General features: G+C 40.1%; 1 protein-coding gene and 2 long non-coding RNA genes across 3 annotated transcripts; 2 read left to right on the forward strand and 1 right to left on the reverse strand.

Moving 5' to 3' along the window:
• Positions 1 to 6354: 6354 nt before the first annotated feature.
• LOC105482262 (uncharacterized) lies at positions 6355 to 78476 on the forward strand. The gene is made up of 4 exons (XR_987508.2): positions 6355 to 6412; positions 7883 to 8014; positions 66813 to 66915; positions 78355 to 78476. It is a non-coding gene; the product is annotated as an uncharacterized lncRNA (long non-coding RNA).
• LOC105482261 (uncharacterized) lies at positions 47813 to 81206 on the reverse strand. The gene is made up of 4 exons (XR_987506.3): positions 81093 to 81206; positions 63451 to 63627; positions 51014 to 51076; positions 47813 to 48251 (listed from the first exon to the last, which is right to left on the reverse strand). It is a non-coding gene; the product is annotated as an uncharacterized lncRNA (long non-coding RNA).
• BPNT2 (3'(2'), 5'-bisphosphate nucleotidase 2) lies at positions 81107 to 116042 on the forward strand. The gene is made up of 5 exons (XM_011742283.2): positions 81107 to 81765; positions 95371 to 95533; positions 97432 to 97527; positions 107302 to 107463; positions 109921 to 116042. Exons 1-5 carry the CDS (start codon positions 81379 to 81381, stop codon positions 110190 to 110192), a joined length of 1080 nt encoding a protein of 359 aa, XP_011740585.1. The 5' UTR covers positions 81107 to 81378; the 3' UTR covers positions 110193 to 116042.
• Positions 116043 to 144179: the final 28137 nt, after the last annotated feature.

Here is a 144179-nt window from a genome sequence, read left to right on the forward strand (position 1 = left end):
GCCAAAGGCTGGAAGTCCTCAGTTTTTGACAGCTTTCTTCTTTGCCCTGTTCCTTCTGGTGCCCCTTCTGGGTGCCCAGTGTTCTCAGCTGTCTTCTCTCTCCCCACCTGCAGCACCCACTGTGATGCATGGAGATGTCCTCGCCACAACACTATGCTGCTGATTCTTGGCCTGTGCCAGAGTTTGGTGGGGGTTTGCATGGGCTTTTGGAGTCAGACAGACCTGGATTTCCATTTTAGCTCTATGCCCTACCATCTTGGCCTGGATCAAGTTCCCAAGCACCTCAAAGCCTGGGCCCTAATCTGTGATATGAGGTTTTAAAAACTACCACACACGGTCGTGTCAATATTAAATGAGATTATGCAGTTAAACCTCACACACAGCTCAGCTGTAATTTTCTCCTTTTCTTTCCTTTCTGCTGTTATCTTTTACTTCAAAATAAACTTTACCTGACCTGTATTTTAGTGTTTCAATGTTGGACACGTCATGTAAGTGATCTCAGTTAATTCTGAGACAACGCTTTTCAACTGATACCATTATAAAGGATAATTTTCAAAACGGTAACGCTATGACTCATATAAAATGAACATGCAGCGAAGATTTTACTTAGCTCATTCATTACTAAGGGAACTGACAAAATGAAAAACTAGTTCAAATTTGAATTTAACTTGTAAAGACTTACATTTTCAACCAGACAGATTTGATTCATATTGCCCTAAAAAAGAGTCATATGACATAGTTGCATCTCTATCATTTTTGTATAAATTAGCTTTTATCTCTAGCAAGTTGTGAAATAACCTCCTCAGAGATCACCAAAGATGATCTACAGAATCTAAAAGGCCAGGAGGGTTCTTGGGACAGTTAACGCCTGGCCCGCCATTGAAAATACTCCCAGGAATGTCTTCTGCCCATTTCAGTCTTTCATAATTTCTCTGAATATCTTTTCCATTGGATAGACGAGTAAACTAAAGCTTAAAATGTTGACTAATGTGAGCCTCCACATCTGCTGGGTTCCTCACCAGTGGGGGCTCTCCCTCCCTGGCCCCGACAGAGCCGGCTGCATTCCCCATGTTGGCCTTCTATTCAGCTCAGGCTGCAAAGAAAGAAAAGGGATTCTCGAGGTAAGTCTAGTAGAAGAGCCAAGTTCTGTGCCCGTCTTCCGGGGGAGCCCCGCTCTCATGTCCTCATGCCCCTGGAGCAGAGCACTCAGCTCTCTCTCCCTCCTCCCAGCGTGAGATTTCTCTAGCACCAGGTTCTGGAACCATGGCGCATGCAGGGGCCTGTGCCCAGATACCACTGGGAGCACCCTGAAGGCAGGTAACTTGTCTCATGTGACCTCTGGAGAATAAGGGTCCAGGAGAGCCCAAGCCATTGTCTTTTTGGAATATTAGAATCTATCTTGCCCTTTCTTCCATGGTACTTTCTTTGATTATTAGACCCTCCTTCTCTTGGCTCCCAGGGTCTGATCCTGCAGGCCCTAGACCAAGGCCTGAGATGCAAGTTTACAGCTAACACTGCTGGGAAATGAAATTCCAGGGAAGCAGGTGTCAGAGCAAATATAGGGTGAGGCCTAGAAAGGGAGAGAGTAAATACAAGAAAGTATGTTCCCAAGCTGGCTACCGGGTCTCCCAGGATATCTTCAGAGAGGCTGAGGCTGCTGCATTTTCGAACATTACATGTTGGAGAGAAAGGCAGAAGGAAAAGGAAAAAAGCTATAGCCTTCCACCTGCTTCTGGCCACATTTGCTTCCCCCATGGTCCCTGGGCCCCTGGTAGTCATCAGGAAAGCTGGGTCCTAAAGCCGCAGTTCTAGGGATGGAGGCGCGTGTAATGCCAGCCCAAGACTGTGGCCATAGCAGGTGGCAGGAGGGGACACGGACCTCCCCCTGGTGATGGGGCCCAGCCACCCTCATGGTAATCCGGGGGTTGCATATGGAACTTACAAGAATGATGAGAATGGGGCTGGTGCCAGGCCAGCTCCTGGCATCTAGGGGACTGTCTCCAACACCGAGCAGAAAACCAGTTGGAGAAAACCGGGAAGGCACACAAATTGGGGCCGGCACACCCAGGCTCCGTCTGCTTATGTTGGACTTGGACTGTGATATCCCTGGAATAAGAGCCCTCCCACACAATGCCTCCCCCCATCCCCGACCCTGACACCCAGGAATGGAACCTGTGCATCCACCCGATTCACCACCAGAACATCAAGGCACCGCATTGCACAACCGTCTCAATCTCCTGGTGTTCTGATTGGTGGGATTTCAGGCAGGACGAGGGAAGCATTCGTGGTGACTAGTGTTCCTGACTCAGTCAGTCACCTTTCCTATCTCAAGAGCTTCTCTTTGATCCAGGAAAGTGAAAAGAAAACACGTAGGCCTTTAGCAACCTTTTGCACCAGGAAGTTGGTTCCACCTCCTTCTTCCCAGCCGTTTCCCCCTCTGGGCTCTGAAGCAGTTGTTTACTCTGGCCACTCCCTCTCTCAGGGGTCCTTTCCACAGTCAAGGGGCTGGCTGGGTAGGTGCTGGCTTCCCACACAGTCACCCTGGCTTCCTGCCTCCTCTAGAGTTCTCCAGTTTCCTCCCAATCCATCCCAGAAACCCAGAACTGCTCTAGGTCCCCAGCTCTCACAGCTCTGGTCCTGGCTCCCACACTGCACTCTGTTCTCTTGGAGGCGGTGTGAACAGGGGTTGGAGAATGGTGGCCACCCACCATTTGCCAAGTACCTCTTTTATACCAAGCACTGGGACAGGGGCTCAGGAATCAGATAATAAGACATCGTCAGTGTCCTTTAAGGGCTGGAATTTACCAGAGGAATTCTACCTGGAAATGAAAAGGTCCCATAAAGTATACTAGCTTCAACCAGAGACACATATGGGGTACTGGGGTACACAAAAGAAGGAGGGATCATCCTTCCTGGGGAGGAGAAGAGGGGCTCTTGAGCTTAGTGTGGAAAGATGAGTAGGTATTTTTCACAAACAGCAGGAGGAAGCAGTGGGCTGGAGAATCTTCCTGATAGAAGGCATAGCACGTGGAAAAGTTGTTGGGGACCCTCCTGGAGAACTGTGACTTCATGGATAACTGTTCAGTGACCACTCTCAGCCTTCTGCCAAAGAGAAGGACGCACAGCTCCAAGATGTGTGTAATTCCCCACATCAGACTCTGAAATTTTTCCGTGAGTCTCTGTTGCCTCTCTAAAACCTTTGTTATATTTTAATGTCGCATTATTCCAACTTACTCCACGTTCTTCCTCTCTAGTGCATAGCACTGACTCCCTGGCTATATCTCCAGTGTCTGGAGCACCCTGCAGCCTTGATCAGATTCCTCAGTGCTTGTTGGCAGCAGAGCATCTCTAAGTCATCCAAGGATGAGACTCTGAAACAGGTCAGCCTTGTCTGTCAGGATGTACTTCTTCCCTCCCTGAAATGACTCTCAATTCTTAAGTGTTTCAGCCTCTCTTGAGGCTTGTTTAAAAGTCATCTGCAGCCTGCCACTTGCCAAGGGAGTTTCTCACATTTACCAATTTAGAAGCTCCTGTGAGGCTCACCGTGCTCACTCCGTCTGAAATGCCCACTCCTGCACCATGACTCCCCCAAAGCTGGGCAGTGGCTCAGTCACTGTAACTTCCTTCTGACTGCAAGGTGGTAGCATAAGGATGAGCACAGCTCCTGCCAGTGTAAATCTACCTTCCTGGAGTGATGAACTTATTGACAGTCACAAGGGCATCAGGCTGGTGACCAGGGGGATGAAGTAATCTGACATGTGCTCCAAGGCTCCCAGAGAAGACCCTCACAGTATAAGTAGATGTCCACTCTCCCCCTCTGCAGCCACTGCTCTCGCCCAAGACTACCCTGAAAGAGCTCAGCATTAGAGCCAAATCTATATTTTATAAGGAAGATGGATGAGAGAGTTTAACTATGTATGCTGGGAGCCAACTCTTTAAATCCTACATTGATATCTCTCTCCTCCTGAGTTCCTATTATGGGACACACTGTATTTTAAATACCTTCATACGTGAAAATCTCCTGGCTTCTGCCTTCAAACCCGCATATCTCCACCTTCTGAGCACTTATGAAACAAAGACCCATCCAGTTACCAGGGCCCAGAACTATAAATGATGCCATCACGATGCATGTTCTGGCCCGCACGAGCTCTCTGGCCCACACTGCCTCGTGCACTCCACTCTCCAGGATGATGGCACCAAGGCTGCTCCTGCCAATGCGTGCTCAAAACCCTGCTCCAGGGGCTTCCCTGGCTACTACAGGCTTGCTTGATCGCTCCTTTCTTTGAACTCCTCTCTTCCTCTCTCCCTGTCCCCGGAGTATATTTCTGCTGCCTGGTTGGTTCTGTACTCTTGGCATGCTCCACACGCACCTTGGGCCAAATCACACATCCATGGTGGCAACTAGTATCTATGTTCTGGATCGAACTGACGTTTGACTTGGACATTGCATAGTTACCTCAAACTGGACATGTCCCAAATGGAATCAGTGTCCTTTCCCCAGTACCGCCCTTCCTCCTAGTTTCATTAATTTGGGCCATCTGTGCATGCAGATGACACAGGCATGCAGAACCCAGTCCAGATGCCAGAGTCCATCTGGACACTTCTCTCCTCTTCACCTCTGACCTCCCATTACTCACTTCTCTCATGCTTTATGTCTCTGTTCTCCCTCTTCTGTGCCCTCTTCCCCATTTCCCCTGCCCCTGCTTGGCTCAGGCCATCAACACTTCTGGACTGATTTCTGCAATCACTTCTGAACTGGGCTTTCTGTCAAAAATGCCCTTTTATTCTCCCTGTCATCAAGCTCTTATCGACTAGTAAGTGTGCCATTTGAGGCTGTTAGCTCTATGAAGACAGGGTTTGTCCCTGCCCTGACTTTAGAGCTCCAGCTTGGATAAGTGTCTGTGACGAGGTAGGCAGTTCAGTGATCAGGGTAAGACTGTGACTCCGGAGTCAGTGTCTGGGCACGATGAAGAGTTCCTAGCTGTGGGACTATGGACAAGCTACTCGACATGCTTGTGCCTCTATTTCCACATCTGTAAAAAGGAATATACTAGGAGGTATTTCACATGCTTGTCTTGATAAATGTAAAGGGCTTAGATTAGTGCCTGGCATACTGTTGGCACTAAGTAAGTGCTAGTGTTTATACGAGGCATGCAATATGTATTTGCATGAATGAATGCGTAAGTCCTAGTTTAGCTTTTGCTTATCTTGCATTGTTTCCTATTGTTTTGGGTCAAGTAATACCTGATAAATTCTAAGCACCTGGAATCAAGAGACCATGGACTTTTCATTCTTCACAGTACCTAGAAAACTGCTGAGCACAAAGCAGACATTCAGCAAATACTTACTGATTGGTTTAATATTCTAGAGAAGTAAGTACTCCTTCTAATAAAACCCTACGGTGTGCTGAGAGACCACTCTCCATGCGTCTCTTGCCCTGCACATCTTGCAAGCAGAGGCCTTGACAGCTTTTGTCATAGACTCTTTTCAAGGATATTTGCATAGAGAACAGCCATGGAAAACAGAGATTAGTACCTTCCTCTGAAGCAGAGGGCAGGCTTGTTTACTGTACAGTGTAATAAAGACAATGTCTCCCTCTGGGGCAAAAGCTGGGTAAGCTTGCTTGCAGTCTGTTATAAAAGATTGAAAGGATATTTAAGCCTGAGGTTTCTCAGCTGTAATGCAAACCACTGCAATCTTACCATCCACATACACTGTTCCACCTCACACCCATGGAACACAGGGGCAAATGGAAACAACAGGAACATGAAGCTTAGGCTACTTGTTGTGCCTTGGTAATAAACTCCCTTGGCTCTGACCCAGGAGTCTCGTGTCTTCTGACAGCATCCACAAAACGGTGGCAGGCTCACTTGTTAGTTTGCAAATAGGATAAAATCTCAGACCCTTCACAGTTCTTGACATACTGTTGGAAAGAAAAGCACATTCATTCAATTGCTGGGTTCAGTATCATTCAGACATTCAGAATCTATTTAGAGGTATGGGGGACTAAATAAACAAGACCTCCAATTTTAAATTATCTAAACACTGAGTCCTAAAGTTTTAGTTTCTCATGCTGCCTCTCAGTATTATTGTTATGTTATTCTAACCTGTAGAACAGAACCAGTGAAAACATTAAATAAGTTGCTTTGAATTTTGCTCTGAGAACATACTTAGAATCCTTTTCTCCAGCTGCACAGTTGGGTTAATTTAGGTGGTTGTTCAGTTGCCACAGGGCAGGGTCTAGAGATTTTTTTTTTAAAGGGGGTTGTGTTATTCTTAAAGCACAATGGGATTCGTCGCCAAGACGATGAAGGCTCCACAAACCCTGTGGTGTGATGAAGAGTTAAAGGAACTGGAGAAGTTAACTCAGGAGAAGTGTGGACGTTATCAAACATTTGAAGGCCTGTCAAAGGTAAGCACTATTAGATTTGTCTCCAGAGTGTGGGATTTGATCCAAAGGTTGTAAGCACTAGAGAAACAATTTTCAGTTCAGTTTAAGGAAGAGTGTTTCAAATCATAATGGGTTGCTTCAAGGGACAGTGTTTTCCTCATCATGAGAAGGACTTAAATAGGGGCAGATGAGTTAATCAGGTGGTTATATAAATCTTAAGATTTACTAAGAGTTTAAGACAGCATTATGCAAAATGATTATGTTGGCTTAAGTTAATACCTGTAATATTTCTGACCATGTAACTGATATATTTCACTCTGTACCTTGCTAAATGAGAGACATTTTTTTGTTGTTTGAATTTGTTTAATTCACTGACAGATGGTTTATATTTTGTTGATAATGGTCACTACTTGTCTCTGTAACTATTTCTGGGTTTTACAACCATGCAGTTGAAAAATAGTGAGTCTACAAAAATCACTAATCATAGACAATATTATTGACAGTTTTCTGTGTGCCAGGCACTGTGGTAAGGACTTTATATGATATACCCCCTTTGATTCTACAGTAACTCTCTGAAGTCAGCCCTGTGTGACCTCCTTTTTACAGATGAGGAAACTGAGACACAGGGCAGCATGTAGTTTACCCAAAGTCACAGAGCTTAAGTACCAGAGGAGAGTGTGAATCTGGAGCAGTCTGATTTCTAAGCCAGTGCTCTTGTCAACTACACATTTAAAACAGAACCAGGCTGGGCACAGTGGCTCATGCCTGTAATCCCAGCACTTTGGGAGGCTGAGGTGGACAGATCACTTGAGGTCAGGAGTTCAAGACCAACCTGGCCAACATGATGAAACCCTATCTCTACTAAAAATACAAAAATTAGTGGGGTGTGTTGGTGCACACCTGTAGTCCCAGCTACTTAGGAGGCTGAGGCAGGAGGACCCCTTGAGCCTGGGAGGTGAAGGTTGTAGTGAGCCTATAGCACACCACTGCACTCCAGCCTGGGTGATGGGTGATGGCAGTGAAACCCTGTCAAAAAAAAAAAAAAAAAAAAAAAAACAGATATGGAAAAGGAAATCTCATGAGTTGTTGAGGAGATATGAAATGTGATAATTTTCCTAAGGTATCAGAGGAAGAGAGATTCAGGTATTCTCTCAGGATATCAAAATAACCCAAGGGCTACTTCTTCATTTCTGTCAATTTTGGTGTTACAGCTGAGTTTCTGGAGGTTATTTTAAAAGATGAAGTATTTCACAACACTGCCAGTATGGGAACATTTTTCTTTAAAGAAAACTTTGTATTTTTTTCTGACACTTTTGAACTTGTTGTTCAAAGGGAAACAAGCAAGTTTAAAAAGCTAACGATTTATAAATACAGTTAAAAACCTGTACACTTTATGTCCAGGGAATGTCTTTTTCATAGTGAAGGTTTTCAGTCACATTATATGACAGTTATGTAACATTTTAGGATGGTGCAATGTTGGATGTGTTGCAGTTCTTTTTCAGGACTGAAAACTCTAAGGTCGATGCTGGTAGATTCCAAGGATAATACCATTATCCCTGCAGGCTCAGCAGTAGGATTATTAATGCTCGGGATGACTGCTCCTCTGACAAGTAGATGATGAAGGTTAGTTAAAAGTGGATTTTAAAAAATAACAGTGCATTTTTCCAATGTGAAAAAGTCATTAAATAAAGATGGCATAAAAGAGGCATGGCTTTCCATGAACCTAATAACATTTTCAAAACTTTGAAAAGCTATGAGGCCCAGATGGCTTATACTTGGTGTGGACAAACTGGGGCCAGAGGGTAAATGTTTTCAGCTTTGTAGGCCACATACAGTCTCTCTTGTAACTATTCAACTCTGTGGGGTAGAATGAAAGCAACCGTAAATAATATGGAAACAAACGAATTTTGTTGAGATCTGACAAAACTTATAGACAATGAAATTTGCATTTCATGTAATTTTCAGTGTCACAAAATAATATTCCTTTTTTTACTTTTTTAAAAAAAAACCATTTAAACATATAAACCTTGTCTTTAGCTCACAGCCATACAAAAACAGTCAGAGGGCTGGACGTGACCCTTGGATGATCCTGGCTTAACCTGGATTTAGCCTGGCTATATCTTGTAGAATGAGCAGAATCCTTGAAAGCTGTCAAGAGAGGCCAGTGAGTCTGGTCTGGGCACATTTCCATTTCTTCTTTCTTCATCCCCTCTTCACTCCTGAATTCCCCAAAGATCACCTACTTCCAGTCAGGAGCATTTAATATACGCAGTATGCATCAGCTGCCTTCATGATTGTGACTACCAAATAGTGGGCACTGTTATCTGTGTTACAGGTATTACCTTGCCTTTAGTTCTGTCAGTCATCCTCATAGAAAGTGATTCAAGGATTGCTACTGAATTTACCTCAAACAAAATTTAAGTTCAACTTGCAATGCTTTAATAGCAATAACACAATATCTGTCTCTCTGCTAGTTCACAGCTGCTGCTTACTAGTGATACAATGCTTCTCTGTGACAGAGCCTAGCCAGATAGATGCTTCATTACCTCTTCTCGGGAGAATGCATTTCCTAACCTTGCTTGTAGTTAGTGGAGGTGATGTAACTGGTTTTAGCTAATGGAATGTAAACAAAAGCAGTGTACGCCATTTGCAGGCCGGAGTCCAAAAACATCCAGACTGATTTTTCATGGGCTCTCCTTTCTCTCCCATCCACCCAGCTAAAAGCAAAAATGGCAGAGCTGTTAGAACCCTGCAATGGGTGGAGCCACAGAGTAGAGAGAGAGAGTCACTTAGCAGAGCTGCCCAACCCACAGTGGACATTGACTGGGGAAGAAATAAATGATGACTGTTTCGAGCTACTAGGATTGTGGGGTTGTTTGTTGGAGTAGCTAATATTAATTATCCCGATTAACATATAATTGTTTTGCAATCCTACCTGCTATGTTTGAATGTCCCCTACAAAACTCATGTTGAAACTCAGTCTCCACCGTGCAGTATTAAGAGGTAGACCTAAAATTAAGAGGTGAGAGGGTCATGAGGGTTCTGCCCTCGCGAATGGATTAAACCATTAAGGGATTAATGAATTAATAAATTACCACAGGAGGGGAACTTGCTGCTTTATAAGATGAGGAAGAGAGACCTGAGTTAGCATGTAAGCATGCTTACCCCCTTGCCATATGACACCCTGTGCTGCCTCAAGCCTCTGCAGAGAGTCCCCACCAGCAAGAGGGCTCTCTTCAGATGTGATCCCTCAATCTGAGACTTCTCAGCATCCATAACTGTAAGAAATAAATTTCTTTTCTGTATACATTCCCCAGTTCTAGGTATTCTACATAACAGAAAATGGACTAATGTACTCCCCAAGGATTTTATTCAACTTCCTCTCCTTGCCTTTGGTGGAGCTTATTGGCAATCTCTTGTATTGCAACAACTGCAATCTTGTGACTCATAACAGGAGAATTTGATAAAAAGTTCACAAAACTGAGCAATCACATTCCTGGGTGTTTATCTCAGAGAACTGAAAATTTATATCCAGACAAAAACCTGTATAAGGTGTTCCCAAGTAGTTTTACTTGCAATAGCCAAAACCCAAAGACAACCAAAATGTCTTTCAATAAGTGAATTGCTAAATGAACTGTGGTATATGCATACCATTGAGTGCTACTCAGGAATAAAAAGAAATGAACTATTGACACATGCAACCACGTAGATCAATCTCAAGTTCATTATGCTGAAAGAAAAAGGAAAGCCAGTCTCAAGGTCATGCACTGTTATTCCATTTACATCAACATTCTCATTTATATTTAAATACAAAATTACAGCGATGGAAAACTCATCACTATAGTGATTGGCAGTTGCTAGAGGTTAGAGTTGGTGGGAGTGAGGGAAAGAAGTGGGTGTGACTTTATGGGTAGCGTGAGGGAGAGACCTTTGTAGTGATGGAAGAGTTCTTTATCTTGATTGTAGTGGTAACTATAGGAATACACATGTGTGATAAAATGACCTCAAAATATACATCCACATTATATCAAAATCAATTCTGTGGTTTTGGTATTGTACTATATGTAAGGAGTAACCATTGAGGTAAACTGGGCGAAGCACACGGGGACGTCTCCATATTCTTTGTGCAATTTCCTATGAGTCTATAATTATTACAAAAGAACAACCATTCATTCATTAAGTCCTTACTCTATGTCATTTAGTCCTAACAACAGCATTATGAGGTGAGCATTTTTACCTGTTTTGCACTTGAGGAAACTAAGGATTTGAAAGGTGAAATAATAGCAAAGAGCAGGTGCTAGAAAGTGACAGAGCTTGGATTCAGGTGAGTTTATCTGCTTCCACAGATCCTGTTCTGCATACCTATCCACACCTCTACCTTTTCTGTATTAAAAGATAGTTTTTGATACCATTTAGTAAATGGATTTTGACAAGAAAGCAAAAGAAAAACAGGAGAACTTGAAACCATTTTATGCCAGCAGGAGCTCTAGATGACACTTAATTAAGTAAAAATGGGAGGCTGATTGGCATCAGATCCAGAACGTCTCCGCAGCCGAGCGTTCCACAATCAAAACAGAACACATTTGCTCATCCAAATTTAAGAATAGTTGCTAATTAATTATGTCCCAGCTTTCTTCATCGAATGTATAAATTCTGAATTTCCTTTCCTAACATGGAATTGATTTTATTTTTGCTTTACTTTTCTAGTTACATTTTATATCCAGAAGAGCACATGAATCATTTTTTTTTCATAAATTTCAACAGAAAGATTATGGGAATTCAAAACAATTTCACTTCAAAAAATTATTCAAAGAAATATATTTGAGAATATAAAACGGGCCATGGGGATTGTGTGGTTGTGGACATCTGAGGTGCGCTCGCCTCTGGCCCACTTGATTAGCTAGAATGAATCTGGGTTGTTTTGAAATTGCATCCCATACACAGCATTAGCTGCTTCACGCTGGGCCCCAGTGCTGCCATTTGGGGGAACCCTGTGGAGTTTGGGGAGAGCTAAGTGGACTCGTTTCCGAGAGCCCCACAGAGTGAGCGATGCTGATTTTGATCATTTGCAGAGTGTAGCTATGCTGCAAGTGACAAAAATGAACAGTTACAAGGCTGAGAGCAAAAATCTACAGTAACCAAGAAATGGTGGTTTATAATTTTAACGGAGAATAAATAAGGAGAACAACCTGCCCAGAATCCTTGCCTTCTTGATCTGAAATTCAAAGACCCTTTCTTGATTCTGTCCTTATTTTTTTAACCCCCACAACTAATTTGTTAGCAAGATCTATTATTTCTATCTCTAATTTTATACATATTTTTGAGATATTTATTTCTATTTTCATGATCCTGGTCCATAATGTCCAGTCTGGTCTATTAATTATTCTCCCTGCCATGACTCTTTGTCTACCTCCAATTTGTGCTACAACATTCAGCCAGAGTGGTTTTCTTAGAATGGAATTTAATGAAATAATTCTCCTATTAAATATCTTCCAGTGATGTCTCATTTCATTTTAAATAAAATTCAAGCTTTTAACCAGGGCCTGGAAGGCCCTAAAACCTGCCTGCTGTCTCTCTTCAAACTCATTGCCTGCCAGGTTTTCCTCTTGCTCAACCTGTTCTTGGCACACTGAGATTGCCATTTCTCAGTCATGCCAAACTGTTCCACCACTGGGCCTTTGCATGTGCTGTTCTCCCTGAGAACTGCTCCATGGGATCTTTACACAGAAAATTCCCTGGTTTTAATCAGCTCCCCTCAACTCAAATTTCTTCTTCTCACAGATGCTGTCCCTCAAATATGATAAGCATACTTAAAGTGGCTTTCTTTTCATTATCTCCATCTTGTGGTTCTTATTCAGCTTTCTTCTTAGCATTTATTACTTCCTGAAATTATACTCTGCTTTATTTGTTACGTATTTATTATACACAACTCTCAATAAAAAACAGGTTCTTAATGGACAGGGACACTGTCTGTTTTGTTTTCTGCTATATCTTCAGCACCTGGATTCTGGCTCTGTTGCCCAGGCTGGAGTGCAGTAGTGTGATCTTGGCTCACTGCAACCTCTACCTCCTGGGTTCAAGTAATTCTCATGCCTCAGCCTCTCGAGTAGCTGGGATTACAGGTGTGTGCCACCACACCTGGCTAATTTTTGGATTTTTAGTGGAGATAGGGTTTCACCATGGTGGCCAGGCTGGTCTCGAACTTCTGGCTTCAAGTGATCTACCCACCTTGGCCTCCCAAAGTGCTGGGATTACAGGTGTGAGCCACTGCACCCGCCCTGAACCCCACTCTTCACTGCACACCTGGCTGATGTTGCAGTGTGGCCTTGTCCCCCTGCTCATGTGGAGTGGTCATCCTGAGCCCTTAGCTTTCATCCAAATGTTCAGTGCAGCTTTGCCCCAAGTTCATCCGCCACAGTGCTCTACCCTCCCAACTTGACTCAGCCCCTTCCCAGGGGAATCTCTCAGACAGCCTTTGTTAAAATTTAATTTGAGCCACAAAACCTAGTGTCAGAGCAGAACAAATAAATACTGCACAGGAAAACATGACCTTATCACCCATTGCATTCTATCAGATTTCCTTTTACTGTTTGAAAGTGAGCCTGCTGCTCTAGGCCTATGGAGATACAGCCTCCAGAGACTGTCAAATCTAATCGCAAAACCCATCTGAGGGAATTGTAGGTGAAAATACCCAGATCTGAATACCAGCCCCACCCTTCAAGCTTACCCTGCTCACCAGGCTTCTCAATTCGTTTCTTGAAATCAAGAATGTTGAGCTTTCCAAACCCAGGTTTCTGAAACTGAAATTTTCCATGGAAAGCCGGAAGGGTGCTCCTGGGAATATTAAGTACTGTGATGGATTAGGTAACAATGGGATTATCCATACACTTCAGACAGCCTTAGAGAATCATAATGATGAAAGACATTCAGGCAGCATGTTCTCTTTTTATTACATAAGAAGGCGTGGGAACATGTGAGAGACATATTTTGGTTCCTCTCCAGAGCTCTTTCCAGAGCTTGCCAGGTCCCACCAACCGACTTACATTTGTTAAAATATTTCAGATCTTGATAATAAAACAAAACTACAAAGTAGTTATTTCTACTGTAGGAACATTCTGCCAGTGATCTGTTCTGAAAGGATGAAAGTTGAAGCTATTGCAAAGAAAAAAAGGACAGAGAATGACTGTGAAATTGTTGTAAAAGAGGCAGTTTATGAAGTGCCATTGATTTCAGCTTATTTAAATAGACTTGGGCTTTAAACTTTGAAATGAAAATAACGTAACATGCTTGAGCCTACAATTAGGCAATTAAAAGTTATACAATATTGTTTGCTTATGAAGTTTAAATCCAATTGCTCTGATCTGGGGAATTTTTAGAAGTTATTGAGTATAAGCTCTTATTTCTAGATTTAGACAGGATTAGACCTATGGGTGTTGGTGATAAGTATCTACTCACAACAAATGAGGAACAGACCCTGGTCGCCTTTGCCATTTTCTTTACAATTCTAAAGGATTCTGACAATCTAGCTCCTTCTGGTATCAATGGAAAGTCAAAGGAAAATCACCATTCACTTTGCAATTTATATTTTTAAGGGTGATTTTCATTTCATGATGCAATACTTTTTTTCAGAGAATGAATTTAAATGGTTATCTTAAGGAGGGATTTGTCCATTATTTAGACAGTATTTTGAGATATAAAAATTTAGATGAAAAGATCTGGTCTTTAAAGTCTAAACTCTAATTATAATTTGAGAGACAAAAAAAATTTACCTGAAATTAGTAATAGCAGTCATTAGAGCAAACATCTACTGAGCACCCCATAAGAACCATTATAAGGTAGGTACAATACTCATTGCTATTTTACAGATAAAACCAAACGTCTTATTCCAGGTCAAAGGACCAGTAAGTGGAGAAGCAGGATTTGAACTTGGGTCTCCTGTGTTCCTCCTGCTGATGGGGACTGTAACAACTTTGCCCGTGTGCACTCACGTGGGAAGGAAGCCATGAGTGACTTAGAGGCATTTAGAGCCATGGTTTTCAGGTTTTATATTTTACAGACTAACATGATTTTTTTTTTAAAAAGTAGAGAGGAAACCAATATAGAGTTGCCAGGTATTTATTGTGCCAAGTAAAGATATTTATAAAAACTATGATCCATTCTTGCCATCTTCCCACTAAAAATAAGGACATTTTAACATCAAAATGTGTGAGGACATAATTTTAGTAAAAACCAAAAGGTTTATACAATCTGAAGAGAAACCAGAATGAAGAAGGACATAATTTTAGAATAAAAACCCTTCAAATTGGGGAAGTTTAATTTTATGAAAACCTCACTTGAGAAATATGAATTTTTACTTTTCTATTCTTTTTTTTTTTTTTTTTTTTTTGAGATGGAGTTTCGCTCCTGTTGCCCAGGCTAGAGTACAATGGTGCAATCTGGGTTCATCGCAACCTCCGACTCCAGGGTTCAAGCAATTCTCCTGCCTCATCCTCCGAGTAGCTGGGATCACGGGCATGTGCCACCACGCCTGGCTAATTTTGTATTTTTAGTAGAGACGGGGTTTATCCATGTTGGTCAGGCTGGTCTTGAACTTCCAACCTCAAGTGATCTGCCCATCTTGGCCTCCCAAAGTGCTGGAATTATAGGCATGGGCCACTACGTCCAGCCTATTTTTCTATTCTTTGATATGACTACAGATCAGTGAAAATGTTGTCACAGATCAGCACTGCTCTATTGACGGGCAGTGATAGAGCTAATGTTATTGATGGAAAACATTAGCTCAAGGACAGTGGAGAAATTTCCTGATGAAAGATGTAAAACATCTGGACAAGATAAGGACAGAAACAATTCAGCAACCACATCCAGTTCAGTGTTTGCCCAATTCTTATGTTTGGAGTCTCTCTAGCCCTGCAGAACCTCTTCGGATGATTCCTTGAAGCATTCATCTTTAGCCACTGGAAATGCTCTGGGAGGCAGAAAAACAAGAAATAAACCACCTTACTCGTATTCAGAGCTTTAACTGCACTAGATGCTCTAAGTCTTTCAAACCCAATTCATTTTACTCTCTATTTTTTAGTCTCTCACTTTTGCTCATTCTCTTGTCTGATGTTGTGCTTTAGAGTTCAAGGGCCACATCTCTCCATCTAGAATTTGGCATCCTTCCACCACTATTCAAATTTTCCTACAGTCTCAAATAATATAGATTGCTTTGGGCAATCCACCCCTCCCAGCTCAAACATTCCAGGAATCCTTATCTCAGGGCCGCATCCTCAGCAGGCAGCTCTCCACCTGTTTTACTTCTATTTCACTGGAGTGAACCAGATAATAACAAAAGCTTTTCTATATCCTGTACAAACACTGCAGAGACTGTGTAATCTATAGCTTATGATAAAACGATGTGTAGAGAACATCTGCTGTTTTTACCTGTAAAGCATTCCTTACTCCTCGTTTTGAAAGCAACACTCCAATTTTACTGAGAGGGATAACCCATACCATGTGAATATATTCTTGAAGAAACTGTCAATCAAGGTGGTGCAGACCTGCAAGCCACCCCTGCCACCTTTGCCGCCATGCCAAAGGGTTGGCATAAAATTACCCATACTAGGCAGATAAAACTCTCTTCCATGAATTTGTAACTTGAACATCTAACCTAGCAGCACAGGGCAGAACAATCATCCGAGGTGAATCATTCTGATCATGGCATTTTGAGTAAATTTTTAAATTTATGAAATGTAGTTTCCCAGAGCATCCTTGCTATCTATTTTTCCTGATTCAGTCTTCCTTTCTGTTCTCTGCTGCTTTACAGCATTTATAACTAACCTTCCTTCCCCCCTTGTTTGCTTAAGTTAATCGGACTCTATTTCTGATGCTTATAATAAAATACACTAGCTGACACATTTTGTTTATTACTATTATTCATAATAAAAATTGCTAAAAATTGCTAAGGTATACTGCGATCTTACCATGTGAGTGCTGTGCTGTGTGTTTTGCATGCTTCTTGATCTCCACAGTGACCTCAGGGGATAGTTAGATTTATTGCCAATTTACCCTTGAGCACAGTGAGACTTAGTGAGACTAAGTAGTTTGCCGGAGATTATGCTATCAGGTAGAGGAGGCAGGGTTTGAACCTCAGGTCTGTTTGATCTCTCAAACTGCCTCTAGTCATGACAAGTACAGTATATATTGTTTTGATCCTGTGGGTTAAGCACAGATCTTCTAATGGAAATATATAAAGCCTGCAATTGAAAACAACTCTTTTCTGATCTTTGTATAGATAGCATTCTGAATATCTGAACTCTCCAAGTTTTGAGACCCACACTGAGAAAATATGTATACAGAATTCCTTTTAAGCATTTTCATTTTTCTTTTTGCTAGATATGCCATATGTTAAATAAGGAGCGTATCTAGACATCTAATGCAGTGCTGCAATACTGGCATGTCAGCTAGAGGAAAGAATGGGAGGGAAGAGGTGCATGGTGAGCCCTGACTGTTCAGTCAACAAGTGCTAATTGAGCACCTGTTCTTTGCTATGTGCTATGCTAGGCACTAGAAGTACGGAGCAGAAAAGACACAGCTCTTGCCGCCTGCTAAATGAGAACATTCTCCAAACACTTGTTAAAGATGGTAAGGCAGACTGTATTCAAGAGAGCTATGGTGATAGGGTTACCACCACAGGGTCTTGCAGTGGAGAGATTGGACAACTCCGACTCCAACAAGGATAAGTGGGAATTTATAACCAAGGGTGGGGTTAGTGGATGGAAAATTACTAGGGTAAACATCAAGGATAAGGAGTTCCTGCTTAAACTGACTTGATAGGACTGCTGGAGGCAGGCCATGACAATAAGATATTAAAGTGGTCAGATATCAAGGGTGGTAGATTTTTTCACTAATCTGATTTAGCAGGATTGTTGCTCAAGCTAGATTCTATGAGGACACAGGATTTCATTCCTAGTTCTCTATTTTTCTGTTCAGTAGGTTTTTATAACTGCATATTTTTAAAAGGTGATTCTAACCTTGCCCCATGTATTTTACTCTAGAGTAGCTCTAGTTCTGTCCAATAGAAATATAATGCAAGTTGCCAGGCGTGGTGGCTCACACCTGTAATCCCAGCACTTTGGGAGGCCGAGGCAGGTGGATCACAAGGTCAGGAGTTCAAGACCAGCCTGACCAACATGGTGAAACCCCATGTCTACTAAAAATACAAAAATTAGCTGGGAAAGGTGGCATGTGACTGTAATCCCAGCTACTCAGGAGGCTGAGGCAGGAGAATTGCTTGAACCCGGGAGACGGAGGTTGCAGTGAGCAGAGATCACGCCACTGCACTCCAGTCTAGGCGACAGACTGATACTCCATCTAAAAAAAAAAAAAAGAAAGGAAGAAATATAATGCAAGCAGCAGCATGTATAATTCTAAATGCTCTAGTAGCCACATAGTAAAAAGTGAAAACTGAAAGGTAAAATTAATTTTAATAACATATAGTATTTAACTCATTATAAAGTATTTTTATTTATCATGTAATCAAAATGAAAATTATTAATGACTATATTTTATGTTTTTTAAACAAAATCTTCTAAACCTAGTGTGTATTTTATACTTACAATATGTCTCAATTCAGATGCTAAATTTTCACCAAAATATTTTATTGGTACTTGGTTTTCATAAACTTTGGATTTGAAAAAGTAGATGTACATACCCAAATTGTTTGAAACGTAAGCTTTCCAATAACTGAAAGAGCATCAAAAATCATTATCCTGGCCGGGCGCAGTGGCTCAAGCCTGTAATCCCAGCACTTTGGGAGGCCGAGACGGGCGGATCACGAGGTCAGGAGATCGAAACCATCCTGGCTAACCCGGTGAAACCCCGTCTCTATTAAGAAATACAAAAAACTAGCCGGGCGAGGTGGCGGGCGCCTGTAGTCCCAGCTACTCGGGAGGCTGAGGCAGGAGAATGGCGTGAACCCGGGAGGCGGAGCTTGCAGTGAGCTGAGATCCGGCCACTGCACTCCAGCCTGGGCGACAGAGCAAGACTCCGTCTCAAAAAAAAAAAAAAAAAAAAAAAAATCATTATCCTTCACATTTGCATCCATATTCACAAAACTGGTTCATCATTTTTCAAAGAATGAATTTGATTTCGAAGCAAAAGCAGGCCAAGTTCAGGACTCAGAGGAGCCTGAGATTTTGGTCAAAGGAGAGAGTCTTTGTCAAGCCCAAAGAGGATAAAAGATAAACAATCTAGAAAAATGTTTTAATTATGAGATAATTAAAATAATAAGTATTTCAAATTAATTACTAATTTTGATTTACATAGGTACCACTGTAACTTGTACTCCACATATAAAATATTCTAATAAATATATTACAATGTTACATCAGTGCATAAAAAATAAGCATTCAAACTGAATCAACCCTTCAACAATAACAAGAGATGATGCAGATGCTCGACACGCACTGTCTAGTGAAACAGGGTTTTCTTCTTGGTCACTTTGCAAGCTAGGGACCTCTGGCCAGTGCCACGCTGCCTGGGCACACTGCCCACTGCAGGAGATGGCCCACCCACTCAGCTGCCAGGGCCAAGTCTGTCTTGCACACCAGTCCCCATGTTCTTGTCCTGCATCCAGAAGAAGGAGAATGTGTTGACAATCTAAGAGTGAGCAAGGCAGGTTTTTAAATTTAATTTAACTTAATTTTAAGTTCCAGATATATGTGCAGGATGTGTAGCTTTGTTACATAGGTAAACATGTACCATGCTGGTTTGTTGCACCTATCAACCCATTGCCTAGGTATTAAGCCCAAGGCAGGGGTTTTTATTGAGTGATGAAACAACTTTTGGCAAAGAGGGGACACGGGATTGGTCCCCCTACCTAAAGGCAGGAAAGTGCCCCCAAGTGTGACTGAGTCCTGGGCTTTTATGGGCTCAGAATGGGGGAGGGGCAGGTCATAGATAGTATTTGAAAAGGCAATATTTGATTGGTTAAAAGGCATTATTCAGAAAAATTTAATCAGGAAAGGGTGGGCAGACAGGAACAGAAGTTCTCACTCTGGGTTGCGGGTTTCATCCAGGACCAGCAGTCTGGTCTTTCAGCCTTCAGGCTGTTTTTGTCTTGAAGGTGGGGTTTAACCGAGACCCACCCCTATCTGCTTAGGCATTTGGCTGCCTCCTGTTGCTATGAACAGAATAAAGGTGGTGTCTTACATGTTGCAGTGCTTGTAAAACTTTGCTTACTGAAACAACAAAGAAAAAATATTTTACATAGCCTTGGTTTTAAATTTTAATTGTAAAATAATTAAAATAAAATAAAATTAAAAATTTATCTCCTCAGATGCACTAACCACATTTCAAGTACCCAGTAACCATGAAAGGAATGCTTGCTACAGTGTCAATAATCAGTACTAAGAGGGAAGTTTATAAGTGCTTACATCAAAAAAGAAGAAAAACTTCAAAGAAATAACCTAATGATGCATCTTAAAGGACTAGAAAAGCAAGAGCGAACAAAACTCAAAATTAGTAGAAGAAAATAAATAACAAACATCAGAGAAGAAATAAAATTGAAATGAAAACAATACAAAAGATTGATGAAATAAACTGTTGATTTTTGGAAAACTTAAACAAAATGGAGAAACCTTTAGCCAGACTAAGAAAAAAAGAGGGAAGATCCAAAATAAATAAAATCAGAGATGAAAAAGGAGATATTACAAATGAGCAAAATTTTAAGTGCCAAGGAAAAGAAAAGCTTCTTTATGACTTAGCTAAGACAGGTATGATCATTTATGTTGAAATTGAAATCTTCTACAATACAAACCAAAAAAAAACTTTACATGTTTTTATAATATGAATCAATATGTACAAGCTTTTAATTGTAATTGACAGAATTGTGTATATTGGCTATAAGAACCACATGAAAAATTTAAGGAATGCTTTGTTTATAATAGTACATGTAGAGCTGCTTTTCAATGTCTGCAATATACCTTTGAATTTCATGTTAATAACACCAAGTTGGCATAAGAATTAGAAATTTTACTAAGCTTTGGCCGGGCGCAGTGGCTCACTCCTGTAATCCCAGCACTTTGGGAGGGCCAGGCAGGTGGATCACCTGAGATCAGGAGTTTGAGACCAGCCTGGTCAACATGGTGAAACTTCCTCTCTACTAAAAGTATAAAAATTAGCTGGGTATAATCCCAGCTACTCATGAGGCTGAGGGAGGAGAATCACTTGAACCTGGGAGGCAGAGGCTGCAGTGAGCCGAGATTGTGCCATTGCACTCCAGCTTGGGGGACAAGTGTGAGACTTCATCTCAAAAAAAAAAAAAAAAAAAGAGAAGAAAATTTACTAAGCTTGGACAGCTATGCTTTTGCTTCAAAGTCAAATCCATTCTTTGAAAAATGATGAACCAGTTTTGTCAAAATGGATGCAAATACAAAAACATAATGATTTTTGGTGTGCATTCAATTATTGGAAAGGTTACATTTCAAACAATTTGGGTCCGTACATCCACTTTTTCAAGTCCAAAGTTTATGAATCCAAGCACCAATAAAATATTTTGATGAAAATTTAGCATCTGAATTGAGACACATTGTAAGTATAAAATACACACTGGATTTTGAAGATTTTGTTTAAAAAACATAAAATATAGTTTTTTTGTTTGTTTGTTTGTTTGTTTGTTTGTTTGTTTTTGAGACGGAGTCTCGCTCTGTTGCCCAGGCTGGAGTTGGAGGCCGGATCTCAGCTCACTGCAAGCTCCGCCTCCCGGGTTTACGCCATTCTCCTGCCTCAGCCTCCTGAGTAGCTGGGACTACAGGCGCTGCCACCTCGCCCGGCTAAGTTTTTGTATTTTTTAGTAGAGACGGGGTTTCACCGTGTCAGCCAGGATGGTCTCTATCTCCTGACCTCGTGATCCGCCCGTCTCGGCCTCCCAAAGTGCTGGGATTACAGGCTTGAGCCACCGCGCCCGGCCAAAATATAGTTATTAATAATTTTCATTTTGATTACATGATGAATAAAAATACTTTAGCTATATTGGTTAGACAGTATATGTTACAAAGTTAACTTTACTTTTCAATTTTCACTTTTCACAATGTGGCTACTAGAACATTTAAAATTATATATGCTGCTTGCATGATATTTCTGTTGAACAGAGCTGGAGCTGCTCTAGAGTAAAATACATGGGGCAAGGTTAGAATCAACCTTTAAAAAATATGCAAAGCAATAAAAGCCTTCCAAATAGAAAAATAGAGAACTGAGATTGAAATCAAGACAGAAAGGTGTCAGAGGAGGAAAACATTTCAGAGAAAGAATTATCAAAATGTCAAATGCCATGGAGAGGTTGTAAGATGTAGTAGAGGAAAAAATATGTGTAAAACCCCAATTGCCTTAGAAGGAAGACTTGAATTTGCCAAACAGAAATCTTTGTGGTTCTGCCAGGCTAGGCTTGCTAGGCTTAATTAAGTGGGCTTAGTTTAGTGTTTAGGAGTAAAACTTGGAGAGAACTGAATGACTTTGCCTAATAGAATGAGAATTTGGGATCCTATGTGTGGAGAGGGGACAAGGAGAAACTTAGGAATGAGGTAAAAGGGAGGGATCAGAGGAGAAGGAAGAAAGAGGAGCCAGTGATATGTCTTGAAGCTAAACAGCAGGTGGGATGAAGGAGTGAGGGGGAGGCTGAAGAGCTGCTGAAAAGTGGGATGACTAATGCCATGTTTGAAGTTGTTGAGTTTGCCTCAGCATAATTCATCTCCTCTCTATCTACCAAGCTATAGTAAATTCTGCTGCCCACACACAGACCTTTCTGAGTGTAGTTTGCATAAATAATGGAAAAGGATTAAACGGCAAATATGGATTGTTGTGGAGTAGGAAAATATGCACGGGCTGTAAAATAATCCACTGCAGAACCGGCAGAGTGGAGCTGCGGACCCAAGTTTGGGGTAACCATGGAAAGATTGGAGAGTGTATTATGCTCCCATATGTCCTGGGTGGTGGCATGTAGTTTAGATCTGATCTAAATCTCCGGGGTAAAAGTAATTCAAGTTAACATTTCAGTTACAAAGATAAAGTCTGAAGAACATTCTTTGGGTTCAGCAAAAAAAAGGGAATTGGGGACCTTGGAGAGTGGTGGATGGTCCTGATTCGGGAGGTGAGGACACAGACACAGTAAACTTGGAGTCCTCTCTTTGGAGTTTTGCTGTTAGTAGAAGGAAGGAGATTAAAGTGGCTAGAAGGGTTTTATTTTATTTAAGGACGGGAGGTTGGAGCACCTCTGCATGCTAAATAGAGCAGTAGAAAGTCTATTGTTTCTATAAAGTGGCTTCATATTGACAGTACATTTATAAGGCCTTCTAATAACAAAGCAGAGGTGGCAGTGATACAAATTAGAGCAACAGAAAGTGAATTTCAAAATCCCAGTGTGGTGCTGGTGCAAACAATGTTAATCAAGAAACTAAGAAGGGTTAGCTGTGGACTAGAATGTCATATAGCCTGGTTTGTACCAGGAACTGAAGGTCAGTGACACAGAGATGATTTTGAGTTGTAAGCCAGCACTGAGTCAACTGCTAGATCCAAGACAGTAATATTCCCCTTCCAATCAATGCTTAGCAGATCCTTATTAGCACCTCTTAGCCTTTGCACAGTGCCTTCCGAATACAGGTGATCCTTGAACTGTATGGATCTACTTATATGTGATTTTTTTCTATAGAAGTTATACCAAGTGTGCCTGCCTCCTCTGCCTTGCCTTCTACCTCTTCCATCTGTTCCACCTCTGCTACTCTGAGACAGCAAGACCAACACTTCCTCTTCCTCCTCCTCAGTCTACTCAATGTGAAGACAATGAGGATGAAGACCTTTATGATGATTCATTCCCACTTAATGAATAGTAAATATATTTTCTCTTCCTTATGATTTTCTTAACAACATTTTCTCTTCTCCAGCTTATCTTATTGTAAGACTACAGTGTATAACACATGTACAAAATTTGTGATAATGGACTGTTTCTTACCCCTAAGGCTTCTGGTCAACAATAGGCTATTTGTGGTTAAATTTTGAGGGAGTCAAGAGTTATATATGGAATTTTTTTTTTTTTTTTTTTTTTTTTTTTTTTTTTTTACTGTGCAGGGGTCAGTACACCAACCCCTGAGTCAACTGTGTTATTTTTACTATCTCATTTAGTAAAATACAAACTGGATAGATGGATAGATGGATGGTGTGATGGTTAATTTTAGGGGTCAGCTTGACTGAATAGAGGGATACCTAGTTGGCTGGTAAAACATTGTTTCTGGGTGCGTCTGTGAGAGTGTTTCCAGAGAAGACTGATGTGTGAGTCAAGGGACTAGGAGAAGACCAGTCCTCAGTGCAGGCAGGCACCTTCCTATTTGTTGGAGGCTAGCACAAATGGGTAGAAGACGGAGGATTGCGCTCTCTCTGCTCTCTCTCTTCCTTCTGCAGAGGTGTGCTTCTTCTTTTCCTGCCTTTGGACATAAGACTCCAGGTTTTTCAGCTTTTGGACTCTGAGACTTGTACACACAGCCTCCTGGAGGCTCTTGGAGGTCTGGTCTCAGACTGGAGGCTGCACTATCAGATTTCTTGGTTCTGAGGCTTCAGACTTGAACTGAGCCATGCTAATGGCTTTTCTGTTTCTCCAGCTTACAGACCAGCCTATCATAGAACTTCTCTGCCTCTCTGATTGTGTGAGCCAATTTTTCCCTAATAAATCTTTTTTCATGTATCCTACTGGTTCTGTCTCTCTGGAGAAACCTGACTAATACAGATGGGTAATGGGGTAATGGATGGATGAAAACAGAAATAGTGGGGAAAAATAACAGTGACCTTCAGGTTTGTAGGAGCTCTGTCTTAGTCCATTTGTGTTGCTATAAAGGAAGACCTAAGGCTGAGTAGTTTATAAAGAAAAGAGGCTTATTTAGCTCACAGTTCTGCAGGTTATACAGAAAGCATGGCACTAGCATCTGCTTCTGGTGAGGGCTCAGGCTATTCTCAGTGGAACACTAATGGCAGAGGGTGAAGGGGAGCTGGCATGCAGAAATCACATGGCAAGAGAAGGCGCAAGAGAGAGGGGAGGGAGGTGCCAGGCTTTACCAACCAGTTCTTGTGGGAATTAGTAGAGCAAAAACTCACTCCTGTGATAATGGTACCAAGCCATTCATGAGAGATCCATCCCTGTGACCCAAACACCTCCCACTAGGTCCCATCTCCAACACTGGGGATCAAATTTTAACATGAAATTTGTAGGGAACAAATATCCAAACCATAGCTAGCTCCTACACGAATTATAACACAGGCTTCTATGTTTCCCAAAGGCAGAGTTAAGGAGGCTTTGTTAACCCACAGCATAGTTATGGATTAAAGAGGACACAAATCTTTATATATTAAAAATTATATACTACAGCAAATCATATAGCAAGATTTGTTTTGTTTTTATATGGAAGTCTTAAAAATGTGATAGAAATGGATATTTCTAAGATGTTTAAATTGTGGACCTAAAGAAACATATAGATTAGTCATCAGGGACTGGCAACTATTAGGTTCACACACTAGTACTTCCCCCCTCCACTCTCTTTTCACAAATACACATATCAAACATTACTTACATGTCAGAGCATGTTAGTAATTGTCCTTTGTGCACGACCAGAGAATCCCTAATGTAGTACCCCAGGGAGTCTCCACCAAACAATTAGTATAAGCATAAGAGTTGAAATCATACTGAGATTAGATGATTTTTCAAGTCATTTCCAGTACTACATTTTATAATAATTCTAGTTAATGAAAAGAATTGGCTCCACTCACCCTCACATCACCTGCATAATCCCCTGATTAGCTACATCACCAAAGAACTTTCACAAGTATCCTGTAATCTGATATAGCTATATGGATTCCAGGCATCAGTCATACCTATTTTAGATTACAATGTGCCTTCATCGTGAACTCTTATGCACTTTGATTTATTTAAATAGATGTTAATGATCACTTCCTGTGTGCTACATGATAGAGAAATAAAGATACGTAGAAGGTAGGCAGACCCATTGAACAGTAACTCAGGGCAAGTGTTCTAGTGGTTGTTAAAAAGTTACATAATTTCAGATAAATGGTATTCTTTCTTGGGAAGTTGTGAGCAGGCTTCACTGAGGAAGTACGGGCCAAAAGAACCTTGAAAATAAATAGAACTTTGTGAAACTAAAGAAGGGGCTTTATGGATAGTGGGAATACTAGGAACAAAGACCAGAGAAAAGGAACGTGAATGGCACGTTGGGGGAATGGTATTTAAGGCTGGAGCATGGGGCACGTTGTTGAGCTGGAGGCATTGATGACAGATAGAATTTTTAAGGACTTAGAATGAAGTTAAGTTTGAATATTATCTTACTTCTAATGGGAATCCACTTAGGGTTTCTGAGCATTGATTTGACAAGTTAACTTACAGTAGCAGTATTGAGGGTGAACTGCAGAAGGAAAAGAATAAGGGTCAAGAGATAAGACTATCACAAATGTCCAGGCAAGAGATAAGCAGGCACGGATTAGAAGATTGCAAGTTGAACTGAGAGTAAGTAACAGATTTTGGGTGGAAAGGAATCATAAATTAATTGCATGCTGAGATTGAGGGTAAGAAGGAAGAGTCAAGAAAGATTCCAGTCTATTCACTACCATAAAAGAAAACAAATCCTGCCTTTCTTCACTTTTTTCTTTATCTATTTTTAGAAATTATTTTTCCCTCTTTTCAGAACCAAATCAAGCAACCCCAGTGCAACTTGATTTTTCCAGTTTCAGCCCATCAGCTGACACCTGGACCCTTGCACGTCCCAACCCTGATCTCTAGCAGCCTCCCACTTCTGATAAAGAGATGAGGAGGTAGACAAGTAAATGAATAATTCTGAGTCCCAACACTGAAGGTACAGAGTGCAGTTAGGATCACCAACTCCTAATTTTTGCCTTTGAATATTAGAATTATATTACCTTGCTATCAAGTTACCCAAACATTCACTGACAGACCAGTAAAAACCTGAATTCTTATTAAGAAGTAGGTGGGAAATCATATTAGGCCTATCAAAACTACTGGACCTACTCTTTGCAGGGTTCTGCAAAACTCAGTCTGTCAATTCAGAGATTTATAGGTGAGACCCCAAAAGCCAACCCACTCCTGATTATCAATTACTTGCCATTGTCATAGACAAATGGGTTGAATTTAAGGACCTTCTGAAGGGTGTGGTCTATATGAGGGTCAGAAGGACACCACAGGTCATTCCTTTGGTTATCCGTTAGCCTGATGCGACTTCTTTATTAAAAAAAAAAAAAAGTAGAGGTGATATCTTCCAAGCCTAGACTCAAGAGGAAGTCTAATAGACTACCAAGCTATTACTGGGGATGAGGCTTGGGTGGGCCTTCCTGCCATTTAAAAGCATAGATTGCTATAGAACTAAGACAGATAGTCTTCGTGGACCACAGTTTCCCCAGAACATTTCCTAGGATGGAATAAGTTTGATTTCTTGTTAAGGATTATGGGCTGTTGAAGATATTGTCAGTTTCTATTATAGGCAGAATTTTGGATAAAGATTTAGAATAAGTCTCTGATATTAATTATTTGTGTATCAATGAGCAAATAACAACTTTACTAAGCTGTAGTTTTCGTTTTGATAAACTGATAACTTTGGGTTATGTAAGATACAATGAATTTCTCTGAGTTTCTCTCCAAAAATGTATCCAGCTAACTTCCTTGTCTTTTGTTCTCAAACTCAACTTTACTGTTCCTCCTTGCCCCCTAGTTACCGTAAAAGAGCCTACCCCTTTCCCATCAGCTCTAATCAATGACTCACATCTGTTCCCTTGGTAACCTGCACCCATTGTTCCCCTGAAACTGCACGTCTCACATGCTCCACCTCTGTACCTCAAGTCCCCCTCCCCTTCTATATTTAGAAAAATATGTACAAGTAGCCAATCAGGTCAGCTCAGATTGTACGGTCTGACCCCAGCCCATGAGGGAAGGACACAGAGGTAGGGATTGCGTTAAGGATTTAAAAACCCCTAATCTCCTTTGTTCCCTGTGCTCTTGTGGTCTTGATTGACACAAGTGGCACCCTTCTGCAGAAGTAAATTGCCTTGCTGAGAGAATTAAACTTTTGCCTGGGTACTGGTTTTACTTCATGGCACTGAGCATTTATTCCTGAAGTATTTTATATCCAACAGGCTATATGATTTATCTCAGTTCACTTCTGATCACTTTTATAATTGTTCTCACCCCAGTTTGTGTTCATTGTGTTGCCTCTTGTGCCTCTCCAAGGCCTTTGCTGGGCTTCTCTTGCTACTCTTTCTCATTCCCTTAGTAAAGTGAATGAATGTGATCATCTTGAGGACTAAGTTCTGTTTTTTTTTTTTGTTTTTTTTTTCTATCTTGCCCAAATTCCCATCTAAGGGGTCTGGGGAGTCTTGCCCTACAAACCATAAATTCTCATCAAGGAGGTTTTATTTAACCCTATATGTCATGACTTATTCTCCAATCTGACTGTGGTATAACATTATGTGACAAAGAAGAAAGTCAAAATATTTTACCCCAAAACATGTTTCTTTGCCATGTTTTGAAATGGCCCTGCACAGCTGTCCTTTGTGGGGGAAAATTTGCAGCTGTAAAGAATCCCTATTAACATAGCTAGACCTTTTTCTTCTAGGCCCACTCAGTCCTCAAGAGATTAACTAAGAGTCTACCATCTTTTAAAGGTCTGAATAGGAAACAATTTGTCAACTATTGTCTCTAAGGGCAGTCACTGTTAAGACTTCAAAAGAACCCTGGTCTCCATAATCTTTCATCTTAACCTGAACATTTCCTTTCTGTGGATCCCAGGTCTTTAGACAAACTCAACCAGTTGTCAACCAGAAAATGTTAAATTTACCTATAGCCTGGAAATCCACTCCACCCCACCCCCACTTTGAATTGTCCTGCCTTTCTGGACCAAACCAATGTATTTCTTTCTTTCTTTGTTTTTTTATTTTTGAGACGGGATCTCACTCAGTCACCCAGGCTGGAATGCAGTGGCATGATCTTGGCTCACTGCAACCTCCACGTCCTGTGTTCAAGCAGTTCTGCCTCAGCCTCCTGAGTAGCTGGAATTATAGGCATGCACCACCACATCTGGCTAATTTTTGTAGTTTTAGTAGAGATGGGGTTTCACCAATTTGGCCACGCTTGTCTCAAACTCCTGACCTCAAGTGATCCACCTGCCTTGGCCTCCCAAAGTGCTGGAATTACAGACATAAGCCACTGCGCCTGACTCCAATGTATTTCTTAAATGTATTTGATTGATGTCTCATGCCTCCCTAAAATGGATAAAACCAAGCTTTACCCCCTACCACCTTGAGCACATGTGCTCAGGACCTCCTGAAGGCTGTGTTTAGGGTCATGGTCACTCATATTTGACTTAGAATAGATCTCTTCAAATGTTTTACAGAGTTTGACTTTTTTCGTCAACAGTCCACTGGCAAATTATGTCAGGGCTGCCTCCTTGCAGGTCTGTCTTGGAAAAACAAAAGTCAAAATTGCAGCAAAATACAGACTAAACTTCTTCAACCATGGCAGAATAAATGGTATTGGGCTTGCCTGTCTTCATAAACAATTTGAAAATTTGACAAAATACATGAAACAACAGTGTTCAGACATTGGACAACATGCAACACAGGACTGTCATGCGCGTCCGTGTGAAGAGACCACCAAACAGGCTTTGTGTGAGCAATAAAGCTTTTTAATCACCTGGGCGCAGGCAGGCTGAGTCTGAAAAGAGAGTCAGCAAAGGGAGATAAGGGTGAGGTCGTTTTATAGGATTTGGGTAGGCAAAGGAAAATTACAGTCAAAGGAGGGTTGTTCTCCGGCAGGCAGGAGTGGGGGTTACAAGGTGCTCAGTGTGGGGGAGCTTTTTGAGCCAGGATGAGGCAGGAAAAGGAATTTCACAAGGTAATGTCATCGCTTAAGGCAAGGACCGGCCATTTTCACTTCTTTTGTGGTGAAATGTCATCAGTTAAGGCGGGGCAGGGTATTTGCACTTCTTTTGTGATTCTTCAGTTACTTCAGGCACATATACAGGGTGTATATGTGTAAGTCACAGGGGATGCGATGGCTTGACTTGGGCTCAGAGGCCTGACAAGGACTATGATGCCTGAGGGAATGAAATGAAGTGAGTCATTTATTACCTTGGCTTTCTGCCTAGGGACACTTTCTAGAAAGTAGTGTAGGAAGGGAGAATTCGGGGAGGGCGTGGAGTTTTAAGTGTGTTGAGAAGATAGAGATTAGAGTCCCAGGCTTCTGAGGACATTAAAATTTGCAGGACAGAGGGAAAGAAACAAAGAAATCTTCATGGCATCTCTTGATTCTGTTGTTGAATTCTAGGCTGTGCATACATAGACAAAGTCCACAAAGTTAGACAAAAACAGCTCACTAAGGACTGGTAGACCTTAAAACTACAGCCATCTAGAATGAAGAGACTTAAATATCCAAGGCATTCAACAGAGAGTCTGAAAGGGTTAGGTTTTGTGGTAGAGCTCAAATAGCTCTAGATTAAAGACTCTACCAGACTACCCCTGAAAATCTTCAAAACAAGCTTCCAAAGGATTAAGTTGATGCAAAAGTTACCTGCCAGGTCAAACAAAGTCAATACTGTTAAAATAACAAATACCTGAATTCAAACACTCAATAATGTAATACTAACAACACCTAGCACCCAATGAAAAGTACTAGGCATGTGAAGAAGGAAAATGTGACCAGGAGAGAAATGAATCAAGAGAAAGAGACCTCAAAATGACAGAAATAATGGAATGATCAGACAAGAACTTTAAATAGTTATTAAGAATATGCTTAAGAATTGAAATAAATCAACACAATGAAGAGAAACGGAAGATAAACAAACAAATAAATGGAATGCTTAGATATAAAAACGTCAATGTTCAACATAAAATTCACAGAAGAAGACACTGCAGAAGAAAATCAATTAACTTGACTATAGACAATAGAAACTGCCCAAAAATAGGCCGGGCGCGGTGGCTCAAGCCTGTAATCCCAGCACTTTGGGAGGCCAAGACGGGCAGATCACAAGGTCAGGAGATCGAGACCATCCTGGCTAACCCGGTGAAACCCCGTCTCTACTAAAAAATACAAAAAACTAGCCGGGCGAGGTGGCGGGCGCCTGTAGTCCCAGCTACTCGGGAGGCTGAGGCAGGAGAATGGCGTAAACCCGGGAGGCGGAGCTTGCAGTGAGCTGAGATCGGGCCACTGCACTCCAGCCTGGGCGGCAGAGCAAGACTCTGTCTCAAAAAAAAAAACAAGAAACTGCCCAAAAATAGAAAAAAGAAAAGACTGAGAAAAAACAAAAAAAAGAATAGAGCCTTATTGAACTTTAGGATAAGAGCAAATGCTCTAATATGTGTGCAGTTAGAGCCTCGAAAGAAGGGAGAGTAACAGAAAAAAAAAAAAAAAAAAGACAAAACAGTCACAAAATTTTTCAAGTTTGTTGGAAACCAGAAATCCACACATCCAAGAAGCTCGACCATGAAAAACACAAAGAAAATGAATCCATGGTGCATCATAATCATCAAATTGCTGAAAAAGAAAAATAAATAATAAATGTTAAAAGCAGACAGATAATATCGACATTATATACAGAGGAACAAATATAAGAATAAACACAGAACTTCATATCAGAAACATTGTAGCCAGGAAACTATGAAACCAGCTTTAAATAACTGAAAGTAAAATAACTGCAGCTTAGAATTCTATATTCAGTGAAAATATCCTATAAAATGATAGTGAAATAAAAACACTTTTTGGATAAACAAAAGGTGAGAGACTGTTTTTTGTTTTTTGTTTTTTGTTTTTTGTTTTTGTTTGTTTGTTTTACCAGAAGACCTGCCTGTAAGAGATGTCCAGAACTTTTTAGACTCAAGAAAGCTATACCAAATGAAAACTTGAATCTACACAAAGGAATGAAGAGTGTTTAAAATAGCTGAAAGATGGGTAGACACACAAGAATATTTTCCTTTAAATTAAAAAAAAATGATCTTATTGACTTCAAGAAAAAATTAACAACAGTGTAATGAAGGGTTTCTGACATATGTTGAAGCAACATGTATAGCAACAATGGCACAAAGAGTGAGAAGAGGGAAAGGAACCACTATTTTGTAAGTTGCTTACAGTATACAGAAACTGATATAATATCATTTGAAGGTAGATGATAATAATTTGAAGAGTTATATTGTAAACTCTAGAGTAAACAATGGAAAATATAACAAGTCATAGCTAATAAGCCAATAGTAGAGATCAAATACTAAAAATTAAAAAGTACCGAATCCAAGAAGTCAGGTAGGACGGAACAAAACACATGGGATCAATAGGAAACAAATGGCAAGACGGTCTTGGACCCGTCATTGAATAATTGATAATTGATAATTCCATTGAATAAAAGTGGTCTAAACACTCTAATTAGCAGACAGAGATTTATAGATGGAATAAAAAAGCAAAACCTAACTACAGATGAACAATGTGGGGGTCAGGGCCACCAACCCTTACACTGCAAAAAATCCAAATATAACTTTTCACTCTCCAAAGACTTAACTACTACTATCTTACTGTTGACCAAAGCCTTATAGATAACGTAGTCAATTAACACATATTTTGTATGTTATGTGTGTTATATACTGTTTTCTTAAAATAAAGTCAGCTGGAGAAAAGAAAAAGAAAGTCATAAGGAAGAGTACTATCCTGTATTTAGATACCGTAAGGTCTATGGTCTGTTTACAAGATGAATCGTCTGTCTGAACTGGTGACAACCACTGGTGGCAACCGCAGCTGCAGACCTCAATCTACAGTATCTATCAAGCAATCAACTTCTTCTTGTAATGTCATGACTTTTCTTAGGAGCACTGCCAGCATCACTGGTGGAACTTTGTGTGGGTCCCATGATGTTACTAAAGGTTTAAGACATTGCACAAAACATGATTTAAAAAATGCACAAGGACTGTGAAAGACCACTTTTTATTGTTATATGCTCTTTACTAGAGAGATAAGTTGCTCAGGTAGAGTTGATTACATCACATGGCATTTTAAGCAGAGATGTGCAACACTTGAGCTCTCCACAACAGCAATAGCAGGTGGCTAGGAAATTATTACAGTATGAACTACAGTTAATTTTATATGGTTATGATTTAATACTGAATCTTTAAATTGTTTACATTTCTTTTGACTGCAAATGGCGCCACGTATGGTCTGTGTTTGTGTACGTTTTGATAAATTTAAATTTTTATTATAGATATGTGTATACTTTGTGGTAGTAAATGATACAATAGGCTAATATTTACATATATTTTAGTGACTCATGATGTACCTAACTTTTTCTTAAGTTTTAAAATATTTCTAGGCTATGTATTTCACCAGTGAGTTTTTTCAAATTGTCACAAATCTTCAAAAAAAATTTCCAACATATTTATTGAAGAAACTCCATGTATTAGTGCACCTATGTAGTTCAAACCAACATTGTTCAAGTCTCAACTGTATATGCTATCTGCAAGAAATGCACCTTAAAAAACAGTTCAATTTAAAATAACGATAGAAGAATGTTGGGATTCAATCAGAATGGTGGCAGTAATATTAAAGGGAAATATTAGGGAAAGTTATAGGGAATAGTCACAAACCTTTTGGAAGGCTGAAAGGTTACATAGCTTGTAATAATTGAACAAGCTGAAGGCAACTGGTTCTTACCTTAGAGCATTAGGTCACAGGGTAAATACTAGGGACAATAGAGGCTTCCCCAGTTAAGTCTGTTTACCCGACCTTCATTAACTAACCTTTGAGCCAGATGACCCTCTCGGGAGGAGGTCGACTAAGCACATTGCCCCCTAATGGTATTTACTTCAGACCACAGTACCTGAGCTTTAATCATTCGTAGAACTACTCTCTTAACCATGTTAATTATCCACAAGTGTGTTGACTCAGAGATTCTGTTGTTAATTGTATACGAAATTAATGCCTAGAGTGTGAGCTGCTCAGGGCCAGCCGCAGTGATAAGCCTCTCTTGGTGTGCAGGCAGTCGGACATTCAGCTGGACTGGCAAAACAGAATATCTGTGTGTCAGTGTCCGTTTTATTCATCCATCGTTTGGGTCAAGGTCTGTGGGCAGACCCCGCAGCTGATGCCCTCAAGTGTGAGGAGCCTTACCTCAGAAGAATATATATACCATGTAAATATTTATTACAAGAAAACTGGAGGGATTATATTCCTAGTATACAAAGTGGAACTCAGGACAAGAAATATTATCCACAGTAAAGAAGGACCATTTTATAATGGTAAAAAGTTAATTCCTTAAGAAGACCTACCAATCCTAAATCTGTATGCACCTAATTAAAGACAATTAATATGCATGGAATAAAAACTGAAAGAACTTTAAAAAAGACAAATTTATGAGATGAAGATTTCAACACCCCCTCTCTGTCACTGTTAGAATAAGTAGACAAAAAAATGAGGAAATACATAAAATATTTGGACAATAATATTAATGAGCTAGACTTAGTTGACATTTATAGAATGCTCCACACAATAAGGCAAATAACATCATATTTTTCAGTGCACTTAGACTGTTAATCAAGATAGACCATTTGCTAGGCCATAAAATAACTAAAATAACTAAAAAATTCTATGGATTTCAAAAGTGTGGAATCATGCAGAACATGTACTCAGACCACAACAAAATTAAACTAGAAATAAATTTTTAAAAATCTGGAAAATCTCCAAGTATTTGGGAATTAAATGGTACTTCTCTCATTAACACATGGGTTAAAAAGTAAAGAGAAGGGAAATTGGAAAATATTTCCAACTAAATAAAAAGAAAAAATACACAGAGAAATTTATGTGATAGTATTGTTATGCCCAGACCGTTTATTCCCCGAAGAAGACCACCAGAGTCCAGAGTCAAAGCTAAGCAGCAAGGATCTTTATTACAGGTTCGAACCTGGAACTCTCCCTCGCTCGTGAAACGAGATGGGCAGGAGAGCTCCCCCACTCAGCTCCGAACAATGTTATATAGTCTAAGAAAAGTGGGCATAGAGTTATTATACAAATCAGATATATGATTGGCTAGTGTTTGAACAAGGCGATTTGGCTAACTATGATTGGTTCCTGCCATTTCTGATATTTTGGTTCAAACTTTGAGGCGGGAGAGCAGGTTTATGGCAGCAAGAGTTTATCTTACTTAAACAAGTCTTGTGACCTTGCCTCAGAACTTACAAAATCTCTGGTATGTGCAAAACAAAATCTCTGGTACGTGCAGAAAACCAGGTACTCACAGAACTTACGAAATCTCTGGTATGTGCAAAGATTAGAGAGCAGAACAAGGGTGTAGCGGGTGGGGGGCGGGTACACATCTATCTTTGTGTCCTTTCATTTCCCCCTTCTCATAAGTAACTGGATGTCCAATCTTGGATTTCCAGAGTCTTATAATATAGCCTCACTTTCTGGGTGCAGGAGAGGCTGGTGATGGCTACGAAGGACCATTAGTTGGATGGTATCAAACCTTTCTCTGACAAATTGTAAAATTTTATTTACCACACAGGGGCCTATAGTGAATAGAAGTAGTAAAGACATTAGGGGGCCTAAAAGGGGTGCCAGAAGGGAAAACATTGAAGAGCTCCACCAATTGTTAGCGGCTGTAGTGAATTGTTGCTTTTTCATTTCTAAGCTTAGTTCGTGTAGGCGTTGGACTCTTTCCTCAACTAACCCTGACTCATTTATATAGAAACAGCATTCTTCTTTGAGGAACATACAGGTACCTCCTTTCTCAGCTGTGAGTAAGTCTAAGGCTCTGTGGTTTTGAAGGGTGACCTGTGCTAGGGAGGTGAGCTGCCGCTGAAAGGAGGCTAGGGAATAGGCGGAGTCTTCCATAGCAACAGAGAATTGTTGTAACAGCTTGTCATTTTCTATCATGGAGTGTTGTAGGGCCCCTCCTGCTAACCCCGCTGCGACGACAGAGGTGGTTAAGGATATTCCGGCAATTAGTGGTAGAAAAACTGCTCGTCTATGTCGCGCAGTTTTAGTTGGGGCGGTCCCTGCCCAGCCTATGAACTCTGCCGGGGTTAGCAGTGTCAGTCGGGGAACTAGGGTAACAGGGATACACAACTGTCCGTCAGAGATGCTTTTGGACAGAGTTTTTAACAGAGTCATATTACACCAGAAGAACACACCAGGGGGAGCATATATGGGACTATTAGGGTATGTAGCCGATTGGTTACAGAGGCTGTTGCTAAATGCCGAATAACAATAGGGGTATTTCTCTTGGTATGGGTCACGGTACAGGGCCACATCAGGTATCGTGACTATCGATGAGTTAAAACCTGTATAGTTTGTGGGAGGGGAGGATAGAGGAACAGCCGTTAATGGTGGTCTTCCTAGGGTTGCACACATAAAGCAAGAGGACAGGTCGCCTAAACCAGTGAGGTTGGCGAATGCTAGCCCTTCCCGTAATAGAGTTAGCCAGGAGAAGGGCTGCAAGTCTTGTGATAGCTTGGTTTCTTGCCTGTGGATTTGTGTGTGGATTAAGGGTTGAATCTGGACTAGACTTCTCCACAGATATAAATGGCTACTGGGCCAGGTACTAGTTGATGAGTAATATACTCCCCCATGTTGTGGGGTTGTCCACCGAGAGTCCCATGGGTCTCTAATTATCCAAGTGTAAGTGACGGGAGACTCAGTTTTGTAAAAATACCACCCTTGTCGTTCTCTCCAGTATCCGACAGAGTGCGTCTTACAGTAGCTATATGGGCAACCTGCACTCTGGTGCCACCAATAATTTTTACAATTATATTCAGTTTGATCATATTCAAAACAGATCATGGGTATTGCTGGTTGGGCAATCTGGAACCTAGTGAAATTGAGGTAAACTATAGTATTACACCCTGAGGGGGGGCAGTCTGCGCTAGCTAGCAGTTTACCCGCTTGGGGGGTTTCCCCAGGGTGAGTTTTGTTCTCATAGAGCCAGAACCTCCAGACATAGGGATTAGACGGCGCAGCAGTGAGGAGAGTCAGATGCATAAGGCATAAAAGCATAGGTAAGCTAGACATGGTTACGGCTATGGGGATGACGGCGCAGGGTTAGCTTTAAGGGATTGTTCTTAGCTTTGTCTACAGTCCATGTAACCGGTGCTCCAGACGGCTCGAGAAGGTCGGATGTTGGGTCCACTGGTTTGACGTGTGTGTAGTGGATCCACGAAGCGATGCCTTCTACTTTGAGAGCGGTGGGAGTAGTCAGGAGTACTTGCAGTGGTCCTTTCCACCTGGGTTGAAGAGTTTCTTGCCGGTGGCGCTTGACTAGGACCCAGTCTCCCGGCTGGAACGGATGAGGCGTCGGCGGAGGTCCTGCCTCGTACAGTTCTCATAGTCTGGGCCAAATTTCCTGGTGAGTTTTCTGTAAGGCTTGTAAGGAGAACAGGAGCTCAGAGACATTTTCAGTTTCAGGTTTGAGTAAGTCATCTTTTAGACTGGGGACCAGGGGTGGGGGTCTGCCATACATGATTACATATGGTGTGAGGCCTAGTCTGTAAGGGGTATTTCGGCCCCAGAACAGAGCGTAGGGGAGAAGTACTACCAAATTAGCGCCAGTCTCCATGGTCAATTTAGTTAAGGTCTCCTTCAGAGTCCGATTCATCCTTTCTACCTGTCCTGAGCTTTGGGGCCTATAAGCACAATGTAATTTCCAATTTGCCCCCAGAATGGAAGCCAAATCCTGACTTACCTTAGCAACGAAGGCTGGTCCATTGTCTGACCCTATTTGGACGGGAAAGCCATACCTGGGGAGGATTTCTTCCAAAATTTTCTTTGCTACAACCTGAGCAGTTTCTCTCTTAGTTGGGAACGCTTCTGTCCATCCTGAAAAAGTATCTACAAAGACAAGTAAGTACTGATACCCATATTTTCCAGGCTTTATCTCAGTAAAGTCTATTTCCCAATAGATACCAGGCCTAGTTCCTCTACACCTAATTCCTGCGGTGGTCTGGGTTTGGGGGCAAGCGTTGTTTAGTTGGCAGGCTTTGCAATTTGTTGTGACATCGCTGGCCAGTTCAGCTATGTGCCTGATTCTAAACTTGGCATGCCTGATTAAGTCCATCATTCGCTGGGCACCCAGGTGGGTTGTCCGGTGGATGTGTTCCAACACCTGCCGTCCTAATTTTTCTGGTAGGATGGTTTGGTCATTTATATCAGTCCACCACCCATTTTTAACCTGTTTTAGGGGAAGCGTGTTCATCCATTCGCGATCCTGTTCGGTATAGTTGGGAAAACATGGCAAATTTTGCGGGCCAGGATCGGGGAGCTGGAGCGCGAGGAGCTGACTGGGAGCTTTTGCTATGCTCCTTGCGGTTTGGTCGGCTAAGAAGTTGCCTCGAGCAATTGGCGTAGTTGGTTTCTGATGCCCAGGGCAATGTACGATAGCCAATTTCTTTGGTTTCCACAAAGCAGTTAATAGAGCTAGGATCTCTTGCTTGTTTTTTATTTCTTTGCCTTCGGCTGTTAATAGTCCCCTTTCTCTGTAGATGGCCCCATGTATGTGCGCAGTAGCGAAAGCATAGCGGCTATCCGTGTATACTGTTAGTTTTTTCTCTGCCCCTAGGGTGAGGGCCTGTGTAAGGGCTATCAGTTCGGCTCTTTGGGCCGATGTCCCTGGAGGCAAGGGTTCCACCCAGATTACCTCAGTCTCTGACGTTACAGCCGCTCCTGCATACCGCTGGCCTTGGTGGACATAGCTGCTGCCATCAGCTATGTCCAGGTGAGTTCTGTGTCAGGGAGCGGACGATCTTGCAGGTCCTCCCGCACCCCATGCACCTGAGCCAGTATCTCAGTGCACTCATGGGACGGGGCGTCCAAGTCTGGATTTGGCAGCAGTGAAGCAGGGTTTAAAGAGGTTGGGGGCAGAAAAGTTATTCTGAGGGGGTTTAACAGCAGTCCTTGATAGTGGGTGAGCCGGGCGTTACTCATCCATCGGTCCGGCGGCTGCCGGAGGACGCCTTCAATGGCATGCGGGGTTATAACGCGCAACTCTTGCCCCATGATAAGTTTATCAGCGTCTCGGACCATTAGGGCGGTCGCCGCGATTATCCGGAGGCAGGGTGGCCAGCCAGCAGCCACTGAATCTAATTTTTTTGACAAATAGGCAACTGGCCTCTGCCAGGGGCCTAGGTACTGTGTTAACACGGCTTTTGCAACACCCTTACTTTCATCCACGTATAAGTGGAAGGGCTTGGAGACATCAGGGAGCCCCAGCGCGGGGGCTGATAACAAGGCAGTTTTGATTTGCTGAAAGGCCAGCTCAGCCTCTTCCGTCCAATTGAAGGGCTGCCGTTCCTTTGTTGCCTGGTATAGGGGCTTGGCTAACTCAGCAAATCCGGGTATCCATAACCTACAGAACCCTGCCGACCCCAGGAATTCTCTCACTTGCCGTGTTGACTGGGGTCTAGGGATGCGTAGGACTGTTTCCTTTCGGGCTTTGGTTAGCCAGCATTGCCCCCCTTTTAATAGGTACCCCAGATAAGTTACCTCCGACTTGCAGATCTGAGCCTTTGTTGTTGAGGCTCGGTAGCCTAGCTCCCCCAGAGTCTTCAGGAGGTCCTCAGTCCCTTGAACACAAGTTTCCGGGGACCTGGCCGCTATTAAGAGATCATCAACATATTGCAAAAGAGTTATTTCAGGGTGTTGCCGCCGGTACTCACCCAGATCTTCATGAAGGGCTTCATTGAACAGGGTTGGCGAGTTCTTGAACCCTTGTGGCAGTCTGGTCCATGTTAGCTGACCGTTGATGCCCCTCTCAGGATCCGTCCATTGAAATGCAAAGAGTTCTTGACTTTTGGGAGCCAGAGGAAGGCTGAAGAAAGCGTCTTTTAGATCAAGAACGGTATACCACTGTTTTTTGGGATGTAAGCCACTCAGAAGGGTGTATGGATTGGGCACAGTGGGATGTATGTCCATGACCCTTTTATTAACTTCTCTTAAATCCTGTACTGGCCTGTAGTCCGTACTGTTGGGTTTACAAACAGGTAACAGTGGAGTATTCCAGGATGAGTGGCAAGCCCGTAGGACTCCCTGGTCTAGGAGTCAGCGGATATGGGGCGTAATTCCTTCTCTTGCCTCCAGGGGCATAGGATATTGCCGAACCCGAACCGGGTCCGTCCCTGGCTTAACTTCCACAAATATGGCAGGTCCATGTTTAGCTAGCCCCAAGCCCCCAGTTTCTGCCCACGCTTCAGGGAAACGCTGGAGCCAAGAGTCAATTCCCTGATTGGGGGGCTTTTGCTCTTGATGGAGTCAGTACTCATCTTCTAAGGTGACAGTCAGGATAGATATTGGCCTGTTTTGGGAATCAGTTATCTTGGGCCCTTCTGGCTCAAAGTGGATTTGGGCCCCCATCTTTGTCAGCAAGTCCCTCCCTAGTAGAGGGCAGGGGCTCTCTGGGATGACTAGGAAGGAATGGGAGACTTTTCCCGTTCCTAAGTCTACAGTCCTCTGGGTTGTCCAGGGGTATTTTTTGATGCCTGTGGCCCCGTGCACCCAGGATGTTTTCTTAGACATTTTTCCAATTGGTTTGGTTAGGACTGAGCGTTCTGCCTCAGTATCGACCAAGAAGCGAACTGGGGACCCCTCCACTTGCAAAGTTACCCTGGGTTCTGGGAGGGGGTCCGAACCCCGTCCTCCCTAGTCAGAGTCCTGGGTAACCAGTACGGAGGTAGGGTTAGCTGGTCTCCGTTTCTTTGGGCAGTCTTTAATCCAGTGGCCACGTTCCTTGCAATAAGCACACTGATCTTTTTCTAATCCTTGCCTAGGGCCTTGCTTTTTCTGCTTTCTGTTTTGGCCATTTCCTGCCTGGGGGAAAGCTGCTACTAAGACTTTGGTCATTTCTTTGGTTGCCTTGAACTGTTTTTCTTCTGGAGTATCCCTATTATTATAAACTTGCTGGGCCATCTGAAGGAGGTCCTGAATCTGCTTTCCCTCTAAACCTTCTAATTTCTGGAGTTTTCTTTTAATATCTGGTGTTGCCTGGTTTACAAAGGACATTACTACCGCTGCCTGATTTTCCGGTGCTTCCGGGTCCATAGGGGTAAACTGTCTGAAGGCTTCCATTAATCTCTCTAAATACACAGCGGGGCTTTCTGTCTTACCTTGTAACACAGAATATACTTTAGCCAAATTGGTGGGCTTGCGAGCTGCAGCCCGGAGACCCGCCATTAGAGTCTGGCGATAAATGAGCAGTCGTCCCCTACCTTCTGCCGTGTTGTAGTCCCATCTGGGCCGGGTCAAAGGGAAAGCCGCATTAATGAGGTCAGGATTTGCAGTTGGCTGGCCGTCATCTCCTGGAACCAGTTTTCTGGCCTCAACTTGGATTCTTTCCCGCTCCTCCGTTGTGAACAGGATTCGGAGGAGCTGTTGACAGTCATCCCAGGTCGGCTGGTGAGTAAACATGACACTGTCTAACAACCAGGTTAGATCTTTGGGATTATCTGAGAACCGAGCATTTTGGGACTTCCAATTGTATAAATCACTGGTGGAAAAAGGCCAATACATGAGATGGGAGAGCCCGGTATCATCGAGCGATCCTATTTCTCTGAGAGGCAGGGCTACAGTGGAGTCAGGGAGTCGGGAAGCTTGGTCCCGCTGTACGCGGCCTCGTGTTCGGCCGGCCGGCCCCCACAGGTTACTTTCGCTCTCGGCTGCTTCCGCTTCTCGGTTTCCCTCTACGGAAGCACCACCCTGGGGGACTGGGTCCTGCGGGATAAGGTGTGGATATGGTGGGGGAAATGTGGGTTCTAACGTTAGGGGGTCCTGGCTGTCCGGCAGCACAGGGGCCAAGGGAGCAGAGGGAGTCCTTTGTCTTGTAGGTCGCGTTACTAGGACTTTGCAGGGCTCAGGGATGAATGGAGTTATCCAGGGTGGTGGGTTTTCCACAAGATCCTGCCACACTAGAATATAAGGAATTTGATCAGGATGTCCTGACTGCCCTGGCAGGAAAATCTTAGTTTTTACCTTAGTAATAATAGAGAGACAGAAAGTTCCTTCGGAGGGCCACCCTACGCCGAAAGAGGGCCACTCCGAACGGCAGAAAGTAACTAGCTTTCCCTTCTTTAGTTCTACGCTTAAGTTACGCCCCCGAGCCTTCACATCCTTAAAATTGGTAACAAGGAGTGAGAGCGGCGTGCTCTGGTTGTTGCCCATCTTTGGACTGCTCCTACAAAGACAAGGGGGGACGAAAATGAGTGTGAAGCATAGGGGAGTATCCGACAGGTCCGGTCCTGGAAGGGGAAGAAAAGGTTTTATGTTTCGTTTTGGGCTTACACTTAACACTTAACAAAAACGGACAGACAGTAATAACGATGAGCATTCGCAAGCACGTGTCAGACTTCCGACCTGAGTCAGACGGGGCAACCAAGGATGGAGGCCCCCAGATGGGCACTGGGGAACGTCTCCCACCAGTCCCGAGTGGCTGTCTTCTAGCGCGTCCGCCAAGACCGTGCCACTTACAGAACAGACCAATACAGATTACAGATTACGGATTTCGCGAAATTTCAGGGAGACAGACAGAGACAAAGACAGAGACAGTGACAAAGCCGGCTTACCTACAGATTAAGATCCGTTGACTTGGGGGTCTGGTGGGCTTGGGGGAAATCCCGGACGAGCCCCCATTTGTTATGCCCAGACCGTTTATTCCCCGAAGAAGACCACCAGAGTCCAGAGTCAAAGCTAAGCAGCAAGGATCTTTATTACAGGTTCGAACCTGGAACTCTCCCTCGCTCATGAAACGAGATGGGCAGGAGAGCTCCCCCACTCAGCTCCGAACAATGTTATATAGTCTAAGAAAAGTGGGCATAGAGTTATTATACAAATCAGATATATGATTGGCTAGTGTTTGAACAAGGCGATTTGGCTAACTATGATTGGTTCCTGCCATTTCTGATATTTTGGTTCAAACTTTGAGGCGGGAGAGCAGGTTTATGGCAGCAAGAGTTTATCTTACTTAAATACGTCTTGTGACCTTGCCTCAGAACTTACAAAATCTCTGGTATGTGCAAAACAAAATCTCTGGTACGTGCAGAAAACCAGGTACTCACAGAACTTACGAAATCTCTGGTATGTGCAAAGATTAGAGAGCAGAACAAGGGTGTAGCGGGTGGGGGGCGGGGGTACACATCTATCTTTGTGTCCTTTCAGTATTGAGACAGAAAATTTAAAGTTTTAAATGGTTACATTATAAAACACAAAAGATCTAAACTCGATGACCCAAGAAAGTTAGCAAATGAAGAGCAATATAAATCCAAAAAAAAGAAAGCAAGAAATAGGAATACAAAATAAAGAACACTAATGAAACAAGAAGTTGGTTCTTTTAAAAGATCAATAAAATTGATAAATTATAGACTAGTAGTGCAAAAAAGAGGAGACATAAATTAGTAATATCAGAAATCTAAAAGGAGATATCACTACAGACCTTGCAAATATCACAAAGTTAATAGAGGTATTATGAGCAATTTTATGCTGTTTTATACATTCAATCACTTGGATGAAATGAAATTATCTAAAGACATATATTGCCTAAATTCAGAAAAGAAGAAATAAAACATCTGAATAACCTTATAGCTACTACAAAGAACAACACAGGCCCAGATGGCTTCACCTGTCAATGTTACTAATCCTACACAAACTGCTTTAAGCAAAAGAAAAACCTATCCCTACTCATTTAATAAGGACAGATTTATCATGTAGACAAAGACACTACAGCCTAAACATATGAAAATCTTTAACAAAATGTGAAAATCTTTAATATAATGAATCCAGCAATATATTAAAAGGTTAAAAAATCATTAAGAAACAGAACATATCTCACAAATATAAAGTTGGTTTAACATTTGAAAATTAACCAGTGTAATTCGCCATATTAGCAGAATAAAGGGAAAATATGAGTATCTTAATGGATGCAAATTAAAACCACACTGAAATACCAGAACACACCCATTAGGATTGCTAGAATTGAAAAGGCAATATCAAGTGTTGGCAAGAATATAAGGCAACTAGAACTCTCACATTATTGGAGAGAATGTCTGCATTACAAGCACACTGGAAAATGTTTTGGTCTTTTCTTATAAAATTAAATATATCATACAGCTGAACAAGTGGTCTCTGAGATATTTATATTTATGCAAAAAGGAATAAACACACACCCACACAAAATTTGTTTTTAAATATTCATACATATGTTATTTATAATAGCTACAAACTGAAAACAACTCACAAATCCATCCAGTGGGAATTTATCACAGAAACTATTGAGTATCTTCACAATGGAAGACTATGCAGCAATAAAATGCAATGAACTGTCAATATACGCAAAAGTATAGATAAATTTCAAAAAATTAATTAAGCAAAAGAAGTCGGACTTAAAAAAAGGTATGTACGTTTTACATACTTAAAAAAAGTATGAGTATGTACTTAAAAAAAGTATGAGTCTTTTTACATATTAGGACAGGCAAAACGAATCCATAAGTACTGAAAGCTGATCAGAAAATGATTGGTGGCCATTAGAGAAAGAGGTTGAATGGAAAGGGTCATAGGAGGATTTTTGGAGGTGATGTGTCTTAAATCTCGATTCTGGCTGTAGTTACACAGGTGTACATTATACAGTTGTTAAACTAATTACACTGTACATTTAAAATGAGTGCAATTCATCAATAAAGTTGACTCTAAAGATCAAAACAAAGCAGAGAGAAGGCAGTAGTGGACAAATATAAATATGAAGATCTTGTCCAAGAGCTTTCTGAGGAAATAAAAGTTCAATTTACATTTTTAAAAAGTCCACCTCTGCCAACACAAATACCAAGGCAGAAACTTCCAGGGGATGCCTCAGCAGCAGATTTGCTCTGCATTGTTCTTCTACTTCATCTTTCCTTTGTTGACCTCTTTTATATTTCAGGTTGGTAGTTAAACTCAGGTTGGTAGTTAAAAATTAGTGACATATATTGTTCTAAATGATGGCAGAAAAAGGAACTATGTGAAATACACAGATGGCAAACCTGCATTGTAGCTTGGTATTTATAAAAGATATGCATACTCATTGTGAAAAATTTTAGAAAAACATAAAAAATAAGAAAATAATCTTATGTATCTCATTAATCATAAATCTCAGTAATCTCATTATGAGGAGAGGGAAATATACACTATATATAAACAAATATTTACTCATTGATTACGATGTGCCAGGCATTGTACTGGACATAATGAACAAAATGAAGTTTTTTCCCAGGTGGGAGAGACAGCCATTACTCCAACAATACACAAGTGCACATAGTATTTTACATAGTGTTTTGTCACATGCTTGCACACGTATTGCAAATATATTTCCATGTCATTTAAGCTTTTGTTCAATAGTTTTTTTTTTTTTTTTCTTGAACAGAGTGTCACCCTATTACCCAGGCTGCAGTGCTATGGCTCAGTTTCCGCTCACTGCAACCTCCACCTCCCAGGTTCAAGCGATTCTCCTGCCTCAGCCTCCTAAGTAGCTGGGATTACAGGTACCTGCCACCACACCCGGCTAATTTTTGTATTTTTATTAGAGACGGGTCTTCACCATGTTGGCTGGGCTGGTCTTGAGCTCCTGACCTCAAGTGATCCACCTGCCTCAGCCTCCTAAAGTGCTGGGATTAAGGCATGAGCCACCGTACCCAACCTGTTCAATAAGTTTTAAAGCATACATAGTATTCCAATGTACAGTTTTACTACTTTCTTCTTTAGCCAAATTTTCTTTTATTAACAATTTACATAATTCTCTCCACTTTCTATTTTTGGTAATTAATAACAATACTAATGTAGCAAAATATTTGGACCTAGTTCCTGAGGATTATAAATTCTAAGAAATGAAATTTGTTTTAAAATATAGATGCTGTATAATTTGCAATGTGTTGATAGATCTGTAAAAAGTTAGACATTTTCTTCACCTGGATGTTTATGTGTTTGGGTTGCCAGTGGTCTTATTGAGATGCAGTAAGAAAAAATTTAATTGTTTACTGCGATTCTGCCTCCTCTAAATTTTATTCTTATAAAATATTGAAGTCTCAGGGAATAAAATACAGAATCACAGGTTGTCCTAGTTCTGAATTTTCTCAATTTAACCTTTAAAACTTTACATTGTTGCAAACTAGCCCAAGTAAACAAATGTATATCCCAGATATTATTACGAAAACACAATTCTGACATGCATTCTTCTTTCAATGATTCACATTCTCCATAATTTAATCTAGGGGACTACAAATGCAAAAAAATAAGAGGCTGAACTGGCTGTGACTTTTAATTCCAATACTGATTTCCCAGAGCTTGCTGTGGATTATTCTTGGCAAGTATTTCCATGCTAAATCTGTTCCTTAGAAAACCCGTGGAGGTGATCTCATTCTGTCTATGCAATTCTTTTTGGCATTAATGGGACACTACATAAAGATCAAATACATAAAACATCAGCTAAAACACTTGTAGCAATAGAAACAGCAGTTTATACAAATAGAATTTATACGAGTTATTTCTGCCATGTTTCCAACAAATAAAGCTATAAAGCTTTCAATAGCTGAGGCATTCTAACTCATTGAAGAAAAGCAGTTTACCATAAAGGGGATTGTTTTCTTCTCTACCTCTGCAGGTAATTTATTTTGAGATTGATAGGGGTTCTATAACACTTTAAAGAAAGGAAGTGCTCCTTTTTCAAAAGGTGTTTATCCTTAAATGTAGTTAACAAATCTTCTTTTACAAGACTGTAAAGGGCATTCTGAAGATTGCAATATGTACATAATTATAATGCTCTATCCAACATCAGAAACTCAGAAGAGCTAGGTGGTAGTAGCCAAGAGTGCTAGGAAACCACAGTAGTCCAGGGTTTTTTGTTGTTATTGTTATAAGTTTCTTTATCCCCACTTCCACAATCCCCACAAGTATTTAATCTAAAATTAAAGGCATATAGGCTTAGAGAAGTACTGATCTTCTGTGAAATCCACAGAGATCCTTATATTTTGATAACGATAATTTATTCACAGCAGAGAAACAGGAAAGGATTGTGGAAAAATGCAATTGTTCTTTAATAGCAGCTCAATATTATAGGCTATGGTCCTCTAACTTTAGATCTTAAGCTTAGTGATCTCTGGCAATTATAACTTCAATAATAATTTCTTTCTTAAAACAATTATAAGTAAAAGTATTTCACACATATATCTCTCCTCTATTCAAGTTATTACTTTCAGCTATAGAATGCATGCATGTATGAATTAAGTGAATTTAGGGAATGTTAATATTAGACCTTGTGTGATACACTATGAAATTTAAAGGTGGAATACTAACAATTCAATATAGTAAATTAGATTTTCTATTTATATAATGTAGAAGAATTCAAAGTATTTAAACCATTTGCCTTACTCTGTCTCAACATTTAAAAGAACAATATGATTGTGATGTTGGTCTATTATATGTTCTGAATATCACTGGTTGTGGCCTAATTTCCTAATTTATTTACCTACAGCCACATTTTGTATCTGCTTGGATGGTTTGGTTTCAAGTAAAAGAACACTGAGTTAAAAGTGGTTAAAGGTCAATAAAACTAAAGTAACACAATTCCAGGGCAGAGGTGTCAGCAGGTTCACAGTGCAGATCTCTGGATCCACTGAGTCTGCACAGTCTCTGCTTCCACTCACCCTTGTGAGGTGGCTGTCACAGCCACACCCCACACCCCATGTCACAGAGTTCAAAGGCCACAAGACAGGAGCAGGCACTTCTCCTAGAGCATCTCCCTCTCATCAATGAAGAAAATAATTCCAAGAAGAGTCCCACCCCCGAGAATGGATTTCTTTTCCGGTCTCCTTGGCCAAAAAAGATAATAAGCAAAGACTTAGTTGAAAGAAAGACTAGTAGGAAAGCAAGTTTCTGGAATTTCAGCACCGGTAGTGGGAGGCAAGCTTAGGTCTAAAAAGGAAGAAAGGCTGGGCCAGAGAAAGGCTGTTGGCCAGGCAGCCACAACACTTTATGTATAAAGCAAGAAAACTCAATCATCTCACTTGTGAGTCTTATTGTCCTGGGGCTTTGATAGCGGTTGCAGTGATAGAAAACAAAGCATTTCCTTTGCCAATTTGCTTTCCCACTTTCTAAGACAACTATTTCACAATGTTCTCTTTTCCTCAGACTTCTAAAAGCTTCCTTCTCTTCGTCACTCTCAGTTTATGGCCTGGCCCCTTACCTCAGTTAAAATCTAGAAGCATTCCTGAGAAAATTTCCAGGTTTCTTGCCATTAACGCTACTATCCTACTGGGACCCTAAGCCCTAGACCGCATTCCTCACGCAGCTGATGGACTGCCAATCTCATGCCGTATACAGGGACCCTTGCCTACTCAAGGTCTCGAGTCCCCAAATTACCTTAGTCTCTCTCCTATACCATCATTCTTCTCTCTGTTGGAGTGATTCCATCCACCTGCCCATATGCTGCAATCTCTCCCTACTGTCAAAGATAAACAAGGTCAGACATTAGTCAAAACAGTGAAAACAGATCTTCTTCAGTAATTGCTGACAATAGGGGAAAGGGCTGAGCTCGATTCCAGCTTGTGCAGAGGTGACTGGGTGTTGTGAAGGGAGTAGGAAGGGGTGAGAAGACGTTCAGTAGAGTCAGGGAAGTAAAAAATTACAAGAGGTTGATCAGTGGAAGTGCGATTGGGCCAGCTGTATACTCTACCTGGCAACTATCGAAGTTAGGATTCCGTCCTCCATAAACACTGGGAGACAGAGGCTCCATTCTTCCTGAGGGGCGCTGTTGTCTTTGAGAAAGACACTCCTGAGTTATGGGAGACATATATACACCTTACAGAGAAAAAGCAGGATTCTCAGTTGTAACCCCTTTTAAGAAAATAAGAAAAGCAGGCATTTTAATGGGGAGGGGGAGGGAGCATCCAGGAGACAGGGCCTTATGCTGCTAGGAGCCATGCTAGAGTTGGGTTGTCTCTTAGTGCAAACGTTTGGATGGAGTCATTTCATGCTGAGAGTTCTGCAGTCCTCACTTCTTAATAAAGCAAAACAAAAGAAAACCATCCTTTTTGGAGTCCATTGATCTAGCCAAACATCTTGGAACAGCCGGTTCTGCTAGCTGCTCCTTCTTCACCTCTTATTTTATCCTCAGCGCATTCCTGTCAGGGTTTCCAACCCACCACTTCACTTCACCATTCTCATTATCACTGTTTACCATGACAAATTTAGCAACAACGTCATTTTTTTCCATTTACCCAAAATGTAGTTTTTGATACAGCCGAACAATCTCTTTATCTTGAAACAATTCCTTCCCTCGGCTTCCAGGGCACTGTGCCTAATTTGGCTCCTACACACTGGCAGCTCCTGATCCTCTCAATGTAGAAGCATCCTGGGGCTCCGGCTGGTTGCGTTCTTTTTTCTCTACCAGAGGTCTGTGTTTCTCTTCAAATTTTCATAGATTTAAATACTCTGACATCCTCACCAGTTTTCAGACTTGTATGTCTACCTGCCCACCTGACATATCTTCTGACAGGCAACTTACAATCCTAAGTACAGCTATTGATTGTCCCTGTGTCTTAGTTCATTTTCTGTCGCTTACAACAGAACTGAAACTGGGTAATTTATAAAGAAAGGACTGGATTTTTTTTTTTTTTTTTTTTTTACAGTTATGGAGACTGAGAAGTCTAAGGTCGAGAGGCCACATCTAGTGAGGGACTTGTTGTTTGTGGGAACTCTCTGCAGTGTCCTGAGGTGGTGCAGGGATCACATGGTGAGGGGACTGCATGGGTTCACATGCTAGCTCAGGTCTCTCTTACTCTTCCTATAAAACAAGCAGGCCCATTCTCACGATAACCATTGAGCCATTCATTCATTCATCCATAAATGAGCCCTTATGACTGAATCACCTCCTAAAGGCCCCCCACTCTCAATATTGCCACATTGGGGATTAAATTTCAACATGAGTTTTGGAGGGGACATGTAACCCTAGCAACCTTCACAATCAGCTCCTTCCCCAGTCTTTTCTGTCTCAGTAAAGGTCATCTCTATTCATCCAGTTGTACAGGTCAGAAACTTAGTATTCATTCTTTCCTTTCCCTCACTCTCTGCAGCTAATCTATTAGCAAGTTCTGTCATCTCTGTTTTCAAAATGTATCCCAACCTGTTTACTTTTTCTCACTTCCATTGCTGCCTACCACCATCCCCTTTAGCTTTGATTATGCACTGGCCTCCTAGCTGGTTTTGCTTCCACTCTTGCCTACCTATAGTATAGCATCCACATGACTTCCTGTTTCACTCATAATAAAATTCCAAATCATGCCTGCCCTGTGTAAGACCTGCATGATGTGGCCCCTGCCTAACTCTGAATGTATCTCCTATGTGCTTCCTTTTAAGCATTTGGTTCCAGACACCAAGTCTCTTGACTGTTCTTGACATACCTGTATTCTCAACATTTACTCAGTTGCTGTTCATTTTACCAAGAAAAATGTACTTCCAGCAGACCCTCACATAACTTACTCCCACTTAATTCACATTTATATTCAGATACTGTGTACGGGAGTCTTCAAGGATCATTCTATTTAAAAGAGCACCTCTCGCCAGGCATGGTGGCTCACGCCTGTAATCTCAGCACTTTGGGAGGCCAAGGTGGGAGGATCGCAAGGTCAGGAGATCAAGACCATCCTGGCCAACATGGTGAAACCCGTCTCTACTAAAAATGCAAAAATTAGCCGGGCGAGGTGGCACGCTCCTGTAGTCCCAGCTACTCAGGAGGCTGAGGCACGAGAATCACTTGAACCCGGGAGGCAGAGGCTGCAGTGAGCCGAGATCATGCCACTGCACGCCAGTCTGGGTGCCAGAGCGTCTCTCACTGCCACTCCCACATCAATTTCTATTTCCCTATTCTGTTGTATTTTTTTCGTGCCATTAAATATTCATGTGTCTACCTGACATATTTAAATGACATTGTATTAAATCTAATATATTGAATTATATTAATATTAAATGACATTATATTAAATGCTGTATTTTTCATGTCACTTATCTCACCTTGACAATATAATAAATCACTACCTAATATTAATTTGTTGTGCATATATGATATGTACCTACTTACTACAGTGTAAGCTCTCTTGCCATATCCCCATCACGAAAACAGTGTTGACACATAGCAACAAGTACTATATCTTTGTTGAATGAATGAAAATAGTGTAATCCCTTTAACACTGTGGAAGAGAAAAGGGTGGTTTTGAGGGTATAAAATCCCTGCATTATATAAACTTTTTTATTTTAAATAATAATTACATTGGGTGATGTAATACGGCCAGAGCTGTGGTGCTGTCAGGAGACTGTTGTATTTGGCAAATCTAGATAATTGACAATATGTATGTAGAGTCTGATTATAAACTTCTAGGAGAATAGGAATCATGTCTATTTTACTCAATTTTCCTAGCTTTTGCAGAGCTAGGTTTGAGAGCCTCCTAACGGTGGTAAGGAGGACATCATTGTTATATGGCTGAACAGCAAATATTTCTTTAATACTTTAGTAAGTGGTTTTCCCTGAAAATACATACTGAAACTGAATCAGGAAATATACATACCTGGGTAAAGAAGACATCTAGATGTTTATCCAGTTGAAACTGAATGAAGTTTCTATTGGAAAGCTATTTTACCAGATGAAAACGTAAAAAAAAAAAAAAAAAGAAAGCTATTTTAAATATATTTTATGTTGATATCATACAAGCACAGACAAGTAATTTTTGTCTTTACATACTAACAGGCCAGCAATTTTTGTTCTATATGAAGCACAATACATACTTATAGCATCTCCTGCACTAACTCAAACTGAACACTGTCTTCATCACATTTTCCAAAATTATGTATAGTGAATAGCAAGGTACAGCATTATGATTTTCTTTCTAAGTTCTGACTCAAATGTAAATATTTACATGGTACTCATGGTGCTTATACATGACATCTGTTCATTTTAGCAATTAGTAGAAACATTGCATAAGAAACAGAACCAAAACTCTTGCTTAGATCTTTGTGAATTTACTAGGAGCATTTTCGCTGAAAAAACAACCTCACAGCCATTAAAACACCATTATAATTATTTCAAGTTCAGGCATTGACGTCAGAAATAGTAATGGGAGAGAGCGATAAATTAACTGAGTTGCAGATCATTGGACTTCAAATCCTCCTCTGCGGAACTTTACAAGATGTCCCTGGGTTGCTGAAGTGGAGTCTCACCCTTTCATTCCATTTCAGCTGGGACAACTCCGCTTTCTTCCATTTCAAACTTTGGCATGTCACGTATGATTTGGTGCTGAATTTTTTAAAAATTGAAAATCTCTGTGTTCGCTGTTAAATGCCTAATGACAAGGTTAAGTGAAAGCCACAAATAGAATGAAATGGAGGAGATAAAGAGTGTTTTCTGATATGCTCTTTTCCTTATGGATTTCAGAATAAAGATATTTATTCCAGCATTCATTCCTTGATTCATAAATATTTGTTGAGCAAAAATTATAAACTTGGCACTCTGAGCATCCTTAGTATTAGCAAAAATAGAAAAGAAAATCTGAATGTTCATCAACATGGAGATGGTTGAATATGTTATGGTAAAACCAATCTCTGGAAAACTATGCAACTGTAAAAAATTGTAAGTTGAATCTGTTGGTATTAACTTAAACACATGTTCAAAATATGTTCAATGAAAAGCAAGTTATAGAGACTATGTATATGATATATTCATATTCTCATATGTATATATTATACATGTATATGATATAGAGAATATGACTTCATTTTTATAAACAAAAGGAAAAAATAGAAAAGAAAATCTGAATGTTCATCAACATGGAGATGACTGAATATGTTGTGGTACAACCAGTCTCTGGAAAACTATGCAACTTTAAAAAATTGTAAGTTGAATCTGTTAATACTAACTTAAACTTTTAATTTTAAATAATAATTACATTGCATGTGCTCACATGCTAGCTCAGGTCTCTCTTCCTTTCTTAATATAAATGGGTGTTTGTATGTGTTGACATAACAGGGAGAGGGTATGGCAGAATACAAAGAAAATTGCTTCTGTTGTTTTTCTAAAAGTTTGGGAATGGAGAGGGAGGGTTGGATACACATACAGGAGAGTTAGGGACTATTTATATATGTATACATTTCTGTATTGTTTGGCTTGTCATGATGAGCACACATTATTGTATTAAATCCACAATGCAGATGCCAACTTTTAAACTAGTTTATTGTTTAGTGTTGTCATGTGAAGCTTTGAAAATTAACCATGTGACCTTAAATAATGCTTAAGAATTACTAAATAAACTTACAGCCTTTATGCTGAGGACATCAATGCATCGAATATAAAGAAAATGTGTGACCATGTTCTCTCCACTTACTGGGCTCTAATCAGATTTGTTTGCTTGTCTTGATTAAATATTCTTAAACATGGAAAACAGCATCTATTTTTGTTTTAAATAAAATATGAGATATAGTTTACATACAATAAAATGTGATTATTTTAGGTTTACAGTTCAATGATTTTTTTAAATAAAATATATATACTCATAGAGTCTTAATCAACACGTAGTACATTTCTACAACTCCAAAAGTTCCTTTTATGCCCCTTTGTAGACAATAACCCTCTACTCTCAGATCTAAGCAATCACTGATCTGATTTCTACCATCACGGATTACTATTGCCTGTTCTATAAGGCCATATAAATGAAATTATACACTATACAATCTATTGTTTCTGGCTTTTTGCTCAGTATAATGTTTTTGAGACTCATTCATATTGTGATGTCATTTGTTTTTATTTCTGAGTGGTAGTACATTGTGTAAATGTACCATAATTTTTACCATTCACAAGTTAATGGATATTTGTATTATTTTCAGTTACTAGTTATTATGAATAAAATGGCTATAAATGTTTGTGCCCATGTCTTTTGATGTCACCATAAGTTTTTACTTATTTGGGGCAAATATCTAGGAGTGAAATTACTGGTAGGTATATATTTAACTTTGTAAGAATCTGCCAAACTCTTGTCCAAGGTGGTTATAATGTTTTACTCTTCTACCAGCAGTGCATGAGTCCTAGTTGCTCCACATCTTTTCCAACACTTAGTATTATCATTTTCTATTTCTTTTTAATATTGCCCAGTCTAGAGAGCCTGTAGCGAGTCTAGAGAGTGTCTCAAGGTAGTTTGAATTTGCATTTCTCTAATGACTAATGCTGTTAAACATCTTTTCATGAGCTTATTGGGCATTCTCTTCTCTTGTGAAATTGCTACTCAAATATTTTATATGTTTTTTTAAAAATTGGTTTGTAATCTGAATTGAATTGAATTATTAGAGTTTTTTATATATTCTGAATATAAGACCTTTGTCAGATATATATATTTCAAATATTAATAGTTGCTTCTCTAGGTGTGTGGCTTGCTTTTCTGTTTTTTTAACATTCTGTTTTGCAGAGCAGGTTTTAGTTTTGATAAAATTTATCAATTTATTCGTTTTATGGTTTGTGTTTATTGTGTCATAAGAAATCATTGCATATCATAAGATTGTGCAAATTTATTCCAGGAATTTTCTAGTTTTAGTTTTTGTGTGTAAGACTATGATTTATATCAAATTTATTTTTTTGTATGGCATTCCATACAATTCAGCTGTTTTAGCACCATTTGTTGAAAGACTATTTTGCCCCATTAAATTATTTTGGCAATTTTGTAAAAATTTGATTGACAAACTAGTGTAGATCAACTTAAAAATTATTTATTCTGATTCATTGGTCTATATGTTTACTATAATGCCCATATCACAGTGACTTGATTATTGTAGCCATATAAGAAGTCTTGAAGTCAGGCAGTCACAGTCCTCAAAGTTTGTTATTAAGTGCTTTCTGCTTTTTTCAAAATTCTTTTAGCTTTGTTAGTTTCTTTGCATTTTCTACATAAATTTTAAAACCAGCTTGTCAATTTCTATGAAAATATTCCATTGAGAGTTTAAGATTGCACTGAATCTGTAGATCAATTTAGAAAACATTGACATTAGAACAATGTCAAGACTTCCAATCAATGAGCATGGTATATCTCTCCATTTATTTAGATCTTTCATAATTTTTTTGGAATATTTTGGCTGGGCGCAGTGGCTCATGCCTGTAATCCCAGCATTTTGGGAGGCCGAGGTGGGCAGATCACCTGAGGCCAGGAGTTCAAGACCAGCTTGGCCAACATGGTGAAATCCTGCCTCTACTACAAATACAAAAATTAGCCAGGCATGGTGGCACGTGCCTGTAGTCTCAGCTACTCAGGAGGCTGAGGCAGGAGAATCACTTGAACCGGAGAGATGGAGGTTGCAGTGAGCTGAGATGCACCACTGCACTTTAGCCTGGGGGACAAGAGTGAGACTGTCTCAAAAAAAAAAAAAAAAAAAAGAAAATATTTTGTAGATTTTAGCATACATATCTTGGCCATATTTTGTTAAGTTTATGCAAAATTATGTTGATTTTTTGAAGTTATTGAGAATATGTTATTTCTTAAATTTTTTCCCAATCATTTCTAGTATATAGGCATACAATTAATTTTTCTGTATATTGATGTTTCTGTAAAGTTGCTAAATTCATTAATTAGATATAGTTGTTGTTTTGTAGATTCTTTAGAATTTTCTAATATATAATCACATCATCTGCCAATACCTTTTTTTCTTTCTTTTTAATCTATAAGTCTTTTATTGATTCTCTTTGCCATATTTAACTGGCCAAGAACCCTAGGACAATATTTATTAGAAGTGTTTAGTACACATTCTTGTTTTGTCCCCAATTTTAGAGGAAAAAATATTATATTTTACCAAGAAGTGTTTTTTTTTTTTTAATTTTCTTAATTCAGAGATGGGGTTTTGCTATTTTGGCTAGGCTGGTCTCAAATTCCTGGCCTCAAGTGATCTGCCTGCCTCAGCCTACCAAGAAGTATTATATCAGCTGTAGATTTTTCATATATGGTCTTCGTCAATTTGAAGTTGCTTGGGTTTTTGACAGTTTGTGACATAAGTAGGAAATTAATTTCACCAAATGCATTTTCTTCCTATACTGAAACAATCATATTATTTTCTTTATATTTCATTAATACATAAATTATATTGCTTGATTTTCCAATGTTATAACAACCTCTCACTTCTTTCACAAATTCCACTTAGTTATAGTATATAATCATCTATACATATTACGGGATTCTCCATGACCACTTTGTTAAGGACTATTTTGTCCATGTTCATCAGTGGTACTGTTCATAATTTTCTTTTCTTGCAATGCCTTTGTCTGATTTTGCTATCAGAGTCATGATGGATTCATAAAATGAGTTTGAAAGTGTCAAATTATATTTTCTGAAGGAGTTTATAGAATTACATTATTTCAATTTTAAAATTGTATTGATTTTAGCTTCTCATTTATTAGTTCCTTCTTTTACTTATTTTAAAATTCAAATTGGTATTCTTTTTTTCTAGTTTATGAAGTCAGAAGCTTAGATTATTAATGTTAGTCTTTTTTCTAACAGTAATTTAAAGCTATAAATTTTGCTTTATGCTCTGCTCTACCTATGTCTCACATGATTTGACATATTGTGCTTTCTTATCATTCAGTTTGAAATATTTTTTTTTTTTTTTTTTTTTTGAGACAAGAGTCTTGCTCTGTCCCCCAGGCTGGACTGCAGTGGCCGGATCTCAGCTCACTGCAAGCTCCACCTCCCGGGTTTACGCCATTCTCCTGCCTCAGCCTCCCGAGTAGCTGGGACTACAGGCGCCCACCACCTCGCCCGGCTAGTTTTTTTTTGTGTGTATTTTTTAGTAGAGACGGGGTTTCACCGTGTTAGCCAGGATGGTCTCGATCTGCTGAGCTCGTGATCCGCCCGTCTCGGCCTCCCAAAGTGCTGGGATTACAGGCTTGAGCCACCGCGCCCGGCCTAGTTTGAAATATTTTTTAATGTTTCTTGTGATTATTTGACCCATGTGTTATTAAGAAGCATGTGTGTGTGTGTGTGGGTGTGTGTGTGCGTGTAACATTCTAGTGTTTGGATATATTTTATGTATCTTTTGGTTATTGATTTTAATTTGAATCTGGTATAGTCAGAAAACATTGCCTGTTTAATTTCAATCTTCTTAAATTTAGTCAAAATTTTATTCCTTTCTTAATTATTTTAATGTTTCCTTTTAGATTGCTAATTCTGTCATCTATGTCATTCTTGGTCTGACTCTATTAACTGAGTTTTCTCCTCTGTATGTGACATTTTGCTGCTTTTTCATCTCTCTACTAATTTTAATTGGGTGCTTATTATTGTTAATATAATGTTGTTTGTCTAGTTTTGTTAACTTCCTTTAAAAATTGTCACATTTTCTTCTGGTAGGCAATTAATTTAGTTGCAGAACAACTTGACCCTTTTGAAACTTGTTTTTAAGGTTTGTTAGGATGAGTTTGGATTAGCCTTTACTCTGAAACTACTTTGGTTCTCCTCTTAAGTAATGACAGTTCTTGGGTCTCTCCTGAATGTTCTGGTTGTTCAGCATGGTTGCTTTAGCTGGTGGCTAGAACTCAGTATCCACAACCAGCCCTATGTTATCTACAGTAATGTTCTGCCCTGTATAATGTTTCCTTTCTCATTCACTCGGGGTCACTCTATACCTGCAGAACTTAGCAGTCAGTCAGAAAGTCAAGGGGACTCAATGTGGATATCTGGGGACTGTTTTTCTGCATCATCCCTTTTACTACGGACTCTTTCTTTTGAATTCCTGCCACCTAACCTTCCCCAGCTCAGGGAGGACTCCATATTCTTCTTCCTCTGGGCTAACTCTGTGCCTGCATGGCCCTGGCAGCAAGCATCTCTCTAAATTTTGCGGCTTCTGGATCTCACTGGACTTTCCTTCATATGGCCCTGTTCCTGCTTCACTCCTTCCTCTGCCAAAATTCACTAAATGCCTGCAGCAGAAAACAGAGATGACTGCAAGCCTTATCTTGCTTCCTTCCCTTCTTTTGGGAGTCAGGGTCATGAGTTCCTGTTGTTGAATGTCTGAAAAGTATTGTTTTTATATCTTTTGTCCAGCTTTTTTGTTGTTTAGGCAGGAGTGTGAATTAGTCCCTGTTATTCAATCTTGGCCAGAATAAATGCCTCCTAAACCCTATCTTAAAAATCTAAATCAATGATCCAAAGATTTTTCAAATGATGTTAATACAGTCTACAAAAGCAAAATACAAAAGCATCAATAGAAACTCAAGCAATTATGAAACAAGATAAATTCTCCAAACTTATCCCCAGTCAGTAATACATAAATTTTTGTTTTAAATCCTTAATGTATTTAAACATATATTTAATAGCAAAATTATTCAGACATAGTTTTATCTATTTTATAACATTATTTTATGTAGATGTTATGATACTCATATAGTCTAATTTCAGTGCACTTTAACATATGTTACTTCTTGTGATCCTAATATAAAACCCATGAGATAGGTAGAGTATCGCTAAACCTGGAAAATAGGTATCTTCATTCCAAATCAGTATCAGACTAAACAAATACAATATATTTAAATGGCTCTAAAGTCTTTCTGGTTCATATAAATTACCGTACTTTGCAGAAACTGCAAATAATAGGGAAGATCAGTAAAACTGAAAGAGGCAGCTGAGGGTTTACATTGAAATAATACTTGGGTATCTACCAGGCTAGGGGGTTTGCCACTTTTCAAATATAAATATAAATGCAGGACATGGGAGTAGATGTGGCTTTACAGGGAAAAACAAAAAGAGGAGTTGTCTAACACCTTAATTCATCTTTTGCAAAATTCCTAAGTCAGAAAACAAAATAAACATAATAAAAATAATGACAGCTTTTAATTAGGTACCTGCTGTATGATCAGCTCTGTATTAAGTGCTTATTATAGAATTTAAGTCTCACATCAATGCATGTAGTAGCTATTATTATTAGCCACTTTTACAAATGCACAAACTAAAGCTTAGAGGGATTAAGAACCCAACTGAAGTTTATGTAGTTTAAAACTGAGTGAGCCTTCACGTGCTCCAACTTGAATTTCTGACTTTAAAGCCCACATTCTTAACCATAATTATATCACTACCTCATTAGAAACAAAACAAAACCCTGCTTTATGGCTTCATGTTGAGACAGAGGTTCTTAATTTTTTCTTTGCCACATTCCTGTTTATTTTAATGATCATAGGGTTTATCATGAAGCTCATATGACGCAAGCAATATTAAGTTGATTTTAAAAACTATCTCATGGAAAACTTGGCAAAGGGTGAAAGAAAAGTAGCCAATTCAAATGTATAAGGATATGTGTTTCACAGATTTGAAAAGATCAAAGTGATTTCCGGTTTCAATAATTTCTGGGTATGCCAATTCCCAAACCCTTATATTGTAAAGCCCCCCCGGTGTTGAATAAAATGTAACAATGATCTTTAATGCATATCTGAGAGATAGTAGGAGTTAAAGGAAGATCAATATGCCAGATTATATATCTCTATCAAGATATTAAAATCAGTATGAACTGTTGGTTCTCTATTTGAAAATCAAACCTAAAGAAACAATAGAAAGGAAAAAGAAGAAGATTTGAGAAAATAAAAAAAAAAAAAAAAGGCTGAGATCAGTCTGGACTTGTGAGTGGATGGGCAGCTACATCTTCAGTGAAGGATGGCCTCAGTCTCACAGTCTGTACCTTGGTGACAGCAGTGAGAGGAAACCTTAGAGAAAGGCTTTAAGCTATAGTCTGGTCTCTTCCTGAGCTGTCTAGGGGCAAGCATCACTTCCTGCACTCAGAACAGAAATTAAAGACAAAAGCCCCAGATTACTGGTGTTCATAGAGTAATACCAGGGCAGTGCAAAGCCTGAGATCAGAGGTGAGCCACATCAGGCATTCTCTCCTCTAAGCTCTCTTTTCAAATCCCCAGGGAGGGTGAATCAAAACCCAGGAGATTGTCTTCTCTCCATCCGTCTTCCTTATGTGTTGTCAGTGGGGTGATTGCAAATCAGAAATGCAAAGAGTGGTTCTGCGGTGTGTGGGGCTCTTTGCCCTGGCTCTGATCCCCTCCTCTCTCCTTAATCTCAGTGGAAGGGATCCAGACTGGGGTTTGGTCTCCTGTCCTTCCTCAAGAAACTTTGCCAGACATAGTAGCTGATACATCATATTCTGATGTATCAGAATATGAGTTTGTGAGTTACTAAATACCAGAGGGACACAAATACTATAAAAGAAAGACAACATACTGAACTACATATAATACACAAAGAAGAATTCTGATCAATCCTAATAAATAATTATCAACATGCTTAAGGCAATAAAGAAAGAAGTTAGTACTATGAAGAAAGAATGTGAGCAGTGAGTACAGAAGCTAATTATGCAGAGATGGGTGGAGGATTATTAGACTAGAAAATGGCTGGGCATTGATATTTACATGCACAGAAGCGCCCTCTCATTGAGGGCTGCACTTTGATGGCTGAGAACAACAGTTCACTAAATTCAGGGAAATGTTTTCTTTCTGAGTTAGGGTAGAAAAAAGTTACCTTGAAAAAATTCCAGAAATGAGTATCCATACCCTCTGCATGATGTGAGAAATTCCAAGCTAAGAAAGCAACCAAAAAAATATTCCTTTATTAATGATACTGATGGCAGCAGCAGCCATCTGGAGCGGCCTCCATGCCAGCTGCAGCAAGGAGGCACAGCTGGGGCTGCACACTCCGTGGAGCTGGCAACAAGTGGGAGCCCCACCCCTTCCAAGTTGGTGGAGCAGAAGCTCCCAGGGTGCAGCCACAGCCACCCCAAACACAGCTGTCGAGCCAGGCCTCCCACTCCAAAGAGCTGGCAGGACTGCTGCAGCTGCCCAAACCTCAGCTGCAGACCCAGGCCTCCTGCTCCACAGAGCAGGCAGGATCCCCATTGCCCCAGGCATAGCTGCAGCTGCCCAAATTGTGGCTGCAGACCCAGGCATCCCTGCACTCCTGGGAGCTCGGGAAGGACCCCCTGCCCTTGCAGGCTCAGAAATGCCTGTTCCCACTACCTGGCTTCTCCCCGCTGTCAGCACCTGTTCTGATGTCAGAGCAAAGTCAGGGCTGAGCTTGGGCACTGTGACAGCCCCATGGGGTGTGCACATGCTCAGGGCAGAGCTGACATGCCAGTCCCTGCCGCCTTGGCCCCTTCCAGATTTGGGGCACCGACGAACATAGGAGGGAAGCCGCGGAGGGGCTGAGGGCAGCCCACACTGGCCTGCAGGCACCCCTTGGCACCTATGGCCTCGGCACCATGACCAGCAGCAGGAGATAGACAGGTTCCTGGGTAGAAGGGGGCAGGTCCCCAGTGAGGCTCCACCTTCAGGCCAGAGAGGCCCTGAAAGCTGGGGGCTGGGCTGCCAGTGACATAGACCGGAGTGGGGATATGTGGTGCCTTTTCCAGGCCTGCCCGTGACTGCCCATGGGCCAATCAGTGTGCACTTCCTTCCCTCTGAGGCCCAGAGAAGACCCAGCTCAGCCAGAGTTGGGCAGACAACAGGATGACCAGCTGCAGAGAGGAGCTACCAACTCCAGGGCCTCCTCTGTGCTGAGAGCTGCAGAGATGACTGGATGACTTGCCTGCAGAGAGGATCTCCCCACTCCAAGGTCTCCTCTCTGGTAGAAGCTGAACACTATTCAGGACACCCTGTCTGCGGAAAGGAGCTGCCCCCCTGTGGGAGGCTGAGCTGCTCCATTGCTCAATAAAGCTCCTCTTCATCTTGCTCACCCTCCACTTGGCTGCATACCTCATTCTTCCTAGGTGCAAAACAAGAACTTGGGGCCTGTCAAATGGCAGGACTAAAAGAGCTGTAACACAAACAGGGCTGAAATATGCTCCTTGCTCACCATGTTGCAGGTGAAGAGAAGGAGAGAAGAGCTGTGGTCCTTCAGGGACCCCAGACCTGGGGGGTGCCCAAGTGAGGGCTGTGACTCCATCTTTGGGGCCCTATGGTTCTTAGCATCTCCAAGCTTCTGGGTGCCACCATGTTCCTGGTGCCAGTCGTGGAAGCTGCTTCCAGTGTGCCTGGTCTGGCTGCATCCCTGAAGAGAGCCCGAGCCCATGCTAGCACCTGGAGCTCCCTGTGGCGCTGCAGCAGCTGACATGTCTAACTGTACAGTGGCCAGAGCCCATGCTTGCTCACACACCCATCACCACTCCATGCCTGACTCACCCTTGGCAGGTGTGGGACCCAGGCCAGTAGTGTAAGCCAAGTGTAGCCTGACAGGCCGAGTGGGCAAAACAAGCCCAGGGGGCTTGAGCAAAACTTGGGCAAAGGCACCACTGGTCACAAAGATTTCTAGCCAGTAAAATGACACCTCGAAGATCCTGTAACAACACCCCTGAAGAATCTTGGCAGAAGTGAATGCAAAACTCCCCCTATAGTCCAGAGTACTTGAGAATCTAATAGACAAATCTCTACTGAAGATACACTTAAGATAAAATACTATTAAACACTTCAGGCAACAGTCACCATGAGCAAGAGTCAGCAGACTTACCACACCAAGGGTGTGTAATTATAGAAACAAATTAAAAAGATGATTTAAAAAACCTATGTTGAAAATAATTTAAAATAACAGAAATATTCAAGACCTAAGCAATATTTCATTCTTATGAGATAGTTTTTAAAGTCAACTTAACAAAGTATAAAAAAGGGAAAAAAGAATAGAATGCTAGTAATAAAACATATAGCTAGTAAAATTAAAAAATAAATGGATTTATTAATAGCAGATTGGGCTATAAATTGATGGAATTATCCAAAATAACCCAAGATTTATTAGAATGAAACTATTACAGAAAGGTAGAGACAGGGTAGAGATAAAATCTGTCATGTGTATGTATAACTAGAGTCCCAGAAGAAGAGGCTGTAAATCATTGAGAAAACAAACGTATTTCAAGATAGAATGTCAAATAAATAATTTTCAAACGTTACTGGAAGATAATCCTTAGATTTAAGAAACACAGTTTTAAGCAAGGTGCAAATAATCCACATTTGGTGGTACTTACACACCACGGAATACTAGGCAGTCATAAAAAGAATGAGATCATGTCTTTTGTGGGAACATAGATAGAGCTGGAGGCCATTATCTTTAGCAAACTAATGCAGAAACAGAAAACCAAGTATCACATGTTCTGTCTTGTCAGCGGAAGCTACATAAAGAGAAACGCATGGGCACAAAGGAGAGAACAACAGACACTGGGCCCGTCTTAAGGGTGGAGGGTGGGAGGAGGGAGAGGAGCAGAAAAAAAAAACTATTGGGTACTAGGCTTAGTACCTGGATGATAAAATAATCTGTAAAACAAACTCCTGTGACATGAGTTTACCTATATAACAACCCTGCACATGTAGCTCCAAACCTAAAATAAAAATAAAATAAAAAAGAAAGTAAGATTAAAGAAAAAAAGAAAGAAAAAAATCCACATTTAGAATATGATGAAACTACAGGACAACAAAGAAGAAAAATATTGAAGAAATCAGAGCGAAAAGATAGCTTACTTATAAAGGACAAAATATTATACTTTTACATAGGGCTGACTTCACAGCTTTGAGAGGGTCTTCAAACTACTGAGGAAAAATGTCTTCCACATAGAATTATATACATATATTCATTTGCTTAGAGCTGCCATTAAAAAATACCAGTCTGGTGAATTAACCTCTCTATCAGCATCTCTCTAAGCTTGCCTATACTAAAGAGAGTTTAAAAAATGGATTATTAGCAAATTCAGCTATTAACAAATATTTGATTGCTTGTAACAGACCAGATACTACTAGTTATAAGTATTACAAAGGTAAATAAGAAACGTTCCCATTCCAAAGAGATTACTGGTTTAAAAGGAGAAGAATATTGTCAGAAAAGGGCTTCTTTTTCCCTTCGTACCTTTCACTCGCTGGTAGTAGACCAAGTATCCTAAGCTAGTGCCTCTCAAACTCTAGCAGGGATAAGAATCACCTAAAGTACAAATTCTAATTTAGAAGGTCTGCATTTCTTACCGGCTCCCAAGTGATGCTGATGCTGTTGGGTCTGTGGACCACGCTTGAATAAAAAGTTCTAGGCCGGGCACAGTGGTTCACGCCTGGAATCCCAGCACTTTGGGAGGCCGAGGTGGGTGGATCACGAGGTCAGGAGATCGAGATCATCCTGGTTAACACGGTGAAACGCTGTCTCTACTAAAAATACAAAAAAATATTAGCCGGGTGTGGTGGCAGGTACCTGTAGTTCCAGCTACTCAGGAGGCTGAGGCAGGTGACTGGCGTGAACCCGGGAGGTGGAGCTTGCAGTGAACCGAGATCACGCCACTGCACTCCAGCCTGGGCGACAGAGCGAGACTCCATCTCAAAAAACAAAAAAAAAACAACAACAACAAAAAAAATCTAGCAGGTACTCTTTCAAGTTGTGGAGAATTTCTTTGGTATTGTGGTATTCTGATTAAAACATTTTAAAGTGCTCCACTTTACAAATCTAGTTACATATGTTATATTTTCTAAATTGACAGTTCTGTTTGTTTTATAAAAGTATGTCTGTTAACTTTAACAGTTCACCTATCTAATAGAATCGACAAAATCCACAATTGGATTAACACAATGTGGATTGTATCAATTTGACTGGATAGGTTAAGACTTTTTCTGGAAACTGTACTGTTGGCTAACAAATAGCAAGTGATCCTCTCGGCCTCAGAGTATAGTGTGTTTTCCTAATTATAATGCAGGCCCAAGCTACAGCAAGTGTTTCAATAGCAACATTCAATAGGAAGGATGTCAGCCATATGCCTAACACATAGAAATGAAAAAAACTGTTTTGTAAAAATTACTCTATCCATCTTCCTCTCAACTTTTCTGTCTTTCCTTTTTTTTTCCTTTTTTGGTAAACCCTTAGAGCCAGAGTGTCTTTTCTTAATGGCCTCTGTTTTAGACTCTTATTCATCCTCCTCCATTTAGTTTACTGGGAAGGAAATGCAGATACTTTAAATCTTACTTGAATTGTTATTCACTTATTTTTAAAAACCTTGTTATAAAACAAAAGCCACATTCAATGTTATTCACTTATGATCATATTATTGTATCAAACCAGAATGTTTATTTTCTGCTTGCCTCTATGCTGAGAATATCCTGGAATTACTTTTTTCCTACACATTTCCTATTGTTTTCCTCTAGGTTAAACCAGCTATTTAGCAGTGAATTTTAGTGACAAATTTGGCTTATGACTCATATTTTTTGGTTAAAATGTAATCTGTATATTCTATTGCATGGAAGGTTAAATTATATGTTAATATGCTTTCAAATGTAAGCTAAGCTATAACAATCACATTGTCTAGTAGGAACTTTCCCAAAGGATGAGTACATCTTCAACAAAAGAGTACTAAATTTGTTTCTATCTAGATTTCTGTAATTTGACTCTGTCCTATATCCTTGCAGCATCTATATAAGCATAGTAATAACAAATACATTGAATAAAAGACAATGTTGCTCCACAAATAGAGCAGGACTGAGTGGGGTCTGGCTTACCTAGGGAAGAGCTCAGATTGATGCAGATTAGAGGAGATGCAGATCAGAGGATACAAAGGAACAGATATGGAGAATGAACAAGTCTAGAGATCTAATGTATGACTTAAAGGCTTTAGGTAATAAAACTACACAGTTTTAGGTTTCATACTAAATGAGTAGATTTTAACTGTTCTTGCCACACAAACAAAGGGTGACTATGTGAGATGATAATCTGCTCCACTATAATAATGGTTTTACCATCTACATGTAGTCCACAGCATCATGTTGTATACCTTAAATATATACAATCAAATGTATTATAAAAAATTAATACAAATTAACGGAAGCCACCTGAGTAATGTATAGTGACTCTAGTTTGTAACAACTCATAAATAATTAAGACTTTAGGCTGGATGTGGTAGCTCACACCTGTAATGCCAGCACTTTGGGAGGCCGAGGTAGGAAGATTGCATCCAGGAGTTCAAGACCAGCCTGGGCAACATGGCAAGACCCCTATCTGTACAAAAAATTTAAAAATTAGCCAGGTATGATGGCTTGTGCTTATGGTCCCAGCTACTTGGGAGGCTGAGATGGGAGGATAACTTGAACCCAGGAGGTTGAGGCTATAGTGAGCTATGATCATGCCACTCTACTCCAGCCTGAATGACAAAGTGAGACTCTGTCTCAAAAAAAATAAATAAAATGGAAAGAATTTTAAGAGAAAATAATTTTCAACTCAATCAAGCTGTTATGTATAAGAGTTCAAAGCTGAAAAAAGCAAGATTAAATACTTCAGTAATTCAGAAATGTTAGAAGTCACCCTTTTATTAAAAGCTACAAAGATTTTATTAAATGAGATAATTTTTCTCAAGTTCTTATTCAAGGTCTAGATATGAAGTAAATGCTCAAAAAATGATAGCATTATTTATAACTAGCTAAATGGCTTTCTCCCTTTTTCTATTTAGTATTTGTTGTTTTAAGATAATGTATTTTTCATCATATACTTGTTTTTATTATATATGAAATTATAAATATTTAATAAGCATCAATGGAATTAGACCACATAATTCCCATGAGTCTTAGATTTCTATACATAAGCCTCTTATCTGGCTTTCTTTTTTTAAGAAAAGTAACTCATTAATAACTTAAGAGCCTGGTAACAAGAAGTAAAAGTAAAGATATAGTCTATAGCAAGAACTAATCTCATGAAGCTATAACCCAAATCTTTGAGCCATGGCTGTCATTGTGCACAAGTAATTAAAAAGCGATGAGTGGTAGTGGCTTGAGTGATTTTTTACATTTTGAAGAAACAGCTTCAAAATGGACTATATATCTGTATATCTATCTATCTATCTGTCAATCAATCAAGATATATTCTAGATCCATAACCCATGAGCTTATCCCTTCTGTGTACACACACACAGAGGCACACACACACATATATATATAATATATATATACACACACACACATACATATACAGATAAATGTAGATATATGTATCCCAATTCCATCTGAGATTTCATTAGAATGGCCTTTACTGACCATATTTCTATCTGCATTCTGGTGTGACCACTTAACCAATCTCTAAGGAATTCCAAACTTTCCCTAGTCTTCTTGCCTTCTAAGGATCTCTCCAGAACCATCTTTAATGTTCCATTTACAGAAATATAGGCTTTTTCTAGCCTGCTTTCCCAAATTCTTCCAGCCTCACCCTATTATCTGGTTCCAAAGCTGCTTCTATGTTTTGAAGTATTCATTATCATCAACACCACATTTCTCAGTACCAATTTTCTATCTTAGTTTTCTGTCGCTTATAACAGAACATTGAAACAGAATAATTAATAAGGGACAAAATTTATTTATTACAGTTCTGCCAGCCCGAAAATCCAAGGTTGAGGGGCTGCATCTGGTAACAGCCTTCTTGCTGGTGGGGACACTGCAGAGTCTTGAGGGGGAGCAGAGCATCACATGGTAAGGAGGATGAGCATGCTAATATGCTAGCTCAGGTCTCTCTTCCTCTTCTTACAAAGCCACCAGCCCCACTCTCATGATAGCCCATTAATCTATTAATTAATTAATTCATAAGTGGATTAATTCATTCTCCCCTTAAAGGCTTCACCACTCAAAACTACCACTATGGGGATTAAACTTCAACAGGAGTTTTTGTTTTTTGTTTTTTTGTTTTTTTGTTTTTGAGACGGAGTCTCGCTCTGTTGCCCAGGCTGGAGTTGGAGGCCGGATCTCAGCTCACTGCAAGCTCCGCCTCCCGGGTTTACGCCATTCTCCTGCCTCAGCCTCCCGAGTAGCTGGGACTACAGGCGCCCGCCACCTCGCCCGGCTAGTTTTTTGTATTTTTTTTAGTAGAGACGGGGTTTCACCGTGTTAGCCAGGATGGTCTCGATCTCCTCACCTCGTGATCTGCCCATCTCGGCCTCCCAAAGTGCTGGGATTACAGGCTTGAGCCACCGCGCCCGGCCTCAACATGAGTTTTGAAGAAGACAAATGGGTGAACCATTGCATTCTGTTTCTTGACTTGATTCCCTTTTTTCCCTCCCTCTTTCTTTTTTATTTTTATTTTTTTACTTTTTCTTTCTTCTAAAAAATCAGGTTTCTCAAGGTTTCAATTATATACAAAAGTGCACCGATTTTAAGTGGTCAACCCGACAATTTTTGATACGTGTATAGAGTCAGATAGCTACCCCACAATCATGATGTAGAACACTCCTGCCACTCTAGATGTCCCTTCAGAGGCCCTTACAGTCAATCTCCTTCTCCTGGCCTTGTCCCTGGGAAACTTGTTTCCTATCTTAAATATGAAGAGGAATGTTGACAGTCTAAAAAACAGCTTGGTAATGTAAATGTTCCCTATGGCATCTTGTTCTTAATCTACAGTGATTGCACGTTGTTGGTCATTTCCTAATTGGCATCTGAAAGAACTGGAAATCATTAAAATCTGCCTACCTTCTGCCCACTTCCAGAGCCACCAGCTGGACTCATTATCTTTGCTGATTTGCTCCATGTATATCAAAGATATACTGGCTCCATGTTTCCAAAGATATGTCATGCTAATTGGCATCTCCTCAGAGGCTGAAAACACAGTCTGTGCTTAAAGAGAAAGAGATGCACAGATGCAATTAAATGTAGTAAACTCCACCTCCTACTTATTTTTCTATTACCCTTTGGCTAGATTTTGATGAAGTTTTGTTTCTGAAAGATTATTATGTTATTAACCTGTAGAAATAGGAAAAGATAAGGAATAATGAGTGAACGAGGCTCAAGCAATGAATCTAGAGGATGGACAATGGTAGCATAAATATGGTGAGATGAACAAAAATGCATTAAAAACCATTTGTTGAGCATGTGTCAAGCACAGTTCTGAGATACTAAACCAGAATATGCTGTGAATCTCACCCACAGGCTTACATCCAAGTAGGGGAGACAGCCAGGTAATCAGGCAAAGATGATAAGTGATGCATGCAATGAGAGCAGCAACACTATTTACTATGGGAGCATACACACAAAACAGGCTGAGATATTCTGAGAGAATGCACTAAAAGTGGATGGAAAGGTGATAGAGACACTGGGGCTGAAGGAGAAGGAAGCTCGGAACCCTGCACAGGGTTGCCCAAGCACTAGGACTCATTCCTGGCCCTAAACACCTTCTTTTTTTCTTTTTCCTTTTCCTTTTCCTTTTTCTTTTCAGATGGAGTTTTGCTCTTGTCGCACAGGCTGGAGTGCAATGGTGTGATCTTGGCTCACTGCAACCTCCGCCTCCCGGGTTCAAGCGATTCTCCTGTCTCAGCCTCCCAAGTAGCTGGGATTACAGGTGTGTGCCACCATGCTTGGCTAATTTTGTATTTTTAGTAGAGACAGGGTTTCACCATGTTGGTCAGGCCAGTCTAGAACTCCTGATCTCAAGTGATACACCCACCCCAGCCTCCCAAAGTGCTGGGATTAGAGGTGTGAGCCACTGCACCTGGCCCCCTAAACAGCTTCTAAGGAAAGGATAAGTGAAGTAACTGCAGTGTGGCTTACTCTCACCATGGACCTTTGGGATCCCAGCTGCAGGAAATCTCACAATACCCATGGACATTTGAGTTGACAGGGGGACCTGCCCAGACAGTCAACAGAGACAGAGCTTGAATCTGCACACAACCTAGGAAGTTTGGTGCAGAGACAGCTGCAAAGGAACACAGCCATAGACACCCATTCCCCAAGGCTCTCCATACTCCTCTAGGTGGCTCAGGCCTTTTGTAACTGCCAGACCTAGAAAGATCAGGGCTGTCTTCCCCCTGGAACTAGGGCAAATTGGAGCTACATACCACCTGTCTACTGGCCCCTCCTAGGGTCCCTGCCTGGCTGCTTGCAATGGAATAAGCACATAGACAGCCTCCACTGCTCTGCTGGTGTTCTGCCAAAGACCACTACTGTAGTGCTTTTACTGATGGCCCCCACCACTCTACTGGAGCACTTTTGCCAACAGCCTCCTGACAGAGTGCCCTCACTAGCAGTCCTTACCACCCCAGGGAGTGCACCACCAGCAGCCTCTGCTGTCTCCAAAGGAGTGCTTTAGCTGGTGGCCCCCCAATGGAGTGCTTTTACTAGCAGCCAGAGAGCACCTCGGCACCCCTAGCACAGTTGGTGCTTGACTTTGAGGGGCCAGAGAATAAAACCACAGGACTGGTGCCAGCCCCCAGGGTTAGAGAGTGCAGCCTAGGAGTGTCAAGCTGAGCCAGAAACAAAGTCAGTAAACTATACCCAATTTACACCAGTCAAACCCGCGAGAGAAATAAAGAACAGTTTTGTTAAAATTGTTTCAAAAATCAGGGAGGAGGGACTCCTCTCTAATGCATTTTATGAAACCAGCATCATTCTGATACTAAAGTTGTACAGAGACACAATGAAAAGAGAAAATCTCCAGTCAATATCCCCGATGAACACAGACACAAAATTCCTTAACAAAATACTAGCAAACTGAATCCAGCAGCACATCAAAAAGCTAATTCAACATGATCAAGCAGGGTTTATTCCTAAAATGGAAAGTTGGTTCAAAATAACAAGTCAATAAATGTGATCACCACATAAACAGAATTAAAACAAAAACCACATGACCATTTCAGTAGAAGAAGAAAAAGGCTTTTGATAAAATTCAACATCATTTCATCTTACAAATTTTCAACAAATTAGGCATCAAAGGAATACACCTCAAAAAAATAAGATCCAAACCCACCACCAAGATTATAACTGATGAGCAAAAACTGGAAGTATTATCCCTGAGAACTGGGACAAGACAAGGATGTCCACTCTCACCACTCTTACTCAGCATAGTACTGAAAGTCCTAGCCAGAGTGATCTGGTAAGAGAAAGAAATAAAAGATATCTAAATAGAAACAGAGGAAGTCAAATCATCTTTCTTCACAGACAATATGAGTCTATACTTAGAAATCCCTAAGCACTCCACCAAAAAGCTCCTTGAACTGACAGATAACTTCAGTAAAGATTTAGGATACAATATCAACACACACAAATCAGTGGCATTTCTATACACCAGTAATGAGAGAGCTGACAGCCAAATTAAGAACACCACTTACAATAGACACAAAAAGAACAAAGTATCTAGGAATACAGCTAACCAAAGAGGTGAAAGAACTCTACAATGAGAATTACAAGGCACTGCTGAAAGAAATCAGAGATGACAAAAACAAATAGAAAAACATCCCACCATTCCATGCTCATGGATAGAAGAATAAATATTGTTAAAATGGCCATACTGTCCAAAGCAATCTATAGATTCAATGCACTTCCTATTAAATCATAAACATAATTTATCACAGAATTAGAAAAAACTACTCTAAAATTCACATGGAACCAGAAAAGAGTCTGAACAGACAGAGGGATCCTAAGCAAAAAGAACAAACCTGGAGACATCATGCTGCCTGACTTCAAACTATACTGCAAGGCTACAGTAACCAAAACAGTTTGGTACTGGTACAAAAACAGATACATAGACAAATGGAACAGGATATAGAACCCAGAAATAAAGCTACATATCTACAACTACCTGATCTTCAACAAAGCTGACAATGACAAGCAATGGGGGAAAGGAATCCCTATTCAATAAATGATGCTGAGGCCAGCTCCATCAGGGAGACCCTAACCCAGTGGCACTAGAAGAATTAGACACACACACAGAAATATAGCATGTGGAGTGGGAAATCAGGGGACTCACAACCTTCAGAGCTGAGAGCCCAAACAGAGATTTACCCACATATTTACTGACAGACTATAGATTAACTAAAAGTATTCCTTACAGGAAACAAAGGCATGGGCGGAAACAAAGGGATGCCTTCTGGCTAGTTATCTGCAGCAGGAATGTGTCCTTAAGGCAAAGATTGCTCATTCTATTGTTTGTGGCTTAGGAACGCCTTTAAGGGGTTTTCTGCCCTGGGTGGGCCAGGGGTTCTCTGCCCTCATTCCAGTAAACCCGCAACCTTCAGCGTGGGCATCATGGCCATCATGAACATGTCACAGTGCTGCAGAGATTTTGTTTATGGCCAGTTTGGGGCCAGTTTATGGCCAGATTTGGGGGCCTATTCCCAACAATGGTGTTGAGATAACTGGCTAGCAGATTGAATCTGAACCCCTACCTTTTACTATATATAAAACTCAACTCGGCAGGGCGCGATGGCTCATGCCTATAATCCAAGCACTTTGGGAGGCTTAGGCAGGTGGATCACCTGCGGTCAGCAGTTCGAGACCAGCCTGGCCAACAGGGTAAAACCCTATCTCTACTAAAAAATACAAAAGTTAGCCAGGCATGGTGGTGGGTGCCTATAATCCCAGCTACTTGGGAGGCTGAGGCAGGAGAATTGCTTGAAACTGGGAGGAGGTTGCAGTAAGCCAAGATCGCACCATTGCACTCCAACCTGGGCAACAAGAGCGAGATTCTGTCTCAAAAACAAACAAACAAACAAACAAAAAACCCAAAAACTCAACTCAAGATGGATTAAAAACTTAAATGAATTCCTTACACTATAAAAATCCTAGAGAATACCTAGGAAATATGATTCTGGACATTGGCCTTGGCAAAGAATTCATGAGCAGTCACCAAAAGCAGTTGCAACAAAAACGAAAATTGACAAGAGGAATGTATAAACTAAAGAGCTTGTGCACAGCAAAAGAAACTATCAACAGAGTATACAGACAACCTACAGAATGGAAGAAAATATTATCAAACTATGCAGCCAACAAAGATCTAATATCTAGAATCTATAAGGAATTTAAGCAATTCAACAAGCAAAAAACAAGCAGCCCCATTAAAAAATGAGCAAAGGACATGAATAGACACTTTTCAAAAGAAGACATACATGTGGCCAACAAAGGTATGAAAAAGTGCTCAATATCACTAATCATTAGAGAAATGCAAATCAAAATGAGATACCAGTCAGAATGGCTATTATTAAAAAGTCAGAAAATACACACTGGCCAGGTTGCAGAGAAAATGGAATGCTGACACACTGTTGGCAGGAAAGTAAATTAGTCACTTTAATTTAGAGATTTCTCAAAGAACTTAAAACAGAACTACTATTTGACCCTGCAACCCCATTACTGGGTATGTACCCAAAAGAAAATTGTACCACCAAAAGTACACATACACTCCTTTGTTCATTGTAGCACTATTCACAATTACAAAAACACAAATCAACCTAGATGCCCATCAGTGGTGGAATGGGTAAAGAAAATGTGGTACATATGCACAGTGGAATACTACACAGCCGTAAAAAGAATGAGCCATAAAAAAGAATGAGATAACACTCATTTGTAGCAACATGAGTGGAGCTGGAGGCCATTACCCTAAATGGGTTAATGCAGGAACAGAAAACCAAACACTGCATGTTCTCACTTGCAAGTTTTGAGCTAACCATTGAATATACATGGATACAAAGATGGGAACAACAGACACTGGGGACAATTAAAGGAGCTGGGGGGTGCGGGTTGAAAAACTACCTATCAGGTACTATGCTCACTACCTAGGTGACAGTATCATTCATACACCAAATCTCAGCAATACACAATATTCCCATGTAACAAACCTGTACATGTACCCGTAAAACTAAAAAGTTAAAAGAAACAGAATATGTACCATATTTTAATTAGAAATAAGTATTTTGTTTATTTAAATACCAAAAATGTTACACTGATTGGAGTTTTAAGACCTTTAGAATGCATGAATGTTTTTATTATATTTTATACAGAATAAAATTTGTATTTACCACACACAAAAGCAAAAGCAAACCACAAAATGGTCTTGTGGTCAAGCAGGCTTCTCAAAGATTGTGATATCTAAAACCAGCCTTGAAAAATATGAGGCGTATAAAACTTGAGAATTTGTCAGGGTTCGTCATAGTAATAAGTGACTCATAAAGGAGAAATAGGAGAATATTTAAAATTAAGTTGTATCAATCAAAAGCACTCAAGAAGTGAAAAAAAGTAAAAATACAATCTGAATCAAATCATATGGAAGTCAAAAGTGGTTCAAAGAAATTTTAAAAAATGAAAAAAGAAAGAATGAGAAAGAACACCCTGCACCCACTATGGAGCAGGCACCATAGCAGGTGCTGAAAACTCGGGCTCTGCATTTGAGGGGCTAACACACTTACTGTGTTCCCAAGGATATTTGTATCATCCATATCTGGGCATTTGGTGGAAATCATGCTAAATGGGAACTGGGAGACCACGTTTCTCAATTTGGCCTAGCCTTCAGGGAACTCAGTTTACTCACCTATACAATCAAGAGATTGAGCTAAATTATTGCTCTAGCATTCTAACCTCTAAAATTTTCTGATTTGATGTGCACTCAGCAGGTGTTTGTAACTTTGTCATGAGGTATAATAACGTTATTTCTTGAGGAACTTCGTTAGAAGGGTAACAGTGGCCATATCTGCTACAGTCCTCTGCAAAGGAAAGTACCATCAGGCCATTACACTTCTTCAGGTTGCTATGGCTTTTCCCATGTGTGTGGATGTCAAATAAAAATAACCTTGCTACTCTGGCTGAAATGATTTGGCCAGATGCAAGACACCTATGTGAATGTATATGAGAACTACAGAGTGATAAGGAGCTTGGGGTGAAACATGACCAGTATGAATGACCCAATGGGAGCTCTTCATGCTGGTGTGAACACTGATACATGGAAGAAAAAGGCTGAGCGTGGTGGCTCACACCTGTAATCCCAGTACTTTGGGAGGCTGAGGCGGGTGGATCACTTGAGGTCAGGAGTTCAAGGCCAGCCTGACAATATGGTGAAAGCCCATCTCTATGAAAAATAGAAAAATTAGCTGGGCTGGTGGTGCATGCCTGTAGTTCCAGCTACTCGGGAGCCTGAAGCATGAGAATTGCTTGAATCTGGGAAGCGGAGGTTGTAGTGAGCTGAGATGGTGCCACTGCACTCCAGCCTGGGTGACAGAGGGAGATTCCATCTCAAAAAAGAGAAAAAAGAAAGAAAGAAAAAGTGGGTCACTAGAATTGCTTTTGTATTCTACAGGACTATGAGTCATTCTTAAAGAGCTTCAGGATCTGCTGAACATGACAGTTTTAGAAGCACTGAGAGACAGAATGACTCTATAGTTGCTTGCCTTCCTGGGCTCCTCTTTACTACAGATATTTGTTCACAAACTCCCATGACCCAGAGAAATATGGGTGTGTCTCATCTCAGAACCTTGTAACTTTTAAGCAAAGTTTCACAACTGTGAAAACCTCAGGGGCAGGCAGGAGGTGTCTCCACCTGAATGGGGCTTATACATGAAGACAGATGAGTAAGCAGCTAGTTCTATGCAAATAATGGGTTATTCAGGAAGACCTTACAGCATAATACAACTTTTAGCAAGTTGATGTGGCAAAACTATATATTTTCTAGTTGTTTAGGACTAAGATAAAGAAATAAATTGGGAAAGTTGGTTTTACCACTTAATTAATTTGGGTTGTTTTATTTATTGAATTATGATTAGGATTTTCTTCAAATTCATAAAAGCAAAAAAGATTTTTTTTTGCTATTAGAAAGACTGGCTTTATTATTAATCCTTTTTAGGTCAATTTCTGGGCATGCTAACATTAAGTATATGAAATAACATGACAAGGAAAAATTTATAGTTCAACTTTGCTTAAAAGTTACAAGAAGTTATAAAGACTCTTTAAGTCATCTCTGAAAAAGTCTGAATTTTTAAAAAATGTCCCTTTTCATATGATTATCCTTTAATTTTCAAGTTTTCTTTTTAACTTGAGGGTGTAGTGAAATCTCAATGTGGACAAAATTATAATTCTGTATATAAACTACAGGAGTTTTTTCCAAAATGTGGGGATTGTGACTATCAAGAGTGTGAAGGTTCTGAGATTTTACTCTGCTTGCAGCTAACAAGTGAGTCTGCTAGCCACATGGATGCTGACAGAAGTCACTAGACTTTAGGCTCAAGACAAAGCAATTGTGGCATTTAGAGTGTCAGCATTTGCACTTGTTCCTCAAGCCCCAATTTCCACAGGGTAACAATAAGAGGGTCTCAACTTGTGAACACACAATTGGATGCATTCCAGGAAAGGAACTCTGAGTTGAGGAACCCTAAATCTTTTATGATTAGCAATAAACCTGCCCTACCTTTGCCCCAGAGCGAGCCATCATTTACATTATAATGTAAATAAAACCAACTTGTCCTTTGCTCTAGAGGGAAACACCATCTGTGTCTTCCAAGGCTGTTTCTGTATAAACACCCTTGAAAAGATAACATTCTTGAAAAGGAAGTCAGTCCCTCTGCAGGAAAGACATTGAGACACACAAGAAATCACAGAGATTTGTCTCTCAACAGTGACCCATTAATGGAACTGAGAGCAGACAGACAGACCCTCCAATATCGTCTTATACTGTTTTATACTCAGAAAAGGAAAGAGAAGCAAAACTAAAGGCAGGTAGCCTGGCGCCTGGGAACCAGACCCAAAACTAAGGAACTAGACCCAAAACCAGGCCTGGGCCTGCCTGACCTAAGCCTGGAAGTTAAAATTCGACCCCTGACCTAACAACTGATGACATTGTGAAACTTCCCGGTCTGTTTCACTCTGACAACCGGTTCATGCAGCCCCGGTCACGTACCCCCTGCTTGCTCAATCGATCATGACCCTCTCACGTGCACCCCCTTATAGTTATGAGTCCTTAAAAGGGACAGGAATTGCTCACTCAGGGAGTTGGCTCTTGAGACAGGAGTCTTGCCGATGCTCCCGGCTGAATAAACCTCTTCCTTCTTTAACTCAGTGTCTGAGGAGTTTTGTCTGTGACTCGTCCTGCTACAGAGCCATCAAATCAGTTTGAAGGGTATAAAAATATACAATAATATGTCATACATCAGGGTAAGTATTGTTTAGTGAAGCCTTTGTTTGCTGTGTCTAGATGTAAAACTTATTTTAATTCTCAAAAAGTTTGAGAAACACTTGCTAGGATATCATGGCTATATTGAGTTCTTACATTCTAGATGACACAGTTTGTCTTGTTTTATGTCTAAATCTATGTAATAGCAATATGCATTATGTTGAGAATTTTATGTAATATAAATTATGAACAAAATTCCATAAAGTACATATTCTAATCATGATTGATGAATAACACTCAAATGCTACTTTCTGCAGATGAGAAAATTTTAGATATTTTTATATATTTTTTTTTAGAGACAGGGTCTTGCTCTGTCACTCAGACTGGAGTGCAGTGGTGGGATCTGGGCTCACTGCAGCCTCAACCTCTTGGAGTCAAGCAATCCTCCTGCTCAGCCTCCCAAGTAGCTGGGACTATAGGCATGCACCACCAAGCCAGCTAACTTTTGTATTTTTTGTAGAGATGGGGTTTTGCCATGTTGGCCAGCCTGGTCTCAAACTCCTGAGCTCAGGCAATCTACCTGCCTTGGCCTCCCAAAGTGTTGATATTACAGGTGTGAGCCATTGTGCCAGGACTACATATTTTTTTAATAAATGAAATTTTAAGATGATAATTTTACCTCAGGTTTTAGATTGGTAGTGAGCAAAATGTATATGTCCAGATCACCTAGAGAATAAAATATAATGTGGGAAAATTTACATTACTCACTAAATTGATGCTTTGTAAGCAGTAAGATTTAATGAAGGGTACAAACAAAAAAGTTAAGAAATATTTGATATCTTAAGGATGCCAAAGCAAATATATATATATATATATATATATATATATATATATATATATATATATATTTAGGCTGATTTGTATGCTGGTGAAACAAATGTTTCGAATAAGCAAAATGAATGTTGGGTCTTTAATGTTTGTTAAATTCATTTTTTTTTGAGAAACACTTTACAAAATATACAACATTTCACTAAAAAGTAGCTTTTAAAAGTCCAGTTTCATAAATACTGAGTTCTTGCTATATGCATAGGATCTGAGTTAGGTCAGAAGATATAAAGATATGCAAATTACTTACCTGGCTTTATGTCGTGCATATGGATTAGAGTGATTATAATTTCAAAGGGTTGCAACTATTTCCACTTTTCTATTGTATATATAGTGGTCCCTCTCTATCTGTAGGTTCCACATCCATGCATTCAACCAACAAGATCAAAAATATTTGGAAAAAAATACCAGTAAAAATAACAATGCCATGGTAAAGATAATACAAATAAGCAATACAGTGTAACAACTATTTACCATTTATATTGTATTAGGTATTATAACTAATCTAGAGTTGATTTAAAGTAAATGAGAGGATGTGTGTAGGCTATATGAAAACACTATATCATTTTTTATAAGGAACTTGAGCATCTCAAATGTTGGTATCTGTGTGGGTCTTGGAACCAAACCCTGCAGATACCAAAGTATGCTTATACCTACAGAACTGTCTCCAACAAGAATTCAATATTACTATTGCTAGGATTGAGGCCATGGTAAAATGCTATAATGCTAACAAAATTATTTTACATTAATTTTAAAAGTTACACATTTAAATGTTTATTTCTAAATCTGGGGGAAGCAATTTTAAGAATAGATGTAGATCCTGTTTTAGAAAAAGACTATCCACAATCTTGATATATGAAAGCCACTTTTCTGAACTTCAATTATCTGCCAAAGACGGAACTTTAATGGCAGAAGCAAACATTGTATCACTGGATCTATTAAAAAAACAGAATTATTGTTTCTGTAGGATAGAATCACTTAAGGAAAGAATATGCAAATAATAATCTTCTTGGAAGTTTTATATTTTAAACATGTAAAATGCCATCAGTTCATTGTTTTCTTTCTCAGAAAGGTAGTAAAAACACTTTTAATGAGGGTTCAACTAAGCTGAACCTTTCTTTAATTACATTGTACCCCTCCAATGCATATTTAAAGGAAAATTTTTTTTTTTTTAGACAGAGTCTCGGTCTATTGCCTAGACTGGAGTGTAATGGGGCAATCTCGGCTCACTGCAACCTCCACCTCCTGGGTTCAAACAATTCTCCTGCCTCAGCCTCGCAAGTACCTGGGATTACAGGTGTGTGCCACCGTGCCCGGCTAATTTTTGTATATTTAGTAGACACGGCGTTTCACTGTGTTGGCTAGGCTGGTCTTGAACTCCTGACCTTGTGATCCACTTGCCTTGGCCTCCCAAAGGCGTATGGGTGAGCCACTGCACCCGGCCAAGATTAATTTTTATAAAAAAGTTTTTCCAGGGTAAATTTGAAGTCAGGAGTCATTGAAAGGAACCAAAATGTCCTTAACATCTCAGATGCTAATAATGTTTCATAAATTGATATTATTTATTCTGTACACATGGAGACTATAAGGAAAACTGCTATTTGTAGGAAAGGTAGCATTATGCAGACATTTAGAAGAGGTCCTTTGCCTGATGTAATCAGAACTAGTGTGAGCCAGTTAACTGAGAAAACTGAATTAAAGTGGGGAATTACAGAAAAAAACTAGTCATCTTAACAATTGAACCTAAAACAAGTAAAAATATATCCATTTGTCTGTCTTTTATTTTAAGGCAGGGTTTTTCATTGGGTATAGTTTCTAGTTGCAGATTCAAGTTGTCTTACTTGCATCAGCCTACATAATTATTTTGCTTTAATTTAAAAAGTTAACACATTTAATTGTTTATTTCTAAATCTTGGGGAAAACAATTTTAAGAATAGATGTAGATTATGTTTTAGAAACAGACTGTCCACAATCTTAATATATGAAAGCCATATAATTTTCATTTGTATGTATGCATTGTTTGAAGCTTCTGACAACTTGACACTAAAAAAACAAGTTTCTTTCAAATTCCTATAAAGGTTTTATGATATCACTGTACCACATGTAATTAATCAAATGTTTTCTTATTGTCATAACTTCTCTTGTTGATTACATGTTATCTGTTAATACTGATTCTCTATGATCAATTACCACTTGAGTGCTAGAACGCCTCTTGGAGCTACAATCTTTAAAGTGACTCCTTCTTTTCACATACCTTCGCATTTTCTCCCTCAAGTCTTAATTCCCTTTTTTGCAGTAGAAATGCTCCAGAGCTTTTAGTATTTGCCTCAGTGGTATACTGTGTATACTGCCACACTGAATGTGACCCTATATTATTCACCAATATCCTTGGAAAATATTAATCTGTTTATTTTGAGAAACCTCAGTTAGACTTCCAATGATTCTTTTTAATATTGACATGACTACTATCCAACTCATCTTTTTGTTGCTCTCATAGTTTAGGTTGGGGTGGTTCCATTTAACTTACACCTTTATATTTCAACCCTGATCTTTATCTTTATCTCTGGGATGGGTTTTGAGAATTACTCTGTGACATTCACTTTCAGATATTTGAAAGCAGCTTTGCTTCATTGCAAAGTTGCTCTCAAAAGCTGACAAGAAAGGTAATGCTAGTTCTTTAAGTTCTGGTGCTGTCAATACTCTAGGGATTGTTCTTTCATTGATTTGTATTTGTACTTGATTTTGTGCTGTGATTATTTTTAAGCTACTTAGATTGCTAGCAGGGAAACCAAACAATCAATAGTCAGTGCTTTTGTTGTATCTGTATTATCATATGCAAATTCTACAGATGCTCTGAGCTCTAAGTAAGCGGTAAAGGTCAGGCTCTACATGACTTGCTTAGCAATGGATGTTTAGAAGTTTGGTATACTTGTAGTTTTTCAGGTGGTTAATTCTAAAGTCCACTTAAAACCAATGCTGTTTTGCTATGAAGAGTAAAACACGCTACATTTTAAGTTGATTTTATATAGATATTTTAATATTTAAGAACGATACTTAATGTTACAATCTTAATATTCACTTTTAAGATTAAAGATAAACTTATGAATACTTATGAAGTATTCACTATCATTCTAGCTAAGATCGGTGTTATAGTAGAAGGTAGTTATTTCTGTCAGATTCTTAGAGGGCCTACACTGACTCAAAGATTACATGCTCTAGATTGACCATCTCCGGATATACATATTTTAAGTGGACTCTGTCAAGCAATTCCTTTGCTCCTCAAGCTCTGGTAAGAGAGCCAGGCTCGAATACCCTTGGAAATGAGAGAAGCCCCTGGTTTGTTTTCTCTCATTATGAAAAACCGGGATCAAGGCATGTTTTTCAGCTGCTTCGAAGATGGTTTATTCTGGCAGGTGGAGGAGGGAAACTCTATACACAAAAAAGCATTTAGGGCACGACAAAGATGTCAAACAGAATAAAGAGCCAAGTACAATTCTTCCCCTCACCGCCCAGTCCCCCGTCCTGCCGGGAAGAGCGCGGAGAAGCGACTTAAAGGTACAGGCTATCTACACCCCCGCTGGCTAAAAAAGCTTGCAAATCAATCTTTTAAAATGGTTTATTGTGTTTTCCTCCATTCCTCAATAATCTGAGTGATGAGAAGACTAGACTGTTACTGTGACTTTATTACAGCCATCCATAGTCGTATTTTTAATTTAAACATCCACAAGGCACTCAGCACAGCACACTTTTCTGCGTGGATTGCTGCTCGCCGCTTCCAGGAATACCTTCCCACCCAGACCAAGGAAGGCAGCTCCGTCCAGCGCCTCCCGTCCCGCCCCGCCCCAAAGGGAGGTGCCCAGCTCTCCCCGCCCCTCGCCCTCGCCCCGCCCCGTCGCGTAACCCGGATACACACCCACGCTCCCCTTTCACCTCGCGGCCGTAGGCTAACGTGGAAGTCGGACCGGCAGGCCGGCGGAAGAGCCTAGACCGTGCTGCCTGGCGAGTCAGGCGCGCGGGGCGGTGTCCGTGCTCTGGGCGGCGCGGCTTGGCCTTTCCTGGGAGGGAGTGATGGGGCGCACCGGGGCGGGGGAGCGGACGCCGGTGTAGCCCACGCGGCGCCTGGCCCGGAGCGCGGCAGCGGCGGCGGGCGCGGGGAGGCCTGTGAGAGCCGCAGCCCGGAGCGCCCGGCCTCCCGCGCCATGGCACCCATGGGCATCCGCCTTTCCCCATTGGGGGTGGCCGTGTTTTGCCTGCTGGGGCTCGGCGTGCTCTACCACCTCTACTCGGGCTTCCTGGCTGGCCGCTTCAGCCTCTTCGGCCTGAGCAGCGAGCCTGGCGGCGGCGCGGCGGGACCCGCGGCCGCGGCCGACGGGGGCACCGTGGACTTGCGCGAGATGCTGGCTGTGTCAGTGCTGGCCGCAGTCCGCGGCGGCGACGAGGTGAGGCGAGTCCGCGAGAGCAATGTCCTCCACGAGAAGTCCAAGGGGAAGACGCGCGAGGGAGCCGAGGACAAGATGACCAGCGGCGACGTGCTGTCCAACCGCAAGATGTTCTACCTGCTCAAGACCGCCTTCCCCAGCGTCCAGGTGGGAGCCCACGGGCGGAGCGCCCACCCGAGCCGGGGAGCGCGTCTCGGCCCGTCGACTCTGAACAGTATGGGGTGTGGAGCTTCTGGTTCCCATTTTGTAGATGTGGAAATTGAGACGCAGAAGTTAACGTGCACAAGGTCAGACAAACAGCAGAGGAGCTGGGTGAGGTTGCATGTAGTCTGACTCAGGGCCCGTGCCTTTTTGGCTCCTCCTGGGTCGGGTGTGCGCCGTGTGTACTTAGGATCAGGAGGCCTCAAAACGAAAAGGCTGAGAAAGTTAATTGCACCCGCGGCTTCAGGCTCTTCCGTAGAATGAAGGGGTTGGCTAAAATCCCCCAAGACCCATCCTTCCTTGATTTCATCCCTAGAAGGGTCGAAACTGGAGTACACATTTTCTGGCTGGCTGGCCAGTAGCCAGCTGAAAGACCGAGTCTTGTTGCAGAGCTATTAGCGCGCGGTGGTGGGGGTGGGGGTGGGGAGGGTGGGGGTGAGTATGCTCATTTCGCTGTCGTTTTGTCATGACGCTCTTAAGTTTATAGTTTGCGGGCCGTTTAAGGAGGTACTTAGAAATATACCAGCTGTTGATGCTACCTGGCCCTTGATTAAAGATCCGTGTTTACTCCAGAGAATAAGAATTAAATAACATTTGCCTTTTCTTTGGGTAGGTTTCTAGGAAGGGAGTTGACATTTTCTTAGGGAAATCCAGACATTTTGGATTTGTTATTAATACTTTTTGAATTCATAATTTCAGTGGAGCTGCTGTTGAGTTGAATAAAGCATTTTTAAAATTTACAGTTCCAGGAACTGCAAATTTTGTTGAGGAAGAGCTGAACATAGTGTAGCAGCACCTTATTAATGTATATCTTAACTCACCTAACTGTAGTTTTGGCTACTGGGAAGAAAAATTGTCTTCACTGAAATTTTAGATAAACAGTGATGTGCAAACCCAGGCTTCTTTGGAAGGTGACTGACCTTTTACTGCTGATCTTGAAAGAGGAGAATATTGTCATTGTTTAATGTATTTTGTGTAAGGCTTCTTCCAGTCTGTCATAATATTGCTTTGGTTTTGCTTTTTATTCTCCTCTCTTCCTCCCCTTTCTTTCGTCTTTTTCTTTTTTTCCGATGGAAAGGAACGTTGGATTTCCTATCATGAGCTACTGGATACCAGATGTAATTAACGTTAGAATTTTTTTTTTTCAAATTTCTACTTAAAACACAGAATATTTCCACTTTTTCTTTTTCCTCTGCTCTGTTTTTATCATCACAAATAACACTTATCTTTTTTTGCATCTAGATGTAAGATATGTTTATGAACTATTTTACCGCCTTTCCAAAACATATGTGTTTCCTTCCCCAAGAATGTATAGAGGAAACAGGAGATTCAGAGAAGTTGTTATTTAATAGTTTTAACAGTACTAATAATAACCATTTATTGAATATATTCTACGTGCCCAAATACTGACTACACAGGACTTCATTTGATCGTTACAGCAACTTTAAGAAGTAAATTTTATTTCTGCCTACTTTACAAATGGGAAATCTGAGGCTCATGACACTCCAGCTTATATGAACTATCCAACATTTTAGCTATATCTTTAGAAGCCTGCTTAAAACTTATAATTTTAGAAGCTTAAAAGCAATAATAGTGAAATGTAGCAAGCAGAGTTGATTTTTTTTTAAGTAAAAACAAAAGTTTCTTAAATGTTGAAAACCCATCTGTATGTGTGTGCATTCTCATTTATTAGCAAACAATAAGGGAATGGCTGCCAAGGGTAGTGAGCTGCATTTTATTAAACACAAAAGCCAAGCTTTTGGAATTGCAGATGTTGAAGTCTCTGGCTTCATATAAAACAACTTTTTGTTTTCTTGTGACTATTTGAATGTTTGCATGTGCTTCTGCAGTATTCCTGTTGGGTCATGGCTGAAGGAATAGAGGAGGTTTGTGTTCATTTATACAGTGTCAAAGTGGAGATGGTATCATGTTGAGCGATCTCCTTATACCCCTGTGTTATAGGCTAGAGGCCAAATATTCTAGCTGTCTAAGTGGAGAATCAACCTAAAAGAATCTTTCTCCTTTTGTGCCTTCCCCTCTCCTAATGCCCAGAAGTACAGTCTTAAATGCCTGGTTGATTTTGAAGCCTCACCCCAAATTTCTTCGTAAGAAACTTAAATTATATTCCACTTACTTTACTTCCTAGTGGAAAAAGACCTTTGAGAAGCATCAGATACTTCTTTCTTTTATCCTAGTGCCCTGTGTAAATATAGAAAGATCTGTTTTCTCCCGTTGCTTTCCTATGTAGAGTCTAAAGTCTGAGCTTTCATATCTAATGTTCACTCCTCAGTAAAAGGATATACCAGGGATTTTTCTGGAGCACTCAGCTGGAGACAGTTTGGTCCCCTAACTGACATTTGACAACATCAGAAGACATTTTTGGTTGTCACAACCAGGGGTGGGATGCTATTGGCATCTAGCAGGTAGAGGGTAAACATCCTATAATGCACAGGACAGCCCCCTACAATGAAGAATTATCTGCTCCATTAGTCAATTGGTGCCCAAGTTGAGGAATCATACTCTAGAAAAGTGAGTGCTGTCTAAACAAAACTCAAGTTTCACCTAGGCTCCCTGGGTTTCCTTTTGTCTTCAGTTTTCTTCAGGTTAGAGATCCCAGAGAGTCCTCCAGGCAGCTAGTCTCCTCTTCCTAAACACTTTGGCAGTGCTTATTTCATTGTGTCAAAGTAATAATAACTCCAGCCATTTGTATGGCACTGTCTCTTTATCCTTGCAGGTAACAGTGAAAATGAAGATACTTTTGTGGAGTGACTTTGCAGCCACAGAACAGACAAACTTAGATTTATAGTTTTGATTTAATGTACAGGGGACTGTCTGTTTGAGGGGCTCCTGTCCTCAACTTGATTTGTTCAAAGTTCTGATAGTGACTTATTTGAAGGTAAAGCATGGTACTCCAAGCTGGTAGCAGCAACTTGGGTCTGTGTCTTCCTTGACCTATAAGATGGAAGTTATGCTTCTGCCTTTCAACAGAAGTATATCCCAGAAAAGTTTGAGAAGCACTAATATAGTGCACAGAACACTTGCATTGACATCTTGTGCAGTCATCAGCCTAAGTGATACTAGCCAGTCATTTAACTTTTTTGAACCATAGTGTCCTCTTCTGTAAAATTAGAATAACTAGTAATTGGTGTAGACATAAGCACTGAAAACAGAGGCAAAGAAACTAGTTCAAAGGAACAGGCCCAAGAGAGATAGTAGGACAGCTAATTCATGTAATCTAATGAGTTTGAGTAAAATGCACTTGGGAGAATTATTGTGGAAGAGATTGGGAAGGTAGGTAGGGGCTAGGTCATATTCCAAGCTCAAAGGAATTTGGAGCCAATCCATAGTTTACTACTAGAATACTAAAAGAAGGCCAGATTTAGCTGACTTTTCTTGAGGCCTCAATAAGCCATACTTTGGGCTTTGGGCATTTGGAGATAGATAGGGACTAGTTAGAGACTGTTAGAACAGGCCATGTGAGAGATGAGGACCAGGACTCAAGCGGTAGGGAAGTTTTGCTGAGCTTGTTTTACTAGCTAACATTTGCATAGCCCTTTGCAAGCCACAAAAATTTAATTAAACTTCTTAATGACATTATTAATTTTATCTTCACAACAATAAAGGAGGTTAAGTACTACAGCCTCTATTTTTCAGATAAAGGCTTGGAGAGGCTAAATAATTTGCCAAAGATTGCCCAGCTAGAAAAAAAACTTTTTTTTTTTTTTTTGAGATGGAGTCTCACTCTGTTGCCCAGGATGGAGTGCAGCGGTGCGATCTTGGCTCACTGCAAGCTCTGCCTCCCAGGTTCAAGTGATTCTCCTGCCTCAGCCTGCCGAGTAGCTGGGACTACAGGCACCGCCACCACACCCGGCTAAGTTTTTGTATTTTTAGTAGAGACGAGGTTTCACCATGAGAAGAATCTTAGACTCGCTGAGATTCACTTAATGGTCAGAGAATCATCTCAGGTCTGTTTAATTCTCTATATAAGGCAGTATAACAGATGTAACAGAAGTATACTCTTAACTATAATGTTATAAATGAATGGAAGGACTCAGAGTAGTTGCTTGGAGGATGGTTTGGAGGGGAGGAAAGTAAATACTGGGAGACCAGTTAGGAGGCTTTTTCAGGTGAGAGCTAATATCTTTTGAATTAGGGCTGTGGTTGTAGAGAAGATAGATGTAGAAGGAAATGAAATAATTTTTAGGGATATGTTAGAAATAACTCCTCTATTTATAGCTTTCACAACTGGGGTTTTGTTGCTAGTGAAGGGGAGTGGTTGTTAAGTTGGGGGGCAGATTATGAATGCCATTTTAGACTTGCTATGTTAGAGATGCCTTTGATATGTGCAAGGGGAGCTGTCAAAGAGGCAATTGAATATCTGAGTCTGAAGCTCTGAAGAAACATCTGAACTGAAAATACAAATCTGCCAGTCATCCGTGTTGTGATGTTAATTAAAACTGGTTGTGGACAGAATTGGTTAGGGAGAGAATATAACATGAAAGGGGAATATCAGAGCCTAGAACCAAGGATAATGAAGACTGAAAACAATCATTTAACAAGAATAGTAGCAGCCAGCCTTTATTAAATGTTTACTCTGTGTTAAGCATTGTACTAAGTTTGTTTTACCTTTTCTGTTTCATTCTTCTTAAGAACCTTACAGGGAGATAGATCATTGTCCCTTTTTACCAATGAGGTGATTGTAGCTCAGAAAGGTTAAGTGACTAGCCTAAATTATTCACATACCCAGTAAATTGAAGAGTTGGCATTTGAACTCAGGCAACCTATGATTAGGAGGTGAGGAAATGGAGACAGTGAGTAAAGACAAGTCTTTTGAGAAATTGGGCTTTTGGCCGGGTGTGGTGGCTCACGCCTGTAATCCCAGCACTTTGGGAGGCTGAGGTGGGCGGATCACCTGAGGTCAGGAGATTGAGGCGATCCTGGCTAACACAGTGAAATCCCGTCTCTACTAAAAATACAAAAAAAAAATTAGCCGGGTGTGGTGGCGGGCACCTGTAGTCCCAGCTACTCAGGAGGCTGAGACAGGAGTCCCAGCTCCCGGGAGGCGGAGCTTGCAGTGAACTGAGATCTCGCCACTGCACTCCAGCCTGGGTGACAGAGCAAGACTCTGTCTCAAAAAAAAAAAAAAAAAAAAAAAAAAGAGGAATTGGGCTTTTAAGAAAGTTGGCTCGGGTATTATGTTTCCTAAGAGAAGGTTCTGTGCTTTCTTTTTGGTATATTTGTGTTTAAGCTACGAGACACTACAGCATGTTTAATTGTTTATAGAGATATATTTGAGAGAGAGTAGTTGATAGTAAAAGGTTTCTGTAAAGGTGGGAAGAGAATAGGACAGGTAGAGGGATGTTTATTTATATGTTTAGAAAATAGTTATTGAAGGCAGGTGTGGTGGCTCACGCCTGTAATCTCAGCACTTTGGGAGGCCAAGGTGCGCGGATCATGAGGTCAGGAGATCGAGACCATTCTGGCTAACACAGTGAAACCCCATCTTTACTGAAAATACAAAAAATTAGCTGGGCATGGTGGCGGGCGCCTGTAGTCCCAGCTACTCGGAAGGCTGAGGCAGGAGAATGTCATGAACCTGGGAGGTGAAGCCTGCAGTGAGCCGAGATTGCACCACTGCACTCCAGCCTGGGTGACAGAGCAAGACTCTGTCTCAAAAAAAAAAAAAAAAAAAGAAAGAAAGAAAATAGTTATTGAATGCCTACTGTATTGGTCAGGGTTCTGCAGAGAAAGAGAACCAATAGAGATTTATTATAAGGAACTGGCTCGTGATTATGGAGGCTGAGAAGTCCCTTGATCTGTCAGCTGGAAACCTGCAAACTGGAAACCCAGGAAAGCAAGTGATGTGATTCAGTCCAAGTCCAAAGGCCTGAGAACCAGAGAGCTGGTGGTGTTAGTCTCAGTTGGAGGGCGGGAGAAGACTGATGTTTCAGCTCAGCAGTAAGGCAGAAGAAGGGGCAGAGTCTTTCTTCTCCCTCCTTTTGTTCTATTCACACTCTCAAAACATTGAATGCTGTGCACCCACGTTAGAGAGGGCAGTCTGTTTTATTGAGTTCACTGATTCAAATGCTAATCTTATCCAGAAACACCCTCACAGATACAACCAGAAATAATGTTTAGCCAAATCTCTGGGCATCCCATAATTCAGTCAAGTTGCCATATAAAATTAACTATCACACCTATAGTATGATAGGCACTGTGTGAGGTTAGGATATAATGATTTATGGAGAAATGAAGTAAATGATCGATTCCTTCTTAAGGCATTAACCAGAAGTCCCTTCAAACCCCAAAGTAACTGAACTAACATAGTAATGGCATTGATTGTATTTGGGGGCCTTGAACTTTGACAATACTGATGGAGAATAGTTTCCTTCCCCTTTCTGGAATTTAAAAGACAAGCCTAAATACATATATGTGTGTATATGTATGATATGTATATGTATATGTGTGTGTATATGTCCATATAATTAAAATCTTTAAATAGATCAACTTGTCTTAAGAACCTTTGTACAGATGGTCCCCAACTTAAGATGGTTCAACTTGGGATTTCTTTACAATGGTACAAAAATGATATGCACCATTCATTGTAAAGAAACCATACTTGTAGTACCCATACAACCATTCTGTTGTCCAGTTTTAATAGTCAGCAAATTACGTGAGATATTTAATATTTTATTATTAATTAGGCTTTGTGTTAGATGATTGTGCCCAACTGTAGGTTAATGTTAGTGTTCTGATTACATTTAATTAAGGTTGGCTCGGCTAAGCTGTGATGTTTGATAGGTTAGATGTGTCACGTGCATTTTAGACTTCAGATATTTTCAACTTATGCAATACAAATGCTTCTCAATTCACAATGGGTTTATGAGGACGTAACCCCATCGTAAGTTGAGGAGCATTTGTATTACGTAAGCATTTGATTCCTGATCCCTGACTTGGTTGTACTAATTTTAAGGTATTGTTTAGCATATAGATTAAACATTTTCTATCCTCACAATTATGGAACACTCCTACTATTCTGTACCTATTCTATCTAATGCTGCCTCCTCCTTTAAGCTGTGCTTTCCCTTCAGATCTGCACCTAGGTATTACTATTTTATCCCCCAAATTATTTTTCCTATTTCCCCTACCTCCCATCCAGTAACAACGACGTTTTTTTTTTTGTTGTTTTGTTTTGTTTTCTCAGAGTTCCTGATGCAAGGTTGAGGTTTAAAGGAAGAGACTCAAATTGATTCACACGTGTGAATTTCTTCTGGCGCTTAAACTACTTAGGAGTATTTACTTTTATAAAAGGAAAAATACATTAGTCAAGGAAGACTGAGTAGGCAATGCTGTAGTAATGACATCCTCCAATTCTCAGAAGCCTGACACTCTCCAAAGCAGTTGTCCTCCATGAAGTGACTGTGACCTAGTTGATGTTGATGTTGATGTGTGACTCTGCCATGTCAACATAGCAGGGAAAGAGAAAAGATAGGAGAATTGGGCAGGAGCTTTCTTTTTATTGCCTAAGCCAGAAAGTGATGTGCATTCACATTTTTGTCCATATTTTGTGCATTTACATTTTTGTCCATATTCTACTGGCCACAATCACTCTCATGTGCCTCTGACTATGAGGCAGATGGGAAGTATAGTCTCCCAGAAGTTCAGGAAGGAAAAGAAAAGTGGACGTTGTGAGTACTAGAAATGCCTACACAGGAGGCAAGTTAACCTAAAGAAATGCATACTTGCTATACATAGAGGCTAACAAAAGGATCTGAGAGTGTTTTGATAGTTGCCAGGTATAGGTGGAGACTGCAAGATGAGCTATTATGTATCAGCATAGACCAAGATCAGTTTAGTGTTTTCTGATTTCTAGAACCTTTTTTTGCTTACCTTTCTAAAATTATAGGTTCTCTAAAAGCTGCATTGTTCATTCCCACCATAATGGGCTTCTTTGGGAGTGATTGGCTGGGTATCAGGAGGGGGCAGGGATTGGTCAGGGCTGTTCGTAGGTTTGAGTTTTTGGAGCTTGGGTTGATTTCTTATGCTTCAATTCCCGGTTGATGTCTTTGACAGGCAGTAAGGATGAGGAAGGAAGAGTAGGTTGAGTGGAAGAGGATTATGGGGAAGAAATTAAAAAACTACAGTGGCTAAGAATAATATTGTCAGTTAAGGTATATTTATTGAGTACCTACTTTGGTTTAGACAATGGGGATGGAGCTACAGTAATAAAGAAAATTTGTGTCCTTGCACTCACAGAACTTACATTCTAGCTGATCAAGATGGTAAATGTAAACAAGCAACATGGTTTCTGATAAGGGCTTTGAAGAAGAAAAACAGGGTCATGCAGGGAGTGTGTCTAGTGGTCCCGCTTTATCAGTGGTAGTCAGGAAAGGCCACTTTGAGGCAGTCTTGTTGGAGCCAAGACCTGAATAAGAATCATGATGTCATGCAGAGATCTGGGAAAGTGTGTACAAGCAGAAGAATGTAGTAAGGACAAAGGCCCTGAGGCTGAGTGATCATAAGAAGACTAGTAAGTCTGGAGTACAGTAAATAAGAGTGCAAATAGAGAGAAATTACTGGATAGCATTTACTGCTGTCATTACCCAGATCATCTAGGACCTAATGTTGTAGATTATGATAAGGAGTCTGGATTTTATCTCTGCATAATGAGAAACCATTGGAAGATTTTAAACTAGAGTGCCATGGTCTGATTTAGGAAGATGGCAGGTTGCTGGGTTGAGAAGGGAAGCTCTGTAAAAGCAGTGATTTTGTCTGTTTTGTTCATTACTGTATCCCAATGCCCAAAACAGTTTAGAGTATATAGCCATTAGATGTTGAATGAATGGCTGAATGAATACACTGTAGGAGGCAAGAACAATTGAGGATTATTGTGGGAATCCAGGTGAGAGATGGTGGCCTAAACTAATATTTTCTTGGTAGACATGGTGACATATTTACATATTTAGAATTGGGAGGTAGAATTTCCAGGACTTACTGACTTGATTGGATGTGGCATGTGAAAAAGGATTGAGGAAGACTTTCTGGTGTTGACCATAGCAACTATTGATAAGGTTGTTGATATTGGTGGGTAGTAGATTTTTCAAATTTGTAGGTGTGTAGTGGTTGTGGCAGTTTATAAATAGCAGTTACACAAAAGCAGATTAGATACTTGTGCTAACGTTCTTGTTCTCCTGCTCTGTTTCTCCCTAACCCGATTCTCAGTGAAGATTTTTTCAAATACTGTTCTATAATGTGTTCTCTCATACTCAGTTGCAAGTATATGGAGCTGACTTGAGTTCTACAAAAAATCAGTGAAGCTCCATAGTTGCCGGACTTGGCACTGCCATTTTTGTAAGCTACAGTGGTTAAGGCCCATAAACTACTTTGTCTTTTCTAGGAGTCACGTTTCTTTTTTTTTTAAAGTTTATTCCTTTTTGCTTGGTGTTACTATTAACCATCATTGATCTGAAGTAGTCTGGCATTGTTGTTAAGAGTGGTTTCTGAAGCCAAAATGCCTCACCAGTGTTACACTGTCTTAATTATTCTGGCATTAAAATAGGTCTTGATATCTGATAAGGTAAGTCACCACACCATGATGGTATTTTTTACCCCTTCTTCCCAAAATGTGTTGCTTCTGGACTTTTTGTTCTACCAGGTAATTTTCAGAAATGGCTTGTCCAGTTTCCAAGGAGAAGGTTAAAAAACCACCACCACCACCAATAAAAAAACACCTGTGGGGATTTTGATTGGAGTTGCATTTATCTGCAAGTTCTTTTAGATTTTCTCAGTGTTCAATAATCAACTTCATGTTATGGGTTTGTTTGTTTCTTTCTAAACTTTGTACCTCCCCACTTGCTCCTCTCCCCCTCTCTTTAGCTTACTGCAATGACTAGGACCCTCTGCACATTGTTGATAACTGTTATGATGGAGGGCAACTGGCTCTGTGTTACAGCCTGCAAGGTCCTTCACCATCTGGCTTCCATTACTCTCTGACCTCAACTCCTTAGCCTTTCTCCTTGGCTCAGTCTGCTATTGCCTTGCTGGCCTCCTTGCTGCCCTCTGAACACACCAGGCATATTCCCACCTTAGAATCTTTTCATTTGTTATTTATTGGGCTAGAATGCACTTCTAGCTGCCCACTAGGCTTATTTTTCTTTAGATCTCTTCACTCAAATACCATCTTTTCAGTGAGGGGCTTCTCTAGCTACCTTACTTTTTTTTTTTTTTAAACAACTTCATTGCAGCGTAGTTTATATATCATACAATTTGCCTATTTCAAGTATACAATTCAGTAATTTTTAGTAGAACTGCCAAATTGTACAACTATCATCATTAATCAGTTTTAGAACATTTTCACCATCCTAATAATACCCCTGTCCCCATTAACTATTTATTCTTGTTTTTATCCCTTATCCTGGGCAACCACTAATCTGTCTTTCTCTGTAGATTTGCCTTTCTGGACATTTTACATTAATGGAATCAAACAGTATATGGTCTCTTTTGTGTTGATGCTTTCACAAAGCAAGGAGGTTCATCCATGATTTAGTATCTTCAATACTTTATTCCCATATATGGCTGAGTAACTTTCCATTGTGTGGATATACCAAATATATTTATCCATTCATCAGGATAATGGATAAACTACTAATTGATGGACTTAGTAGTTCTCTGGTTTTAGCTAGTATGAGTAATTGCCTAGCCACCCTTTCTTAATCCTATCTACCCTTTTTCTTAAAGAATAACCCTTCCTCTACTCTCTAACAATCCTTTCTCTACTCTCTAGCACTCTTTCTGTCCTTTTGTTTTTTTTTTTCCTCCTCCTTACCACTCTCCAACATGCTACATGTTTTTTTCATGTGTCTCGTTTATCTATACTGGAATCTGAGTTCCACAGGGCAGAAATTTTTGTCTCACATTGATCACTGTGGTATCTTTAGGACCTGTAACTGTATCTGTCATATAATAGGCAGTCAATAAACGTTTGCTGAATTAATAAAGACATAAGTGAATAAATTGAACGTTTACTTTGCTCTGTACTAAGAAATATTTAAGGATTTGCTAGGCGCGGTGGCTCATGCTTGTAATCCCAGCACTTTGGGAGGCCAAGGCGGGCTGATCATGAAGTCAGGAGATCGAGACCATCCTGTCCAACAAGGTGAAATCTCATCTCTACTAAAAATACAAAAATTAGCCGGGTGTGGTGGCGGGCGCCCGTAGTCCCAGCTACCCAGAGGCTGAGGCAGGAGAATCGCTTGAACCTGGGAAGCAGAGGTTGCAGTGAGCCGAGATCGCACTGCTGCACTCCAACCTGGAGACAGAGCGGGACTCCATCTCAAAAAAAAAAAAGAAAAAAGAAAAAAATAATGATTTAAGTGGTTTGATGTTTCTAGACTATTACTATTTTTAACCTCTCCTGTGATAATTTGGGGTGTTTCAGGGTACCTTCTGGAGATTGCTGATAGTTGTGGTATTTTTTAAAATCATGTCTGTGACTTTCTGAAGACTATTCTAGGAATCCAGGTGAGAGATGGTGTATTGACAGTACTCATGTATTGTCAGTGCTGTGATCACTCTGGCACTGTAGCATGGGGTCTAGGCATGGCATCACATGTAGCATAAACATGACCTATTCTGGAAAGGGAACTTGTCAGAAAGCACAGGACCTAACAGCCTGTCCTGCGAGGGTGTAAGTCCCTAACTAAAATCCACATTTTGGGGATGTTTTTTCTTGTGTGCGTGTGTATTACTATGTGATAGAAGTCTCATCGTGAGGCGGTATTCAAATAAGATTGATGATTTGTTTTTAACTTAACATTCAATTCTTAGATTTAGTCCATTGGTATATGCAACTTTATAAAAGTAAATGCAGTTCTAAAACATTATTTTTTATTATTATTACTATATATATATATTTTTTTGAGATGAAGTCTTGCTCTGTCACCAGGCTGGCAAGTACGGTGGTGTGATCTCAGCTCACTGCAACCTCCACCTCCAGGGTTCAAGTGATTCTCCTGCCTCAGCCTCCTGAGTGGTTGGGACTACAGTCACGCACCACCATGCCTGGCTAATTTTTGTATTTTTAGTAGAGACGGGGTTTTACCATGTTGACTAGAATGGCCTCTATCTCTTGACCTTGTGATCCACCCGCCTTGGCCTCCCAAAGTGCTGGGATTACAGGCATGAGCCACCACACTTGGCCAAAACATTAGGCTATATTTTAGCATGCATTAAGAAGTATACTGTTAAAAACTGTTTTTTTCATAGGATGGGACAGGGGCATACTTAACAATGTCTGGAGACATTTTTGTTTGTCGCACTTGAAGGTGTTGCTGCTGGCATCTAGTACGTTCTAGTGGCATTTAGCCAGGGATGCTGTTAAACATCCTACAATGCACAGGACAGCCCCACGACAAAGAAATATACAGTCCAAATTGTCATTCGTGCCAAAGTTGAGCAATCTCAATTTAAAGGAATCTGTAATGTATTTGTAAATGAATAGAATACTTATATAAAGTATTATACAAACACATGTATATATATGTTATATATAGGAAATAATATGTAACATATATAGAGAGAATATATATATGTAAGGGAGTGTGTGTGTGTATGTAAGCGTGTGGGGTAAGGAGAGAATATATTCCTCTCTTCTCGTAACAACCCTTCCTCTACTTATATTTCTCTCCTTACCCCACATCCTTACGTATTTGTATGGTAAGTTAAATTTATTTTATGTTTTAATTTTGTTCCTTAGTTAAAAAAAAAAAAAAGGTAGAAAATTGACTGTACCTCTCTATTCTGTGATATGTCTTTCTTCTAACTCTAGTTGCTTGTGTTGTGTTCCAGAATATTGTCTATTTTAACACTTTAGAGCTATTCTTTTTCTTTTTTTTTTTTTTTTTTTGAGATGGAGTCTAGTTCTGTCACCCAGGCTGGAGTGCAGTGGCGCGATCTCGGCTCACTGCAAGCTCCGCCTTCCGGGTTCACACCATTCTCCCGCCTCAGCCTCCGAGTAGCTGGGACTACAGGCGCCCGCCACCACGCCCGGCTAGTTTTTTGTATTTTTAGTAGAGACGGGGTTTTACCATGTTAGCCAGGATGGTCTCGATCTCCTGACCTCGTGATCCACCCGCCTCGGCCTCCCAAAGTGCTGGGATTACAGGCTTGAGCCACTGCGCCCGGCCTATTCTTTTTCATAAAGCGTTGTTATTCATATGAAAAAGAGCTATTCTTTTTCATAAAGCGTTGTTAATGTTTAAGTAGCTTGTTTCTTTGATGCTCAGTTTCTCTATATTTCTCTATGTCTGAATTATCTGTCTTGGTTAGTCAACAAACCAAGTTTGAATATTAGATTGGGAAGCATTTAAAGACCTGATGTCATGGATTTTTTTTTTTTCTTTTTCATTTTGCAATATGGAGCATCGAAAGAAATAAAAATAGGGATTTACTTATTTATAATTTGTGTGAGTTTTGTCTGTAATACTTTTGTAGTTTATCAAATAGTGATTGTTTTTCTTACTTTTTTTTAACTGTCACCTGTTTTTAATGCAGATAAATACTGAGGAACACGTGGATGCAGCTGATCAGGAGGTTATCTTGTGGGATCATAAGATTCCTGAGGATATCCTAAAGGAAGTAACTACTCCTAAAGAGGTACCAGCAGAAAGTGTTACTGTCTGGATTGACCCACTTGATGCTACACAGGAATATACAGGTAATTTTTAAACTGAACTCAAAACATTTGATTGACATTTAGTAGTAGAGAACTAGAACCAAGGCATACTTCCTATAGGTGATAGTGGCTCACTGTTTGTTCAGTAAAGAAGCATTTTTAACAGTAGTAGCAAAATGTTTTATATTGGACACCTATAACTGAAGAAACTTCTTTAGCCAGAATTTAATATTTACTCAGGATATTAGGAATTTAAGTTTTAATGCATGTACATCTGACTTTGGAATTCAAAATAGTAAATTTCTAGGTACTCAGAAAGCAAGTAAGTAATAAAACAGAACTACTGCCCCTCCAGTCCCCTTTTTTACCTAGTCCTAGTCAAATTTTATTTTTGTAGATCCCGTCTCAGGCCTTATTTCTTACCCAGAGGTAGCTAATTTCTGCCTTTCGCTCTTCCTTTGGTTTATATGTTAAAGTTAATCTGTTTATCCTGCTAGATGGTAAGTTCCCTAGGTATGGAGGCTTCTACCTTTTTACCTTTGTATTTCAGTGCTTTTGCGCTGAACTTGAACCATAACAATCAATACATAACTTTAGAGAACAGGGAGAAGACACTAGATGTATATATCTAATAGTAACTGAAATTACAACATAGAACTTTTCAGGAATAGATAATAGAAATATGGAATATCACGGAATTTGTTCATAAAAAGTTCTTCCTAAACTGAGATTGGCCTGTTCTTATAATAATAACATTTAGTGAGCACGTCCCTTGTGCAGGGATTATTTTAAGTGTCTAATTTGATTTTTTAAGTGAAAAGTTATTTTAATTTATACCTAAAGATGAGTGCTTAGTTGTTGTTTATATTATACGGATAAGGAAGCTGAATTTAAGTAATTTACTCAAAGACATTCGGTTAACAAAATGGTGGGCTAGGAGAATAACCCAGGTAGTCTGCCTTTAGAACCAGAACTCTTTTGTTTGTGTGATTTTTATAATATAAAAGAGTTATGACTCTAAATGCAATTTTTTTTAACTTTTAAGTTCAGGAGTATAAGTGCAGGTTTGTTACATAGGGTAAACTTGTGTTGTGAGGGTTTGTTGTACACATTTATTTCAACACCCAAGTATTAAGCCTAGTATCCATCGGTTATGGTTCCTGATTCTCTTCCTCCTCTGACTCTGTATCCTCTGAAAGGCCCCAGTGTGTGGTGTTCTCCTCTATGTGTCCATGTGTTCTCATCATTTAGCTCCCCACATAGAGAACACGTGGTATTTGGTTTTCTGTTCCTGTGTTAGTTTGCTAAGGATAATGGCCTCCAGCTCCATCCATGCCCCTACAAAGGACCTGATCTTGTTCTTTTTTATGGCTGCATAGTATTGCATGGTATATATGTACCACATTTTTTTTTTTTTTTTAACCTGGTCTATCATTGATGGGCATTTAAGATGATTCCATGTCTTTGCTATTATGGATAGTACTGCAATGAGCATACACATGCATGCGTCTTTGTAATAGAATGATTTATATTCTTTTAGACCAGTAATGGAAATGCTGGGTCAAATAGTATTTCTTTTTTTAGGCCTTTGAGGAATTGCCACACTGTCTTCCACAGTGGCTTAACTAATTTACACTCCCACCAACAGTGTATAAGCATTCCTTTTTCTCCACAACCTCACTCACATCGGTTATTTTTTGACTTTTTAATAATAGCCATTCTGACTGGTGTGAGATGGTATCTTAGTGTGAACCAGAACTGTTAGCCACTCCTTTAAACTGGCTCTTGCCCTTGGACTCTGTTTGCTTGAAGGGATTGTTGTTTTGGAAAGATATTTCATGTATATAAATTTTTTAATGAACTAAAGTGTAGTATCGTATCCTGAATTTATGCACATTACTTTGACATTTGTGTGTGTTGTTTTGTTTTTTTTCTCGTAGAGGATCTTCGAAAGTACGTCACTACTATGGTGTGTGTAGCTGTAAATGGTAAACCTGTGTTAGGAGTTATACATAAGCCATTTTCCGAATATACAGGTATGAAATTTGCTAGAGCTTTCAAGAATTATTGTTATGGAACCATTTGTCTCTAGTATTTACTGTCATATACCCAAATTTGTGTCCACTCCTATATTAGTTTCCTAGGGCTACTGTAACAAAAAAACACAAATCATGTGTCTTAAACAACAGAAGTGTAGTGTCTGACAGTTCTAGAGCCTAGAAATCTAAAATCGTGGTGCTGGCAGAGCCATGTTCTCCCTGAAACTTGTAAGAGACAATCTTTTTGTTTTTCTCTTAGCTTCTGGCATTTTGCCAGCATTCTGTGGCGTTCATTGGCTTATAAGTGTTTATTCCAATCTCTGCCTCCATCATCATATGGCATCCTGTGTGTCTGTGTCTCTTCTCCTCTTACAAGCCACACCAGTCATTTTGGATTAAGCACCCACCTTACTCTAGTGTGACTTTATCTTAACCTAGTACATCTACCATGACCATATTTCCAAATAAAGTCAGATTTCGAGGTGCTGGGAGTGAGGATGTCAGCTTATCTTTTTGGGGGACACAGTTTAACCATAACAACACAATGTTAAGGTAAGCATTGAGATGAGATTATACTGGATTAGAGAAGGTTCTTAAGCAAATTAGAGTGTTTTTATAAGAAACAGAAAGGACACAGACATATGTGGGATATGATGATGTGAAGGTGGAGGCAGAGATTGGAGTCATGTCTTTAATAGGCTAAGGACTGCAGTCACCAGAAGCTAGGAGAGAGCCATGGAAGTTATTTTCCCTCAGAGCCTCCAGAAGAAACTAACCCTGCTGACCCCTTGATTTTAGACTTCTGGCCTTTAGAACTATAAGAAAATATATATATTTTTATAAGCCACCAAATTTGTGGTACAGATTAAGTATCCATTATCTGAAATGTTTGGGGACCAGAAGTGTTTCACATTGCAGATTTAATGTATTTGCATATATATAATGAGATATCTTGGAGATGGGACCCAAGTATAAACATGAAATTTATTTATATTTCATATATAGCTTGTTTACATAGCTTGAAGGTAATGTTATACAACAGTTTAAATAATTTTGTGGTTGAAGCAAAGTTCTATCTGTGAACTATCATGAGGTCCAGTAGGTAATTTTCCACTTGTGACATCATGTCAGTGCTTGTCCTGGATTTTAGAGCATTTCAGATTTTGGAATTTTGGATTAGGAATTCTCAACCTGTAGTTTTTTATGGCAGCTTTAGGATATGGACACAATGGGGGGCATCCTATACTACCATCATTTACTGCAGTCATCCCCATTGTGTCTTAGGGGGCGTGACTGATAATTAACATAAAAAGGCTGTCTGTGAAGTGGGGAGAAGCAGAAAGACAAAGTTAATTTTTGTTTACTCTAAAATTATGTATTTGCTTTGCTGTGTAACTGTGAATCCCAAATCCTGGCTGCTCTGAGATTGGCTAAACATCTATTTGAGTGTTGGCTTTGTGTTTCAAAATCAAGTCCACTTTATGCTATCTGACCTTTTTTCTTCTTTTCATAATTCAAATAATTTTTAAAGTTGATGGTTTGATAAGCTACAAAAGATTTATGCCATTACTATGACAATGTACTGTAAGATTAATTATATAGTTGCTTTATGGCTTATGGATTACCTTCACATATTTTCCTTAATCCTTACTTAGTTGGAATACACACTAGGCTGTTAATTTAGACTACTGTAATGTACACCAAAATATATGAGGTTGAATACAACCTCTTTAACAGATAGTATATAAGCAGCCCATGACTGCCAGGATGGTTCCCTGGTGCCAGGCATTCAGTTCTCTCTCTATTATTGTTGCTTTGCTGTTGTCTTCCTCTGTATGACTGAGGATGGCTCACCACTTCGGCCATATTTCACCCATGGAAAGGGTAAAAAGGGAGACATAGAGGACATTTCCCATTAAGGGTTTGACTTGTGAAGTCAAACATGCATCTCTTCACCTCACATCCTATTGATCAAAACCTGTCTAGAACCCAGTCGCAAAGAAGGCAAAAAAATGTAGTCCTTATTTTCAATGGCCATCCAAACTAAAATTTAGGGATTCTGTCTTTCAAGGAAAACAGGGAAAGTAGATGTTGGAGTACAGCGTAGTACTGCTACACAGAGAGAAGGGCACAGTTACTAAAATCAGTACTCTCACTTAACAAATGAGGAAATGAGACTCAAAAATTTAATACCTTCCTCAAGGTCATTCATGTAAATTAGTGGTAGAATCAACCATAGAAATTTTATTCAAATCAGTATTACACGACTTTCAAAATAACACCATAATTTCTAATATTTATATAGTGTTTAACAATTTGCAGTATACTTAATGTTATCTTATTTGAACCTTTCAGTAACTATGTGACAAGGAAAGACATTATCATTTTTTATAGATGAAAAAATGGACTTAGGAGCTCCTATCATGAAAACCATAAGTTCAAAATGTTACTATAAGAACTAACCACTCCTTAATAGTATCTTACAATTATTTTGTATTTTCACAGTTTATGAAGTGCATTGACATAAGCTTTTTCAATCTTCGGTAACTCTGGAAGGAATATAAAATGGAAATTACAGTGACCTTTTTTAATTAAAAAAAAAGGCATATAAAAGTTAAATATAGAGCTTAAGTCTTTGAATCCCTCTTGTTCTTTTGACACTCTCCCTTATTATTTCACTATATCAGTTAGGATGGCATTTAGCTACACACAATGTAAATCTGATTGCAGTGGTTCAACAAGGGTTTCTTTTTCTCAACTAACAAGAAGGCCAAAGCATAGGTGTGCTTTAGTGACTCCATAATATGTTTAAGGATCTGAGTCCTCTCTTTTTACTTTTTTTCTTAGAATGTAGCTTTTTGTTTGCATGTTCACAAAGGTGGCTCCTCTCATTTACCATGGTTCTCTGTTCTAGGCAGGAAGAAGGGAGAAAGAAGAGAGACTAAAGGTCTACCCTATATTCTTTGTATTAGGAAAAAAATATCTTGAAGTCCTATCCATTAAACCTCTGCTTCATTTTATTGGCCGAATGTCACATGACACCCTTAGCTGCAAACAGAGCCTGCTATTCCAAAGAGAATTGGAAGCTAAATAAAGGAAATGAAGAGAAAATTGATATTAGATTGGCAAATAGATTCACATTCTCTGGGCATTGATTTTCACATCTGTAGGTATTAGGGGGAAGAATAGGGATAATAAAATTCTCCTTTTTAGAAACTTTTATTTAATAAGAATATATATTCTTCTCTTGTCTGTAGGCTTACCCTCCTTAAAGAAGCCAAACGTCCCTAACTTAGCAAAAAGTGGTTTCTAAAAATGTCTTTTTAAATTAGTAATATAATACCCCATTCTTCTGTAATGCAGCTAACTTGCCCAGTGTGCTGGAACACAAAGGTGCTTGCTAGTCTGCAAACTCTCTAACATAGTAAGTTCAGAATTATGTTGGGTTGACCTTCCATTCCCACACTGAATGTTTGCTTGCCTTGTGCCCTTCTCTTGGAATGTTATTTTCAGATCCAGACGGTATGTTGATGTTGGAGGAATACCAGTTAAGTATTGGGTATGTTTACCAGAATTTAGCTACACTTGTCTATAGTGGGAAGTAGATATTATTGTTGTTGGCAATAGTTGGAGCAAAGCTTATAAAAATTTTTATCAGACTTAATTAGAATTAATTCCTTGAGTTTGAAATTCTTAGAATCAAGAGATGCTTGAATAGTATTTTAATGAAGTAATATATAAATGTATAAGTAAGTGTAGTACAGTAGACCCATGAACAGGGCAGGGGTTGGGGCACTGATGGTTGAAAATCTGTGTATAACTTTTGACTCCTTAAAAACTTAACTGCGAATAGCCTTCTTTTGACCAGAAATCTTAATGAATAACATAGTTGATTAACACATATTTTGTATATTTATTATGTACTGTATTCTTACAATAAAGTACGTAGAGGAAAGAAAATGTTACTGAGAAAATCGTAAGAGCAAATATATGACTGAATAAGAGGGAAATCGCTTATAAAGATCTTCATCCTCTTTGTCTTCACATTGAATAGGCAGAGGAGGAGGAGGAGAAAGAGAAAGGATTATTAGTCTTGTCTCGGGTGGAGGAGGTGTAAGGAGAGGCAGGATATACTTGATGTAACTTTGTGAAAATATGTTGTAATGTCTGTTTGACTTTTTTACTTTTCATTTCTCTAAAAATTTTACTGTGTGGTACCAATCCTTCCTTATTTGCTTTAGTTTCAGTGACTGTATCATAAAATGGTCCATGTCATAAAAGAAGTCAAAAGCAGTTTTGAATAATGAGAACCTTTCTTCCAAATTGTCTAATATCAATTTATTTTCTGGCACTGCTTCTTCTACATATTTTTTCTCATCATCTAGCCCTGGTTTGAAGCACTCATCTCCATCAAGTCATCTTCTGTTAATTCCTCTGGTGTGGTGTCTATTTACTCTTGAATGTCTCCAAGATCCTTATTTTGAAACCCTTTACCTCCCACCTTTTAAAAATAATATCCGCACTCTTTCATGATTTTCTTGATTGCCTCTGTTGTAAATCTTGTGGAGACATGCACAACATCTGGACAGTTTTTTCCATCAGGAATTTACTATTTTCGGCTTGATGAATTCATGGGTTTTCTATAACAGTGGCATCTTTAGTGGTGTAATCCTTCCAGACTTTGAATGATCTTCTCTATCAGGGTTCACTACTATTAGTATTAGCAGTCCTTTCCATAGAGTACTTTGTATAATGAGCCTTTAAAGGTCCTTATGACCTCCTGCTCTAGAGGCTGGATTAGAGACATAGTATTTGGGGGCAAGTAGACCACTTGATGCCTTTATTGCTGAACTCATGGGGTTCTGGGTAACCAGGGGTATTGTCCAATACCCAAAGAACTTTAAAAGGCAGTCCCTTACTGGCAAGGTACTTTCAGACTTCAGGGTCAAAGCATTAGTGGACTCAATCCAGAAAAAGGATTCTTGTTGTCCAGGTGCTTCCTTAAGCACCTACTGTATTAGGGACTTGAAATAATTGTGTTCATGTGTTACTAATGAATGTATTGAGTTTATGTAACATGAAGAACATTTTTAAAAATATGAAGTCAGCAATTCTTACATTATTCTGGTAGTATGTACTGAGATATGCTATAATATTTTTATTCTCTTACGCAACAATACTGACCTCTAGAGATAAAGCATTGTAAATTCACTTCTTAGTAAAACTGGTTTTGGGAATATTTATAAAAAGGAGGATTTTTTTGTTTTTTTCTCTTTTTTTTAAACTTTTATGAATAATTTCAACAAACATAAAATTATAATGAATGCTTATATACCCCTTCATCCTGATTTAACAGTTGATAACAGTTTTACATATTTGCTTTCCTATTTTTTAGCCTGTGTACCTTAAAGAAAATTACAAGGATCATAATAAACATTTTAGCCTTATACTTCAGTATGCATCTCTAACAAGTTAGGAGATTTCCTACAAAAGGACAATATATTAATATAATAAAATTAACAATTATTTCCTAATGTCGTCAAATATTTACATTTCCCCAATTGCTGCTAAAGTGGATTTTACAGCTGGTTAGTTCAAACCAAGATCCAGTCAACCAACAAGCATTTATTTTGGTTGATAGGTTGTTAAGTTAAGGTTTCTTAATCTAGAGCAACCCCTAGGCCCCCCTTATGCCCCCCATGACATTGATGTTGGGAAGCTTAAGTCATTTCTCCTTTAGAATAGTCCGTCTTTTGGACTTGTCTGATTGTTTCCACAGGGTATCATTTAACTTCTTTATTTTTATATCCTCTTATAAAGTGCAGATTAGATCTGAATCCTTGATAGGATTGAGGTTAAGCATTTTTGTCATTAATACATTGTAAGTATTTTTCACATACTTCCTACTGCATCATATTACATAATACTTGTCTTACCATTAATGATGCTCAGATGATTAAAGCGTTCGTGACCTGATCTCTTAGTTACAAAATTTTTATTTTTATTTTGCTACTAGCAGGTAAATCTGGAGAGAGATTTTGACATCATTTGAGATCCAGTTTTATTAAACCTTTTGCATAATCGTTTTAAGATCTCTTAAAGATGTTATAAAATGAGATTTTCTATTTCTGTTGTTTCTACATATATTAGCTTGAATTCTTCTATAGAGAACTTTCTGTATTAATTGGAATTAATTTGTTTATCCTGAAATGTTTCTTCTAGAAAAGCAGGATAAATGTTTAATTATTTTACTTTATTTACCAATTTTCAGAGTAAGGAGTTAAAGTACAGAACCCTTCCAGCAGGAACATGTTTTTCCAGGAAGGAACAGGCTCTCTCTCTGTAAAATATTCTTAAGATCTTAATGAATTTTATATGTTCAGTGTGGTTCAAACAACTACTGTTACTATTTTTAAGTTAAATTTGTTCTTTTTGTTGCTTTTACTAATGCCTTTATTTATCCTTTTTTGTTTACATACTCATGTAGTCCTTTTCTTTAGACATTGTCTCATTGTCTCTTGGTTCACTACTATAAGTGGCAATGAAATTAGCATATTTTAGCCTTGACCATCATTTCATTTTAGACAGTTACATTTTTTTGATGTTTACTTTTCGACTCTGCTGTTCAGCTTGTCAGAGTTAAATGGTATCCTTAAACTTTGATCAGCCAACTATGAGATAACCATTTATACACCTTTATTCTTTTACCTTATTCCCATCTTTGGTTTCCTCTTAAATCCACAGTTAAATTTGTTCAATGGTAACCAACAATGCATTTGCTAAGAGTTTCTCAGTCACCCCTTGGTTTGATAAAGCTTGTCTTCTAATAGATTACCTTAGAAGAGCTAACTCATGATCTTCCCTGAGTACACGCTAACAACTTTGTCTATAGTCTTGATACTTAAAAGACTGCTTGGCTAGTTATTACAGTCTTTGGTTCACTCTGTATTAGTTTTCTTGGGCTGTTACAACAAACTTGAAACAATGGAAAATTATTCTCTCAAAGTTTTGGAGGCCAGAAGTCTGGTATCAAAGAGTCAGTAGGACCATGCTTTCTCTGCAGGCTTGGAGGAAGTTTTCTGTTGCAGCTTCTGGTGGCTCCAGACATTGTTGGCATTCCTTAGTCAATAGATGCGTCACTCCAATCTCTGCCTGTCTTCACATGACAGTCTCCTTTATGTCTCCTCTGCTTATAAGGACACGAGTCATTAGATTTAGGGCCCACCTTACTCCATGATGACCTCAGCTGAACTAATTACATTTGCAAAGATCCTATTTCCAAATGAGTTCATAATCTGAAAGTTCGAAGTGGACAGGAAGTTTGGTAGGACACTGTTCAACTCACTAAACTTTAATGATATAACTGTGATGTCTTTTAGAATTGGCCTTCTGGGCAGATTTCCCAGGTACCCAGTATGTCTCTCAGGGTAGATATTTAGATCCTCTCCTAAATTTTTTATTTTTTTAGAGACAAGATCTCACTCTGTTGCCCAGACTAGAGTGCAGTGGCATGATCATAGCTCACTGCAGCCTCGAACTCTTGGGCTTAACAAGTGATCCTCCTACCTTGGCCTCCCGGAGTGCAAGGATTATAGGCACAAGCCACTGAGCCCAGACTAAGGTTCTCTTTTGTTTTTTAGGGACATTTTCTTGAATTGTAATTTTAAAGATTAGCTCCATCCCATTAATTTTTCTTTTTCAGGGATTCCTTATATATGTATGTTGACTCTTTTTTGGTTTTTTTATCTATCACTTTCTCTGTAGTCCCTTTTATCTGTTTACTTGTTTCATTTTCCTGTTTGCTTTTCTCATTGCTTGCCATATTTTGAACAATTCTGTTGCCCTTTGTCCTGTGATTTAGTGCTAAGCCTGCAGTGATTTTGTTCTTTTTTTTTTTTTTTCAGTTTCTTTTCTGTGTTATGTGAGCGCCCATTTCACGTCTTGTTGTTTGCCCATCTTTTCTGAGTTGTTGATCTTTTGTTTCATGGCATTTATTCAGTATATTGTTGTTTATTATTTTTAATCATGTTAGAATATTGGTTTATGGTTTTTCTCTGCATTGTGGAAATTTGAGTATCCTGAAATGTTTTAATCTGTGTTCTCTCTGTTTTCTTTTTATATTTTTCAGTGCACATTGCAGTTTTATACTTTTGGGCCAGCTGTTGTGGGATTAATGGAAGGTTGGTGGCAGGAAGGGAGTTTGGATGATTCTCAGTTCAGGAGGTTTCATTTCTGTTAGTGTGGGAAAGGCTTTATCTTCATTATCAGTATGGTTTTTGGTTTTCAGAGCTCTTCTTTCTTGTTTGATCTGACTTTGTTTCAATAAAGCCCCTATCTTAATCTCTTCCTTCTCTTCAGCTCTAGTTGCTACCTTCCAAATCCCAAAATTTGTCTTACGTCATTACCACCTCCCTTGCCACCACGAGGGTGTTCTCAAGACTACAGTTCTGGTCCCATATCTTCTCCAAGGTGCTTCTTGATGCTTTGTTGCCAAGTTTCAGGACTTTTTCAGTACTTCCCATTTTAGATGGAACCTCTTCCTTCTGGGGAGAAATCCTGGCTGCTATTATCTGAGTCCTACAGCCACTGAGAGTTATCTGACCTCTTAGCACCTCTGTGAAGCTCTTGCTATAATCCCCATACTAGGGTCAGCTCCAGCGCTTATCCTGCTGATCTTCAGTGTTTACCCCTTACTTTCTCATACGTTTGTGTTGATAGCTCTCTTCTGTCTCCTACTTACTCTGTAGGTACAGAGCATGGGTATTTCTGTCTGTTGTTCTTGTTGCTGTGTATAGTTTTTAGAAGGAGGTATGAGAGGAGTCCAGGAGACTGCCATCATTCTTGAGGAACTCAGAAACCCAAACTCAGCTAATGTTTTTGATTTTTTTTTCTGCAGCCAGAAATAAGCTGGTGATGCAGCTGGTTTCATTACTAGCCATGGTGGACTATATCTTGCCCTGTAGTGAGTGACTGCTAAAACAACAATCTAATTGGGATAATTCTGAGTAAGTTTGTTCTCTTGTATAGTTTTATAGTCAGTGAAGAAAACTTCCAAACCAAGAAAAACATCTGAAGCCATCTCTGGCATCCCCTTCCCTTTTAAAAATTCTATTCTATTTTTGAAATCTAAGGCTTTTTCTTTAATACTCTCTGATAAGGCTGATATGTAAACCTAACTCACCTCTTTCAACTATTTTCTGTTTATAAAGTCACTTAGGAGATTGAACTAATATGCAAATAATTGAAACCATGAGTATATAGAAGTGGAGGCAGTATAGGAGAAAATGCATTTTAAAACTGGAGTTAGGGAAGTTAGTCGTGCTTATGTTGCAGGTTGGGTTCTCCAGGAATCAGACTTGGAGCTGGAGATTAGCTTCAGGATGTTTATTAGGGAGTGCTCTTGGGATCACAATTGTGAAAGGGAGGGAAGGAAGTGGGATAGATGCAGAGAGAAGTGGAGTTGCAGTGTCATGCCAGTGGAGCATGGGAATCCTTAAGCTAAATATTTAATAGTCGTTGTCTTTGGCTGTGCAAGATAACATGACCTTTTTTAGTTTCATCTTAATACATGTCCATTTTAATGTAAAAATACGTATATATTACTTTTGTATTCTGAAAAAAAAATAAAGCTTTCTGTTTTGGGGGAAAATACAAATAACTTTTTAGAAGAGAGTATTTTGTCAGTCATACATGGCACTTTGGGTTCTGAAGAATATAACCTTTAGTTTTAAAGCTTCAGTGCCATTAATGGATATTATATTTGCTTTTCAGCTTGGGCAATGGTAGATGGTGGTTCAAATGTGAAAGCCCGCTCTTCCTACAATGAGAAGACCCCAAGGATCGTTGTGTCTCGTTCCCATTCAGGGATGGTCAGACAGGTCGCTCTTCAGACTTTTGGAAACCAGACTACAATTATCCCAGCTGGTGGTGCTGGTATGTTCCTCTTCCTGTATGATCCCTGGAGAATGTTCCTGGCATGGTCAAGGCTGTGTTAGGAGACTGATTTGCTTGTCCATGCTTGGGAAGAAAGTGAGGAGGAATGGTGTACTTTTAAGGCAGGCTTGGTCTCCTGTTTGGTAACCTCGAGGGTGGAAGTTTCGTCACTCTGCCCTTCTTATTAGAAAGAAGCAGTCTCGGCCGGGCGCGGTGGCTCAAGCCTGTAATCCCAGCACTTTGGGAGGCCGAGACGGGTGGATCACGAGGTCAGGAGATCGAGACCATCCTGGCTAACGGTGAAACCCCGTCTCTACTAAAAAATACAAAAAACTAGCCGGGCGATGTGGCGGGCACCTGTAGTCCCAGATACTCAGGAGGCTGAGCCAGGAGAATGGCGTGAACCTGGGAGGCGGAGCTTGCAGTGAGATGAGATCCGGCCACTGAACTCCAGCCTGGGCAACAGAGTGAGACTCCGTCTCAAAAAAAAAAAAAAAAAAAAGCAGTCTCACAACAGTGATTTCTCTTTCTTGAATACACAAAAGCATATTCCCTCCCATTAGATCTACCACTGATTGCTTTTTATGCAATCTGATTTCAAAATAATTATCTTATCTGTGGGAATATCACAGAGGGGAAGAAAGATCAAGCACTTAAGATGCCTCATATGGCAGAAAGACGCCAGGAGTCATCGTAAGTATTATTAGAAAGGCTAATCCCTGAGTCACCAACACCCCTGAACTCTTTAACCTGCATGCCTGGGATGAGCAAGAGAGGCTAGTGCCCACCCACCTTACTGTATATTCTGTACTATTATATTAGTCAGCCTAGTTTTTCAGAAAAGAAACCGATAATACAATTTCAAGCCTTGTGAGTCATATACAGTCTCTGTTGCATACTATTCTTTGATTTTCTTTAATGAACTTTTGAACATATTTTTAAAAAATTCTCATCTTAAGAGCCCTACAAGAACAGGCCATGACCTGGATTTAGCTTGAGGGGCTGTTTGTCAGCTCCTGTTATGGGTACTGTCTAACATGTCAGAAATGTTTTAATTCACGTTAATAGCAAATTATGGTCAGCAAACAAATGTGTTGGAAAATCTTCTCAGCACACATAAAGGGAGAAGTAATACTTCCTTTTTTTTTTTTTTTTTTTTTTGTCTTTTTTGAGATACAATCTCATTCTATCTCCCAGGCTGGAGTGCAGTGGTGTAATCTAGGCTCACTGCAACCTCCGCCCCCTGGGCTCAAGTGATTTTTGTGTCTCAGCCTCCCAAGTAGCTGGGACTATAGGCATGCACCACCATGGCTGATTTTTTGTTATTTTTAGTAGAGGCGGGGTTTTGCCATATTGCCCAGGTTGGTCTTGAGCTCCTGAGCTCAGGCAGTCTGCCTGCTGTGGCCTCCCAAAGTGCTAGGATTACAGGTGTGAGCCACCACACCTGGCCAATACTTTTTAACTTTTAAGCCTAATAATTTTAATTTTCTTTTCTATATATCTGCCTTCTTTAATATGGCTTCATTATTTTCTTAGAGGTTCTCTGTTAGGTTGGTTAGGAAAAATGTCCAGAATACCCAGTAGGGATGAGATACCCAGTAGGGATGAGATACCCAGATACCCAGTAGGGATGAGATACCCAGTAGGGATGAGATAACTAGACCCAGTTTCTTCTGCATTTTTTATTAATTTTAAAATTCTGCCTCATTACAAAAAGGCTTTAGAGTGGTAGTGTTACTGTTAGTTCTCTTTCACATGAGGCCTACTTAGACATTTAGGTAAAACTTGTGTGTTTAATATGTCATTCCATAGAAAATGGCACATACTGAATGTGTCATTCCATAGAAAATAACCACATGTATATTTAAAAATTTTAAATTATAGGTATATATTTAGTTACATTTGAGACTAGCTTAATAAGTTACTTTGCAGGCCGAGTGCGGTGGCTCACACCTGTAATCCCAACACTTTGGGAAGCCAAGGCAGGCAGATCAGGAGGCCAGGAGTTCAAGACCAGCATGACCAACATGGAAAAACCCTGTCTCTACTAAAAAATACAAAAAAAAACTAGCAGGGCGTGGTGATGCTCACCTGTAATCCCAGCTACTCGGGAGGCTGAGGCAGGAGAATTGGTTGAACCCAGGAGGCAGAGGTTGCAGTGAGCCGAGATCTCGCCATTGCACTCCAGCCTGGGCGACAGAGCGAGACTCTGTCTCAAAAAAAATAAAATAAAAAATAAGTTACTTTGCAATGTATTTTTGTTCTGAGTTTAATGTTTATACTGTTACTTTAAAATTGTTTCAATTTGAAATAATTTTAAACTTAAGCAGTTGCAGAGACTGCAGCAAGCTCCTGCACACCCCGTCCTGTTATTTTAACAGTATACTTAATCAAAAAAGTATGCTACTTTCTTAAAATTTTTTGAATAATAACCTAAATTCTTTGTTTATCTTTTAGGTTATAAAGTTTTAGCACTTTTGGATGTGCCTGATAAGAGTCAAGAAAAAGCTGATTTATATATCCATGTGACATACATCAAAAAGTGGGATATATGTGCTGGTAATGCCATCTTAAAAGCCCTTGGGGGGCATATGACTACTCTGAGTGGTGAAGAAATCAGTTACACTGGTTCAGACGGCATTGAAGGGGGACTCCTTGCTAGCATCAGAATGAACCACCAGGCCCTGGTCAGAAAACTCCCAGATCTAGAAAAGACAGGACATAAATAAGCATAACTGATTACAGGGTACAGTTCTTCACAGCTGAAATGGTTAGCCTGAAATGCTGGAAGCTTCGAAGGATTGGTGGAGACTATGCATGGTTAAGGCCATCCCGAACTTTTTAAAGTATTTATGAAGCATCAGAGACTTATTTTCCCTGTAATAGGATGCAAGATCAGGGAAAATGGGTTGCTTTGTGTCTCAAGTATTGTCTTTATTTTTGAGACTATTTTCATACAGTTGTCATACACAAGGCGCATATATATATTTGTGAATTAAAATCTGTAGCTGAGTCTACATTGTTATGAGTCACCATTTTCACACAACATCATGAATCTTCACTGTTAGTACTTTCATATAGAATTCGGTTGAAGGAAAGATTGATTTTTGTGTAGATGTTTAATATAACTTTACAACTTTATCTCATTGAAAATAAAGTCATTGGGGATTTTTACCTCTAATTTGGATGGAAAGCACAAGAAGCCACACATTCATTAATATGCAACAAATGTTGTATTTATGTTACTGAATATTTCTATGGATTAAAATAGAAAAAGTTTAATTGATTTTTTCTTTGAAATTTTAATAACAGGTTCACCAGCTGGTAGAAAATAGAGATACATGATGGTTTGCATTGTAATAATTTCTGTGTGTATGTGTGTGTGTTGTTTTGTTTTTATAAAGATATAAATGTGTTTGTACTCATGAGTTCAGCATTTCTGCTCTCTTGCTGTCTATTTTCATTTTCCCTACGGAAGATGCATGGTTGCATCCTTTTCCTTCTGACCAACACTTAGTCTTTAACTTTGTGAGGTTTGGTTTAAGGATGCAGGGTTAGCACTATAATTTTGGTTCATTTTCTCATAAGGATAAAATATGCTGTAAGGCACTATAAGAATTTAAATGATTCTATTACAATTGAAAGTTACTTGACATTACATGAATTGAACTAGGTTTCATTATTTTCAGACTTTTAGTATTGTTTTTTTAATTTGCCAGGTTTGTATATAGAAGATTCTCTCATTATCAAGAATGAGTATGGTTGCTTTTGCCATGGTTGCTTTTACTATTAATAAATGTATCTAGCCTAACCAAACTGAAAGTGTAGTAACTTTTGAGATTCTCTTAACTTCCCTTCAGATTAAAATAGAGAAGTTTGAAGGTACTTTTTGTTGAAATTTTTTTCTATTCAGTCTGGTTAGAAAAAAAAGTTGTGACATATTCATTGTGTTACCGTAACTAGAACCTTGCTTTGTGAACTATCTTTCATTGGTTTGTGTGGTTTCTCTCAATGTGATATCTGGAAACTTCATGTAAACTATCCATGCCATTATTTCATGTGACTCCAGTGCCCTTGTATTCCATAACATACTGATAAGGAGAGGGATTTCTCATGGTTTCTTTCTTTGCTAAATTTTTTAACCATAATGCAGCTTTCCTTTTATTTTCTTATCTTGGAAGTAAAATTGACCAAAGAATGTACATTCTAGCCTGGTGGAATGTGCATACTTTAGGTTTGTATGTTACATTGTCCAAAGCCCTTTACTTTCTTATTAGTAAACTGAGTCTAATATGACACAAATGTTTCACCCAATCTCTTACAACTGGCCAAATTCAAGAAGGTGGTGGGCCTCATTAGTGCGCCTTTTCAGTGAAAATTCAAAGTTTTGGTAGTTGGAACACTTGATATTTAAATAGGACTTGAGAATTTTGAAAAGAGTCAGACCTCATCTTTTTTACTTTGCAATAAGCTGAAGAAACTGTCTTTTTCAGGAGAGATGGCCAGATGGTAAAGGTATATGCTGTTGCCAGAGTCCTGTGGTATAAGCATCTGTTTTTATTGTAGTATGTCAAAGTTAGGGAAATGGGACTGGCAAGTAAAAAATGGAATTTAATTTCAATGTTATATGGGAACTCTGATTTAATTGGAAGCAAACTAGTTCAAATTAGCAGGAATTATTTTATTTTATTTTTTCGAGATGGAGTTTCGCTCTTGTTGGCCAGGCTGGAGTGCAATGGCATGATCTCGGCTCACTGCAACCTCCACCTCCTGGGTTCAAGTGATTCTCCTGCCTCAGCCTCCCAAGTAGCTGGGATTACAGGTGTGCACCACCATGCCCGGCTAATTTTTTTGTATTTTGTTAGAGACAGGGTTTCTCCATGTTGGTCAGGCTGGTCTCAAACTCCCGACCTCAGGTGATCCGCCTGCCTCGGCCTCCCAAAGTGATGATTTTATTTTTATTTTTATTTTATTGATCTGCATATAGATAATGACTTTGTGAAGAGTGTGTGTTGTGTGCAAAACTTAAGATATTAGTTGAGAGTTAAATACATTATTTTTATAATACGTTGGGTATAGTCTAGTTACTAATGATTTTTAAGTACTTTTATAAAAAGTTCATTTTTAAAATTGTTTGTTTTTAAAAGCCAATATACACTGCGGAATTAGGAACAGTATTTATATTTATTTATACAAGACATTGTGCCAGAGCATACTAGTAAAACACCTTCATGAATGGGTAATGTAATCTCCCAGAATTACATTAAAATTATTTCTGAAAAGTAGCAAAGTCATTACATTTTACTTTTAATGACCCATACCTCACCAGCTCCTTGTCTTTTCTTCACTGTTGCCCTTATTTTGAGGCAATTTTTCCTTAAAATATAACTTACGCACCACATTTAGTAGAGGCAGTGACAGTGATCTCAGTACCTATCAGCTGTCCCCCTCCTCTGCCCCTCTTCATCTCTTCTACCTTGTGACCATGTCCCTTGCCCATTCATGTTCTCCTTTATCTCTGCTTTTCTTTCTTAGCCAGGATGCTTCCCCCACAACTCTCACTCCCAAATTCTTTTAGATAATACATTTTTCTGGATATTGGCTGCTGAAATCTGAAGCTCTGGTAAAGTTCCTAGTATGGGAGATCAGTCCTGGAGGAGGCCTAGTTAACTATTACATTACAAAGACTCCTCAGAAAGTAAAGGAAAATCACCTTCAAAACCACAAACCTTTACGTTGTCGAGTCTAACATGAGTGTTTTTACAAAGTATTTCTACCCATTGTTCAAGAATGTAAATGTAGAAAAAAACACAAGAGAGTTGGGTAGATACACATGCTTGAGGAAACTTGCTTTTACTGTTTTCCTACTTGTATCCCCAGTTCAGTTGAATTTACAAGGACCTACAAGATGGTCATGTTTGTCTTGGTATGTGTCACCCCAATTTTAGTGTTTCTTTTTTGATTTTAAATCAGTAATTATTCAGTGGATTGTTTATACTGTATAATGAAGTAACAAAAACATTTTGGTTTGTATGTTTTAATTAACAGTTGTGCAAATTCTTCCTGTTTGTTAGGTGCTCCCTTTGAATATTTTGTGAACTGTGTCAGAGGGAGAGGGGTGGTGGCTAGGAAGAGGGTCAGAAAGAAGCTAGAGGGAGGTCAGGTAACAGGGAGGATGCAAAGCAAACATCTACCCTGGTCACCCTAGGGTCAGGGTATCTGTGCTTGTCTCATGTTGAATTCAAAAATTGGATATCACTTAGGCTTTGAAGGTGACAGCCATCTCTGATAGCTGAGCATGAGTAAAGAAAGGTAGAGTGCCAGTGCAGAAAGGAAAATATTCAGCTTTCCTCTCTTAGATCACACTTTGAAGATGGCCTTCTGGAGACAATCTGACGGGTTAAAACAGGAACTGTTGAAATTATTCTAGCTGTAACCACCTATCAGCTATGTGTTGATTGATCCTAGAAAGAAAAATAATTTTTCATTTTAGATCTTGATTGAATTTAAGATGTATTTATATGCCTACAAAAAGTCTGTCTTGTTACTGTTGTATAAAATAAACCTAATCTATGGTTTCATTTTTAATCTAAAAAAAGTTGTGCCTTAACAATAGGGCATTGTATGTTAATAAGGGAAAACAATCTTTTTAGTAGATGGGGAAAATAGGAACTTTTTGCCATTAAAACTTAAGTTCTTGTGATGTTTTTAATATTATAGTTGGGGGAAGTTCATTAAAATTAAATTGAAATAAAATTATTTTTGCATAACCTAGCATTTACCACTAAAGTATGTTTTTTATAAGAACTGGCATCTTGGTGTATATAGGTCTGAAATAATATTTCACCTTTTGATTTTTAATTTTAATAATATTAGACCAGGATAGATCACATTTTTGCAAATCTTAGTTTTAAATAAATTATTTCAGTGTGCTGTTAGTCCTCTGCAGTCATTTTGGTTTAAAAAGTGACTTTATTTATGGTAGCATATCAATAATTTATTAATGTTAAAAAATACTTGTGTATGACATTACAAACCGGTACAGTTCCTAGGGGGAGAGGATTCTAATTGATAGGCAGTTGTGAGAGGGCAGGAAGAATGGAACTTTATACTTCAAAAGGAGGCTTTGGTTTTATGAGGTACTGCTTATGTAAATTGTTTATTTTTATTTCATCAAAGCCTGGCAGGTATATGCATTCCAATTTACCATTGGCAAAGCTTTATTTTTATTTTTAAGGTTGGATGTTGAATTAATTTTTTGGGAAATGAGATTTATAAGTAGTTTACTTTCTAGATAAGATAACAGAAGCCAAACTTTCAGAAGTTAAGGATGATAATATTAAAATGACTTGTTATATATTGTGTTTGTAAGGGTTCCCTTAAGTATCATAACTAACAATTTGTGGAAATTGAAAAAGCATAAACTGTGTTATTTGATCAGTAATATGTTCCCTTAAAATTCATTTTGAGGTGTATGTTATACACATAGTAAATTTTTGTTCAGGAATGACTTGCTCATTCTGTATTTTTAAAAATAGGAAATAAGGCATAGTGAGTCATCATTACATCAATTAACCAAAAAGTGTTTCATCCCCTCCATCACTGAAATTATCTCCTGTAGCCACCTTTCTTATTCTTGCATTATGAGGGCACATTTATGGACTTACATTTCCATGTGCCGTATTGTCCATTACCGGCAGTAGCCAAAGCTAGCCGTTTCGGTCCCACAGAAGAGACAATGCTCTGCCATGATGACAGGGCACTGCTAGGACTGGTTTTTCTTGTTTTTGCCTTTTGACGATGTGGACTTCAAGAACTAGATGTATATGCACAAGTTTTGAGTTTACACTAAAACTAGGAAGTGAAGTTTTCAATCTGTGTTCCTGCCTCTTCATACTTTTATTTATTTTTTGTCATCCTGCCTTATACTGGGCTAACAATGAGATAAATTAAAATGCCTTTGAATACTCTTCCCTTTCATGTATTTAAAGCCATGGAGGAACTAGACCATTAGCTGTTGCCATCACATGCTTAGACACCAGTTTACTTAGCGTGTTATGGCCTTCCTCAACCACACTACCAAATTTAAGTGGGTCCTGACTTCACCCTCTGGGAGGAAGTAAACTCTTCCCTCCCCATGGTTTTAGAGCAGTTTTTACCTGCAAGCACCATCTCTATATGTGTTCTTACTCGATTATACAGTTCTTGAGAAGTATTGCATCTTGGTGATTTTTGTATTTCCACCTCAACCCCAGCACCTAGCCCAGTCTCTTGCACAAATTAAGTACTTAATGTGTGTTGAATTAAATTGAATAAAGGATTATTAGCATTAGCATGTTTCGTGCCTTGGTTGTATAAGCTGGTTGTTTGTTTTGTTACATTTGCAAATATTTAATGATTATCACCCCCCACATACTAAGTTTTTAAAAGTTTTGCCTTTGCTTCAGATACTACCCCAGGCAATTTGCTGTAGATAATGTGATAGCTTCCAATGACATAATTACCCCAAACTCTCTGCCCCGATATACTTTGCCAAACGAAATTTGAATTCTCTGAATAAATTGGTCATGTCTAAAAGAGATGGTGTGCTGCATCTCCTTTTTTTTGTGCCCCCAACCCCCCCCAGCCTTTTTTTTTTTTCATTGTAAAAAGCACAGAAAAATTTAACATTTTAACCATTTTTAAGTGTACAATTCAGTGGCATTTCGTATGTTTTCAGTGTTATGCAACCACCTGGAACCATTTCCAGAACCTGTTCATCATTTCTAAACAAACTATACTCATTATATAGTAACTCTTCATTCTCCAGCATCCTCACCAGCCACTGCTAAGATCCCTGCCCCCACCCCTGAGCCAGCTCCTAGTAACTCTTCAGCTTTCTGTCTCTACGAGTTCATCTGATTTTCAACTCTTAAGTCATCTGTTTGAGAACAGATGTACGTGACTTACATATTATAAAACTAGCTTGAATCCTTTCTTAGATTTTTAAAAAGTAAGATGGAGGATAGAGAAAAGAACAAAGGAAGAAAGGAAAGAATTGTAGAAAGGCGGTACTGTTAACTGAACACCGAGGTTTTGGTCTAGATCTCTTTCTTTGCCACACAGAAAGCCAATTACTGAGACAATGAGTATTGCCAAGGAAGAAAGGCTTTATTTGGGTGATGTTAGGGAGATGGGAGATAAGTCTCAAATCTCTCAAATCTATCTCACTGAACCCCCCAAATTCCTGACTAAAGTTACACGTTTATATAGCAGAGAAGGAAAACAGGAGGGGTGAGAAAATGGAGTGCGTCAACAGGCAGCAAGTGATTGAATGAATGGTCTGACATCTCATTGGATGGTTGGGATGACTGGGTAAGATTCCATCTGGGAGGCCTGAAGGAACTTAGGTCTAAGACAAATGTAAGTTTTAAGCTTTAAGCCCAGGAGGGTCAATTTCTATGTTGATTGAAAAAAATCCCATAAACATCAGTTTTATGGGTTAATTGGGCCAGTTTCACTAATAAAAAAGGTACAATGAAAAGGCCACACAGGCTTTTGTTCTTAAGTTTTGTAGGTGTTAGGCCTCTTTAAAATTTTTCAAGTTTCTTCTGAAGATCAATAAAGCAAGCTCAAAAAAGCAAGACCTTTCATTCCATCACTGGCAAACTTCTTTTAATTCCATTGAGAGCAAGATTTTATTACCCATAACGTTATCTTAATTTCTTCAGCTATAGTTCTTAAGTATAAATTGACATTCCTGACCAGGTGCGGTGGCTCATGCCTGTAATCCCAGCACTTTGGGAGGCCAAGGTGGGCGGATCACGAGGTCAGGAGATGGAGACCATCCTGGCTAACACGGTGAAACCCCGTCTCTACTAAAAATACAAAAAAATTAGCCGGGCGTGGTTGCGGGCGCCTGTAGTCCCAGCTACTTGGGAGCTTGAGGCAGGACAATGGCGTCAACCTGGGAGGCGGAGCTTGCAGTGAGCCAGTTCATGCCACTGCACTCCAGCCTGGGTGACAGAGCGTGACAGAGCAAGACTCCGTCTCAAAAAAAAAAAAAAAAAAAAAAAAATTCAGGTTTCTTTTGAGGATCAATAAAGCAAGCTTCAAAATAGCAAGACCTTTCATTCCATCACTGGCAAACTGTTTCTAAGTCCATTGAGAGCAACTTTTTATTACCCACATTATCTTAATTTCTTCAGCTATAGTTCTTAAGTATAAGTTGACATTATTTCCAATATTGCATGACTGAAATTTTGCACATTAAATTTCCTAAGGACTTCTTGGAAAAAGTACTTACTGACTTGGCAGGTTAGTACTTCCCTGACAAAGCTGCATGTAAAGATGGCAGGGTTGGGGAGACTGTGGGCTTGCTCTGAACGCTGGTGAATTCTGCCCCAGCCTCGATTGTCTAGGTGGCCGGTGTTCTGGAATTCACTACCACTCCTTCCATATACTTCCAAGCACACTTTCTAGGCTACAATTGAATATAGAGGCAGAAAATACCTGAGTATTACAAGAAGTTTATGACTTCTTGATGCTTTTTAGAGGCCTAAGTAATTTTTTACTGTCCATTGGAGTCCCATTGGAGTATCGGGTTTGTATTTTTAAAATATTGTAATTGCCTCACGCTTATAATCCCAGCACTTTGGGAGGCCGAGGCTGGCGGATCGCCCGAGGTCAGAAGTTTGAGACCAGCCTAGCCAACATGGTGAAACCCCGTCTCTACTAAAACTGCAAAACTTAGCTGGGCGTGGTGGCACGCACCTGTAATCCCAGCTACTCAGGAGGCTGAGGTAGGAGAATTGCTTGAACCTGGAAGGCAGAGGTTGCAGTGAACTGAGATTGTGCCACTGCACTCCATTTTGGGTGACAGAGCAAGACTCCATCTCGATTATCTATCTATCTATCTATCTATCTATCTATCTATCTATCTATCTATGTATATATGTATATTTATATTTAATTGCATTTATTATTTTAAGCACACACTCATGAAAGGGCAGTAGGTGAGTGGTATACTTTACCTACCTTGTCTTCAGTTAATCTTTCTTTCTATAACCATTGGTGAGATAGGGGAAATTTAAACTCCTGGCATCCTCTTTAAATTCATGCCATCTACCCAAAAAATATCAGGTGTTTGTATGGTTGCTGGTGAGTTTTTTCACAGTACATTTTAATTTCATGGAATTAAATCGCCTCTGTGGCTCTCCTTTGGTGATTCTATTTTCGTTGCTGTCATATATCCTGACACGAAATAAGATTTTTCTGTTCCTTGAAAACACATTATAAGCCAGCATCCTTTGCTATGGCCCTATGCTCCTACCAGAATAGGAGAGGCTAGCTTCTTGTGTTGGAACACCTTTGTTCATGGATTACATAAAAACAAGTAGTACCTAGAAGAGTCAAGATCACAGAAGGTAAGCTGGTAAAAAGCACAAAAGAGTACAGTGGATATTTGATAACTACTTGAGGAAGATAAATGTAATGTGTCCACATAAAAGGGTGAGGAATTGGATTATGTGCATCTGAGGATGGTTAGATAATTTGTATAATATTTTTGCATTTTTTGCATCAACCTTACTTATAGCCCACGGAGGGGAAGGCAAATATTCCCATTTTAGAGATGGTCTTCCATACTGGCCAATAGTGACTTCTCAAACTGCCTAATGGGTTGCCTGTCTGGCTGTCTGGCTTGAACTTTGCTGTGGTTAATTAATGCTTTCTGGGAACTGTTTTTCCCACTTTGATTTCAGTGACCTTGTTTTCTTCTGGTTATCCTCCTACCTCTTCGACTTTTCTTTTCAGTTTCTTTACTCTGTCCTCTGCTACAATTCACACTTCAATGTTTGTGTTTTCAAAGGTACCATTTTTGGGTCTCCGTTCATCATATTCTCCCAGAGCAATTTTCAAATATTGCCTATGTGCTGATGACCGCAGATTTATATGTCCCTGCTTTAAATTTATCCTACACTTTAGACCAATATTTTCAAATGCATATCTTTAATTGACTATACTGCATGCTCCTCAAATTCAGTATATTCAAATCTAAAGTAATTATGTTGCAGTACACAACCTCTGGTAGTCTCCTTAGCTAAAGACAATAGTGTCCAAAAAGTCTCCCAAACTAGGAAACTTAGAGATATGTTCATCACCTTTCCCTAATTGTCTGCCTCTATTTTCACCCCATCTTCAAGAACTTATACCCACCAATGTCTCTTGAAACTATTTTTTTTCCATTTGCCATTGAACAATTTTAGATTCTATCATTAAATTGGTTTAGAAGATTTAAAAATATATTGAGGGGGTAGAACTGAAAGTAATTTTTTTTTTCCAAATAAGTTTTTTTCCTGTTTTTTTGTTTTTATTGAGACAAAGTCTCACTTTGTCACCCAGGCTGGACTGGAGTGGCACAGTCTTGGCTCACTGCAACCTCTGCCTCCCGGGTTCAAGCAATTCTCCTGACTCAGCCTCTCGAGTAGCTGGGATCACAGGCATGCAGCACCATGCCTGGTTAATTTTTGTATTTTTAGTAGAGAAGGGGTTTTGCCATGTTGGCCAGGGTGGTCTTGAACTCCTGGGCTCAGGTGATCTACCTGCCTCCCAAGGTGCTGGGATTACAGGCGTGAACCACTGTACCCAACCGTCTTCCTAATTTTAAACAATGCATGCTCAAAAAGAAAATGAGTAAAATACAGATAAATGCAATGCAAAAAGTAAAAACCACCCTAATCCCGCTATCCAAAGAAAACTGTGATTCACATTTTTATGTATTTTTTTTTTCTATATTTTCCTGTGGAAATATAAATTGTATTGTGTATTTCAATAATAATAGAAATACGTTTTTTCTCTGCTTTTTTAACTTAGGAATATAGCTTTGATTTCTTATGTCAGTAGATACTCATTATAGCATAAGTTATAAAACAATATTCAACTATACAGATGGATGTGTATGATTTACTTAATGCATTCTCTTTAGGTTATTTCCCATTTTAGTTATTACAAATAACATTACAGTGATCACCCCTGGGATTACTTCCTTAAACTACCTCTATATGAAATAATACACACATTTAAAGGATTGAAGTAGTGGAAACATTCTTATAAAATCAGTAATATATGTTTATTGTAGAAAAATTATAGATCAGCCAAAATTGCAGAACCTCACCCAGACAAACACTACATAATGGCTGCAGTTCTAGAGCTCCCCCAGACCACTCTTAGCTTCAATTTATTAGAAGGATTTACAGAACTCAGTTAAATTATTATATGGTAATTGTGTATTAAAGCAAAAGGATAAAGATTAAGATCAACAATGGGAAAAGGGTCATAGGGCAGACTCCATAAGAGTTCTAGATATAAGCTTCTAGTTGTCCTCTCCCAGTAGAGTCATGCAGACAGCATTTACTTCTGTCATCAACCATATGTGGCAACACGCATGGAGTATTGCCACCTTGGGAGTGTAATTGCCAGACAGGTTTATTTTGCCCACTCCCCAGATAAAAGCCAGTTTATCAAGACAGGGGAATTGCAATAGAGAAAGAGTTTAATACATGTAGAGCCTGTGTAAGGCTAAATGGAAGATCAAAGCTTTATTATTACTCAAATTAGCCTCCCTGAAAATTCAGAGACTAGGGTTTTTCAAGAATAGTCTGATGGGCAAAGGGCTAAGGAATGAGTGCTGCTGATTGGTAGGGGATGCAACCAATAGGGGTGTGAAAATCAGTCCTCGTGCATTGAGTCTGCTTCTGGATGGGGGCCACCAGAGGAGTTGTTGGTCTGGGTGGGGTCATCTGGTCATCAGAAATGCAAAAGCCTGAAAAGACATCTCAAAAGGCCAATCTTAGGTCCTACAATAGTGATGTTATTTATAGGAGAAATTAGGCAGTTGGAAATCTTGTGACCTCCAGAATAACAGATGGTGTAATCATTTAACTACTATTTGTTGCAGAATTCAAGCCTCCCTCCCCCTCCTAACCTGGTGGTCTTTAATTAGTTTTACAAAGGCAGTTTAGTTTTTGCAAAGAGCTATTATTTAAACTACAAACTAAATTTATCCAAAAGTTAGCTTGGCCCATGCCCAGGAATGGCCAAGGACAGTTTGGAGGTTAAAGGCAAAATGGAGTTGGTTAAAGCAGATCTCTTTCACTGTTAAAATTTTTGCAAAGTTTATTTCAGGAGGCTCACCTCAGGTGTCCAGGGTTTTTATTGGGATGGATACTTAAGGATGATCAATAGGCCAGATTACTGACTTTAGTCTCCAGCTCTTTAAGAGGTCAGGTTGATACCATGTGAACCAAAGTCACTGCCATAAATCATGTTGTTAGCCTAGACTATCTAGTGTGGCTCACAGCCCCCATGTAAACACATACTGGCCTATCAGGCAGGATATTTCAAGGATTAGAGGTTACTTCCTAGAAGTTTGTCAAGAGCCAAATATTCCTGGTCAAGGTTAATCCTTTACTGCATACCGGTATATGTCCTATTAACCTAGATTTCTTTGTATGTGTATATACATACTGATGCAGGATTTTTGCTCCTTAGTTCAGCTAAATCCAGGTTCTTGTCTCACAATGAGGAAAAATTAGGCACATGGACACATTGAAGGGTGAGGAGGGTGGAATTTATTAAGCAAAAGAAAAGCTCTCAGCAAAGAGAGGGGTTCTTCAAGCAGGTTTCCTTGTCACAGTTGAATACCAGGGCTACCACATACAAGCTTAAGGGGTCAGCCTCCTCCCCTGCATAAAGCATGAATTCCTGGTTGCTCCACCCCATTCCCCTAGTGCCTGTGGGCCTCCAGTCTGCTGTGGGCATGCCCAGGCAAGTCCCCTGTGCAGGTTCCCTTATCTGCACAAAACATCTGGTATAAACACTTGTGGGGAGGGTCAGAGATTCTCTGGGGACCCTTCCCTATCTGCCTAGACCTTTGTCTGCCTCCTGCCTCTTATCAATATGTTTCCTATCATATTTATATTGCATTCTATTTACTTAGTCTTTCTGTGTCTAGAAATGCTCAACAGAATTTTTTAAAATAATTGTTGAATAGGATTCTATCATATAAATGTGATATGGTTTAGCTCTGTCCCCACCCAAATCTCATCTTTAATTGTAGTTCCCATAATTCTCATATGTTGTGGGAGGGGCCCAGTGGGAGATACTTGAATCATGGGAGCAGTTTCCCCCATACTGTTTTTGTGATAGTGAATAAGTTTCATGAGATCTGATGGTTTTATAAGGGGAAACCCCTTTTGCTTGGTTCTCATTTTCTTGTCTGCCACCATGAAAGATGTGCCTTTTGCCTTTGCCGTGATTGTGAGGCCTCCCCAGCCACGTGGAACTGTAAGTCCATTAAACCTTTTTTTCTTTATAAATTACTCAGTCTTGTGTATGTCTTTATCAGCAGTGTGAGAACAGACTAATGCAGTAAATTAGGACCAGTAGAATGGGGTGCTGCTGCAAAGATACCCTAAAATGTGGAAGCGACTTTGGAACTGGGTAACAGGCAGAGGTTGGGACAGTTTGGAGGGCTCAGAAGAAAACAGGAAAACATGGGAAAGTTTGGAACTTCCTAGAGACTTGTTGAATGGCTTTGACCAAAATGCTGATAATGATATGGGCAATAAGGTCCAGACTGAGGTCATCTGAGATGGAGATGAGGAACTTTTTGGGAACTGTAGTAAAGGTGACTCTTGCTATGTTTTAGCAGAGAGACTGGTGGCATTTTGCCCCTGCCATAGAGATTTGTGGAACTTTGAACTTGAGAAAAGTGGTTTAGGGTAGCTGGTGGAAGAAATTTCTAAGCTTGATCAAAGCATTCAAGAGGTGACTTGGGTGCTGTTAAAAGCATTCAATGTTAAAAGGGCAAGAGTTCAGAAAACTTATAGCCTAACGGGATAGAAACAAAAAAAACCAAACAAACATTTTCCGAGGAGAAATTCAAGACAGCTGCAGAAATTTGCATAAGTAAGAGGAGCCAACTGTTAATCACCAAGACAATAGGGAAAATGACTTCAGGGCATGTTAGAGATCTTTGCAGCAGCCCCTCCCATTACAGGTCTAGAGGCCTAGGAGGAAAAAAATGGTTTCATGGGCCAGGCTCAGGGTCCCCATGCTCTGTGCAATCTAGGGACTTGGTGCCCTGCCTCTCAGCTGCTCTAGCCATGGCAAAAAGGGGTCAAGGTATAGCTCAGGTTATGGCTTCAGAGGGTGCAAGACCCAAGCCTTGGCAACTTCCACGTGGTGTTGAGCCTGCTGGTGCTCAAAAAGAATTGAGGTTTGGGAACCTCTGCCTAGATTTCAGAGGATGTATGGAAATGCCTGGATGTCCAGGCAGAAGTTTGCTGCAGGGGCAGGGCCCTCATGAAGAACCTCTGCTAGGGCAGTGCAGAAGGGAAACATGAGGTTGAAGCCCTCACACCGAGTCCCCACTGAGGCACTGCCTAGTGGAGCTGTGAGAAGAGGGCCACTGTCCTCCGGACCCCAGAATGGTAGATCCACTGACAGCTTGCACTGTGCACCTGGAAAAGTCACAGACACTCAATAACAGCCTGTGAAATCAGCTGAAGGGGAGGCTGTATCCTACAAAGCCACAGGGGCAGAGCTGCCCAAGACCATGGGAACCCACCTCTTGCATCAGCATGTCCCGAATGTGAGACATGGAGTCAAAGGAGATCATATTGGAGCTTTAAAATTTGACTGCCCTGCAGGATTTCAGACTCACATGGGGCCTGTAGCCCCTTTATATTGGTCTTCCATTTGGAACAGCTGTATTTACCTGTACCCCCATTGTACCTAGGAAGTAACTAACTTGCTTTTGATTTTACAGTCTCATAGGTGGAAGGGACTTGCCTTGTCTCAGATGAGACTTTGTACTGTGGACTTTGAGTTAATGCTGAAATGAGTTAAGACTTTGGGGGACTGTTGGGAAAGCATGACTGAATTTGAAATACGAGGACATGAGGCTGGGTGCAGTGACTCATGCCTGTAATCCCAACATTTTGGGAGACTGAGGCGAGTGAATCACCTGGGGTCAGGAGTTCGAGGCCAGCCTGGTTAATATGGTGAAACCCCATCTCTACTAAAAATATAAAAAATTAATTGGGTGTGGTGGCATACACCTGTAATCCCAGCTACTTGGGAGGCTGAGGCAGGAGAATCACCTGGACCCAGGAGGCAGAGGTTGCAGTGAGCTGAGATTGTGCCACTGCACTCTAGTGGCAATCCAGTGCACTCCAGTGGCTCTGGGAAACAGAGCAAGACGCTGTCTCAAAAAATAATTTTTTCTTAATATGAACATTATTTTCCTGACTCTTTGCATGTGTAGTTCCTTTTGATTTCAAGCATCTTGAGCAATGAAAAGTTATTTCAACAAAATTTTAAATTTGTTTAAAAGGTGCATATTCTCCAGAACAGTGGTCCTCAACCTTTTTGGCATGAGGGACGAGTGTCATGGAAAACAATTTTTCCACAGACTAAAGCAGGAAGGGGAGGATTTCGGGATGATTCAAGCACATTACATTTATTGTGCACTGTATTTCTATTATTATTACATTGTAATATATAATGAAATAATTATATAATTCACCATAATGTAGAATCAGTGGAAGCCCTGAGCTTGGTTTACTGCCACTAGATTGTTCCATCTGAGAGCTGATGGGAGACAGTGACACATCATCAGGCATTAGATTCTCATGAGGAGTGTGAAACCTAGATCCCTCACATGTGCAGTTCAAAGTAGGGTTTGCACTCCTATGAAACTCTAATGCTGCCACTGATCTGACAGAAGGTGGAGCTCAGGCAGTAATGCAAGTGGTGAGGAGTGGCTATAGATACAGATGAACTTGGCTTCACCCACGGCTCACCTCCTGCTGTGCAGCCCAGTGCCTAATAGGCCATGGATTGATATTGGTCCGTGGCCCAGGGGTTTTGGGACCCCTGCTCCAGAGGACATAATATTTACTAACTTATTTTTAAGCATTTTGTTGAATATCAATCTTTTATCACTTGGTTGTTACAAAATATCAGAAAATAAAGAGAAAGTAAAGCACGATCTACAAATATAGTTTATTTACTATTTTTTCCTTTAAAACCATGAAGAATTTATAATGAATGAAATTTGATGATCACTGTCTTGAGAATTAATATGCACTTTAAGGTTAAACATAGGTAGTCTAATCAAAATGTCAGGATTACTATAATGCTCATATTTAAACTGCTTAGTTATTGGAGTATAAGAAAATTTAAACTCTAGACTTTAGTTTGCTGAAAATGAACATTTTCTATTTTTGTAATTTGCATGAACTTGAGCCATATACTGAATTTAAAAGCTATTTATATGGTAATAAAACAGAATAACAGTCAAGTTAGAGCATGAACTCTTTCATTTGCAAAGGCAATTAGAAGTCTTTCCAACCAGAAAAGAATAAATTTATTTTTGCACAGAAAATGTTTTTAGCTTTAGTTCATTCAGAGACAATGTTTATTGACTACAACAGTTTCTTAGTTATTGAAGTCAGGTGGGGAAATTCTTCTCTGGGTATGTGAAGAGCACTTCAGTTCTACTTCTTGGGAAAAAAGCTTCTTGTTTAAATGGAGAAAGAGATGAACAAAGCCTGGGATGCACTAGACCCATAAAAAAAGTGTTTAGGGCAAATATTAACACAAATATTATGGTAAAATTTGGCAAAAAACAAAACAAAACAAGACATACTGTTTTAAAAAAGCCTTCAAGCTGTTCTCTGCTGCTCTTACACCACAGCAATCAGCACAGAAGACTTTTATGACCTTGTGTAGAAAATACTCTTTCTGTGTTTTTTCTCTGCTCTCACAGCATAACAATAATCAACACAGAAGACTTCTGTAACCAAATGTGTGGGGTTTTTTTCCGCACACACCGAGTAGTGGACACAGACTGGGTGTCCTCTAATTCAGTTCTGACAGTATTTGCCCAGCGACAGTGTCAGATCTCACAGACTGAGGGTCAGTCCCCGTCTGCTCCTCCCCACACACCAGTCGCAATTCTGGGCCTCCAGAACTTCTGACTGACGAGCTTCGAGTTGCGGTCCCCATGTTACTGGTGGTGGAGCCATACAGGTCTGCAGCAACCTCAGTTCCTGCCTCCTCCGGAGAAAGAATTTGGCCAAGGGGCATAAGGCAGAGAGTGAGAAACTGAGGCAATTTTTAGAGCAGGAGTGAAAGTTTATTAAAAAGCTTTAGAGTAGAAACAAAAGACAGTAAAGAACGCTTGGAAAATGACCAAGTGGGTGACTTGAGAGATCAAGCGCATTGTTTGACCTTTGACTTGGGGTCTTATATGTTGGCAGGCTTCCAGGGTCTTGCATCCCTTTCCCACAATTCTTCCCTGGATGTGAGCTTTCCACATGCACAATGGCCTGCCAGCACCTGGGAGGGGCTGCAGGCACAGTGTGTTTACTGGAGTTGTATGCCTGCTCACTTGAGGTGTTTCTCCTTACCAGTCTAGCATTCCTAGAGGAAGGTCATAGAGCAGTGAAACTCCACCATTTTGCCTCTTGGTGCGCATGCTTGAGCCCACTTGCCCAACTCCTGAGATTTCATCAGGAAGCTGATCACCAGCTTCATGTGTTTCTGTCTATTGGGAGACTGTATTTCCCTGGCACTGGCTGTAACCAATTCTTATTTTAGAGAGACAGCTTAACAACTACCTGGCCATCACCAGATGGGTGCCTGACACCCCTGGTGTGTGTGTCGCAGGGAGAGGGAGCCCTCTCCTGCCCTGCTGATGCCTGTCTAGCTACCCAGTAACAACCCCTCTTTGGGTTTGATTAACTTGTTGAAGCAGCTCACAGAACTCAGGGAAAAACTTATGTTTACTGGTTTATTATAAATAATGTTGCAAAGGATACAGATGAAGAAGTCCACAGGGCAAGGTATGGGGGAAGGAATGCAAAGCTTCCATGTCCTCCTCAGGGCACCACCCTCCAGGAACTTCCACGTGTTCAGCTATGGAAGCTTACTGAACCCTGTCCTCTTGGGTTTTTATGGAAGCTTCATGATGTCAGCATTCCTTTCCCAAGAGTATAGGATGGGACTGGGCATGGTGGCTCATGCCTATAATCACAGCACTTTGGGAGGCTGAGGTAGGCAGATCACCTGAGATCAGGAGTTCAAGACCAGCCTGGCCAACATGGCGAAACCCTGTCTCTACTAAAAAATACAAAAATTAGCTGGGCGTGGTGGCAGCACCTGTAATCCCAGTTACTTGGGGGGCTGAGGCAGGGAGAATCACCTGAACCTGGGAGCCAGAGGTTGCAGTGAGCCGAGATTGCACCACTGCACTCCAGCCTGGGCAACAGAGCGAATCTTACATGGGAGAATCTCAGGAGCCACAATCAGAAAGGCGAGGAATGTTAGAGTGAAAGAAGGCAGAGGAGGGTCAGAGGGCTGCCTCTGAGGCCTAACATACCCAACTTGATAACAAAAAAACTGCAACAAGGGCTATGGGAGCCATGAGCCAGGAACTGTGGTTGAAAACCAATATATATCATGACACCACAGACCCCAAAATACGTAGGGATTTCTCCCACGTCAGTAAGCAAGCAGTCATTTCTACAGTGGACACCAGCTAGTGTCCTCCAATCTAATCCCAACACTATCTGCCTGGAGACAGCAGCAGATCTCACAGGTTGAGGGCTCAATCTCCAAGACTTCCTTACTCCCCACGGATAGCAATCTTAGGCCTCTGGAATTTCTGACTAACCAGCTTCAAATTGGGGTTCCCATGCCCGCAGGGCTCTTTGGGTTCAGGAGCAACTCATAGAATTCGGGAAACACTTACACATTTATTATAAAGGATATAGATGAAGACATGCGTGGGGCGAGGTATGCAGGAAGGGGCACGGAGTTTTCATGCCCTCCCAGGGCAGGGCACCCTTCAGGAAAGTATTCTACAAGTTCTGCTATTTGGAAGCTATCCAAACCGGTCCTCTGGGGTTTTCTGGAAACTTCATGATGCCGGCATGATTGGTTAAACTATTGGCCATTGGTAATCAACTTGACCTTCAGCACCACCCACCCTCACCCTCCCTGGTGGTTGGGGGTAGGGCTGAAAGTCCCAACCCTTTAATCAAGCTCTTTCTTTTCCAGTGACCAGCCCCACACTGAAGCTATCTATCAACATTAGCATACAGAAAGCACTTGGAGATTCCAAGGATTTTAAGGTTGTAAGAGAGGAAAAGGGGATAAAGACTAAATATATATTTCACAGTATCTCACATAGTGACTTCTGGATAGCAAGAAAAACAGCACATGTCACTCACTCACTGTACCAGCCAAGGGTGCCATGTCCTTTTCCTTCTATAAGGGAAACTGCTTGCTGTCCCTCCCCCTCTGATGTGGGTTGGCTGTGTCCCCACCCAAAACCTCATCTTGAATTGTAGTCCCCTTAATCTCCATAATTCCCACATGTCAATGGTGAGACCAAATGTGGAGGTAATTGGATCATGGGGGCGAATTCCCCCATGCAGTTCTTGTGATAGTAGGTGGGTTTCATGAGATCTGATGGTTTTATAAGCATCTGGTATTTCCCCTGCTTGCGCTCACTCTGTCCTGCCTCCCTGTGATGAAGATGCTGACTTCTCCTTGCCTTCTGCCATGATTGTAAGTTTCCTGAGGCCTCCCCAGCCATGCTGAACTGTGAGTCAATTAAACCTCTTTCCTTTATAAATTACTAAGTCTCAGGTGTTTCTTCATAGCAGTATGAGAACAAACTAACACACCCCCTGAGCGCTTGAAATTTTCCAAAATATTCATATGATGTGTGCATCATAGAGATATTGATAAGTAGCATTAATTTGAAGCTATTCAGTTTGGGACTTTATGAAAACAACAATGACTTGTCAAGAGCATCCTCCCCACCTGATGAAACAAGAACTTCACAATCTTTAGGTAGTGTAAGTTAACCAGTAGTGTAAGTTAAATAAATGCTATTTGGTGGGTTTCTAATTATAATTTACTATTCTATCTCTCAAGGAACTATTAAAACAACAACAAACCTTTGTGGCAGTTGCAGCAGCCCAGAGAGCTGTTTCTTCTCAGATGAGGGAATGTGGGGTAGTGGTGAACACAGGCACAGAAGTCGGATGGGATAGCTTCTCACCTAGTTGAGTGACCTAGGACAAATGATTTATCCTCTGTGTGACTCAGTTTTTTTATCTGAAAAATGAGGATGATTTGTTTTACCCTAAGGTCTAATCACAAGGCATCACATTGAGGTAGGAAAGCAGCAGGATTGTTTTCAGGGCCCTGCTGTAGGATGAAGCAAAGAACAAAGCTAAAAACAGCTAGGACTAGGAATTATAATACATTTGCATGCTATAAGAAACTCCTATCAGTGCCGGGACAATTCACAAATGCCATGGCAATGCCCAGAATTTACCTCATATTGTTCAGGGAACTCTCTGCCCCCTTTCCAGAAAGTTCATGAATAACTCACCCCTTATTTAGCATATAGTTAGGAGTAGGAATAAATATAGCTAGCCAGCAATTCACGAGTGCTACTCTGCCTATGTGGTAGCCCTACTCTGTCTATGGAGCAGCCATTCTGCTGTACACTGTTGCCCGAATAAACCTGCTTTCTTTCACTATCAAGAAAACTCCTGAGCTGAGCTCCAATTTAGGAGTTTACCTGCATCAGCATCACCTAAAAGGTTAGCTATTTTTACTATTTTTGAGTTTTCTCATTCCATTGAGCTTCATCTGTGGGCCTTACATGGTCCATGTCTCACAGGGGCCAGAACTGCTGCACTTATTTCCCTGAATTTGTGCCTCATATTTAACTGGAGAACATTCATAGTTTCTCAGACTGTAAATAGTCAAATTCCAGACCTTATATTCAGAGCTTGCATTGACTACTTAAAGAAAGTTGCTTTCCTCCAGCCACATGCGCACTGCTGCTCCTCATTGCCGTTGGAATGGTTTCCTTTCATTTTCTCAGCCCTGCAGGTGTTTGTTTCCTTTGAGTGTTCTCTTTCTGACCGTCCATTCTTTAAGATCCATTTTTAGCTTTATGTTGTCACAGAAAAGGGTTTTATTTCCTTGCTTTCTGGGGGACGAAACTCTTTTCACATTGGATACCATGGTGGCTGGCCACTTGGAAGAGATATAGATGCTTTTATGTTTTCTGTAGCCTGGGATTAAATGTCCTTATCTACTGCAGCTCAGCTCCAGGTCTGGTATTTAATTATTTTACAGACATCATCATAGAGGTCACACAAGTTTGTTTCATCTAAATGTGTAAGAAAAGCACTGAGTGATAAGCAATTGTACAAAATCATAACCCATATAAATAACTGGGCATAAAAATTTAAAAGTTTGACAGGAATTTGCTTATAGGTAGAATTACTTATGTTTTCATTTGCTCAGAACAATCCTCATCAATGCGAGAAGTCTGACACCCCATTTAGTCATATATTTTCCCTAGATTTCTAAAAATTTTTAATGAAGCATTTAATAGTTGCATTAAGATGAGTGTGGAAGGTTTTGGTAGGCCTCCACCTTTTATTTTCAGCTTCTGCTTGTCTTTTCTGGTAGTATATGACATGAATGTGCAATGAATAAAATACTCACTCTAGCATATGGCTAAATCTGGAAAACAAGTGATAACCTATCTTAGTCAGCTCAGGCTGTTATAACAAAATACCATAGACTATGTGGCTTAAGCAACAAACATTTATTTCTCACAGACCTGGAGTTTGGATGTCCAGGATTAGGGTGCCAGCAGGATCAGGTTCTTGGTAAGGAGCCTTTTCCTGGTTTATAGGTAACTGTCTTCTTGCTGTTCCTCGCCTGACCTAAAGAGAGCTAGCTCAGGCTCTGGCCTCTTCTTAAAAGGGCATGAACACCACTCACGAGGGCTCTACCCTCATGAACTAATTACCTCCCAGAGGCCCCACCTCCAAATGCCACCCCTTTGGATTTAAGTTTCAACATATGAATTTGGGAGTTACACATTCAGTCCATTGCATAACTCATTCTAATTTCCAGATTTTTTCCAGACACACATAATGAATACCTTGTGATATGGTTTGGCTGTGTCCCCACCCAAATCTCATCTTGAATAGTAGCTCCCATAATTCCCATGTGTGGTGGGAGGGACCTGGTTGGAGATAATTGAATCATGGGGGTGGTTTCCCCCATACTGTTCTCATGGTACTGTCTCATGAGTCTGATTATCATGAATCAGTCTCATGAGATCTGATAGTTTTATAAAGGGTTTCCCCTTTCGCTTGGCTCTCACTCTTTTTTGCCTGCCACCATGTAAGATGTTCCTTTGCTCTTTCTTCATCTTCTGGCATGATTATGAGGCCTCCCCAGCGATGTGGAACTGTAGGTCAATTAAACTTCTTTCCTTTATAAATTAGCCAGTCTTGGGTGTGTCTTTACTTATTGGTCCAACTTTGTATTTTCTCTACTCTGATTCCACACCCTGAAGATCAGTTCCCTCATATATTCCTCAGGTTTATGTCAATATAAGTTGGAAAATCATGCAGTTATTTTGGTGTTCATTGCATATCATTACAGGCCACATTTTGAGTCTCACCCTCTGAGGCCCTCAGGGACCTGTGGTGGGAGTATGTCCTGGAGAGCACCAGCAGCCCTTTGTAAAGCAGCCAAGTGAAAGTCGTTAGAGGTTCTTCAGGCAGCAGCAGTAGAAGTGCGAAGAAGGCTTGGTGGAATCTGGGGGCACAAGGTCTCCAGATTTATCAGAATCTGTCCATATGACCCAATCCCAATTTTTAGAATCTTATTCCTTCCCAATCAGTGCCCTAATTTTAATAAAATAGACCATTCAAGTTTGAGTATTCAGTTTGCCTTGTAATTCACCCACCAGTAAGATGAAACTTTGGATTTGCTTTTCAGAATCTCAGTTCTGTAGTCACAGGAGATAAGAATTTTTTTTAAGTTTTTAATTTATTTTAGAGACAAGACCTCACCCTGTCACCCAAGCTGGAGAACAGTGGCACAATAATAGCTCACTTTAACCTCAAACTCTTGGGTTCAAGCGATCCTCCCACCTCAGCCTCCCAAGTGGCTAGGGCTACAAGCATGTGCCACCACACTTGGATAATTTTTTAAAAATTTTGTAGAGATAGATTCTCACTGTCTTGTGAGAATGTGTTGACCAGGCTGGTCTTGAACACTTGGCCTCAAGCGATTCTCCCACCTCAGCCTCCCAAAGTGCTGGCATTACAGGCATGAGTCACTGCCCCTGGCCTGTATTGTTTTTAAGGCATGAGTCACTGCCCCTGGCCTGTATTGTTTTTAAGGCAGTCATAGGAGCTTTTCAGGTCCTTATGCAGATAACTTGGGAATTTAAAGCCCTGAACTCGCTTTTTTCCCCTAAGTTCTACAGCACATTTAGAAGAAACCAACCTACCCTTTTTCACTCTGCATTTTGCTAAAATGTTCTAGAGTGGTAAATACTTTGTCCCCAAGAGACTTACCTTGTATAGGTAAATGTAGTTAAAAATTTGCATGACTTTTGCAACTGATTGCCATGTTCTGCCCCTTTGCCACTGGAAACAGGGTCATTAATGCCTTCAAATCTAATCAAATTGAAAACCAACTCCATATTCAATTCAAAGAACTTGTCCTTAAGATGTTATCCCTCTGAAACTCTTTCTTCGTGCCAAATTCTGTATCAATTCAAGTTCAATCAGAAAAACAACCTCTAGGAATATATCATGTACATGTATATAAAAGTATATATAAAAGGCCGGGTGAGGTGGCTCATGCCTGTAATCCCAGCACTTTGGGAGGCCCAGATGGGCAGATTGCCTAAGGTCAGGAGTTCGAGACCAGCCTGGCCAACATGGTGAAACCCTGTCTATACTAAAATATAAAAATTAACCGGGTGTGATCAGCTACTTAGGAGGTTGAGGCAAGAGAATCACTTGAACCTGGGAGGTGGAGGGTCACAGTGAGCCAAGAGAGTGCCATTGTACTCCAGCCTGGGCAACAAGAACGATACTTCATCTTAAAAAAAAAAAAAAAAGTGTATATAAAATAAGGAACTTGTTAAAAGGATTTGACCTCATGTAAGTGTGGTTGTTCTTTAAACAGTCTCTCTAAAGTTGCTGTCTTGTGCTGATGCTGAATAGTAGGGTCGAGCCCTATCTAAGTCACAGCATCAAAAATTGTGAAAATCAACACTGCCATTAACATAGGACTTTCTTCAAAAATCCCAGGGACTAGAAGGAGCTGAGGGAGCAGTATAACTAAGGGAACAAGAGTGAAATGTTTTACAAGGCTCGGGCAAGAGGCATTCTGTGACAGTTTAACTGGTTTAACTTGGATGATTCTCTGAGAAGGAAGGGATTGTTCTGTGGATGTGCAGCCATTGTTTGGGCAATTTGGATTTTATTGGTCAATGTAAATCAAAGACAGTGGTGAGTCTCAACCATTTTAAAAGGTTTATTCGCCAAGGTTAAGGAGGCACCTGGGAAAAAGACATGGAACCACAGGAAAAACTGTGGTTTGTGCTTTTTCTAAAGAGGATCTGGGACCTCAATATTTAAAGAGAAAAGGACATATATTGGAAAAAGAGTAAAAAAAAAAAAAGCTTATAAGGGTGTGGGTAGACAAGAGGCAAGCAGTTGCATTCTTTTGAGTATTTGATCAGCATTTATTGAATACACATTTTACATGTGAGAAAGAAGTAGACGGATAGTCACGCGTTTTTCTCACTCAGTGAAACTGCATTTTTACATAAGGTAAAATAAACATAGGGCAGAGGAAGAAATCAGATATACATTTGTCTCAAGTGAGCAGAGGGATGACTTCAAGTTCTGTCCTTTGTTCCATGCTTGTGAAGATAAATGAGCTATCAATTTACATTGTCAGGGTGAAATTCAACAAAACTGTTTTAGGGTAAAGATCTTGGAGCCCATTGTGGGCACATGGTGAGGGAGGTATGTAGCTCTTTTATCTCCGTAGCTATCTTATGTAGGAAAAAAATGAGAGCTTTGTGTGACTCCGTTCCCAGCTTGACTTTTCACTTTGGCTTATTGAGCCTGGGGTCCCAAGATTTATTTTCCTTTTACTCCAGCTATGGGAACAAGGACATGCAAGAGCCACAGTGAAACACTCTGTCTCTCCATCATGTTCTCAGGCAGTGAGAAGCCCTTTCCTCCTCCTCTAGAAAGGGAAGGGATGCATGCTACTCTTCTTTATATTCTCAGTGACCAGCATGGTACCTGACACAGAGGGGTGCTCCATAAATATTTATTGACTTAAAATAACCTGAAGAGAGAAAACGAAGGTGCTGGAGAAAAAGAGAAACAACTGTAGAGAAAGATCATAAAGAAGTGGAAGTAGTTTTAAAAGCACAGATGGGCTGACTCGGGAAAGGAGAAGAAATCTTATTCTCAGACAAGGAAGGAAGAATTTGTGTAAGAATAAAAGCATTTAATAAAAATCTTTATAAGGAAAGCTCTCACACCTCTAATCCCAGCACTTTGGGAGGCCAAGGCAGGCGGATCACCTGAGGTTGGGAGTTCGAGACCATCCTGACTAACATGGAGAAACCTCATCTCTCCTAAAAATACAAAAAATTAGCTGGGTGTGGTGGTGCATGCCTATAATCCCGGCTACTCAGGAGGCTGAGGTAGGAGAATTGCTTGAACCCGAGCGGTGGAGGTTGCGGTGAGCCAAGATAGTGCCATTGCATTCCAGCCTGGGTGACAGAGCAAGACTCTGTCTCAAAAAAAAAAAAAGGAAAGCTAAATGGGAGTTATTTAACAGCCGTGGCATTTGTATTTCTTGGAGAATTGGGAGTAAGATGAAAAATTTTAGGGACAATAGTAACAATGCTGTTTTCTTTTTATTTTTAAATTAAACTTAAAGTTCTAAGATACATGTGCACAACGTGCAGGTTTGTTACATAGGTATACATGTGCCATGTTGGTTTGCTGCATCCATTAACTCGTCATTTACGTTAGGTATTTCTCTTAATTCTATTGCTCACCCAGCTCCCCACCTACCGACAGTCCCCGGTGTGTGATGTTCCCCTCCCTGTGTCCATGTGTTCTCATTGTTCAACTCCCACCTATGAGTGAGAACATGCAGTATTTGGTTTCCTGTCCTTGTGATAGTTTGCTCAGAATGATGGTTTCCAGCTTCATCCATGTCCCTGCAAAGGACATGAACTCATCCTTTCTTATGACTGCATAGTATTCCATGATGTATATGTGCCACATTTTCTTAATCCAGTCTATCGTTGATGGACATTTGGGTTGGTTCTAAGTCTTTGCTATTGTGAATAGTGCCACAATAAACATATGTGTGCATGTGTCTTTATAGTAACATGATTTATAATCCTTTAGGTATTTACGCAGTAATGGGATTGCTGGGTCAAATGGTATTTCTAGTTCTAGATCCTCGAGGAATTGCCACACCATCTTCCACAATGGTTGAACTAATTTACACTCCTGCTAACAGTGTAAAAGCGTTCCTATTTCTCCACGTCCTCTCCAGCATCTGTTGTTTCCTGACTTTTTAATGATTGCCATTCTAACTGGTGTGAGATGGTATCTCATTGGGGTTTTGATTTGCATTTCTCTGATGATCAGTGATGATGAGCATTTTTTCATATGTCTGTTGACTGCATAAATGTCTTCTTTTGAGAAGTGTCTGTTCATATCCTTTGCCCACTTTTTGATGGGGTTATTTGTTTTTTTCTTGTAAATTTGTTTAAGTTCTCTGTAGATTCTGGATATTAGCCCTTGGTTGGATGGGTAGATTGCAAAGAATTTCTCCCATTCTGTAGGTTGCCTGTTCATTCTGATGATAGTTTCTTTTGCTGTGCAGAAGCTCTTTAGTTTAATTAGATCCCATTTGTCTTTTTGACTTTTGTTGTCATTGCTTTTGGTGTTTTAGTCATGAAGTCTTTGCCCATGCCTATGTCCTGAAAGGTATTGCCTAGGTTTTCTTCTAGGGTTTTTCTGGTGTTAGGTCTTACATTTAAGTCTTTAATCCATCTTGAGTTAATTTTTCTATAAGGTGTAAGGAAGGGATCCAGTTTCAGCTTTCTACATATGACTAGCCAGTTTTCCCACCACTGTTTATTAAATGGGGAATGCTTTCCCCATTGCTTGTCTTTGTCAGGTTTGTCAAAGATCAGATGGTTGTAGATGTATGATGTTATTTCTGAGGCCTCTGTTCTGTTCCATTGGTCTATATATCTGTTTCGGTGCCAGTACCATGCTGTTTTGGTTACTGTAGCCTTGTATTATAGTTTGAAGTCGGGTAGCATGATGCCTCTAGCTTTGTTCTTTTTGCTTAGGATGGTCTTGGATATGAGGGCTATTTTTTGGTTCCATATGAAATTTAAAGTAATTTTTTTCAATTCTGTGAAGAAAGTCATTGGTAGCTTGATGGGGATAGCATTGAATTTATAAATTACCTTGGACAGTATGGCCATTTTCATAATACTGAGCCTTCCTATCCATGAGGATGGAATGTTCTTCCATTTCTTTGTGTCCTCTTTTATTTTGTTGAGCAGTGGTTTGTAGATCTCCTTGAAGAGGTCCTTCACATCCTTTGTAAGTTGGATTCCTAGGTATTTTATTCTCTTTTTAATAATTGTGAATGGGAGTTCATTCATGATCTGGCTCTCTGTTTGTCTGTTATTGGTGTATAGGAATGCTTGTGATTTTTGCACATTGATATTGTATCCTGAAACTGTGCTGAAGTTGCTTATCAGCTTAAGGAGATTTGGAGCTGAGACGATGGGGTTTTCTAAATATACAATCATGTCATCTGCAAACAGAGACAATTTGACTTCCTCTTTTCTGACCTGAATATCTTTTATTTCTTTCTCTTGCCTGATGGCACTAGTCAGAACTTCCAACACTATGTTGAATAGGAGTGGTGAGAGAGGGCATCCTTGTTTTGTGCCAGTTTTCAAAGGGAATGTTTCCAGCTTTTGCCCATTCAGTATGACATTGGCTGTGGGTTTGTCATAAATAGCTCTTATTATTTTGAGATATGTTCCATTAATACCTAGTTTCTTGGGAGTTTTTAGCCTGAAGTGCTGCTGAACTTTGTCAAAGGCCTTTTCTGCATCTGTTGAGATAATCACGTGGTTTTTGTTGTTGATTCTGTTTATGTGATTGATTATGCTTATTGATATGCATATGTTGAACCAGCCTTGCATCCCAGGGATGAAGCTGACTTGATCATGGTGGGTAAGCTTTTTGATGTGCTGCTGGATTCAGTTTATTGAGGATTTTCGCATTGATGTTCATCAGGGATATTGGCCTAAAATTCTCGTTTTTTGTTGTGTCTCTACCAGACTTTGGTATCAGGATGGTGCTAGCCTCATAAAATGAGTTAGGGAGGATTCCCTCTTTTTCTATTGATTGAAATGGTTTCTGAAGGAATGGTACCAGCTCCTCTTTGTGCCTCTGGTAGAATTCATTTGTGAATCTATCTGGTCCTGGACTTTTTTTGGTTGGTAGGCTATTAATTATTGCTTAAATTTCAGAACCTATTATTGGTCTATTCGGAGATTCAATTTCTTCCTGATTTAGTCTTGGGAGGGTGTATGTGTCCAGGAATTTATCCATTTCTTCTAGATTTTCTGGTTTATGTGCATAGAGCTGTTCATAGTATTCTCTGATGGTAGTTTGTATTTCTGTGGGATTGGTGGTGATATCCCCTTTATCATTTTTTGTTGTGTCTATTTGATTCTTCTCTTTTTTCTTCTTTATTAGTCTTGCTAGTGGTCTATCTATTTTGTTGATCATTTCAAAAAACCAGTTCCTGGATTCATTGATTTTTTGAAGGATTTTTTTTTTTCTGTCTCTATCTCCTTCAGTTCTACTCTGATCTTAGTTATTTCTTGCCTTCTGCTAGCTTTTCAATTTGTTTGCTCTTGCTTCTCTAGTTCTTTTCATTGTGATGTTAGGGTGTCAATTTTAGATATCGGTATTCACATAGTCCCATATTTCTTGGAGGCTTTGTTTGTTTCTTTTCACTCTTTTTTTTCTCTAATCTTGTCTTCTCGCTTTATTTCATTAATTTGATCTTCAGTCACTGATATCTTTTCTTCCACTTGATCGAATTGGCTATTGAAGTTGTGCATGCATCACAAAGTTCTTGTGCTGTGGTTTTTCAGCTCCATCAGGTCTCTTAAGGTCTTCTCTACACTTTTTATTCTAGTTAGCCATCCATCTAACTTTTTTCCAAGGTTTTTAGCTTCCTTGCCATGGGTTAGAACATGCTCCTTTAGCTCAGAGAAGTTTGTCATTACCGACCTTCTGAAACCTATTTCTGTCAACTCGTCAAACTCATTCTCCATCCAGTTTTGTTCCTTTGCTGGCAAGGAGCTGCAATCCTTTGGAGTAGAAGAGGCGCTGTGTTTTTGGAATTTTCAGCTTTTCTGCTCCCCATCTTTGTAGTTTTATCTACCTTTGGTCTTTGATGTTGGTGACCTACAGATGGGGTTTTGGTGTGGATGTCCTTTTTTTTGATGTTGATGCTATTCCTTTCTGTTTGTTAGTTTTCCTTCTAAGAGTTAGACCTTTCAGCTTCAGGTCTGTTGGAGTTTGCTGGAGGTCCACTCCAGACCCTGTTTGCTTGGGTATCACCAGCAGAGGCTGCAGAACAGCAAATATTGCTGCCTGATCCTTTGTCTGGAAGCTTCGTCCAAAGGGGCACCCGCCTGTTTGAGGTGTCTGTCAGCCCCTCCTGGGAGGTGTTTCCCAGTCAGGCTACACAGGGGTCAGGGACCTGCTTGAGGAGCCAGTCTGTCCATTCTCTGAGCTTGAATGCCATGTTAAGAGAAACACTACTCTCTTCAGAGCTGTCAGACAGGGACGTTTGAGTCTGCAGAAGCTGTCTGCTGCCTTTTGTTCTACTATGCCCTGCCCACAGAGGTGGAATCTGTACAGGCAGTAGGCCTTGCTGAACTGTGGTGGGATCCACCTAGTTCATGCTTCCTGGCCTCTTTGTTTGTGAGATACTCAAGCCTCAGCAATGGTGGATGCCCCTCCCCCCATCAAGCTGCAGCATTGCAGGTCAATCTCAGACTGCTGTGTTAGAGTGAGCAAGGCTCCATGGGCATGGGATCCACCAAACCAGGCATGGGAGGGTATCTCCTGGTCTGCCAGTTGCTAAAACTGTGAGAAAAGCACAGTATTTGGTCAGGAGCATACTGTTTCTCTGGGTACAGTCTGCCACAGCTTCCCTTGGCTAGGAAAGGAAAATCCCCTGACTCCTGGCACTTCCCGGTTGAAGTGACACCCTGCCCTGCTTCAGCTCACCCTCCATGGGCTGCACCCACTGTCCAACCAGTCTCAATGAGATGAACCAGGTACCTCAGTTGGAAATGCAGAAATCACCCGTCTTGTGCATTGATCTTGGTGGGAACTGCAGACTGGAGCTGTCCCTATTCAACCATCTCAGAAGCAACCCCAACAATGCTATTTTCAAAGATGATGTGGGGAGACTGTCTTTGCAGGAGGAGTGTCCTTAGGGAGAAGATATCAAAATTACCTGTAGGAAATCCTGCTCTTTTGTTGGAAACACCATTTTAAAGTCTCTTGCATATGCAGATTTTATCCTACAGGAGCTGTTATAACATGGAGGAGTCTAATTATGGTCTTTGTCGTAATACCTGAGGCAGTCTTCACTGAGGCCAGAGAATATCAATAATATGGACAAGTAGGTTTAGAATTTGTGATCATGAACCTGATATGAAAGAATGTAAATTTATGTGTTTCTGAGCTCAATTTTAGGACATCTTTTCTAGTTAATGAAGAAAAAACTTGACCTTGTGAGAGACAAAAACTGACAATGACAGACCATACAAAGCAGAGCTTCAATACACAGTCTGAAGCATTCTGCCTATAACTACCACCCTGTCTATAATTAACAGCCCAGGAAGCCAACTTGTTGTAAGTCACACTTGCAAGTGGCCAGATTACTATGTCTAGTAACAACCCAATAAATTAAATAATCACTTCAGTAATAATCTGTCCAAAATAGCCAGGACTTGATCAATAACTGGCAGCTTCCTTAACTTTTGTCTCTACTTCCAATTTAGGAATAACCAGAGAAAGCTGGATGCATCCCCTTTCCAATTACATAGAACACTCCTTCTAGTCAGTCACCTCCAGCTTCCTCAGACCAGCAGCCTCCACTCAGAGCACATTCGAAATCTTGGCTTTTTCCTCAATAAAGTTTTCCCACTCATTTGCCTGCCTTTCAGTCTCTGCCAAAACACAGTGATGGTGATTGACCCCTTGCTATAGCAAGCTCTGTATAAATAGCCTTTGTTTTTCTTATTTGGTTGGTCTTTGCTCATTTTCACACTTGGGCACTCAAGATAACACTGATTTATGATATAACACTGGGCTTTTTGGGTCTACCTGTAACCAAGTACCTCTACTTTTCTAAGAGAAAGAGAATAAGTTATTTTGTAATTTTTTTTCTTCTTTTATCTTTCCTCTCTTTTCCCTAATCCCCACTTCCTACTTAGCTCTTTAGAAATGCAATTATAACCTTTTACCTTTCCTTCACCAGGGATACAGGGTAAGCTTATCTAACTGTGTGCTTAGGAGCTCTAGAGCAGGAACCTCTTCCACCAGGAGATTGTCTTGAAAGACAACAGTCAATTTACAACCCAAAGTATGCCCGCTACAAAACTGTCTCCCACATGCAGAGCACCTTGGGATAGCAACCACTTTACAACCTAGTTCTGCTGGTGAAGGTGCCAGCTCAACCACGCAGTAGATAAGGCACCGAAACGAGTCACATAGACCCCTCCCTGCTTGCCGCCTGTCCTGCATGTCATTCATGCCAAGTCCCCCCTTTAAAAAACCCTGCTTTCTGCCCCAGCAGGGAAGCAGTACTCTTAAAGTAGGAAGCCTGTACTTCTTCCTCTAAGTGAGCTACGGCATAAATACTTTCTTTATATCAGAACTCGCTCTTGTTAATTGGACTCTGCAAGTGGTGAGTTACTGATCCTGCAGTTTGGCTACATATAGGCTGTCACATACAGAGATCTCCCCTTCCCTTGTGCTTTTATCTTTCCCCTGGGGTGGCCAAGTTCACAGAGGCTTCCATTACTATGTTTGGTTTCCAGGATAGGTATCTGGTCCAAGTACCATTCTCTTTCTCACAATGTGGCCTCTGCTCAAGGTATTTGTGCTGTAGTCTTTGGGTATTGGTCTTTTATTCTTTTTGCATCTATGCCTGAAGTGACCCAGTATCCCACAATGGACTTCAGTTATCAGTGTCTGTGTTCTGTACTCCCCTTGCTCTGAGCACGCCCTTTGGATCCACCAGCCCTCTAAGTACTTCTGTGCCCAATAGAGGCTTGTGGGACTCCTAGCATCTTTCCGCTCACCTTACTGGTGTGCAAGGGACTCTGGAAGGCTGTCCTGAGGCCCATCTCTGTATGGATATTTGTTTTGATTGCTTTCTTCACAGAACTTTGAATCACACCTCTTTGTTTACAATTTCATCTCCACATGGTAGAACCAGAAACTCTTGTTCTTAGTCTTCTTTGCCACCAGGACACTGATATGTGGCTTGGACTCTGCAAATCTCACATGTGGTTTCAACTTGGAGAGCACTGATGTGAAGAAGGCAGTACAGTGTGAAGTAATGAAAGTGAGGGTGATGGTGAAATGATCAGCTTGCTGAGGGACCCTTTGAAAGGCAGACCCTTTGAAAGACAAATCTTTGAAAGGTAGTGTCTGGCAGAGGGTGTGCACAATGAGCTCAGGTGTCTGTGCCCAGAGGCAGTGGCTACAGGGTCTTTCTTGAACACCTCACAGTATAGTTTGGGTATTGCTTCTGACTTTCATTCTCTGCCCTTCCTGATATTCTGGGAGCTCCCTATTATATGTTAATACATTCTTTTTATGTTGAAACTAAAGTGAGTTGTTAATTTGTAGTCATGAGCCTTATCAAATACTTTCTCATTTAGGGACCATGTGGCCCAAGCAAAAACAGACCAGATCAGATATTGATAGCCAAAGGGCTTTCTGTCTTCCAGGCTATACCCTAAGAAGGACAGTACCTTGAGCAAAACAGTTAAGTACAGGAGGAAACAGCTATGAGAAGTAGCAAGTGACCCAAACCCAAGGCTACAGGGCTGGAGCAAGAGATAACAAATGGCAACCAGACTGATTTGGGGAATGGCTGTGCTTTCCCCAGATTCCCAGAAATCCCCATTGGTCATTTTTTACAGGCACACAGGATGGGACACAGGAGACTCCGCTATTTGCGATTATAGTACAGGATGGCAACTCCTGGATCTGAAGAACTTGAAGACATTCAGGTTCCAGAACCCACTAACATGAAGGGCTTTCTGCACAGCAGGCCCCATTCTAAGTTTGGAATGTTCTCTATCTCATTTAATCTTCTTGACAGTCCTCAGAAGTAGTATCATACTCTCATTGTACAGATTTAAAAATTGAGGCTTGGGCCACGCAGCTGGTAAGCTGTGAAATCATGACACAGAAAGGGAGGAAAGGTGAGGAGGGAGAGATATCCAAAGTGCCTGCTATTCGTTTAAATTCACAATAAAGTTTTTTGGTTAAGAATCCCTCACTTTGTTACAAAAAAAATTACAAGAAAGAGAAATATGTTAAGATGATATGGTTTGGCTGTGTCCCCACCCAAATCTTATCTTGTAGTTCCCATAATCCCCACATGTTGTGGGTGGGACCAGGTGAAGACAATTGAATCATGGGGGTGGTTTTCCCTGTCCTGTTCTCTGATAGTGAGTTCTCATGAGAGCTGATGGTTTTAGAAGGGGCTTCTCCCTTTACTGGGCACTCATTTCTCTTTCCTGCTGCCATTTGAAGAAGAATGAGTTTGCTTCCTTTTCCACCATGATTGTAAGTTTCCTGAGTCCTCCCCAGCTCTGCGGAACTGTGAGTCAATTAAACCTCTTTCCTTTATAAATTACCCAATCTTGGGTATGTCCTTACAGCAGGGTGAGAATGGACTAATACAATTAAATAAAGACTCTAATATGATTGCAAGATTGATATGCCCTTACCTGGAAAAAAAAAAGGGGGGGGAGGATAAATGAGAATAGGGACTTCCTTCCATTAGTCTGTGGCCACAGAAGAACACATGGTTCCCCAAAAGTTGTTTGTTTCTCCAGTTCTAAGGACTAGTGATGATAAAGGTATGTTCACAGTTGCTCATAAACAACTCTCAGAGATACAGCTTGTCCTTGCTATTGTCAGCACTGTTTCAGCCGGGAGGCGGGATGGCTTTTATTTCTGCTGACAGGGTCATTTGACTTGGCTGACTCTTGCTGCTCTTCAGGTTTCTTTATCCTCTCAGGTATCAGCCTATGCCAACCACAGACCACACAGAAATAGGAGGCAGGCTTTGGTTTGTAGCAAGTGCTTTTCTTGATTCAAAAAGTTGCTGTTTTACCACAGTCGTTTGCAAAGTGCAACCCCCAGAGCAGAAGCATCAAAATCACCCAGAAACATATCGGATATGCAAAGTTTCAAGACCACCCCAGAATTACTGACTCAGAAACAGTGAGGGTGAGGCCCAGAAATCTGTGCTTGAACAAATTTCCAGGTGATGCTGATGCTTGTTCAAGTTTGAGGATCACCGAATTTCTTTTTTTTTTTTTTTTTTTTTGAGACGGAGTCTCGCTCTGTCACCCAGGCTGGAGTGCGGTGGCCGGATCTCAGCTCACTGCAAGCTCCGCC

The sequence above is a fragment of the Macaca nemestrina genome, chromosome 8, assembly GCF_043159975.1.
Source record: "Macaca nemestrina isolate mMacNem1 chromosome 8, mMacNem.hap1, whole genome shotgun sequence".
In the NCBI taxonomy this organism is placed as follows: Eukaryota; Metazoa; Chordata; class Mammalia; order Primates; family Cercopithecidae; genus Macaca; species Macaca nemestrina.

Coding starts and splice junctions, on each gene's coding strand:
- BPNT2 (XM_011742283.2), top strand. CDS start 81,379: ATGGCACCCATGGGCATCCGCCTTTCCCCATTGGGGGTGGCCGTGTTT. Junction 81,766..95,370: donor CCGCCTTCCCCAGCGTCCAG/GTGGGAGCCCAC, acceptor TTTTTAATGCAG/ATAAATACTGAGGAACACGT. Junction 95,534..97,431: donor TGCTACACAGGAATATACAG/GTAATTTTTAAA, acceptor TTTTTCTCGTAG/AGGATCTTCGAAAGTACGTC.